This window comes from Corythoichthys intestinalis, chromosome 2 (genome assembly GCF_030265065.1).
Source record: "Corythoichthys intestinalis isolate RoL2023-P3 chromosome 2, ASM3026506v1, whole genome shotgun sequence".
In the NCBI taxonomy this organism is placed as follows: domain Eukaryota; kingdom Metazoa; phylum Chordata; class Actinopteri; order Syngnathiformes; family Syngnathidae; genus Corythoichthys; species Corythoichthys intestinalis.
The window spans coordinates 61,322,208-61,445,077 of NC_080396.1; the positions used below are offsets into that span (position 1 = coordinate 61,322,208).

At 38.9% G+C, this 122,870-nt stretch overlaps 1 protein-coding gene across 1 annotated transcript; it reads left to right on the top strand.

The window, feature by feature from the left end:
- Positions 1–13,088: 13,088 nt before the first annotated feature.
- On the top strand, positions 13,089–74,734 carry ntsr1 (neurotensin receptor 1 (high affinity)). The gene is made up of 4 exons (XM_057830523.1): positions 13,089–13,785; positions 51,895–52,096; positions 55,513–55,597; positions 74,326–74,734. The coding sequence occupies exons 1-4, from the start codon at positions 13,126–13,128 to the stop codon at positions 74,579–74,581; spliced, it is 1,203 nt and encodes a 400-aa protein (XP_057686506.1). The 5' UTR covers positions 13,089–13,125; the 3' UTR covers positions 74,582–74,734.
- Positions 74,735–122,870: the final 48,136 nt, after the last annotated feature.

The window sequence follows — 122,870 nt, forward strand, 5'->3', positions numbered from 1 at the left end:
GGTTATGACCTATGTGTCACTGAGTCAGCATACGGGCTAGATGCTTTGCCGTATAATTGGGGATGGCATCTGTAGACGGATCCGTCCAAAAATCAATGAAAATGACATCGCCATGCATTTGCTCATAAAACTGTTACAAGACACAGCCTATAACATCCAACTATCAGAAAAAATCAGGTGGAACAGCTGGTTATGTGCTTCACATTCTCTGATATTGTACAGTCTAGAGAAGGCTATTCAAAAGTTCCTGACGTATTACTAAAGGAATGTTGATAGACAACAGACGTAGACAATCAGATTCTGCTCTGGGTTCGATCTGGTCCTGGAGAAGAAGATTATTTTAAATGTATGCAGATTTGATGGTTTTCAAGAAAGACTTGCAGCCAGTACGACCAGCTATTCCATTATGACAACCAACCTGACTGTAGCACCAACATGAACAGAGTGTTGGAGATTAAACACATAACATCTTCTAAGAAGCTTTAATGAGTCCAAAGAGCTATCTGTTTACAAGCTTGCAACAAGAGTTTGATGTTCAGAGGGTTATTTCATTTTATACAATAAGAGAGAGGGGTATAATCAAATGCTCTTGAGGGGTCAAGATAAATGTTTTGCATTAGTTTTTAGATATTTTGTGTCTTTGGGAGAAAGGGATTTAATTCCATATAGTGCCAATCTACAAATTATACACATTTAAGTCCTCCTATTCTCTCAATTCAACATACTATTTTTGAAATGGATTGTTACTAAAATCAGTGCATCTTTTATTTATACTTAACACAAATATAAATAATGACTTTACTGTATTGAATTTTGTAGTGACTCGACTTGACACACAGTTATTTTCTGAATGCGTGTTCGTTACTTTGGCAGCAAGTCACATGATTAAATAATATTATCATAACAGAGGTACCCTGACATACGATCCTTTTGACATCCGACATAAAATTTGACTTGTTATTTGTCTCGACATAAGAGGACCTGCTCGAACTTTGAAATGTTATGACAGTGTTGCAATTCATTGTTTTCTTGCAAGACAGCAGCACGGTGGATTTTCTTGTGATAGAAATCAAGATGGGTCCCAAAGAGAATATTGTAGGCGGTGAAAAAAGGAAATAAGAGACGCTTCCCATTGAAATTAAGAAGAAAATGATAGAAAAATATGAGTGTGGTGTGCGCGTTAGTGAACTGGCTTGACATTACGGCCGGAATATGTCTACGATCTCGACACTCCTCAAGCAGATTGAAGCCATGCAAATGGTCATAGCATCCGGGGGAACGACTACTCTCTCTAACCATTGTAGCGCTATTTTGTTGGCGATCGAACGCCTTTTGCTGATATGGATTAAGGAGAAAGAGACCTCCATCCGCTGTCTCCTCCGACCTCCGATCGCCAGTCGGGAGTCTGATTGTGTCAAAATAAGCAGCCAAACTGTGATGTTTTATTATTAATATTCCAGCAGCAACATTACACACAAGTAACCAGAATGCACACAGGTAGAATCTAACAACCTCCGGCTTTTTCCGTAACCAAATGTGTTTTTATTTCCGATTTATAGTTATTATTATTCCAATTTGTATTTTTAAGTCATTTGTTTTGCAATGTGTAATTGTACCTGCAGTATTAACCCTTTAACGACAGAGGTGTCGGCGGGAACACATTTACGCATGCGTACCTTGAACTACCGCAACTCCTAAGCGGTTTGTGCAATCAAAAAAAATTCAGTGCTTCCTGAAAGCTGAGAGGTTGCGCTTGACAGCCAAATGGGTGTCATTGCTGTAATCTCACTCTCCTATCGCCAGGAAACCATCAAATATGCTCCTTTATTTTCTGACGTGCTGGCAGTGTTTGCATTTACACATGCGACCCGTTGAGCAACCGTAATAGACACACAGATGAGAAGTCAGGAGAGCGGTAAAAACAGCGAGGAAGGGCACGTTTTATTATCTTTTTTTTTTTTTTTTGCAAGGAAATACCAGCAAGACGGTCATCCAGGACAATAAAACCTCCACAGAGGTTTAGAGAAGAGTTTTGGAGCATTGCGCAACAAGAGAAGCAACTTTTGATGCAGAAAGGTATTGATTGTTTCTCTGTATTTGAACCTCTGTCTGTACTTTTCTCAAGCTCATTTTTACTTTGTGCACGGTACTTTATGTATAAAACTTGTTAGTATTGTGTGTTGACTTACAGTACACTATACAGTACAGCGTGTAAATGCGCAAATGTGCGCATTGCAATCTACTATGTATGATGCGTGCCTTGTTGGCTTAGCAACCATATTTGAACAGTGTAACATTGTCAAAGTCTTACTTCAAAGTATGTATAAAATTATTATGTTCATGTATGTGCAGTAATCCATACATTGTTGGTACAATACTGCATTGGTAACTACTACTATTCTGCTACAGTTTGTGTTGTAATGAGAAACAGCTATACTGTGTACTGTATGTGCTATGAAATGACAATAAAATAAGTAATCGTCTTCCTCCTCAATTGACCTATGTTCTGGAGAGGGCTATGGAGATGCTGGAGCTGGAGATTCCAATGTGGTCATAGACAGAAATCGCAGAAAGCCAGCATAAGGTGCCAACGCTGCAAACTCTGTCAAAGGATGTGTGTGTGTGTGTGTGTGTGTGTGTGTGTGTGTGTGTGTGTGTGTGTGTGTGGGTGTGTGTGTGTGTGTGTGTGTAAGCGTGCGTGCGTGTGTGTGTGTGTGAGACATGCAATGTGGGCCCGTGTCTCCTGCCAGAGAGGACCTGCTAACAGCTGTTCCACCAAGGACTCTGAGGAATCAAAGACTAAAAAATGTATATACTGTACATAGTTTTCATTTTATGGCTTGTTATACACATTCAGAGGAAAAGTAAAAACTTTTATTGTAAATAGTCATATGTATATACATAAATATAAATATATATATTCACTATTTTTGCACTGTTCATCTACTGTATGTAACCTGTTTTGACCATAGTTTGTAGAAAGGACAAAAATGCCTATAACCATACCTGCCGTTTTTGTTGAATTGTCAAATAAAAAACTATTCTTTTTTTTGTTTTTTTTTTGTTAAATGTTTATTCTAACAAGTTGAATAAATATTATCATGCCTCAAGACGTTTCGTTGAGCATGTTTGGGTGTTAATGAGACATCAATATTACAAATTTTGACAAAAGTTTTTTTTGTGTGTGTGTTTTTGGTTCCAAAATATTGATTATAATTGGTCAGTGAAGAAAACAACAGTTTGGACATGAAGGTTATGCTGTCCTGAAATAAAGGGACCCAATCTGGCCATTGCGAACACTTCTTTCTTTGAAATGTAAAGGCAACATCAAAGGCATACAAATTCAGACAAAATAGGCTCAGGTGTTCAAGGGTTTTAATGAAAGATTTAGCATTGTTCTAAGGGGCAGTTTACATGACGACTCTGCGACACAAAGACGCAATGACTGAGTAGCAGAATGACCTCACGTGCATATGGTGTCGGCAAAGACGGAAGGCGTAGACGAAAAATTCTGAATCCTGTCTCCAAAGTGGAAGAATTCAACTGTGGGGGGTTGAGGGGGGCTTGCTCTGCATGCATATGAAAGGCTCCCGTGGCACGAGACCGCGCCGATAACGTCAGCACTTGTACACGTCACATTGGGCGTGCGCAGCGGTGCGACTAAACATTAAAAAAAGCAAATATGGCGGAATATAGGCTTTAATTTACTGTTTTAATAATATTTTTAAATTAAATATGTTGAATGTTTGTACCTTTCTGAACAAAAGAAAAATGCCATTGCTTCAAGTGGGCGGGCATATTTTTTTCCAGGCTGAGGACTTGGTGGGGTCAAAGTGCGTCATTCGCTGTCGCCTTGTAAATCTGCACTGCCCCGCATGGCATGAATACTACATCGTTTTCATGAGAAATTGCGACATTGTTCGAATGGAGACGGGCCCATATAAATGCAAATGTGAAATTTTTCGTATTCTCGGAGAGTCACCATGTAAACGGCCCCTAATTTTAATGTATTCTTATGGGAAAATCCCACTCGGTATACTACCATTTCGACTTACAAACCAGGTCCTGGAATTAATTAAATTCGTATGTAGAGGTACCACTGTACTGTTTTTCTTAGTACCGGGAAACCGCTTAGCAACAAAGTTGCTCTAACCTCCTACTCTAGACCCATATGACAAGTTGTGACTTGTTGTTTTATATGAATTACTACATACAGTACGTCTGGGATGTAATACATGTAATATAAGGTATAATATTTACAACCTTTGTTCAATGTCGTTTTCTTTCCCAGTATTATTTCATTTTATACAACTTGAAAAGTGACAGAATAATGGACGGTCTCCAATTCTATTGCAGATTTTGGCTCCAGTGATACTTTGTGCTGTCCAGAAGAAATATAACTCAGCACTTGGATCCACATTAATTTGACAATCCTTACAGTAAAAAAATAAGATAAATCAATACCATACACTTTTTTTATTGTGAGCCACATCAGCACTATATTTGCCTTTAGAGAGGACACGTACCTGTTGTGGAGTGATGTCAGATTAACGGTGCAGATGAGAGCGGAGGAGCTCAGCTCTAATTCCCAGTGCAGACGACTAGACAGAAGGACTGCATCAAGATGGAATCCATGTGTGTCAGATTTGGAGCTGTAGAAAATAAGGGATGATTTAGAGTTTTAAAATACTCGAAGGCCCTTAATGTTACTATCATTCAAACTAAATTCAGAATCCCAAAATAGACATAACGCTATAGTTGAGTGCAAAAGTTTGAATACGATGGCAAACGGTTCAGTTAGGGTTTTTTTTTTTTGCCTTTCATTGTTTCATGTCTCTTATGCTGCAACACTTAATAAATTATATCACTGAACCTTTCAGCATATATACAGGATAATTTCCCTGATTCCTTTCCTTGTGTGTTCATTGTTGATGTCACTTCTATTTTGGTCATCACATCACTGATCAAGGAAACCATAATATTATGAGAAGCCATTCTGATATAACTGAAGCTTTTCCTGTCAACTTCGCATCAAAAGTGACATATTTTCTGCATCAAACTTAATGACATCTGTTATAATCATTCATTCAAGTTAATGATGGGTGTCATGCCATGATTATGACAGTCTTATGACTTCACATTTAACCCTCGTATTGTGTTGGGGTCAGAATTGACCTGTTTTCAAATGTTTGTATGCAAAAATCAATGGTTCTTTTGATATACCCAAACTTTAAAATATGTGTCAACCTGGACCCGAAAACAATATACTGCAAAGTTTTAGTATTTTCAGGCTTAGTTTGATTTGATTTGATTTGATTTGATTTGATTTACAGATCAAATTTAATTCACTAGCAAAAATATGGACTGATTTCTAACACAAGACAAGGGTTAAAGAAAGAGTTACTCTTTTTTTTTTCTGCTTTTTTCTAACTTCCTGAACAGTATTTCGAAGGGGCGAGGATATTTTTTTTTACACCCTGGAATTCATTCATCCATCTTAGCATTTTTGATAATTTGGACACAGCATAATGTGTGCATGCTATATCGTATGTAACACTCCTCCCCTTTGACTTCTGTACGGTTTTGCTTCTGTGGAGTCAGACTTTCACCTGGAAATGGTGAAAGTCTATGACTCCTTTCTGCAAAGTCATTGAGAAGCTTGTTGTTGGGGTTATCAACTGCACTGTTGCACTTGAATGACAAGAGAAACATTTCAGCAACAAAAGTGGGAAAAGGCAGACAATGGGACCATTTCCACACGTCCATCTCTTATGCAGAATAATATTTTCTTGTCTTTTTTTTATATTATGTATGCATTTTGCATTTGCATTATGAACTCGTTCAACAATCACAGATGAGCTGTAGTCCATATGGTGTTTCACACACACATGCATGCACGCACCTTCCCACGCATGCACACACATACACATACAACACCAAAACAATCCATCAAATGCATGAAGAATATGGAACATTTTCACAAACAGGTGGTTTTATTAACTGAGCTTTTTCACAAATCTGCTTCATGCTTCTAAGGCATCAAAACTTTTTTTTTAAATGTAGAAGTTGCAAACAGATGAGTAAAATTTGGAAAAGAAGACAATGTGCTGCCTAAAATAATTTTAATATATTTATGTGTTTTTTTCTTTTCTTTTTTTTTTTTTTTTTTTTAATTTAAAAAATCCAGTTAAGGCAATAGTTGTCGACAGCAGAGTAAATCAAATGCTTTTGTTTGATTCAGTTGTATGTATAATTCAAAGGCATTAAATTTATTGATCTACTTTACAGGGGTCCTCAAATACAAATCTTGAAGGTCCACAATTATTTTTTTCATAAAAGCATTGGCCCATTTATTAATGTCGGTCAAGTACAAGGCAGGTCGAAGGTGGTACAGGTGGTTTTCTTTTGACCAAACAAAAATACAATGCACATTCAGATTAAATTAAAATAAATTGATTAAACATTTTCTTGATTTAAAATAAAAATATAAAATAAAAAAAAAACACACAAAAAAACATGCAAGTACAATTTTTACACATGTACACAAAATAATTGACAATATCTGGCATTAAGGTGCAAACAATAACTATTGACAGTACATTTTATAACTGTAAAACACTGCTGGACAAAAACAAAACGTGCAAGTAGTACAGTACGTGTTCACATGTACAGAAGATAAATGACAAGCTCTGTCATTAAGGTGCAAACATAATAATTATTGACGGTAGCTTTAACTGTAAAACACTGCTCAATTAGAGAAATGGCATTTGGGTGTCACAAAGCTGTTTACTCATATCATCAGCCAGTACTTCAGTGCGTCTTGTGGTTGATGAATCTGAGAGTGAGATTTGTTTGTTTTTTGTTGTCATTTCCTCATTTTCTTTTCTTTCGAACATTGCTGCCATCACCTCAGTCATACACTCTGTTATTATTTCTCCATCAGAGAATGGCTTCTTATGTTTGGCCAACACCCACGACACTCTGAGTGAGCACTCCGTTGCTATTTGTTGTTGTGTCATAGATTTAACAATAAACTTGCTTGACTCTTGATATGACTGCTTCAACCTGGTAATTTTTTGCTTTCTCAATTCTGATTTAGGAGGAAACTTATCTTCAAAAGAGCTGTGCTGTTTAAAATAATGGAGTTTCACATTTTAACTTTTTCTCAGAGCAGCTGTCTTTAAGTATATTTAGCACATAGGTTTGTAACTTGCAGTTGGTAAAATGGACGCATATTTGTCAGTCCAATCTTCATTGAAATGGTGATTTTCGTTGTCCACATTTCTTCTCTTGGTCAACTTTGATAGCCTGGTACACCAGACTCAACGCTGTTCCAGCTATTGAGTCTGGCCACCCTTCCCACGGAAACAATTTCCAGGGCGGAGCAAGCCACAGCATACAGACAGCGGAGTGGACCAATCAGCGACGGGCAGACGTGACGTTAGAAAAATGGCGACTTCAGGATGACGGACTTGCGCGCGGAAGTAAACATACGAAGAGAGCGGAGTTTATTCGACATGGCTAGCGCGAGACAGATTGTTGTCAGTGACTCGTGTCGATGTGTTTTTGGTCATTTAAAACTGATTTTACCGTGGATTGGAACATATTCTCGGCTCTGCCGTTCACCGTCTGTGTTGCTGAAGGGACGACTGTCGACGCGCAAGAGTGACGTTGCTTGTGAAGAACACGTGACGCAAATAAACGAATCTGATTTGTCGATTGATTTTGTATCTGCTCGAAAAGGCCGTTAATGGGAGGGGTTCCAGACTATTTCTCTCAGTGTTTGAAAAATACAGGGAGAATAGTCTGGCAGAGCCAGGCTACAACTTTGAGCATGCCATTTTGTTACATTCAGTCTTCTGCTGGTGGCAAGTAAACAAAAAGATTGCAAAGTGAAAGGTGCGACTTGTGTTTCACACTGCTGCGGTCCGTCCACTCTAGCTAGCAGCATGGAGGCTCTCTCAGTCAATCAGCGCATACATGCACGCTCTCTCAGCCAATCAGCGCATTGTTGTCATAGAGATGACAACAGATGTGGGAACACGGAAGATATTTGACTAAAAATGAAACATAATTTAGCGATAGGTTAGCGATCGATTGGTGAATCATACAATATATAGGTTATAAAAGTTTTTTTTTTTTTAACTTTTTTTTGGCTATAGTGTATAGGCCTACCTATCTATTATTACCTCAAAATATACTTGTAAATCTGCGTCATGCTTCTAAGGCATCAAACCTTTTTTTTAAATGTAGAATTTGCAAACGGATGTGTAAAATTTGGAAAAGAGGACAATGTGCTTCCTAAAATAATTTTAATATATTTATATTTACATGTTTTATTTGAATTTCAAAAATGCAGTTTAGGCAATAATTAGTTGTCGACAGCAGAGTAAATCAAAGGATTTTGTTTGTTTCACTTGTATGTATAATTCAAAGGCATTAAATTTATTGCTCTACAACATCCAAATGAAGTACAGTATGTGCATAGAAAAAAAAGGTATTGATAAAAATGAAGAGAAAAAAATGACGAGGAGCGTATTCTTTTAGCACTGTAACGCAGTGTTCTAAAATAATTAGTATCAACACATTTTCTATTCCAAAATGACACCACTGTTATAGTGTGACATCAAACGCATAAACTCTTAGTGCTAGGGTTGTTGAAATGTTAGTGACTCCACCATTATAAAATCACGACTTATGAAAGGGTTGATTTATTTTGTTTGTTGTTGTTACTATTTTAAGTGGCACATTGTTGTTGTACGATATAGTATGTTTTTGTAATAAAGATTTCCTTTCTGAGGTGATAGGAAATTCCTAACAGTCTGGAGAGAAAAAAAAAAATCCCTCTCCTGTCAATGACACGCCATCCTATAAACACACACATAAATGCCTTTACTTGTTTCTGTGTGTGTCTGTGTTTAAAGGAAAACAGATTATTTACTATGCTGCAGTAATGTAGACAGTGAAACTAAGAATAAGATATTAACACAATTAGAATGCTAGTTTTGACATTCTGTTTAGCTAAATACATTCATACATAAGTGCAGCCGCACTAATGTGAGGGCAACCCCCATGACAAGTTTGCTGTATTGCTTCACAGCAGCAGTAGTGAGGCAAGGCATCCATTTTGATCTAATAGTTCTTCACAGTAAGAGATTTTCATTTGCATGAACGACACAATCATTTTTGCAGCCTGTAACAAATGGCAATTTCAGGGTTTAGGATTTGGTGAAATGTAGATATATTTGTATGTCTATATATTCAAGACACATATTTATAGACATAGCTGATGTAATATGATATTGGTTTCATGCCAATTAAAAATTAAGCTTCTTAAAGCAAGAGCTTAGTTTTATTGCAGCTATATTTGAATTATGATTTTGAACCATAGACTTCATAATGATATTAACGGGTCAACATCCACCTTCACTGTACTACGCCTTCAAGTAGGGGGCCATCCCACAATAAATAATAACATTTATTTGTTATAAATAACAAATAAAAAGCTGTACCGCATGCGAACAGGAAGGATTGTCTCAGGAGTGATTTGTTCGAGGATTCAAGGTAATTATTGTATTTTTCGTTTTTTCACAAGAATTTTCAACGTAAAAAGCTCTTTTTTTGTAAGGCTTTGTTCCTTCTTCGGCATATTTACGTAAAATAAATGCTAATTGCCCGTTTAGTTTTTTGTTGTTGCTTTTAACCAAGAATCGGGACTGTTTTATGTCCATATCAATAAAGAATTAAGGGATTTAAGCATTTATTCACAAGAATTTTCACCAGAAAAGCTCTGTTTACATAGGGCGGCCGCCACACTGACTAACAGAGTAGCATCATACGTCGACATATTTGCATAAAATAAATACTAACTGCACGTTGTTTTTTTTTTTCTTTAACCAAGAAACGAGGCTGTTTTACTCCCATATCCATTAAGAATTCGGGGATTTAAGCATTTATTCACAGGAATTTTCACCGGAATAGCTCTGTTTACATAAGGCGGCCGCCAAAATGACTAACAAACTATCTTTTGGGACAGGCGCAAGTCTGGTGGGCAATGCTATCTAAGTCTGCACGGAGAAGGGTACACTGAGTGATGGTAGTTAAACTGAAAAAAAAACGACACTTTGGGTGTGAACACAACTGACTCCATTAGTCTTCAATCAAAGGGGCTCCTCTCATTCCCTTTAAATGTGTTAGCGGCAACTACATGATGCAAAGTATGCTGATGTCTGCGTGTGTTCTACACCCTCACACCTACAGTACATCTATTCCTCTCTTCATCCTCTGGGAATTGTGCCCACAACTTGATACACCTTGAGACAACCCTCTGATGGAACAGTGTTGTGCTGTGTTCTCTTGTTTATTGCGCAAACGTTATCTACAAGTACAGTATGTGTACAACTTGTATAGCTGCTCCAGGCATAAAGTTTAGGTGAGTTTGAGTGTTTGGTTGGCTGAGTGAATTGTGTGTGGTAGTTGAAAAACTGAGCCCTTTTTTCATAAATCATATTTATGTAAAAAAAAAAAAAAAAAAAAAAAAACACGATCATGAGTCAGTCAGTTCTTTTGTTTTGGTTAAGCCTTCCTTCATTTTGGTAAAGGTTAATCTTGAAGAATGTTGGGTCTTGTTCGATCCTGTCCTTATTTTTCTTGCAAATAAGTGGTTACCATCTTCTGGTTTAGCATCTGTCATTTTATGAAAGACATTCTGAAGTCTCCAACCCTTGCACATTTTCTGACTGAGGGCAATCGATGCTCAATTTGTATGTTTTGCACTTTCAAATTAGGCCTCCAAGTGTTGTCATCTCTCACCAAGACTTTTTCTGATGATTTTGCCTGCCATTCAAGCCAGCTGGTATACAATCTTGTTGCTTGTTAAATTTGCCATGTTGGATTTGAGACTGCAAGGAAATAATTTGATCCCTCGAGCAGTTGTGAATCTGTAAAAGGATCATTCTATCAATTTTAATTGGGAATTAAAACATTTTGAAAAAGCAAAGCGTGACTCATTTCCCCAACTCAATTATTTATTTGACAAATAAAAAACAGAAAAGAAAGTAACTGCTAGATCATGGACCCTAAAATAGTAATAATAATAATAAAACATGTTATTTCAAATTGTTCTGTATTTGTATCTGTATGTGTTCTGTGTAAGGCATAATGTCAAACTTTGTCCTTTTGGTGTTGCCATTTGTAGAATATATGTTGGTCTTGGAGAAAGATTTGGTTACATTTATCATAGAAATCCTGAGGAAAAAATATAAGTTGGGTGCACAGTTTAGGCAAAAAAAAAAAAAAAAGAGGAATGCGGATAAAGCAAAATGTACTGTGAGAAAGACAATGCTATTGACAATCATGACAGTAATTTGCTATTTTATCGTGGGTTCCAACTTTAAATTGTGGAAAACCTCTCATGTTATGTTTAGTAACACAGTGCTCTATAATATAATGTCTTGCCAGTTTCCTTGATTGCTTTTTTTGTTTGTTTGTTTGTTTGTTTTTTGTACGTTTTGTATATATGAACCTAGCGCATGATTAAGAGCAGAAGTGTCATTCAATCCAACTGCAGGCAACTGGGAAGGCAGGATTTTACAATACTGTGCACTGGTCCTCATGGGAAAGGCAGCTAAAATCGACCAAAACTGAAAGTTCCCTAGTGTTGCTTTAACTCATTGGCTGCCATTTGCGGCCATAGACAATCAAATCCATTTTACTGGGAGGGCTGGCAGCAATCGAATGACAAAACAGTCAAATTGGATTGGACGTCTATGGCCGTCAATGGCAGCAAAACATTTCAGTCGTGTAAATACACGACTGAAACAAACACCGAGCATAAAACAAACAAAAAAACAACAACAACAAAACTGTCCACTGACAGCAAAAAAGTGAAGACAATCTCAACCAAGATAGCTCATTGTATCATATTAAATTGTATTTAATAGGTTTCTTTATGTAAAACAAAACACTGAGATTCAACAGTTTCTTACATTGACTTCAACATGTTTTCAGGTATTGACCCCTGAGCTAGGCTGAGGCAGTGTTTAATAACTAGCTCCATTTAGTGGTAAAGCTGAGAAGTACAAAAGAATGTTGGCTGAACTGAAGCTTCTTGTTCTCTTAAATTTTTACAGTATTTTCGTTATTTGCTACATCGGGCCAGTAAAAACTGTGAAGTGGGCCACAGTTGGCCCATGAGCCGTAATTTGGACACACCTAGTCATTTATAAATTACTCCAGTTTAAACAAACTGAAATTATTTGGCCCTCTCTTCTACTTTTCATTGGTAATGATAATAATTATACTTAGTATTATGACGAATGATCATATGAAAATTAATTTGTGTTCATTTTCTAGATTCAAAATTAAAATACTGGAGCATCTTTTGCCACTGAATATTATACATGCCAATTTTTTTCTTTGTCCAAATCTAAATATTGCAATAATGTTCTCCCTTTTCCCACCATTTGCTCAAGTCAAGATTTTAAGAGACTATAGGACCATACAGGGGTTGGACAAAATAATGGAAACACCTTAAAAAATAAACTAATTTAATATGGTTTATGTCCGCCTTTTGCGGCAATTACAGCCTCAATTGTCCGAGGTATTGATTCATGCAATTCGTGAATTGTTTCCAAAGGAATTTTAAACCATTCTTCAGTTAGAATATCCTCTTACTCTTTTAGAGACGATCACATAGGAAATCGGCATCTTAATTGAATCTGTAAAACTGACCATAAATGCTCAATAATGTTGAGGTCTGGGGATTGTGCCGGCCATACGAGATGCTAAACTTCATTAGAATGTTCCTCATGCCATTCTTTAACAAGTATGTTCAATGATTATGATGCCAAAATGTTAGGTATTTCCATTATTTTGTCCAACCCCTGTAAATTTATTTACATGGAAAAAACGATGAAATTTTGTTTTGCATTGAAGTGCATGCATTTGTATTGAATTGACGTAAAGGACAAAGAAGGAGACTTGACTTTTGCGTCATCGCAGAAGCAATAAGGTGCACGCCTCCTGATCGCAAAATATAAAATCTGCTCCCCTCTTCCTTCCTCACACCAGCTCGTGTTCCTCTGACGAGCGAGTTAAACCTTCTCAGGCGACTGTACGACTGGCATGGAATTCAACTTGACGCACGCCGGGCGCGATGCGCACAGCCACGGCGTACTGGCGCACATACTTTTCGGCAATCACTCATTCTTCTATAATAACACCGACGATCTTGATACAGGGGAGGACTTGGAAGTGAATACGGACGTATATTCCAAAGTGATCGTCACCATCATCTACTTGCTTCTGTTCGCCGTGGGTTCACTGGGCAACTCCATCACCCTGTGCACCCTCCTGAGCAAAAATAGTCTGCAGAACCTGCAGAGCACCGTCCACTACCACCTAGCCAGCCTGGCAGTGTCCGATCTGCTCATCTTGGTCCTATCCATGCCCATCGAGCTATACAACTTCATTTGGTTCCATCACCCCTGGGTTTTCGGTGACGCAGTTTGCCGCGGCTACTACTTCTTACGGGACAGCTGCTCGTACGCCACCGCCTTCAACATAGCTTCGCTGAGCGTGGAGCGCTACATGGCTATCTGCCACCCGTTTAAAGCCAAGAGCATCATGTCACGGAGCCGCACCAAGAAGCTGATCAGCGGTATGTGGCTCGCCTCATTCGCGCTGGCCACGCCGATGCTTTTCATCATGGGCCAAGAGATGCGCCAGGGAGAGAACATCTGCACCGCCACCGTGGCCCCTGTCACCATGAAGACTGTTCTACAGGTGGGTCATACGGCGTCACGTTCAAAGTTTGACACTTTCTTTAAGAAGCGCTTTAGCTATTTGTGAGCGAAGCAGCCACTTCAAGCTTTTTTTGTTTGTTTGTTTTTTTGCTGCTAAACTATGAATCCCTTGCATTCAAAAAGCATGATTTGCCCTTTTGCAATTTGTTTTAATAGCTAGAAATGTTTCCAGTATTTGTACTTAACTGGATAATTTTCATGATGATGACCACTTTTGCCTATATGTTTGAAAAATGATATGTCTGAGAAATCCAGCATATTCTGTTTTTTTTTTAACTGGCAAAACCAGTAGCACAAACCTTTCACTGATTTAGAGAAACAAAATAATACTCATTCCATAGCCCTTTTTAAAATATCGCCCTTGTGAGAATTGTAGTGTCCCATTATATATATATATATATATATATATATATATATATATATATATATATATATATATATATATATATATATATATATATATATATATATATATATATATATATATATATATATATATATATACACACATACATATATATATATACACATACATATATATAAAACCCTAATCACTGCAAGATCCCAAAGGGCGTTGCAGGCAGACAGTTGAAATTAAGATATTGAATGAATGAATGAATGGATGGATAAATTAATAAATAATGAAATTCCATTATTTCTGAATGGGTTGTGTCTCGTGTCAAGCTACAAAACACCAGTGTCTGCTCATCAAAAATTCTCTGTCTAATCAAAAAAAAAAAAAAAACGGCGCAGTTCAATTTTCATGAGTGTGCTCAGGCATAAAACGCCACATATGTGGAAGTGAGGGGCGAGAATGCACTCTCCCTTTTTTTTTTTTTTTTTTTTTTTTTTTAAGAAGAAAAAGGCTCCTCGGAAGTCTTTTAAGAGTTTACTTATGATCACAAGGAAAACATCAATAACACAATGTTGCTCAGAGCTTAGGAGACTGCTATCATACTGAAAGACGGGGTTAACTGGTAAAACAACGGTCATATGATTATAAGAAAAACATGTCAAATCATAAAGCTTAGGGGGGCGGCCAGGCAAAGCTTTACCAATTAAATGTTAGATTGTACCTTTTGAAGAACTGCTTTACTCTTGAGAGCGCTTGTCTGCCATCCCTCGCTTCAGGATGTTCACAGCTGTTTTAATTTAGGAATTTTAGATAACACAATAAAGCTTAAACTATACATCAACATCTGAGAAGCATATGTTGAGAAGAAATTCCTTGACTGGATTTTCATATGGGCAACCCCAATGCATGTGTTTTGGAATTTGTCAGTCAGCTCTGCACAAAAAGAGGTGACCGGTGTAACAGATGTGTTCTTGAAGAAACACACGGCACATGTGACATTTTGGTGGAAAGACACTATTTTATTTACATCTCTTCAGACCTCGTCTAAGTTCCAGTGCAAGGGAGATTGCCAGTCTAACATAATTGTGGTGAGTCTGGAGTCTAAGTGAAATCAGACAGATAGGCGAGCGCTCTGCATGGACATGTGTGGTGGATTTCATTAATAAACATGTAAACAGCTTACAGTACTTTTATCAGAGTATCTGTACTTCTGCTGTTGTGATTTTCACTACATTTGACTCCAAGAACTCAAGCAAATGCAAAGAAACATTTCAAAATTCTTATCGTTTGTCAATCAAGTTGAACCAACCCATATAAATGCATGACAGCTTTGTATTATAACTGATAAACAAATTACATGACACCCAGAGACTCTGACTTTTTTTTTTTTTTTTAACTGAGGGCACTGTAGTCCCTAACCTGAAAAGGTAAGTATGGTTGCAAGCGCTGTCGAAAATTTGGGTGCGCACAATGTAAATCGATTTTTCGAACTAATTATTATTACTAATTACTAAATTACTAAATATTACATTTTTACTATGTTACTCATTAAGAACTTTAGCAGCTCATTCATGCATTAACGTCAACAACTGGGATTTTTCAACAGCAACAAAAAAAAGGTTTCAGAAAAATTATGTTCGGAAAAAAAAATAAATTAACCTGAAGTTGATGTGATGTCTGGCAGCACCAATCTGGTCCCCAGGCCTTGAGTTTGATCTCTGCACTATATTAAAACAATTCCTGTACTATGAAAAGTAAAGTTGAACACACTGCAGGTCAGCGTGCTTAAGGCGACATCTAAATGATGTACTCACCAGTAACTGATGACAAATGTTCAGAGGGAGTTTACGATGCTTGACAGGGAGGTGAGCTTTCGTACACAAGGACAAAGCACTGCTGATATCGGAGCACAGTCCCATCTCTTTATTTTATTGATGCTTTAACCTTGATTTAACTTAGATTCATGCATTTCTTTTGTGCACCCTTGGAGGCACAAAAGACATGAAAAGTTTGATAGTTGTCAGTGTCCTGCACTGCTTGATCAAAGTCTATACTTCCAATGTTGGTTTGTTGCCCTATTACTCATTTTGTAAAGGAAACCTCTTAAACTTATTCATAATAATGATGATGACACCATTTCTTATTAGAGGGGATACTGTCAAGTTTTGGAAGCGGGCAGACCCAAATGCAGGGAAAAACGGGGAGGCAGACAGGTTGCAGTTGCGAAAACGTTTTAATTGAAGCAAACAAAAACCCAAATGGCAAACGAAAAGACTGGGGATCAAAAGGCAAAGTCCAAACAAAACTCAGAGTACCAACAAAGACTGGGAAACAAACCAACTTAGTATGTAAAACAGGGTCAGAGACACTGGTAACACGCAGACATTGACAAGACGCTGAGCTAGGCGAGAAATCGACAACAAGCATGCACATGGGGAACTTAAATACAGACATGACGAGACGATGAGCAACAGGTGGGTGACACTGGCACAAGAGGCAGCGGATTGGTCAACACACAAGGAGCAGGCAAAACAGGTGAAATGAATGGGTAATCACGAGAACAAGACACACTAGGGCACAAACTTGACAGGACTTGGCTAAATAAGTCTAATTTGGCTAAATAAGTCTAATTTGGATCAGTGTCTGTTCCGTATCTGGAAGGCTTTGCTTAAAGTGCCTGTGACACGAAAAAGCATGTTTATTTCATAATACACGCGGTATTTTATGCCCCTGAATGATATGGTTCCGCTTGGATGTGTGTGGAAGCGATCGCTATTTTTATTTAGTTTTTTTAATCCCGCGCCATGAAAATGAGCGACTTCCGGCTTCGGTCTTGCATTGAGGAGGAGGGCGCTGTGACGTGTACGGTAGAAGACGTCCTCTTCACGCTACAGTGTACTGCTGTGTATGAGGACGAAGGATTCAGCTGATTTTGCGGATTAATACGTTTATTTATCGGATCACGCCAGCCAAACGGCTGCAGAAAAATCATTCTGTATGAGGGAGAGGCGTATGCGCCTTTTTGGAGTTTCAAAAGGTTCCCATTCACCGTGGATATTTACTGTGGGACCATTGGACTTAGGAGGAAGTGAGTAAACATCTTGTTTTGTATTATGTCAAATACGAATACAGCGATTACAAAGTAAACACTACAAACTTCCTTTAAATGAAGGACTACTTACGTTTGATCATTGATAGGCATGTAAAAAGCTCTCCTAATGCTCCTTAGCAGCAGCACGTTAGCTGCACAACAACTCCAGCCACCCTCCTCCGGGGAACGAACTGTAAATTGCTCTCCGCCGGGCGGTTTGCCGATCTGCTAAGACAATCGACAACCGGGTCGTCATGTCAAATAATCCAGGATAGTTATGTGTGATTTTCCGCTTCGAAGACTTTGAAACATCACTCGGTTCGGGTTAGCATGTCGGCTAGCTGTCACGCCTTCTGGTTTGTTTCCATTCTCCGAAGCCGGGGAAGGGAAATGACATATGTGCGATTTAGGTGTCATAAAATATCGTTCGGGAGGTGCGACAGTAAAGGTGAAGTCGACAGTTTTGACCATTATGGAGTAATTTTGCCATGTCGTCCTGAATAAATGCATTTTTATTATTTCATATTCCATTCAGCACAAGACTGTTATTTGTCATGACCATGCCATTTATTTAGCAATTGGGGAAAGTACTGGATAAAAAGAATATCCCGTAAAAATATTGAAGTAAAGAGACAGAAACAATGACATTTTGCCGCTCTCTTCGTCGCGTTTTCCTCGTTGTGAATAGTTCCCCCTCAACGGGCTGACTGGTCCTTCTCAAGCCATTTATATAGCTATTGGGGAAAATACTTGGATAAAAGAATATCCTGTAAAAATATTGAAGTAAAGAGACAGAAACAATGACATTTTGCCGCTCTCTTCGTCGCGTTTTCCTCGTTCTGAATAATTCCCCCTCAATGGGCTGAATAGTAAAACCGATGAGCCCAGTCTACCGCTGACGTCATCCACCTGTTGGGGACGCTAAAGCCCTATAATGGTAGGCGTGGCTAACCGGCAGATTAAAAGACTAATTTCTCGTCATCTATGCTTTGCTAAATTGTTGTATATAGTCGAATCGTCTCAAAATATGATTCTAATTCACATAATAATGTCATTTAAGACTTTTTTTCTCGTGTCATATGCTCTTTAAGGATTACAGCATCACGGACCCGGGAATTTTTTTTTTTTTTAATCTTTGCCTTTCTTTGTTTCTTCACAATTTCTCCTTAATGTTTTGTTGAAATTAACTGCGTGGCTAACAAGTTAATTAGAACAATACTCAGTTGATCACATTATTTTGCTCTAGCCAAATTTGCCCTAATTTAGATAATCAATGAGAATTTTGTCAATTTGGCCATCAATATTTATGACAAAAAACATTGAGAAACTAAAGTTGCATTTTGAAAAAAATTGTCATGGTTTGAGTTTTATTCTGTGCCCTAGTACATCGATCCCCAACCTTTTTTGTACCATGGACCTGTGTAATGTCGGCCTTTTTTTCATGGACCAGCAATGTGCGGCAGAAAATTACAGCAAATGTAAAATAAAATGACGGGGCTAAAAATGAACATTAAGTGCAGGGAAAATGTCACCTTACGCTGAATCAACTTGACGGCAAATATGTTTGGCCGCAGGCATAAAGAGTTCTTCTTCAATTGTCAGAGGTTTCTTGGCTTTAGCAAGGCACCACGCAGTATGATGCTCTCAGTACATTCGCTTTTGTTGCCTCGTTTGCTACCTTTTAGCTACATATTAATCAGAATGAACTTGACTGTAGGCTCCTCTTCTGGCTCGGGGAAAAGGAAAGCTGTCTAAAGACGTTGCTGCCCGCAGCAAACGGCCAACTGCAGCTAACGTTACCATTTACATTGACTGACGCTGGGCTGCTGTAGGTCTGTACACACCCCAGTAATGGCGGCCAACCACTAGATGGCGACGTACTCAACTTTCTACTTGGATTAGTCAAGAGTAGACAGGCATACTGATGTGTCAAGATGCACAGTAAGTTTTGCTATTTTCGGCGCTGAATATTCAGTGACATCTCTACAAATGATTTATTAGCAAATGCGCCACAGACCACTGCCGGTCACCGGCCTGGTGGTTGGGGATCACTGTACTAGTGTGTCTTGTCCATGTGATTACCCATTGATTTCACCTGTTGTGTCTGCTCCTTGTGTGTTGAACAATCTGCTGGCTCTTGTGTCACTCACCTGCACCTCATCGTCTCATTACCCCATGTCTGTACATAAGACCTCCATATGCTGTCTGCTCTTGTTGAATCATTGTCTATGCCAGCATCTATGTCTATATCTTGTCAGTGCCCACGTGCTACCTGTGCTCCTGACCTCGTTTTGTGTAATAAATTGTTTTGCTTCCCTGTTTTTTGGTCGAGCTCCCACGTTCTTATTTTTACTTTATATTTGTACTTTGTTTTCCAGACTTTTGTTTGAACTTTGATTTTTGTCACGCTTATTAAAACAATTTTGAGTTCACCAACACGCTGCCTCACCTTTGTTTCCCTGCGCTTGGGTCCACCTTACCTCCGCTCCCTGTCACGTATGAGCTCATGTCATCTAACATAACATTATTTGGTTAAAGCCTAAATGATGTCCCTTACCAACGCCAAATTGTATACATATTTTACATGCTATATAAACAGGGCCGGCCCAGGCCATTTGGGGGCCCTAAGCAAAATAATGCAAAGGGGCACATATTTTTGGCCCACCATTTCGTCACTGTTTACTGTGAAACCCATACATCCAATCCAACCCATACGTCCATATTTTGTTTATTAACCAGATTTTCTTGCACTGCATACTTCAAAATTCTCACCCCAAATGATTGTCAGTACTTACAGTAGATAACGCCAAGCCTTTTTCTAAAAGAGGAAAGAAAGAAGTTAAGGAAGAACTTTTATTTTTTTAAGCTTATAATCAAGTATCAAACCTCACAAAAGTCAAAGCAAACTGTAGTAAACAAAATAGAATATAAATTAAACAATTGCCAGATTGGGGGCCCCCTAGTGGTCAGGGGCCCTAAGCGGCTGCATAGTCTGCATATAGGCTGGGCCGGCCCTGTATATAAACTATGTCTACAAGAAACCAGTGTGAATGCATTGTGTGAAAAGTATTTACCCCTTCCTGGCTCACATACCGCAGAGAAATAACTTTATAAAAAAAAACAAAGGAACAAAAAAAAAACAAAAAAAACTCAAGGCCCTTCTGTGTTCTCAATGCATGTTGAAGTTGTATGGCTCCAATTACCGTGATATTTTTTCCAATGCCCACACTTCAGATTGACTCTGTTGCCCTACGAGATTGAGGAAGTAATGATGAGGTGACTTATTCTGTGGATGCTTTGTCACCCAGCTGGAGCCTTGGAATGAGGCGAGAGAGCCGGAGAGGGGACATTAACTTGCTGGATTGCTGCCAAATGGTTTTTCGGGTGATCTTCCGCACTACAGTCTGCTGTGGGTTGTCTCCTCCAGTATTTTTTGTTTTGTTTTTCATGCTAATCTGCTTGAACTGTTGTTTTTGTCTCATTACCCCTGGTAGCCATCACACTGATCGCCAACATGGAAAAGTTTTATATTGACTTGATTATGCTGAAAAGTGTAGTGGAACCTATAAAATGGCTATATGCTTAACATTGGTTTGTGATGGTGCAGGTTTGTGCCACAACTTACGAAATCTGGGTAACTTTTTGCTTTGGTGGCCACTTGTGGCTGGTTGCATTTCGTAAGCTTCAATAAATCAATTTGCAGATGTTAGTTGTTACACTGTTTGAATAAGAGACAGACAGATTCATACTAAGCACAATTAATGTTTGCTTCACCCCCTTATGGGTGATGACCTATTACTTTCTCAATTAAATCCTTACTTGTGTCAAGTCACTCCTGCCCATCACTCCACTGATGCAATGTACCGACTAACCATTTTTATCCTCCGATGCGTTTTATGTCGGCAAATTGCTTCAGAAAATAACCAGTTTCCGAAGGGAGGCATTTTAGACCACGCAAGACTGTTTCATACAATTGGAATGATTATAGATGTTATGTCCACCACTCTATATAGTGTAAAATCTCTTGGGCTTCATTCCAGTCTGGGAATACTGTAGTTGGGCATTGAACCATGGTGGCAAGCAAGGAAATGATCAAATTGCTGCAATAACAATTTTCTAAGCGAGTGAGAAAGGATTCTGTGTAAGTTGCAAAAATACTTCAACCGTGTTTTGTCAACCCAGAGGAGCACTGGGTCAGAGGGGTCTTGTCTGAGGGGAAGAATGAACTATTGAGTGGTGAAATGGCAGTGGACAACATAAATAATTGGAAAACCTCTTCAACAGACCATTAACATTTGTTTGTTTTACACAATAGATGTATAGCTTATTTTCCATGTGGGATGCATTCTGTAAAGTAAAAGGTGAAGAGGAAAGGTCCAGGACTTATTTGGTGAAAAAGTTATCTCAAATACAGGCAAAATACAAGTTTTCTCCTTCAAAATAATTCCCCTGGAATATACTACACTTTCGCATACACATACGTTGTCGCTTCTCAGCCAGGAACTGCCGGATGCTCAGTGCATTGTGAACAAATGCAAGTTGTAAAAACCAGCTCAACAGGAGAGTCTTTGTACAAAACCTATTTTGCATCCTCTAACTTCTGGTGTATTTTCTTTTCTTTACTGCAACTTCTCCCAGTTAAAGGTTATTTTAAAATATACAAATCAAAGCAAATCATTTATTTTTACTCTTTTCTGCTCGATTAACCTGTAGTCTCAAGAAGCATGGTGTAAAGTCTTTAGAGGTCTTCTTCTCTAAAACAGTTTAATCCCACATTCTAAAATGTCACGAGTTTGACGCTTTGTAGGTTCCGTAGCAAGACTGACACCCCCCACACCACACGCACATGCACACCTACACGCACACACACACACACACACACACACACACACACACACACACACACACACACACGCGTGCACACCCACTCCACACATGCACAAGCACAGTCTCATTAGAATGCATGATTTTGATGCTTGATGTCATGGATTACACTGGAGAATAATCTTTGGGGAAAAAATCTGTTGAGTTAGCGTTTGATACTGATTAAAATTGAAATTATTATTGGCATGCTGATTCCAAACTTGAGGTCAGTTTATTTATTTATTCATTTTTAGCACTTTTTTTCTCACAGTTCACCTAATTAATATGTTCTTATTACTACAGTAGTACACAACCGTAACTGCTGTCGCACTATCCCTTATACTATATGACTATAATGTTAAATATAATTTGCAGTCATGAATGTTTTTTTCATATTTCGTGTCAATTAATTAACTTAAAAAAAAAATATATATATATATATATATATATATATATATATATATGTGTGTGTGTGTGTGTGTGTGTGTGTATCAGGGGTCGCGTTAACCGAATATTTTCCGTCGCTGACCGTTTTTTTAAAACGGTGACGGAAAAAACTGAAGTCCATCTGTCATTTTGACAGGTTGCAATTCACACCCCAGACCACGGGGTGGTGAGTGAGCATATTAATTAGCTATTGTCTCTCTTGATGCATGACATCATTGGCCTTACTCGGAAAAATGTCAAGGCAACTGAGTGTTTGCCTGGCACGGCCAGACTGTTCTCCCTTTATTTTTCAAACACTGAGAGAAAAGTCTGGGAAACAGCCTCTATCGTAGGTACAAAATCAATCGACAAATCAAATTTGTTTATTTACGTGACGTGTTCTTCACGAGCAACGTCACTCTTGCGCGCCGAAAGTCGTCTCTACAACAACACGGATGGCGAACGGGAGAGCCGAGAATATGTTCCAATCCGCGGTAAATTCAGTTTTAAATGAGCTAAAAAACATCGACACGAGTCATTGACAACAGTCTGTCTCGTGCTAGCCATGTTGAATAAACTCAGTTCTCCTCGTATGTTTACTTCCGCGCGCAAGTCCCTCGTCCTGTCCTCGTCGCTTTGCTAAAGGCTCAAACACACCAGCAACGTGAACGTCGCGTCAACGATCCCGCCGCGATAACGCATCAGTGACGCTCGGCGTCAATTTCCATAGGACGCGTTTCACGAGCAGCGCGTCTGTGGAGCGGCTCGATCGGTTCACGCGAGGATTGCAAGATCGCGCGAGAATAGCGGGTATTAAAAGGTAATAAAACAACAACACTTTGCCTTTCAGACCCCGCGTATTGGCCAGCTTTCTTTTTGAAAGAAAGAAGAAAAAAGAAGCCATGTGCTAAAGCAATAAGCAATCCCAATGACAAAGATTTTAACATTTTTTTTCTTATGAACATTTTTCTAAGCTTTATTGATGTTTTTTCTCAAGTTAAAGCACCATGCAGGAATTAATTTAATTGTGTAGCAGGATTTGTGTATTATTCGTATTAATTGCAGGTGTTTTAGCTCATTTCAATTTATTTTATTTATATAGTAAGTTACGATTGCATATTATTTTGAAAATCGACCGGATCCACCGTATTTTTACACGAGTGACTTCCGGCCTGCCCGATCCTACCTAGTAGTATTGACGCAGGGGGGCCACGTCTCGCGTCAAAAAACAAACTCTGCTGTTCTTTTCGCGTGCGTCGCGTTTAGCGCTTCTGGGACGCCTCTAACACGCGGACACACTGCGACTGATGTGCATTGGCTGATTGACTTTAACGGCCGCGTTTCGAAGCGTAATCGCGGCAAGATCGTTGACGCGACGTTCACGTTGCTGGTGTGTAGGGAATGGGACGTACTACGTCATTGTTTGGACGCGCCTCCATGCTGGTAATATGATTCACTTCCGGTCCGGCAGACTCAATGCAGATTGTAACGTGTGGTAGTGCTAAGCTAACACCTTCGGTGTTTTAGAAAGAAAATATGGGTGCTTATTGTTGCGTTACCGGGTGCAACAGCGTCTCCTACGACAAAAAAAAGGGGTTAGGAAAAATGGACTCACTTTTCACCGTTTTCCTGCATGGAAGACCAAATATCAGATCACGAAGGTACGACGGATGGCTGGATTGCAGCGGTTCGTCGGAAAAGCATTTCTTATGATCATATTTCTGCTGGAATGAGAGTGTGTTCCTGTCATCTCTACTCTTGTAAGTTGAACGATTTATCCACTTTTGGTTTCAATACGTTTTTGTTTTTTTACACCGTTGTGTAAACCTGCCTCGATAGCAATGCTCGCCTACTACGACTCACGACTACCTGTTGTGTTCCCAGGTAAACCTGCTGACAACACATCCCTATTGGTCACCATCTCTCTTCTTGGATCATTTGACAAAGAAAATTTGTTCAATGGAGTGGTTCCATTTGTCCTGTGTCGGACTCAAACAAGCCCCTGCAGCAGACACCATCTGGGTCTGCCCTTCTTGTCGAAAATCTGCGGGCTTTTAACTTGTGAAAATGCAAGAACTTTAATGCACATATTTATTCTGCCTGGCTATTTAACTAAGGCCAGTGAAGTGTTTTTTTTTTTTTTGACAAAGACACGTTTCATTGTAATGTTGAATTTATATATTCTATTATTATTTTTAATTTATAATATTCTTATTTGCACTAATGTAGACTTTAGACTGTCAATTGGGTGAACTAGGGGGGACAGAGCCTTCTCCGCTGCCGCCCCCTCCCTTTGGAACTCACTCCCAAAACCCATTCGTTCATGTTCAGACCTTCCCACATTCAAAAAACTGTTAAAAACTCACCTTTTTAAACTAGCTTTTAACTTATAATTATTTTCTTGTTTTGTTCTGTCCACGTTGTTTGCTGTTTCTGTTCCTACTGTAAAAGCGCTCTACAAATAAAATGTATTATTATTATTATTATTATTAATTCAAATAGTGTTGGAAAAGTTGCAATATCTAAAATAGAAATGCAAGAACTGTAAAGCACATATTTATACACCATTATTTACCTAAGGCCACTGGATGTTTTTTAACTGCTTTGAAAAATACAGGTTTTGTTGTGATCTTGTATTTATATAGTATACAGCTTTTTATAATGTATTATATTATGTATTATAATATTTGCTGCCCCCTGCCAGAGTGTGGGCCATTTTGTACTCAAAGGATTTTAAATTGTCAGTTCAAATACTGTGTTGGAGACTAGTACTTGCAATACTTAAAATGGAAATGCAAGAACTTTAAAGCACATATTTATTCTGTCTGGCAATTTACCCAAGGCCAGTAAATAGTGTTTTAAACTGCTTTGACAAAGACACGTTTATTGTAATCTTGTATTTGTGTATTACTTATAATTTATTATATAATATTTGCTGCCTTTTCCTAGGAACACAACAGGTAGGTGAGGAGGAGGAGTAGGTTAACATTGCTACCGAGGCAGATTTACACAATGGTAAAAACAAAAAAACAACAAAAAAAAACGTATTGAAACCAAAACGGATAAATCGTTCAACTTACAAGAGTAGAGATGACGGGAACACACTCTCATTCCAGCAGAAATATGATCAAGAGAAATGCTTTTCTGACGAACCGCTGCGCCCCAGCCATCCGTCGTGCCTTCGTGATCTGATATTTGGTCCTCCATGCAGGAAAACGGTTAAAAGTGAGTCCAGTTTTCCTCGCCCTTTTTTTTTTTGTCGTAGGAGAAGCTGTTGCACCCGGTAACACAACAATACACACTCATAATTTCTTTCTAATACACCGAAGGAATTAGCTTAGCACTACCACACGTTACAATCCGCATTGAGTCTGACGGACCGGAAGTGAATCATATTACCAGCATGGAGGCGTGTCCAAACAATGACGTAGTACGTCCCATTCCCTGTTTGAGCCTTCACGGCACGTCTGCCCATCGCTGATTGATGCACTCCGCTGTCTGTTTGCCTCTTGTTAAGCTTGTTCGGACAGAATATTAATTAAAAATGAATGAAAACTAAATACTATTGAATATGCCATTATTATCATTTAAAAAATGTTAGTGACGGGTAAAAATAGATTATGACCGGATTTTTATGACACTGCCAGTCAAAATGACAGACAGCGAAAAAGTCTAGCGCAACCTCTGATGTGTATATATATATATATATATATATATGTATATATATGTGTGTGTGTGTGCGTGTGTGTGTGTGTGTGTGTGTGTGTGTGTGTATATATATATATATATTACAAACGGCTGCCAGAACTATCCATCCATTTTTGTTCCTTTCTAGGGTCACATGGTGCTGGAACCTATCCCTGCCCCAAGGCGGACTACACCCTCAACTGGTTAACTGTCAGTCGTAGGGCACGCACAAAGACAGACAATTATTTGCGCTCACAATCACACACCCACTGAGTGGGACTCAGTCTCACGCTGCCCATGCCGAAGTCAGGCAAATGTACCACCACACTGTCAGCCACCTGTCAGAACTAACTAAAAAAAATAAAAAATTTTCCACTGTGTAATGTGTGTGAAAAATAAGTGCCCGGTGAGGCAAGTTAACACAAAATTGGCCCTTTGGCCTTTTAAAACTGTGCGTATTTTTGGTCTTTTCTTTGTGAAATTTCGAGTTGATGGGAATAACAGTGTTAGATTACATAAATAGTAATGTGTCAAGTTAACCAAATGCTTTCCTGACTGAGCACGTTTAAGAAATATTTCCTCTTTCAATATTGAGTAAAAAAACTATTTAATGCCACTTGGGAAAACGATTTTCCAGTGGAAGTGAAACTAAACTACAGGAGATCGAGTGCAACAGGGCAAATTGACTTACTACTTGAAAGGGAATCTTTTTTCTTGTTGTTTTTCCTTTTTTAATCGCTGCGAGATGTGGAGAAACTGAAATGGAATTGAACTCACTGTTGTTGACTCGGCAAGGTTATTTCCATTGCCTAGTATAAACACTTTTTGTCGCTAATGATGAGGTGGTTTACTTGCCTGACTTCAGCGTTGGTTGCGTGCGTTCAGTTCCCACTCAAGGACGGCGTGACTATTTGTGTGATTGGTTGTCTTTCTCTGTTACGTATTAGATCTGTGATTGACTGGTGAACAGTCGAGAGCATAGTCCACCATTTATCTGACGCTTGCTGGGATATGCGCCAGCTCATCCTGACTCTGAATAGGAAAAGCAATATAGAAAATGGCAAGATGGAATTTTACATTTATAGAATGCAAAGTTGCAAAAGCTGTTTTGTGCCCATACTGTACAGGCCTGTCCACCTTTATGCAGGTTTGTCGTCATTGCACAGAGTGGACCCCTGCTGTGGCTACACTTCACTTCACAAAGTATGAATATCAATCGCAAAAGCCGTTTTAAAAGCTTGCTTGTATTGCTCACTAGAACGTGTTTTGTTTTTATTCAAGGTTGTACAAGTAGAAGTCACGTGTTGAACAAAACAAAAACAAATCCATGACCTCTTGAAACGTAGAAACCTTTAACCCTTTTAAGGATAGTGTTCATTACAGTGTTGGACAAGTGATGTATATTTTAAAAGAACAAAACATTTTTTTTTTTTTTTTTTTTTGCTTTGACACTTAAGACCCTTGACCCTTTATAGGTAAAGTTATTACAAAAATAAATTAATATATACATGTAATTTTCATTATAGTGATGTTCTAAATTACCGTATTGGCCCGAATATAAGACGATGTTTTTTGCACTGAAATAAGATTGAAAAAGAGGAGGTCGTCTTATAACTGCGGCCTAAAAAAAAAAAAAAAAAAAAAAAACTGCGGCCTAGACATATACCCATTCACGACGCTTGATGGCGCCAGTCATCAATGAATCGAATGCTGAACGCGACTCGGGCGGCCAAAGCGAACCCCTGACACGAAGAAGAAAGTGGTAAGAAGGAAAAGAGAAGAAAATACCGGTAATAGAAGAGATAACCGAAAATGGAGAAACTTCGCGACAATTTGGAGAAAAGTGGGTCGAAGATTGGCCAGGTTAACCGGTGTTTGGCCATTCCTTACTACGCGGCGAAACGTCCTACACAATGCTCAGGGCGCTTGCATATGCATTCACACGCATGCGCACATCGGTTGGAAGCGGCGAGTACTCACTATTTTTGTTTTTATTTAGTTATTTAGAACCTTTTCACAGCCTCAAAGATACTTTTTGCATGTATTACCCTCTCATACTTTTAACCATTGTGTTTTTTTGTGTTAGCTTTGAAGCAGTTGACCACATTAGTCACGTAGCGTATTTAAACCGTCCTTATTTGACATAACTACATTTAAGTATTTTCTGCAGGCATTTCTTTAGTACGTTATTCCTGTATGCATCTAAACAAAACAAGTTTAGAGCACACGGTAGTAATTTAGGTGTCAAATTCGACTAATGTAGGACGTTTCGCCGATGTAGGACATTTTGGCAGAACACCGGCAGCTGAGGAGAAGTTATGACGCAAACTTCAAGTTGATGGTGATAAATGAGGCGGTGTCTTCAAACAACTGCAAAGCGGCTGTGAAATATGGTGTCACAGAGTGTAATGTACGGAGATGTAGAGCTCAAAAAGATCGCCTAAAAAATGCTCACAGTCAGAGAAAAGCTTTCCGTGGTCGTTTCTGTATAAAAATTAATTTGGTGTTCAAAAAGTCTTTTTTCAAACTTGAGTCTTGAAAAAGAGGGGGTCGTCTTATAATCGGGGTCGTCTTATATTCGGGCCAATACGGTATTAATTATTGTTGATTTTTTTCAAATAAATGAATATATAAATGCAAAGTTAATAAAAACTAGAATTGATGTGTATATCATCACAACTATTACTAATTAGCCAACTCTGTCGGTCTATTTGTTGTTGTTGTTGTTGTTTATTTGTTGTTCTTTTCTCTCTCTCTCTCTCGTCATTGTGTGAACTTAAAGTCGAATGAGGAGTATCCCACGAAATAAGACTGCTGGACAATGAGATCAGGGGTGGGATCAAATAAATTTTTCTTCTTCCCACTTCCTTTCGAGCGCAAATAATTATTGTGAGTTTTACTGTATTTTTGTTCCTTGTGCATGCTTGAAATAAATCTTCATTCAAAGCTCAATTCATGAAGTTAAAATTAAACGGAAACACCCTCCGTTTACAGCCCCAAACAACACTCTAAAGTAGTCTTTTTCCCATCATATTTAACTAATTGCATGCTTGCTGTGAATGTTTATTCATCAATGCCAATCATTCGGGTTAAAAAAAAAAAAAAAGACTCATGCATAAAGGGTTAAAATTAGTGTTGATGACATTTCTTTGTTACATATAATATCAACCTATTTGCAGGGTTTTTTTTAATGTTGCAGTGACTGGTTGTACAGTGTTATGTTGTTAACGCTAACTAAACTTGCGTGATTTAATCAAATTGATACAGGAGGCATATTAGTTTTACTCTCAGAAAGATAATCATGTTCAGTTTTAATTGACAAGGGGGGGCATTTGTTTTTTAAAGTTTATTATTTTGCTTGTATCTTGCAGTGGTGTACATCTGAAAGGTCTATGAAATGTGAACTTCAGGAACATGCAGTGGAGTAAAATAAATAAGAGTGCGAGTTAAATACCTAACTGTGTTCCCAGTTTTAGGTATCATTTTCTTGGAAAGTTTCCATGACTTGCGTTCTATGTCTGACATTAAGTGACTGTACCCTCTTTAGGACTCGTGAAAGCATCTGAGCGACCCTCTGCTTTGTTGCAGCCTCTTAGAATCAGGTCAACTGTCCTATTTGCCAAGTTCCACTCAGTGATGGTTTGCTCTCAACTCACGTTGGTGACCCATGGTAACACTGCAAGAGGTGACAAATGTGTCACATGCAAGCTCACAGGAATGATAAAATATAATCATTGCTTTTACCTGCTGCATGCAGTTTGGGCTTACAGTTTGTGAACCCTTTGAAATTTCTTATACTGCATATTTGCGTGAATTGACCATAAAACATAGTCTGACATTAATCAAAATCATAGGGATAAACAAACATTCTGCTTCAACTGATAGCACAAAACTTTCACGTGCTATTTTCAATGAGTACAAGCAGTAAATAAGCGAATCGTTGAATTTATCACTTGCTTAACCCGCATTTCCCAGCAAAAAGCTTAACCAAGCATTGCCTGTAGTTGCAGGTCATGCACCACAATCAGGTTGAATTTTGAACTATTGCACATCAGCAAGATTCCTTTTATGTCCTTTGTAGCGCTCTTGAAGTCATGCCACAGCAGGTTTCTACTATTAAATAATTTTTCCCACTCGTGGGTATTCGAACAGAAGGCACATTTAAAAGTGTTTACCTCAACAAAACGTTGACATTTCATACAATTGTTTGTTCGAAAATTCAATTCAGTAATTTCCTCCACTAGCTCTGAACATTGCCAGGATTGATTTCTCAACCCAGTCGCAGATACTGTACATTCAATTTGTGCTTGTTGAGTTTATAAACAGAACAATGACCTAAACTAATAGCTTCTGATAAAACTTAATCTCTTTCTTTTTCAGAAGTCTAGAAAGTGATTGTTCAACGTCATTCCTGACTGCATGGTGTCCGGTCTCTTCATGTGTGGTTGTCTTTAACAGGAACCCAACTAGACCTTGTTGAAACACAGGCAAAATAGATAAATCCCCTCAAATTAACTTAATTGTAGCCTAAAGGCACTGTTTCATAACCGTGTGGATCCTATACTTGCTTGTAATAAGATAATGTTCATTTTGTTGCCATGGTAACTTAGGAGTACTTTCATAATCTATATGATTTTAGCAGATGAGCCTGAACGCCGCGCTTTATGTTTGATGTTGTGAATATATTGTTTTGACTATGTCTTTAGTCTTTGCCAAATTGACTGGTAATTCCATCTATTTGTGTGACTACTGTGACATTGTAGGTAATTGCACTTATTTGATCTCAAATTAAAGGACACAATGTGTATTTTTTAGTACTTTTGACTATATACTCTAAACATCGAGGTGTTATAGAATATTTTTCAACGTATTTATCGTTTTGCTGCAATGAGCCTATTTTGCTCAAGCAAATAAGTCTGCCCTCATCCCGCCCCTCCAAACTAGGCCAATGGCTTGGCTATAATTATAATATTAATGCACATATCACCAAACTATTCTGTTGCTTGAAAATCGCATATTACATATACTTATCCTGGGTTGTAGGGGGCAAGGTTTGTAAAAATGGACAAGTAAGAAACCTCGAAATCAGGGCATCCACTGATTTTTGGTCAATTCAGTGGTTCCACACTTACCTACCTTTGGCTGCAACTTGTTTAATTTTGCTCCCCTGAAAAGTGGTTGAAGTTATTAAAAATGAGTATGCTGGACATCCAAACATGTCATGAACATTTTAAAGGTGCCTATCCTTTCCTTGGTGATGGTCAGTGACCCCAACAACAAATCTACAAATTTTCGTTAAAATCTGACATGTGTTTTGGGAGCAATCAGAATATATCGGTTTTGGGATTTACTTGATTTTCTGCACTATTGAAAGTTCCGCAGCCTTGGAACTTCTGAGAAACACTATTGATGTTACTCTCTGTGAAAGTGTCAAAATTAGTTAAAATGGGCCATTTCTTCTCCAACCCGATTTTTGCGATTAACGATTTTTGATATTTATCTGGTGTACTTTAATATAAAACCTAGATAAACAAAGAAGCTAATAGTACAAATGGGTTAATATTCAAGAAAATTGGTTGAGCCGTTTCGGATTCCATAGGGAACGGACACACAGATCTAGACATGTACATACAGTGGTATGAAAAAGTTTCTGAACATTTTGGAATTTCTCACATTTCTGCATAAAATCACCATCAAATGTGATCTAATCTTTGTCAAAATCACACAGATGAAAAAACTGTCTGACTTAACCCAAACATTTAAGGTTTACATATTTTACTGAGGATAGTATGTATATATATATGTATATATACAGTTGTGGTCAAATATTTACATACACTTGTGAAGAACATAATGTCATGGCTCTCTTGAGTTTCCAGTTATTTCTACAACTCTGATTTTTCTCTGATAGAGTGATTGGAACAGATACTTCTTTGTCACAAAAAACATTCATGAAGTTTGGTTCTTTTATGACTTTATTATGGGTTAACAGAAAAAGTGATCAAATCTGCTGGGTCAAAAATATAAATACATGGATCTGAAAAAGCGAATCATTGACTTCAACAAATCAGGAAAGTCACTTGGAGCTATTTCAAAGCAGCTGCAGGTCCTAAGAGCAACAGTGCAAACAATTGTTTGTAAGTATAAAGTGCATGGCACTGTTTTGTCACTGCCACGATCAGGAAGAAAACGCAAGCTATCACTTGCTGCTGAGAGAAAATTGGTCAGGAGGGTGAAGATTCAACCGGGAATCACCAAAAAGCAGATCTGCCAAGAATTAGAAGCTCCTGGAACACAGATGTCAGTGTCCACAGTCAAGCGTGTTTTGCATCTCCATGGACTGAGAGGCTGTCGTGCAAGAAGGAAGCCCTTGTTCCAAAAGCGGCACCTTAAGGCTCGACTGAAGTTTGCTTTTGATCACATGGACAAAGATAAGACCTTCTGGAGGAAAGTTCTGTGGTCAGACGAAACAAAAATCGAGCTGTTTGGCCACAGTGCCCAGCAATATGTTTGGAGGAGAAAAGGTGAGGCCTTTAACCCCAAGTACACCATGCCTACGGTCAAGCACAGTGGTGGTAGTATTATGCTGTGGGGCTGTTTGCTGCCAATGGAACTGGTGCTTTACAAAGAGTAAATGGGATAATGAAGAAGGAGGATTACCTTCAAATTCTTAAAGATAACCTAACGTCATCAGCCCGAAGATTGGGTCTTGGGCGCAGTTGGGTGTTCCAACAGGACAATGACCCCAAACACACATCAAAAGTGGTAATGGAATGGCTAAATCAGGCTGGAATTAAGGTTTTCGAATGGCCTTCCCAAAGTCCTGACTTCAACCCCATTGAGAACTTGTGGACAATGCTGAAGAAACAAGTCCATGTCAGAAAGCCATCAAATTTAACTGAACTGGACCAATTCTGTCAAGAGGATTGGTCAAAGATTCAACCAGAAGCTTGCCAGAAGCTTGTGGATGGCTACCAAAAGCGCCTAATTGAAGTGAAAATGGCCAAGGGACATGTTACCAAATATTAGCGCTGCTGTATGTATATTTTTGATCCAGCAGATTTAATCACTTTTTTTCTGTTCGCCCATAATAAAGTCATAAAAGAACCAAACTTCATGAATGTTTTTTGTGACAAAGATGTATCCGTTCCAATCACTCTATCAGAGAAAAATCAGAGTTGTAGAAATAACTGGAAACTCAAGAGAGCCATGACATTATGTTCTTCACAAGTTTATGTAAACTTTTGACAACAACTGTATATATATATTAGGGCTGTCAAAATCATCGCGTTAACGCGCGGTAATTAATTTTTTTTAATTAATCACGTTAAAATATTTGATGCAATTAACGCACATGTCCCGCTCAGACAGTATTCTGCCTTTTGGTAAGTTCTACAGCAAGGTTTTTTTGTGCTGTCTAACAGCGAACTCTTGTGGTCGCTTTGCGACATGGTTTATTGCTTTCTTGCCAGTTCAATATGGCTGCACAACGTCTCGGGCTGACGCCTATGTTTTAATGTTGTGCTTATATGATCATTGGAAAAGATTTGTCCGTAAGTATGGTTGTTGTAAAGAATGTACATATTATGTTAGTAAGCGAAATGTTATATTTTTTGTATGAGACGCTTTTTGTTTATGTTTAGTGAACCTGTATAGCGTGCTAAGCTAACGTTGTTGCTAATGCAATGCTTGTGTACTTTTTTTTGTAGTTTCACTCCAGTCGAAAGAGGACAATGGTTTGAGGCCATTTTATTAATAAATCAGATGAAAAAGGAAGAAGTCTGATTATTAAGGCGTCGTTCACTAGGTGTCTAGCTTTGGAAAAAGTAGACGCTTCGGAATGAGGACAGCATAGACAGATTTAAATGACAGTAGAGTGAAATGCCCACTACAGTCCTTATGTACCGTATGTTGAATGTATATATCCATCTTGTGTCTTATCTTTCCATTCCAACAATTTATTTTACAGAATATATATATAATTTACAGAAAAATATGGCATATTTTATAGATGGTTTGAATTGCGATTAATTTCGATTAATTACGATTAATTAATTTTTAAGCTGTAATTAACTTGATTAAAAAATTTTAATCGTTTGACAGCCCTAATATATATATATATATATATATATATATATATATATATATATATATAGAGAGAGAGAGAGAGAGAGAGAGAGAGAGAGAGAGAGAGAGAGAGAGAGAGAGAGAGAGAGAGCTGTCAAAATTATCGCGTTAACGGGCGGTAATTCTTTTTTTTAATTAATCATATTAAAATATTTGACGCAATTAACGCACATGCCCTGCTCAAACAGATTAAAATGACAGCACAGTGCAATGCCAACTTGTTACTTGTGTTTTTTGGAGTTTTGTCGCCCTCTGCTGGCGCTTGGATGCGACTGATTTTATGGGCTTAAGCACCCATGAGCATTGTGTAATTATTGACATCAACAATGGCAGGCTACTAGTTTATTTTTTAATTGGAAATTTTATTAAAACGAAAACATTAAGAGGGGTTTTAATATAAAATTTCTATAACTTGTACTAACATTTATCTTTTAAGAACTACAAGTCTTTCTATCCATGGATCGCTTTAACAGAATGTTAATAATGTTAATGCCATCTTGTTGATTTATTGCTATAATAAACAAATACAGTACTTATGTACCGTATTTTCAATGTATATATCCGTCTTGTGTCTTATCTTTCCATTCCAACAATCATTTTTAGAAAAATATGGCATATTTTATAGATGGTTTGAATTGCGATTAATTACGATTAATTACGACTAATTAATGTTTAAGCTGTAACTAACTCGATTAAAAAATTTAATCGTTTGATATATATGTATGCATATACAGTGGGGAGAACAAGTATTTGATACACTCACAATGGGAAAACCCATTGGCAGTGTATCAAATACTTGTTCTCTCCACTGTATACATATATATATATATATATATATATATATATATATATATATATATATATATATATATATATATATATATATATATATATATATATATATATATATATATATATATATATATATATGTATATATAAAACAGAGGCCAAACATTTTCTGTTAGTCTTCACAAGCTTTTCATACACTGTAACAAAGTATTGAGATGAATTTTTGGTATTCACCAAATATTTATTTTCCACCATAATTTGGAAATAAATTCTTTAAAAATCAAACAATGTTATTTTTTTTTTTTTTTTTTTCCACATTCTGTCTCTCATGGTTGAGGTTTACCCATGTTGACAATTACAGGCCTCTCTACTCTTTTCAAGTAGGATAACTTGCACAATTGGTGGTTGACTAAATACTTATTTGCCCCACTGTATATATACTACGTATATACTGTATATATATATATATATATATATATATATATATATATATATATATACTACGTATATACTGTATGTATATATATATATATATATATATATATATATATATATATATATATATATATATATATATATATATATATATATATATATATATATATATATATATACATATATACACTGAGCAGCTGGATAGCTCAGTGGTTATAGCACTGAGCACTGTGAAAAGGGGTACATGCAGAGAATGTGGGAAGAATGGTTACTTCGAAATCCCACATCCACACTGACAAAGAAACAACTGTTCTAATATCCGCAAGAATAACTTGTTATTACAGTTAGAGATTGATGAGGCACAATGTGTCTCATCCAAGGTACAAATATGCTAAGGCAAGGGGGAGCCAGGACGCCAGGTCAACATCCAGATTGGGTACCAAGCAAAAGCAGCGGAAGGAATGAGAGAGCAGCAGACCTTAGAGAGAAGATCATGAAGTCCTGGGGGAACTCAACTACCTCCTACCTGCCAAGGCTAACAAACAAAGTACCATCAGAATCTCTGCTGGAGGATGTAAAGACAGCACTGCTGAACATCCCTACCGTAAACATCACTGAGACCAATCAGCTGATATATGCAGCAGCATCAGTCATCCTAGTGCAGTACTTCTCAAATAGTGGGGCGCACCCCCCCAGGGGGGCGCAGAGCGATGCCAGGGGTGGCGGAGGTGACCTCGGGTTGCCGTATTACTGTAGAATAAAGTGTACTTGCACATCCACTCAGTGGGTGGCAGTGGCGCTCTCATTGTCAGAGTGCGTGCAGTATTTTTTTACCCAAGCAAGACCACACAGAAAACAGATAGGAAGAGCTGTGCGCCGTTTGTGAAAGCTGGACTCACGCAACAACCCACTGTTTTCTAAGGTTCTTACGTGTCCGCCCGAGAGGTGCCATTTTCGGCTTGGGATCGTCAAGACGACCGCCCTCACCTACGGTTCTCCCTTGGCCGCCGAGAATGCGCTTTTTTTCGGGCCGTTTGCCTTTTGGTTTTGACTTTTAATACAGTGGGAGATGAGGAAAGACCACTGTTTACTGTGAAAATGATTTATAGAAATGATTATAGCGGACAGCCGGAAGCCAAATCAATTAAGATACCACTTAAAGACATTAGACCTCAATCTCATTGATCAGCCGCTTGATTGTTTTTCAGCGAAAACGTGCCGAATATTGCCAACAATTGTCCCGCTTTGTCAGTGTTATATCAGTAAAACAGTGAGCACTGTTAGCATGCTCGGTGAAAATAACCCCACACCATTGCAAAGGAAGTGAAACTGTGAGCAGCGAAAATAAAAACTGTCCTTATGTCCAAAGACACTTTTTTTTTCTTCTATTCAGTTTTGTTTTTTCAGTCAAATATTTTGGCATATTGTCCTCATGAGTTAATGTTTCTAATCAATGTGAATTTGTTATTATTTACTGATTTTATTACATTTTATCTTTCAGTATCAAATGGTCAAAAATGTACCTTGTGTGTATTTTTACAGTTTGGATGTGAGTTTTTTTTTTTTTTTTAATTCAGGCAAATTGATGCGTGTTAAGTCTTCTGTTACAAACAAAACAATGTTAATAAAGTTATACCTTATTATAAGGATCTATGTTACTTTTTTTCTTTAATAGAAAAAAAGGACACAATGTTTGGCAGAGGCGTACTTATAATAATATTATAGACAAATGATACTCTTGGTGGCTGAGAGTTTGGGGGGCGCGAAACAGAAAATAATTGAGAAGCACTGTCCTAGAGTCACTTGGCTACAAGATAAGCAGCGCCACTAGCCAGAAGGAGCCTCCATGGAAACGAAGGCTAGATGCAAAAATCGGAACAACACGGAGAGAAGTTAGCCTCCTAACAGAGCTGAGCAAAGGCGTAAAACCTAAGGAACAACTGCCCAAGAAATACAGCAAGCTATCCACAGCTGAGGCACTGGAGACTGCTAAGCAAAGGCTCACAGCCCTAGCTAGCCGCCTAAAGAGGTACACAGGAGAAGTAGAGGCCAGGAGAATAAACACTATTTTCTCAAATAATCCAGCTAAGGTCTACTCTTAGTGGCAGGGTACCAAGACCACAGCAGACCCACCCAGGGCTGAGACTGAACAATACTGGAAGAGTATCTGGGAAAAAGAGGCGTCTCACAACACTAACGGCCAATGGTTGGCAGACCTGCGGTCAAAACATCGCAACATCCCAGAACAAGACCCAGTACTCATCACAACAGCAGACATCCAGACAAGACTGTCCAAGATGAAGAACTGGACATTTCCAGGGCCCGACAAGATTCATGCCTACTGGCTTAAGAAGCTAACTGCACTCCATGAACGCCTAGCAGCACAAATGAACCAGCTGCTGAGGTCGGGGACCCACCCAGAGTGGCTAACCCAAGGTCGGACAGTCCTCATCATGAAGGACCCCCAGATGGGGACAGTACCATCCAACTACCGGCCTATCACCTGCCTCAGCACCACATGGAAGCTCCTATCAGGCATCATAGTGGCTAAAATGAGCAGGCACATGGAGCAATACATGCACACGGCACAGAAAGGGATTGGCAATAACACCAGGGGAGCCAAGCACCAACTACTGGTGTACAGGGCAGTCGCCAGGGACTGCAAAGCTAGGAGCACCAACCTGTGCACTGCCTGGATTGACTACAAGAAAGCCTATGACTCAATGCCACACACGGATACTGGAATGCTTGAAGCTGTATAACATCAACAGGACAATAAGGACCTTCCTCCAGAACTCGATGGGGCTGTGGAAGACAACTCTAGAAGCCAACACGAAGCCAGTTGCACATGTGAGAATCAAATGCGGTATCTACCAAGGAGATACTCTGTCACCCCTGCTGTTCTGCATAGGCCTAAACCCCCTCAGCCAGATCATCACCAAGATTGGTTTCGGGTACCGGTTCCGAAGTGGAACAACCACCAGTCACCTCCTCTACATGGATGACATCAAGCTGTATGCCAAGAACGAGCGTAACATCGACTCCCTGATTCACATCACGAGAATATACAGCAATGACATCGGGATGTCATTCGGAATAGGTAAGTGTGGGCGAATGGTATCCAGAAGACAGAAGGTGATCTCAACTGAAGGTGCTGAACTACCTTAAGGCAACATAACAGATGTGCAGGACAGCTACAAGTACCTGGGGATCCCACAGGCAAATGGAAACCATGAGGAAGCGACTACAAGGTCTGCCACAGTCAAATACCTACAGAGGGTGAGGCAGGTCCTCAAGAGTCAGCTGAATGGCAAGAATAAGATCCAGGCCATTAACAGCTATGCCCGACCAGTAATCAGATACCCTGCTGGCATCGTATCCTGGCCACTGGAAGAGATGCAGGCTACTGACATCAAGACAAGGAAGCTCCTTACAATGCACGGAGGGTTTCACCCTAAGTCCAGCATCCTGAGGCTCTACACAAAGCGGAAAGAGGGAGGCCGAGGACTAGTGAGCATCAGAGCCACGATCCAGGAGGAAACTACATCCCTTCAAGAGTACATCATGAAAATGGCCCCCAGTGATGACCTGCTCGGTGAATGCCTCAGGCAACAGAAGCCCAATAAGGAGGATGACCCTGAGGAGCTATCATGGATGGACAAGCCCCTGCATGGTATGTTCCACCAACAACTTGAGGAGGTAACTGACATGGGAAAAACATACCAGTGGCTGGAAAAGGCTAGACTTAAAGACAACACGGAGGCACTGATCATGGTAGCACAAGAACAGGCCCTTAACACAAGAGCAATAGAGGCCGGGGTCTATCACACCAGACAGGACCCCAGGTGCAGGCTATGCAAAGAGGCCCCTGAGACAGTCCAGCACATCACAGCAGGGTGTAAGATGCTAGCAGGCAAGGCATACATGGAACGCCATAACCAGGTAGCAGGCATAGTGTACAGGAACATCTGTGCCGAGTACGGACTGGAGACCCCAGAGTCAAGGTGGGCGACACCTCCGAAGGTGGTCGAGAACAACCGAGCCAAGATCCTTTGGGACTTCCAGATCCAGACAGACAAACTGGTGATAGCCAACCAGCCTGACATAGTGGTGGTGGATAAACATCAGAAGACAGCAGTAGTGATAGATGTAGCAATCCCGAGCGATAGCAACATCAGGAAGAAAGAACATGAAAAGCTGAAGAAATATCAAGGGTTGAAGGAAGAGGTGGAGAAAATGTGGGGAGTGAAGGCAAGAGTGGTGCCAGTAGTGATCGGGACACTAGGGGCAGTAACCCCCAAGCTGGCTGCATGGCTCCAACAGATACCAGGAACAACGTCCGACATCTCCATTCAGAAGAGCGCAACCCTAGGGACAGCTAAGATCCTGCGCAGGACCCTCAAGCTCCCAGGCCTCTGGTAGAGGACCCGAGCTTGAAAGGAGAGACCATACCTAATATATATATATACATATATATATATACATACACACATATATATATATATATATATATTTCAGTAGATCCACAAAAGAGGCATAGCCAGTCGATTTTGGATTGAAAACTTAATTGGCTTAATTCAATTTCATATTTTTTGTAATATCCTGTCTTCATAAACGTACTGCTAAAAATACACTGATATACATGTTATAATTTGGAAGCCTGCTCGCTCTTGCATTGTAAAAAATAACTATGATCTGATGGTGATGACTTAAGAGTGACCACTTAAAGCGGGAGTGGCGCACGTCGTCATTCTTCCAATGCAGAAGCATAAGGATGTCTTTTGTGTGAGCCTTTTTCTCCTGTCACTAGTATCCCCCAGTGTTATTAATAACGGCGTTATGTAACGGCGTTATTTTTTCAGTAACGGGGTAATCTAACTAATTACTTTTTCCGCCGTTACAACGCCGTTACCATTACTGACGGTCAAAAGCGGTGCGTTACTTACTCTGGATAAACTGAAGAAACTACCAGCCATGTCGAGTCGACTCTCTGCTCTGTTGTTTTGTCATCCAAGACTTGGGGTGCGTTCAGGTTCGAGAATAGCGCACGTACTTCTGACTCCAAGCTGTTTGTCCCTGCTCATTCAATTAGACAATGCTTTCCAGAGTTTGGTAACGTTTCTGTGTTTCCTACACCTGATGCTAGCCTCGTTCCCATCTCCCACTGTCAGCCAGCAATAATTCTGCTTCCATCTTGAGGACGGCAGGCGCTTTGAAGGTGACGTGAATTGTCGGGAAACGAGCCTACCTAAATGCAGCCCCTCGAGAGATGCGATGGAAGTGATTGTGATTGGCTGAGGGTTAGAGTCATGTGTCGTGGTAAGCCAATCAGAACCGGTGATTTCACAAGCAAACCGGAACAGCGCGTGCGGCAAACACACATATGCAAAACAGATGCACAGGGTCAGGATGGCAGAGCATTCAGAAGAAAAATTGTCCTTTAAGAGGTGGAGTTATAGACACTATTTCAAGTTTGTCGAAATTAAAGGAAAGAACCTGCATGTAATGTGTAATTTATGTCCCGGGGCAAAGCTTTTGTCGACATCTGTGGTAAGCAATTCAAATCTGCTGAAGCACCTAATAAGTTAACTACCTGTCTGTTCTTCTCTATTCCACTGACTCGAATACTGCTCAGAAAAGTTCAAATTCTGTGACATACAACAAGTTCTTTTTAAAGTAACGGAAATAGTTACTTTCCCTGGTAAGTAGTTACTTTTACTATAGAGTAATTCAGTTACTAACTCAGTTACTTTTTGGAAGTAGTGAGTAATGTAACTAATTACTTTTTTAAAGTAACGTGCCCAACACTGGTATCCCCCTTTTTCAGAGTACTACTGACTGGGCCTGTTGACACGCATTAGCTGTGTCAGAAATCCAGACAGGACAACAGGTCTGTTGTACATGCACATATGATGTCCTTGAAAAACAAAGTCAAGCACGAACAGGAAAATGTGGCTCTCCAATAGAATAGAATAGAGTACTTCAATGTAATTACAGTACTCAAACCATTTCTAAAGCAAAGGGCATTTACAGTGAAAATGGAAGAACCCTTGTCATCATCTTCAGTGGGTAGTTGCCATAGATAAGCGCTGTCATGCTGGAAGGAGGTTCCTGATTTAAATGACAACGGTATTTACCAATTGATAAATTAAATGTAATTATCTTTAAAGGTCAGAATCTCCAAATACCATGAGGCTTTAAATACATCAACATATTGTATTTGAAAATGGGACATTAATAAGGTAGATGTTCCTCTTTCATCAAATGACAGAATGCATGTTTTCACAATTTATTGAAAATGTTTCATTTGCCAAACATCATTTACATGTCATTGCCAATACATTACTTGTGATGATAAAACCCTGTATGCAGCGTGCCGCAATAGTCTGTACAGAGCCTTTGTATAAGTCATGTCAAGTAGTGCAAATATTTGCATTGCTTCCTGCTGAAAGTGAGATCGATGTTTATTTAAATAGAAAGAACCAGGTCACAGCATTTATGAGAACAGGCTGCCGCAGGAAAAGATAAATAGTCCTTCTACTGGTTGTTAATTGCATACAAACCCCCCAAGTCAGGAAGTTAGACAATTAAGGAGATAAACTGTAGGAGCCCATTTTTTATTTCTTTACTAAATAAGAAGCTGAAGGAGTCACATTCTTTGCATTGATTACGTTTTTTGAGCATTTACACATAATGACCGAATGAAGGGCAATAAAGGTAAAATTCCGCTTTAGAACATTTCACATATGACATTTTCTCCACTCTGGCCTACTCCTGCATCTACCAATCAGTGTTTGGGAGTGACGGAATAAATGTTAAGACATTACATAATGATGATACCCCGAAAGTTTTTTTGTTTAGAAAAAAAAAAAAAAGACAATTCCATTACCGAAATAAAATCAGACTTATTAACGATTACAATTATTTTTCAAGAATATATGTATTTTTATTCCAGGGCCTGTTGTTCATTTGAGCCCATGGCCGCTTTCAAGCCACCAGGTGAAGTTGCCTTGCGCTAACATACACTGGCACAAACAAGAATCAGCAATCATATTAAGTTGGTTAAATGGACCAGTCAGTTATACTGCTTAGGTTTAGTGGAATGTTTGAATGAAAATTAGACAAAGTGAATGATACAGTATATTTCCAACTTCAGTTAAAAATAAAATGTTGCATACTTAAACAAAATATTTTACACAACAGTGGCAATTGCTCACTGCAAGGGAAGCTCAGATTGTTCAGAATTTGTTTCATATCACTGGTTATAATGCGGCTTGCTTTTCATTCATTCGGGCAGTTTCACAGTCCTGTAAAGAGTGTTGACACTGTGCGTCTCCACAGTTGAGAGTGCATTGTTACATTACAGCAAAATGAGACAAGTCATTGGTGAGAGGCTGGGTTTAACCCGCGAATTGGACACCATGCGTCTCTGGGGGTCTATGGGCAGTGGGCGGGGCGGGGCTGAATGATCTGCTCGATGATCTGCTTCTCTGCATGCATGGTGATTGGATGATCCGTCTGATGCCGAATCCCTTTTTGATTGACAAAGAAATGAGCGAATCAGTGATCTTGTTGTATTAACGTCCGTGGGAGACATATTTCAATTTTCATTCTGTTGTTTTGAATTGAACTGGAGAATGGAGACATAATCATTTTAGCGACACGTGCTTTGTTCAAAACGACTACGGAATTTCCTTCTGTTTCTGGGGTTTTTTTCTATGTTTTTTGGTTTTGGTTTTTTTTTTTCATTGTAGCGACTTGTGTTTGGAGACTGGACTTATGGAACTCTACTTTCTTTCCCTACCAAACAACAGCTGCCACTGAGCCCCCCGTCTGTCACAAAGCACTCACAGGCAGACACACTTTGTCACATCGTTGAAAGACCTGCATCCACTCTGTTTTCTGATAATGTGCAATTATTTTGTTTATTCACTTTCTTTAGCTCAAATGCTAAGTATTCTCTTTACCATTCATTTCTTTTTTAATTTTCATTTTTTTGACGGGGTTCTAGATGTTGAGTAGATTAGAAATTTCTAAAGATTAGAGATGCATGTTCTCAGCCATATCATGTCTTTTAACATGTACTGTAAATGTGAACTGATGAGACAATAAAAATCCTTGAATCTTTTCTAAACTCACGCTTGTACATAGCAAGGACGGAGTATGGATACAGTATCTTAAAAATAATAATAATAAATAAATAAATAAGAGCCAAATTAATGTGTATTATAAGCTTCTGTTTTACAACTTTTGTATAGTTATTTTGAGTGGCATAAAATTTAAATGTGGTCTGTGCTCACTGGCGCACAGAGGCTGTGTCCTTGTGGACAAATGAAAATTTTATGGACAAAATCAATCTATTGAACGAATAATTGTTATTATATTTTATCCTTCTGGAGTGGCACGGTAGGTGGTCGGGGGCAAAGGATCACATATGTGAGCTTGGGTGGAAGATTATCTCCAAATGGAACAATTTCACAGCACAAATCTCACTCATCAACTTCATTTTTCATCTTTTCAATAATTCATTTTGATCTATTTTCATTAGAAGAGGTAGTGTTTTAAATAAACATAAGTAGATGTGAATGTTCACCACAATGGTAAAATATACAGTATATACAATAGGAATAACAAGATGGAGTGTTTGATTTTATTGAAAAGCCATAGTATATTGCGCCATGAACTACTACCATATGAACATCCTAATCACTCTTTTTTGTTTCTATACCAATGTGAATAAGTATTGTGCGCTTTAACAACCATCAGTTTAAGATAATTTTTTTTTTTAATAATTCAAACTGTATGGACACTTAATTTCTATGAACAGACTAAGTCACTTTGTCTTGGCAGCATGCCTCACTGTGCAACAACTGTGTCCTCAAGTTTTATGGCGGCCTGTATTCTACAGCTGCATAAATTGTGAATGCTGAGTACTACTGCGCCATGTAATCTCTCCTTCCAATTTGAGGCCAATGCACTATATCCAATTTTTGCTCAAATTATCTTGTTTGATTCTTTATTTTATCTAATTTTCTCATTTTAATGTAATGCAAACAAACCCAACAACTGCATGCTTTATCACCCATTTCTGGGCTGTTAGAAACAAAGCCTTGATATTCACACATAGCTCTGTCCAATTGTCCATTTGGACACCTCAGAGGCATGGAAGATAGTGTGCCCATGCCAAGCTTACATGCAGCATATACACTCACCTCCATGGGAATTGTCAGCCTGATCCAGGGTGAAAGCAGACTTGGTGAAGATAACATCAATAAAAGGTGTGAATCATTGTGATCAACAGAACATATGGAGGTCAACCATGGGGGCATATACAGTGGTACCTCTACATACAAATTTAATTTAATTCGTTCCAGGACCTGGTTTGTAAGTCAAAATGGTCGTTTGTCGAACAGGATTTTCCCATGAGAATACATTATAATTTGATCAATTCATTCCGCAGCCCAAAACCCTCTGCTAAATCCTTAATAAATACTGCAGGTGCAATTACTAATAGCAATTACACATAGCAAAACAAATGAATTACAGTATAAATACACTCATAATATGGAAATTTTAAAAAGCGGTTTTTTTGTCACCTTGTAGAGACAGGCGAACCAGAGGTTGGAGGAGACGGCATGTGTATACAGTGAGTCGTGTTCTCTAATTCAACAAATGCATTAAATGAGACAGATGTAAAATAAATTATAAAAAAATAAAAAATAAAAAAAAGAAATCATTCACAAAAGCATTTGTATTGTCACGTTAACTTACTGGCGAACGGAGGTCAGAGGAAGGAGACAGCGGGTGTGTTGGTAGGTCGAGGTGTGTGGGGGGAGGGGGGGGGGTCGTTGTCTAGCCAGTTCATTCACACCAGGCTCATATTTTCTATAATTTCCTTCTTAATTTCAATGGTAAATGTAACCTGTTTTGTTTTTTTGCACCACCTGCACTAACCTTCTTGGGACCCATCTTGATTTCTCGCACAAGAAAATCAGCCGTGCAGCCGTCTTGCGGGAAAACAATTAACTTGCCACGCTGTCATAAATCGTCATATTTCGAGCATGTCGTCATATGTCGTGACAAATGACGAGTCAAATTTTACGTCGAATGTCGAAAGTATCGTATGTCGATGCGATCGTATGTCGGGATACAACTGTATACTGTATTTTCCGGACTATAAGTCGCTACTTTTATCCTCTGTTTTTACCCTGTGGTTTATAACATGAGGCGGTTTATATATGTAATTTTAGGTGAAGATAACATCTATAAAAGTGATGCAAACTGACATTTTTATTTCATCATGCGCCGTGGCCCGGAGCATCATTTGAAGACCGGTGTGCTAACCCAAGTGGACCAGCCATGACAGGAGTAGAAAAATAGGCAACAAAGGTGGTAACTAACGGTCAGTCATGACAGGACAAGGCGAAGCAGAGAATTGGATTGGTGTGCCGGGTGCATCCGTCGAGACAGGAGCTGGCAACGCTGGTAAATGGATGATGGGTGTGGTCTCTGCCACGCAGTAATGGCGGAGCACCGTCGGGTGTTGATGGTGTCCTCTAGCCTAGTGCCACTGTGGTGATCGTGTATGGTGACCACGGGACTTGCGCAGAGGAAGACGTGTTGAATTGCGGACACTGGACTTGTGCCACAGGAGAAGAATCAAATGGCTCGGAAAATGAATGAATGAATGAATGAATGTAAAATACAAATATTTGTATTATGTCAAAAATGAGTGTGTATGCAGACAAATGGTTACACTTCACTTTTCACCAGTTTTTGCTCTAACTAATTGTTATTGTCTGTCTGTTAATGACATTGACTCCACCCAGTGAATAAACAGCACAAGCAATTCAAATCACACTTACAGTTGTCACATTAGTTTAACTGATACCATGATAGTTGTATTTTTTGTGTGTGTGTTGTATCTTACTATGTGCTTTGGTGCCGTTGCAGTTGTTGAGAAAGTGCTACTAAAAATGAATAAAAAACACAGTTAGGCTTTTGCGAATTTGATCAGTGGCCTATACTACAAAGCCGGTTTTCTGACTTAGCAGGGTAACTTCGAGAGTAACTTCATCTCGTGCAGCCTATTTTTCATTACCTGTGAGCTGATCGAGGCGGACGTTTCTAACGTAACCCGCTGAAGTCAGGCCCTCACAATCGAGCAGAATGCGTGCCTGTCCTTGCCCTATTTCGCCAGCAGACAATATATGTATTCCATCGGTGATGCTAAATAACTGAGTAAGAACACTGTATGCCGTGCGATTCGGAAAATAGTTGGAATGGGATATGGAAACGCTTCAAATTGATTGTTGAAAATGCTATACAGAAACATGTGTCGGCTTGTGAATGTAAACAAATGTGGAGCTTTGCTCGCATACGAGAAATATTTTTTAAAAACTTTTCCAGTGTTATTTCGTTATGTAAATGCATTTATAATAATCATAAAAATATGTAGACTATTTAAACATTGAGAAAACTTTTTTCTGCCAACTCGAAGAGATTAAAATAAATGTTAAATCCACTATCCACCTGATAGAACAGACACACAAATATAAAATATACAAATTTTCTTACAAATCTTACAGTCTTGTTTAACTGTGAGAATTTGTTACAAAAAGATGGGCTTTAATTTATTATCATTATGCACAGACATCGTCACAAATGTGATCACACAAAACGCAAACACGCATCGCATCTCCGCATTTCCTTCTTCTCCTGAGTCCTCACAAATATAACATAAAATTTCGGTGGGTTATCGGGCTCGGGCCTGCAAACCAAGTTAATTGATCAGGCCGGGTCGGGCTGGATTTTTTTAGGCCTGATCTAACCTCTACTCTGACGATGTTCAAAGTACATATACAGTATATTCATACAGTCAATGGGACTAAACATACAATCATCCTGCTTCATGTGGTGATGCACATAGGATAAATTATTTCTTACAGTTAACGTACCGAATCTTATTTTATTGTCCTGACAGCAGGCTTTACTTCTTTTCATGGACATAAGTAAACTGGCATATTGACGCATTCGCGCGGTCTGTAATTTGCTGCCAACAGACCTGTCGCGCCCTATTTGCTGAAGCGGTGTTGGATTTTGCGGTGAGGGTGGATTTTAATTCCTCATAAGACCGCATGATTATTGCACATTCCTCCTCCGTTTAGTAAGGTGCCCGTGCCATCGTCACAAGTAGTGTTTGACTCTGGTCTCCGCCCCCTTTTACGTGAACGCGCAGTAACTCTGATTGGGTTGACACAGGTTCGACTAATTAACCTCATAATCAGCGTCGTAGTGACTAGGTTTTGTCAACTCTGGTTACCCGCTGGTAAACAGGATTACTTCTGAGGAGTAGTATACGTTCGTAGTATAGGCCACAGGTTAAAAGCCTACATAAACATTTGGTGAGAAAAGTCTTCCACAGGCTGTGGAATCATTTTCCTTGAATTACAAAGCTGTGCTAGCTAAGAGTAGAGCGAGATAGAGTTAGTGCTTCCAACACACTTGGCAAGAGGAGTCTGTCATCAATCAGAACCTTGGAAGGCTGTTATATTATACATTTGAGCTATAATTGTAAATTTACATCAATACAAATCACTGGACGGCCGCGGTATAAATCTAAGCTATTTTTCATATCACTTACCCCTGCTCAGAGCTTTCAAGAGAGCCCATGTGTTATAAAATGTTCGCAATGCAATCCATGTACCATGATATTAGATGAATATTAATTACTTTTGGGATACGCCAATAGCAATGTGGAAAACATTTTGTAAACATGTTCAACATAAAAATATATAATGAAGCACTAATATATAAATGGTCTATCCCCACACAATCTTAATTAGAAAAATCTCATTCCACTTAGTGGCGTGTTCTTATCTAAGTTGAAAGATGATAGAAGAGCCATCGGCAGTCAGTCGTAAATCTTCAGAGACGGTCAATTAGACAAATCGGGCCTCTGCACTTAATCAACATGTTCGAGCCTGTGAAATTGGGACGAGTGAGAAAGTGCAGTTCGACCTTGACTTTGTCTTGATTTGGTGTTATTTGTTTTAAACGGCAATGTTTGACACCATTCGTCTAAGCCATTCAAGCACTGTAACTCAAGTAACAGCACAGCATTCATTATTTTCAACCCCTACTGGTGCCAGTTTTTTGACTGTAAATATCCCTTCCCAACCTGAGGTCCCATCTTATTGTAATGCCAACATTTGTCTTTCTGCTTTACCCTCAGCACTCCCCTTTCAGCTTCAATCAATCTTCAACATCTCGGAGTCGGAGAACCTTTCCAAGGCAGCCTTCCTGTTCATTAAAGCCATTAACATTTTTCAGTCACGATTCCCTGCAACCCTGCGTGGTTTCTGCCTGCATCAACATCCCTCACTCGTCACATGCGTTCTCATTCTTTAGCAAGCCCACCCTCTGTTTATCCTAAATATCGCCTCAATCAAGCATTTTGTGAAACTGATTTATTTTCAGCTGCCTGTCAGCAGGCCCACTCGCTCAACTTCCACCCCTTCCTCTCACATTGTCCTAATATCCTGTCCACCTTTTCCTCTTTCCGCGATAGAAATCCATTGGAAAGGCTTTATTGATTTTTGTCACAATGATTACACCTGCACGATCTAATTGAATCTCATAGATCAATGATAATAAAATTGCAATGACACTCGCATACCCGTATTTATATTATTTATATATACTTTATAGTAATATATTTATTTAGGGTATTGTGTGTTTGTTATTGTTGTCATTTTGTGAAACTAGACTAAAACCAAATAAAACAATATGTACTTACACAATATATATTTAGTGCAATAAGGAAATCGTATTGGTTCAAGATGGCTGAAAAGCAAGACACATACTGTATAAAATGGCATGGTTTAAGGTTTTTCCAGCACCCAATTTTTTGAATACCTAGGAACAACTCACTGCTAGCAGAAGATTTCTGACAGTGACGATAGAAAAGATGATCATCTGAATTAATTGATGGTTAAAAATGTATGATTATAAATCCCAGCATTTTTGAGGTCCAACCAGAGGTGGGTAGAGTAGCCAAAGGATTTACTGAAGTATGAGTAGCGTTACTTCTAAATAATATTACTCAAGTAAAAGAAAAAGTAGTCATCCAAAATATACTCAAAAAGAAGTAAAAAAAAAAAAAAAAAAAAACATTCGTTGAAAAGAATACACAGGTAATGAGTAACATTGTGAGTAACTGCTTACAATGTCAGATTTTTGGGGGGGGTATACAATATACATTTTCTCAACACAACTTCAGCTATATGAACTGTTATTATTATACTATACTATAGCCAAGTGGTCCACAATCTTTTTTGCACCACAGATATGGTGATATGTGATATGTCAAAATTGACCCTGTTTTTATCTTGGCTGCCAACTTGTTTGAATGGTTTTAGAATTGTGTAATTGTTAACTGATTTTGTGTGTTTTAATTGTTTTTACAAGTATTTATGATTTTAGTGAGGAGTTTTAATTGTTGGCAGCTGAGAGTAATTATTGAGGGACCACACCCCCTGCACTTGGTTGACTTTGACTCTTTTTAAAGAGAGGCCAGATGGCCAAACGGGGCTGGACTGGACTGGTGAGCGAGGAAGGAGACCGGCAGGAGGCCGAGTCAGGCAGCACGTGCACGCTTCTGCCTGCCCGTATGACAAAGACTGGCCTGAACAGAGAGGACTGAGGGGAAGGCAGAGAGGTATCGCGAGGAGTGATTCCAAAAACAGCCGCCACGATCGGGCACAGGCGCCCCCGAGATAGCCGCCGCCGCGATTGGGCACAGACGCCACTGAGATAGCCGCCGCCGCGATTGGGCACTGGCGGCCCAGAGGACGGGTAGGGCACTGGCAGGACGGAGAGCTAGAGACGCTGCACCCGGAGGAGGCACGAGCGGCCCAGCGAGACGCCGCACCCGGAGGAGGCACGAGCGGCCCAGTGAGACGCCGCACCCAGAAGAGGCTCGACGGTTTTAAATTATTATTTTACTTTACTACTTTTATAATAAATGTGTTTTTGAAGTCAAACAGTTTTAGACCCCCTTTTCTAACGGTGGAAACAAATGTCGATGTTAAAAGAACCTCCGAGCTACTGTGACATGATATGTGTGATATGGGCCTTTATTTCACAGAGCGACAATATTTGTCAAATATAAAATAACATGATGGGGTTAAAAATAAACATTAAGTACAGGGAAAATATAACTCACCATACGCTCAATCAACCTTTTTTGATAGCGGCCTCTCCTAAAACTTGACGGCAAATATCCTTCGTTGCAGGCATAATGAGTTCTTCACCAATCGTGAAAGGTTTCTTGGTTTTAGCAATACGACTCGTCAGAGGTATGATGCTTTTGTTGCCTCGTTTGCCAGCTTTTAGCCACATGTTATGCAGGTTGGACTTGGTTGTAGGCTCCTCTTCTGGCTCTGGCCTATTCCTCGTAAAAAAAGCTGTCGCCCACCGCAGCATAGAGCCAACAGGAGCGAATGTTATTATTATTATTGTATGTTACTGTTTACATTGACTGATGCTGGGATGCTATAGGTGTGCAAACACCCCAGTAATGGCGATCAACCACTAGAAGGCGATGTAGGCAAATCGCCACTCAGATTAGTCAAGAGGCACTGGCCAGATTGCAGTCGTTAACAAATTATTTATTATTTCTTGCGGCCCGGTAGCAAATGTGACCCAGCTTGATAATTGGGGATCCCTGCTGAGTTGCTAAGCCTATTACATGACCGCATTATATAAAGACGACGCAAAAATCATCAAATTTAAACCAGAATACTATGACCCATTACCTGTCCAAAAAGCATGCGTGTCCTCTAGTGAAGAAAAAACATTGTTACTTCTGAATGATGCCATGGAGTCATGTTCTTTATTGTTTCGTCATCTCATTGGTGAAACAGGTAGTGCTACTGTTGGCATCTCTGGCAAAAATTGGGTCAATATGTAGAATGAAAAGGAAAAAAGTGACAACTGTAGTGTAGCCCAAAGTAGCGGAGTAAGAATAGTGTTTCTTCAAAAACCTACTCAGGTAGAAGTGAAAAGTATTGTGTGGTAAAAACACATTTTCTCAAAAGGTTACTCAAGTTGATATAACGGAGTAGATGTAACGGAGTAAATGTAACGCGTTACTACCCACCTCTGGGTCCAACTAAGGTGGAATCTACAAAACGTGGAGAACTTGGTGACAACTCAAATTGTTTCTTTGTTTTGGCTGAGGTCCACATACAGTATATGTCATGTTCAAATAGGAGTCCAGATTCAAACTTGTTATTCATTTTCTTCCTAACAGGTGAACGCCTTCTTGTCTTTTGTGGTGCCCATGGTAGCCATTTCGGCATTGAATGGAATTATTGCCAACCAGCTGTTGCGAATGTTCCACGAGGCAGAGCAAGACAATCGCATCTGCATCATTGCCGGCAATCCAACAATGCTCAACGTCTCAGTGGAGCCCAATCGGGCTCAGTCACTTCGCCATGGAGTTCTCGTTCTTCGTAAGTCTTTGTCTGGATTGATGCTCTGTGTTTATGATATAGTCCATTAGCTTTTTCACTTCTGCCAAGTGTAATGGCAATTCAGCACAAGAGGGGAAAAACCTAGCAAATGATTCTACACTGATGGTACATACACAAACTGTTTTCTGTACAGATAACACCAATGTCAAAAAGTTTTCTTTTCAAACTGACAAAAACACAGTACCACACAGTGATATTATCATTTTAAAAATGAGTGCAGTTAAAATATCTGAAAGATGTTTGTACTGAATTTACATTTCTTGACATTACTGTTAGATTATAATTTTGACTCCAAAATGACAAAGGGGTCTTTATGAGAAGGGGTGGGACAATACGTGTAACTCACGATTCGATACTATGACGATATGTGGCCTACGATAATGATATTACCATGATGCACATAATCTACAATATTCAATACATTTCAAGAAATTTCTTTAACAATATTTCACGATACATTGTATGTGACTGAAAAAGAAAAGAAAAAAACCCATACAGAGGAAAATGTCTGTAATTGCGTATTTATGCAATGCCGATACTTGAACAATGTACCGAGAAACGTGCATTTGCACCAGTCTTGTAAATGTAAACACTGCATAGCTGGACAATTAATGTGCATGGACAGTGCACTGCTTTCTGGTACGCAGATAATATGTTCCCCTTAGTTCGAGCATTTTTGGTATGGGTTGAACATTGTAGACCATTCATCCTTACATTAATTTTCTTTTGCATACCGAGGTGCGGTTAATGGCTGCGGTCTTGAATTTTATATGATGTTCCCGACGGTCAAGGCAGCCTCTCTATTAGGCAATGTACAGTAGTATAAGCAAATGTAACAGATTGCAAATGCTATACAGATCTTTAAATTGTCACAAAAATGTCACTGTGAGTATGAAAATGTTCTCAATGTCCAGTCAATCTGAAAGAAATCTCATTTCACCTTAGATTACTTTTCTTCACATCTTGAGGTGGTGGAGCAATGGCTTTACTCATAAGCTCACTGTAAGCTTGAGTCAAGTCACCATACAAAGGGAAACAAATTTCAGTTTATTTCTCTTTGCTTCAGCTCAGTTTCTACCACAACAGTCCAACTTCTCATAATATCTAGTTATTTTTGTGTTAATCTCAAACTCAATTAGACTCACATAAACCATTTGGGGTTTTGTGTGTTACTGTCAACGAAATATAAATGTGCAGCTCACTCCAAAATTGGCTGTAATCACTTGATAAGTCTAAAAGGAATTTGCATACTGAGGACATAAATCACCATTTGCATACGATACAATATCGATCTTTGGATGACATTTGCCGATAATGCTTCTTCTTCTTTTCCTTTTGGCTTTTCCCTTCAGTCCATCTTACCCTGTCCTCTGCATCCTCTGCTCTCACACCACCTACCTTTATGTCCTCTTTAACGACATTCATAAACCTCTTTGGTCGTCTTCTTGACCTCCTGACCTGGCATATGGAAATTCAGCATCCTTTTGCCAATATACTTACTATCTCTTCTCTGGACATGCCCAAACCATCTCAGTCTGGCCTCTCTGACTTTATCTCCAAATCCTCTAACATGCACTGCTCCTCTGATATGCTCCTTCCTGATCCTATCCATCCTTGTCACTCCCAGAGAGAACCTCAGCATCTTCATCTCTGCCACCTCCAGCTCTGCCTCCTGTCTTTTCCTCAGTGGTGACGTCTCCAGACCAAGCAACATCACTGGTCTCACCACAGTTTTATCAACCTTTCCTTTCATTTTAGCTGAAATCCTTCTATCTTACCTGACACTTTTCTCCACCCGTTCCAGCCTGTCTGCAAACGCTTTTTCACTACTTTTCCACATTCTCCATTACTCTGGACTGTTGAGCCTAAGTAATTAAACTCCTTCACCTTTTTGGTCTCTTCTCCCACAGCTATATTTGATCTAAAACAATAAAAAATAAAAAGCTTTAAAAAAAAAAAAAATAAAAAAAAAAAAACTTTTTTTTTTCAGTCACAGAAAGGACATTTTTGACTATTTTGTTCCTGAAACATTTCACACATTCTAATAACAATGTTTTTTTTTTTCAAACGATATTAATCGATTGTTTGCTTTCCAGTCCATCTGCTTAACTGATTTATGGATGGGTCCGGATCAATGTATTCTTAAAATCACCAATTTCGTGAAGATATTGGTTGCTTAGACAATGATATTTGCCATGATTCAATTAGATTAAAGGGACTTTCGTACATTTTTCTGTACATATTCAACACAATCATTTGCATTTCAACGCCCGACCCCACAAAAAAAAAAAAAAATATCTATGAGATGATAATAATTCGAGTGCACTTTACAAATTATGCAGACGTTGATACAAATCGATCTTTCATCACGTCACGTTCCTCAACACCTCTTGTTAACGCCGCTTTGTGTGTCAAGTGTGACAAAAAAGCTAAGGATAATATGCTCAGGGAGAGAGTGCGGGCGAATGTAATGACTCACTGACAGTGAAAATTAGGTGAGGCTGAGTGTGCTGATGCCATTCTGCAAGGGGCTGCAGACGAATGAGATCCTCCACCTGTCCCTGACTTGACGTAGATCTGCCGAGGAGACAGTGATGACACATTTAAAACTCAGTTTAGTTCTTCTTTTGCGTAATTAGTTACATTGCAGGGCTTTCAATGCAACTGATCACATACACGTAAGACATGGAGAGCAAACAAGAGATTTTTACTGTATAGGTATAACAATCTTTTGTCCCATTCAGTGATTCAAAAATCTATTTGTACTTAATGCCAAACAATCTTGTTTAGGCTTATTTCACACCCGCTATCCATTCCCCCCCTCTTAAATTGTGTGATATTGATTTTCCCGTTTCAGGCATGTTTACTTAACATAGTGGTGTCTGTCATTCATTGATGTATCAACTTGTTTCAAGCACACCAAATACAATTCATACACTGAAACTTTTGACTGACTGAATTGTAGAATAACGGAAATCTACAACAACAACAAAAAATCAATCCCCCATTATGATCACGCTAATGTTGGTACCTTTGGAACATTTGCTTTTACTGTATCTGCTGCGCTGTCATTAGGCTGCTTTCATATGCTAACGTGACTGAAAATAATTTATAAAATAAGTAGTGGCATTTGAAATGAATATTCATCAAAATAACGTCACCGTTCTGCTTTGATATGTTGATATGCATATACAGTATTGCTGTGCAAGAACATAATCAAATATGGAAAATTATGTAATTGAGCAGCTGCTGATTTGAATTTCCCATGGGAGACGTTTAAGTGACAAAATGTTGACGTAGTCAGGGCATGTAAAATTCCTGGCTACTGTTATAGTGTCTCATCAACTTCTGAATATTGAGGGGCTTTTCTGATATTTCTTGTGCATTTGTTTTAGGAGCAGTGGTCATTGCCTTTGTGGTCTGCTGGCTGCCTTACCACGCTCGCCGTCTAATGTTCTGCTACGTCTCTGATTGGTCCATGTGAGTGATGTCTCTTTTTCTTTCAGCGTCTCGTGTGTTATCGTGGACTGCATGCATTAACACGACTGTGTTACATACATACAAATAAGTAAGAGTCTCTTGGAAGGTCATCGGTTAAGAGAATCTGCCAATGAGATGATACGTCTTCTTGATTACGTTCCCGCTATTTAACTTTCTCATCCTGGCATGTTTCTGCTCCAGCAATGGAATCCGTCAGATTTAAATCTGCTGAACTTTTTCCATTATAAGTCAATTTAGGTACAGTAAATTTCTGTGTCAGATACCTTTGTTGTTTATTTACATAGCACATTCAATTTTTAAAAGTGCACAAAAATACACACACATGCAGCAAAACATTGTCTAAAATACACCTTATCATGACTTGAACAGTCCCTGGTATAGTCTTGCACTGTGCAGGAAAATGAGAACCACATTATTGTGGGAATAGTGACTTAAATTTAAAAAATTCTGTTTCCAAACACATTCAGGAAAATACTTAATGTTTGCATCGAAAATGGACTGTTCCTTCCATCTTCACCGAAATCACTTGCCACACATTGCTCCCTATACTATAATATTAAGATTTACATTTCGCTCACTTTTGACATGAGCCAGGAAACAAATGGACCCAAGAATGCAGAACACATTTCCAAAAGTTTAATGTCAATAGCACAGCAACTTGAGAGAAAATTTGGAATACAGCGAGCCTGGATGGGAAGACTGCAAAGGTGGATGCTTTTGTAATGACTCCCGGAGGGTGGTTCGAGCTGGAGGTCCGACAAGGCGGAGGCACAAGCAGGGAAAAGACCGGGCCCAGTTCCAATGCAGGCTGTCCAAAAACATAGACAGAATAATCAGAGGCACAGACTAGCTACAGGGTACAAGCAAACGTCCCCCCAAAAGTCCAAAACGCATCAAGATTCAAGCATAGCAAGGTGAAGAATGCTGATGGAGAGCTGGAGAATATCAGTAACATAAATTTGCTAACAAATCTACACTATGTATCACTCTGTGACCATATCAACAAGCAACGGTTTAGATTTCGCTCTTCCTACACGCTGCTCAGGCACACAGAAGTGAAAATGTTAGCTGCTAACATTAGCCATGGAGTCAGACGAGAAATGTTACCGTATTCTTCAGGTTTCTTGCTTCACAACTTATGAAAATTATATTTCATGATGGAAGAAGAAAGAGTTTATCTTAATGTTTATATTTCCAAACTACTTAGCAATACTGTTATGGGAGAAAAAAGGTCATGCAATGGCATTTTATGTGCTAGATCTGTTTACTCCAATTCGGTGAATAATTTCTGTTTGTTTTGTATTTAGAAATCGGATTAAATGTTGTTGTTAAGTGTTAACAATATCCGTGTGTGTTTACCCTGTTTTGATTCAGTCGTTCACCAAGATATTTTAACACATTTAAAATATGTATTTCTTAGAGAAATAGTACATATTGTGTGATTCATCGAAACTAACTATAAAGTCACTAATTCGTTAGATTTTTTAAAATTTTATTCCCAACCTTAATTTATTTTATATGAAGTGTTGTTTATTCAAGCCAGAGGTGCCCATTACGTGGATCGCGATCTAGCAGTCGATCGCAACAATAGTGTGGGTAGATTGTGGCGTCCTCCCCCCAAAAATTGTTTTTTTGTTTTGTTTTTAAATGTACATAATGAATTATGTTGTGTGAGCAACATATGTGGTAATGCAACCCCCCCCCCCCCCCCCCAAAAAAAAAAAAAAACGGTAAGGTAGATCACGGGAGGTTGTCTCCTTGAAAAGTAGATCGTGGAACAAAAAACAATGAGCACCCCTGATCTAAGCACGCCCTGTTATTAACTGCCGACCAGTGCTTAGGTGAACCCTGCCAACTGACTCTTTAATCAGCTTGGATAGGCAGTATAAAAAAATAGAGGTTTGGATGGATAATTTGATTGCGTTCATGGCTATGTCAAGTCAGCTGACCGCTAAAGTATGAATATGCCGAAGTCTATTAGGGCTCCATATTTCAAAATGTTGCCTCTGTAATATTACATGCTGAGGCTATCGGAAGTAATTTTACGTGATTGACAAAATGATTAGGGATCAATATTTGATTAATAGAGCATATTTTCAAATGTATTTGCCAGTTTAATATGATTCATATCCTTCCAAGTACTTCAAATGCTAATAGTCAAATGGTCTTCCTCACTCCATGTACAGAACCCAGAGATTCATAATATACTCTATTTACTGTACATGAGTATAAAAGGTCATGCTCATAACCGTACCTAATAGCACAAAGCGTATGCTGACGGACACGCACGTCATTGACTGTGTACACCCTAGTCTTTGGCCTCCATCTCCACAAACAGAGAGATGAATTGTGGCCATAACATATATTGATGTGTTGTTGCTTTGGTTTTAGCCTTTTCAACTGTTCATTGCATGCTTATTGATTGTGTATCCCAGAGTCACATAGCTCATTTTATGAGTTCAAATGTCATTATTAGAGATAAAATTGCATACAAAAGATTTGCAACTACTTTTAAAGAGTTATTTTTTTACAGTTGTGGAAAAGGAACCAAATAAATCTAGTCAAGTAAAGCTACTGTTACATTGATGAATTTCTTTTCAAGTAATAATATGAGAAGCTTTTTACACCAGTACTTAAAGTAAATGTAAAAAGTAGCTTATTTGAAAAGGTTCTCAAAATATAAGTTACATAGGCTACGTTCATACTACAGGTCTTAATGCACGAATCCGATTTTTTGTCATATCCGTTTTTTTGGCGTGCCCGTTCAGACTGCCTTTATCCATTGAGACCGTTCAAGTATTACGCATGCGCAATAATTCGCAGTCCGACACCCGCTAAGCAAGAAGACCCGCATGCGCAGAACCATCAAAACAAATGACAGACGTCATCCGTCATTCCAGGGATATCATATTTTGCTTTTCAAAAGGTGGACACAAATAACAGACATAAATAATCCCCGTTTAGGCAAATATTCAAAGTTTATATGGATCGATAGCATGCATGCACTGTCCGTGCACGTCACACACACATACGGGCAGTTTGTCCCGACTCTCGGCCGTGGAGGCAATGTTGAAATATTGCTCACTTGGAACAGAGAGAAAACTGAGCATTCTCAGGCTTATCCTCAACCCATTTATATTTTTTATGACTGTTGTCAAGCTCAGCCCTTCCTCAAAAGCCGTGTTCATTGCAAGCTAGGCGCTAATAACGTACAGGTGCATCGCTACGGTAACGACTCTCTCGCTATTTGATGACGTAATTGCTGCATGAAATCCGATTTGCGGGACAGGACAGTACAGACCGCCGCGACAGTCTGGAAAAATGTGGCCCAGATCGGATTTAGACCACATACGATAGGCTACGTTCATACTACAAGTCTTAATGCACGAATCCGATTTTTTCGTGTTTTTCCGACTCGAGTGAGGCATTAACTTGACGGTCTGAACGTGACAAGTCGCATAGAACGGGACCATTTCAAATCCGATCTGGGTCACTTTCGTATGTGGTCTAAATCCGATCTGGGCCACATTTTTCCAGACTGTCGCGGCGGTCTGTACTGTCCAGTCCCGCAAATCGGATTTAATGCAGCAATTACGTCATCAAATAGCGAGAGAGTCGTTACCGTAGCGATGCACCTGTGCGTTATTAGCGCCTAGCTTGCAGTGAACACAGCTTTTGAGGAAGGGCTGAGCTTGACAACAGTCATAAAAAATATAAATGGGTTGAGGATAAGCCTGAGAATGCTCAGTTTTCTCTCTGTTCCAAGTGAGCAATATTTCAACATTGCCTCCACGGCCGAGAGTCGGGACAAACTGCCCGTATGTGTGTGTGACGTGCACGGACAGTGCGTGCATGCTATCGATCCATATAAACTTTGAATATAAGCCTAAACGGGGATTATTTATGTCTGTTATTTGTGTCCACCTTTTGAAAAGCAAAATATGATATCCCTGGAATGACGGATGACGTCTGTCATTTGTTTTGATGGTTCTGCGCATGCGGGTCTTCTTGCTTAGCGCGTGTCGGACTGCGAATTAGTGCGCATGCGTAATACTTGAACGGTCTCAATGGATAAAGGCAGTCTGAACGGGCACGCCAAAAAAACGGATATGACAAAAAATCGGATTCGTGCATTAAGACCTGTAGTATGAACGTAGCCAAAGTGACCCAGATCGGATTTGAAATGGTCCCGTTCTATGCGACTTGTCACGTTCAGACCGTCAAGTTAATGCCTCACTCGAGTCGGAAAAACACGAAAAAATCGGATTCGTGCATTAAGACCTGTAGTATGAACGTAGCCTTAGTTACTTTTTGTGGGGGTTGGGCAACAACACATTGTAGAAAAAGCTACTGTCTCCCCTGGCAAAGATCACATCAAATAAGCGGACGTGATAGTAACTACATAGAATATGAGCACAATAGTAACAGTAACAATTTTTCTAAAATTGAGTGCAGCTTTCAATGTGCTGTTAATTATGTTAGTCAGGCAAATTAGCAATGTTATCTCCCTCAGTGGCAGCCGTGGCATTGTTAAAACAATGCTAGACACACTAACTCTGGTTGCAATTGCTATTTGAAGAGCGTAGTGTATATTAAAAATGTAACGTAATTTGACTTTTACTTTGACATTGTCTGTTACGGTGAGGAAGCCCACCCAACGGAACGCCTCTTTTGACATAATTGGGATTTACTATGTGTTGCTGTCTCTGGCACTGCAGTCATCAGAGCCAATCAAATAGACTGGAACACAAATGCAATCCCCCCCACACCCCTTTCTTGCTATTTTCAATTCATTTATTTTTTTAGTTTGCAACAGAAGTGTTCTAAAATGCAATTCAGTAAATTGATTCCAACAAAATCTTAACTTAAAACTACTGATTTTAAAAAATGCTCGAAAAAAAGACTACAGGTAGTTTGAGTCCCGTTCCTACGCTAGCGGCATAATTTGAATTTGCCTTTAAGTACCCCTAAATTCCCTCTATATCTCAAAATAACTATCCAAAAACATGTATTACACTGTATGTCAGGGTTCACTAAATCCGGACCTCGGTGCCACTATTCCTGTCGTGTTTTCCATGTCTCCCTCCTCCAACACACCTTAATCAAAATAATCAGGATCATTATCAGGCTTCTGGAGAGGTTGCTGATGACATAATCATTTGATTCAGGTGTGTTAGGGGAGAGAGACGTGGAAAACATGACAGGAAAGTGGCACCGAGGTCCGGATTAAGAGAACCCTGCTGTATGTCATTGTAATGTCCTCGCCAAAATGTTGGAACTAAGTCCTAGCTAGACAGCAAGCTAGACAGCAAGCTAAGCTGTAATCTTTCCCCTCTCTCTCTCTCTAACTTGCCTGCTCGATTTCTTCATGGTAGCAAATGCGTTCTTCTTCCTTGTGTGTGCGCGCGGGGTCTTATTGGTGTGCCCAAATACATTCTTCGTGTGTACATTCGCTCTTACTTGCGTGCGGTAGTACTACCCACTCTATGCTTCCCGTCAAAAATAAAAAGCATGCATCACAAAACAAAGTCAACATTATAATCAAATACACATTTCGCCAAAGGGCAGAACAGTAAAAAAAAACAACAACAACAACACCAACAACAACTGGAGACAAAATGGCGGACAAAACGCCGGCGTCGTAAAGTCGAAATCACCTAAGTCGGGTACTGGAGACTACCTGTACTTAGTTACTGTAATCAGGCTTATCGGGAGGATCGGGACGAATCCCGGTGGGCCGGCCAGCTGGCCAGGAAGGCCAGTCCGGGTTTTACACATTTTTAATTCTAATATAATTTTAGTGTTTGGTATTTATTTATAACAGTGAGTATTACTTACTGTACGTGCTGTTACCGGTGTCCCTGTGGGTCGTCTTAAAAAAATAATAATAATAATAATTTGATTTTTATTGGGGGCGAAAGATAAAACATGCAGCTCCCCCGCTATTCGGAGTCTGTTTTGAGCAAAATTAGCTACTAGCTCAGTGCTCAGATCATGGATAAAAAGAGCAAGGGCAGAGCCAAAAAAAATAAGAATTTCAATGAAAATAGCACTTGTAAAAGAAGCTGAAAAATGTGCAAAAATAGCATTTTTTTTTTTAAATGCAACGAGCTCGCAGCTTCAAACGAAGAAGATTACAACAAAAGTGGTAAGAACGCAATTTACACTGTGTAATACGCCAACAACACGTAACTGTGGAAACATTGGCATGTAGCACCTCACAGGTGCAGAGCAGGCAGGTAGGATTGCCATGTTCAGTGAGTGAATATTACAATTAATATACGGTAATCAATTACGTCTTTAAAGTGCCATAAGACTGACTTGAATTGATCAGAATGCTTTCTAAAACAAAAGGGGGAAAAAGAACAAGGGTTGGGGGGTTCTGTTACGTTTCTGCCTAGGAAACTATATGTCTGTCACTGTATTTTACATCTATCTTTGTGTATAAGGGGAAACGCTATATGAACAAAATTTGTCAATAGGTCCTGCTGTATGGAAGCTCACCTACACTTATAGCTAGTAGCTCAAGTAAAGTGCGGCGTCTACATGGTATTTGTATTCCGGCGTTTATTGTGCAGTTGTGTCGAATGCATGCATGTTTCTTTGTTACAGTTTCACAAACTTAAACAAATTACTACATATAAAAACCAGAAAAGACCAAGCCTTGTGTTTAATTGGAGGATATTCAATGTTAGCTAGCTGTTAGGTAGCACACAAGGAAACGCACTGTTTTGGAGAGAACACTTACTATATATTTTTGTATTTTATTATTATTTATTTTCTCCCAGAAAAAGAGGAAGACAAAGTACTGTAAGAAGTTTGGAACTTTTGTTCAAATATATGTAGATATAGTTTTTTTTTCTCGTTTCGAATCGGGACTCTTTTCGGCAGATTCTCAAAATCAGGTGACTCAGACGCGAGTGCAAAAACATGCGATCGGGTCATCCCTATTTTAAATAAATAAAGTGGGCCGGTCTAAAGCATGAAATCCTCCGACTGAAAATGATTCCCACTCCACCCCTGACTATAATGTATAGTAAATGTAATTCATTACTTTCCATCTCTGGTCATTTGTATTAAGACACAGCTGACTTTATAAACACCTGATACTTTAAACAGTGTATCCCATTACAGGAAACTTACTAACCTTAGCATTTTCGCTCATCTCCAGTCTGTAGTCCTGGCACCCAAGAGGAAATATTCTTTTTGTGTGTGAACAGGATTATGCGCAACAAATTGAAAAGCCCTGGTCCTCTGCTTTCAAAGGAGCCAGGAGAGATTTCTCAGGCAGCTGGTGTGTAACATTTATCACATTCAAAGGAGCAGCTTCAACAATGGGTGGCAAAAACAGAATATACAAAAAAAAATATGCCAAAAAAAATTAAAAATCCTAAATTTTGGTGGCACTATAATCATCACCATGTATTTTGATAGTTAAGCCACATAAACCCGCTGATTAAACTACCCTATCATCACATTTTGGCTTCATAGTACCCGAGTCTTAATGAACAGCAATTGGACATGGAATCCATTTAAGACTGGAGGAAAAAAGATAATAAGCTGAGCTCACAATAGTAATTCCACATGATTTACAATTTTTTTTTTTTTTTTACTATTCAGCAATCATCTATTCTTTCCATTCATCTATCAATTTACTTCAGTGGGGTCCCCATTAAATTGGCATATGAACTTGAGTAGGGTACACCCTGGACTGGTCACTAGTCAGTCGTGGAGCACAAAGAGACAACAATTCCCAATCATGTTGAAGGAATCTAACCTTCTAGCCAGACCGCTGGCATCACGCCAGCCAAACTGCCGGACCCGCGCTGGCACAGCTCCAACGACCCGGGCCGGCAAGACCCCGACAATTTGGCTAGAAGGCCAAACTCTGCGCGTTCACCTTAGTCTTAACCCTTTGTACTGACTGACTCCATTTTGAAAGGTTTAAAGAAGGCTCACCGAAAACAAGTTGACAATTTTTTCAGGTCGACAGCGTTCAAACAGCAAGGCGAAACAGAAACACTCACACGGGGAGGCAAGGTCACCCTATCACATGTCAACAAAAGGTTCCCGAGAAAAATGGCAGCACTTAGTTAAACATTCTTTTGTCTTTTGAAGGCTCTCGCGAGGCGGGCTGTGGGCAGGACGAAGGGTGTGTTTAGAATTATTGTCTGTTTATGGATTGGACAGAAGGATTCGGGAGTTACTGTTGTCCGGCAGTGACAGTTGTAGATTTTGCCACCTCAGCGTCAAAGGGACTCTTGGAGTCTTGTCAGTCGTGTTATCAGTTGGATATCAGGCCTTCGCCGGAGTTCCTTGTGTTGGGACAGAGTGTCCCGCCATTTGTTCTGGACTGTCTGGGAGAACTGATTGCGAGAGTTGGTGCGTCAGTTGCATGACGCACGCGCTGGGCTTCCGTGATAAGAAGGCGTTGTTTATCTTTTATGCCCTATATTCTGCTTGTTTTCCTTAAATTATGGTATACCTGTAAGTGCTATTCATTTTTTATTGGGTGTGTTAGAGTAAAACAGTCAAACAGTAAATACGAGAAACGATACTATTCCCTGGTTGATTATATTAAGTGTGTTAGAGTAATGCAAATAGTTAGACTGTGCCTATGAGAAAAGGTACTATCTCCTTCAATATCTACACCTATTGCAAATTTTATTGTCCCCAATTAATCTTATCTTAGAGCTTTAGGGAGGATGTAAAAGTACCTGCAGAAAACCCACAAATGTACTGTATGGCAGAAACAAGCTAACTGAAAAGGACGAGCAGAACAAAAGTAGACAAGAAGACACATCAAAAAGAGCACTTTGCTGTGCTTGTGCTAGTGAAATATACCCTATAGTCTTATGTTAGAAATGTAGTCATTGTTACAACGCCTTACTATCGTTACACTTATCGTTTGCTGTATATGTATGATGTCATACTTCATTGAAAATGTGCAATCATAACATTTTAAGTCAGTGTTCTGTTGTTATCAGGCCACAATCACAGTTGCATTGAATGTCATGAGAAAATGAAACGTGTGTTGCAAAAGCAATGATAAGGTATTGGTCGGTAAAATCTGTACAACAAATTGCAGGAGGAATCTGATAAGATTTATTTTAAACACAGCTGGTGGGGGTCAGCTGACCTTTATCTCTCATCAAGCTAGTATTGTTCAGAATAAATCAGACTGTGATGAACAAAATCATTGGTACGGCAGGGAATGAGAGCGGGAACATAATGTCAAAATGATGTGTTCACTGGCCATTTAGAGAATCAAAGGAAGTCGACATGTTGACACCCTTCTATTAAAAAAAAATCACAAAAGATTTTGTAATAGAAAATGTAATCAAGAATGTTTTATGAAGAACAGGCTTTTTCTTTGTGGTGCAACTGAATTACTAAAATAAAACTAACGACGTTGGTACTGATATCACTGTAAAATTGACCAGTAAAGGCTTGAAAAAATGTCTTATGAATTTATAAACCACAAAGAAGAGTGCTAACTAATTGGCCAGATTTGGATGAAGAAATATCACCAAGTACATAAAATAATGCTATCAAACGATGAAATTTTGTGCCCTGCAAAAACATACACTGCTCGACATTCACCTGTCAATCAAATACATGCCTGGTGCAATTTTGAGGCTGTATGATAATTAGTCAAATCCTGGGGACCCTTGACCATTCCCCTTCATAAACTGTAACTTTATCATGGTGGAGGAGTTTAGTCATGAGCGGATTTTAAGGGGGGACGAAAAGTGTCATTGCATGAAATTGACTTTCCTATATATATAAAAGTTGTAAAGCAATAAAACTGCAACAAAAATGAATGAAATGAACAAAAAAATATATTTCTATAATGGGTCAAAATTATTTTTCGAACAGATCATGTTAATAGCGCCTTAGACGGTCATTTGCTTTGCATATAATTTTCATTTTAAAAAAAAAGGGGAGGGGGGATTAGAGGAGTGCAATTTTATTTTTCAAATGATTTTTTTCTTTGATTGAAAATATTTTTGGGGATTGAAGCAACTTTTTGGGGGATTGAATGATTTAGACACAAATATCCTACCCATAATATGGCACAAACACAAAAAGGATCGCTTCAATCAAATAAAACATTGCCAATGAAAAATTAAGTGTTAAAATGCAAATTTTTCAATCTCAAATATTTTTTCGCATTCAAAAACGTTTTCTATGATTGAAAATTTTTCTTTTTTTGATTGAAGTGATTTTTCTTTTTTTGAAGCAACTTATTTTTTGACTGAATAGTAAAGACAAAAACGTCCCTGCCAAAATGTGGCCCAAACACAAATCGACATTACTTCAATCAAAAAAATTGCTTCAATCCCAAAAAAAATTCAATCAAAGAAAAATAGCTTTCACATGCATTTCTATGAGTCTCAAATTTATTTTTGCATTCAAACACTTTTTTTTTTTTTTTTGGATTGATTTTTTTTTTTTTTTGATTGAAGCGACTTTTTTGGGATTGAAAATATATATTTTGATTGAAGCAACTTTTTTTTAATTGAAGCAACTGTTTTTTTGATTGAATAATAAAGACACAAATCTACCTCCATATGGCTCCGCTCAGGGGATACAATTTTTGACTGGGGTAACTACATTGGCACGACACCGGCATGCGTACCATACTGTATTTAATGGTTGACGATCTTGGCGAAAAGAATTGCCTAAGAAGCCAGATTTAGAATTCCCCTCAACAATGATGGGAAACAAAAAAACGCTAATTGTCAACTTATTATTATAAATATTCTTGAAAGTTAATTTTATTGCTGCCACTGCGTTTCGGGGTCATCAATATGTTGTGCCCCCCTGCCCTTAAAGTCAAACTCCGCCTATGAGTTTAGTGGATCAGTGGATCTCATGTTGTTATAGTTATGTGGTGGCTATGTGGTGGTTATTTCTTCACTATGGGGTACCAGATATTTCTATTATGGCATCTTGTTTACGGGTGAGGACAGAACGGAGCAGCAGATAGACAGGTGGATCAATGTCTGCAACCTTAAACCCTAACGTCTGCCATAGTGAAGAAGCTGAGCCGAATGGCAACTCTCTCAATATACTGGTCAAGATAGAGTATGTTCCCATTTCACCCATGATTAGAACAAGATCATGGATACAAGTGGCCAAAATGGTTTTCCTCCACTGGGTTTCGGGGTCCTCAGAGTTAGGATGAGAAGCTTGTTTATCCGTGAGGTCCCCATGGTAGAGCCACTGCTTTACTTTGGTGGGTCAGGAATCCATTGAAAATCCTTAGAAGGTCCTCAACACTGAAACCAAGGGCGTAGGTTTAAAGGCCAAATGTGAAGTAAGGTTGGCCAACCATGTTTTTGAATAATATCAATGGCTAAACAATTATAAGCATATTTTCGTTATTTTTTTTTTTTAACGTAACCCTTCCAGATTCTTTGTTTGACCCATAGCAACGCCCTTGACAATGAAAATGCTTTTGTTCGACAATCTTCGGAAATCTTCGGAAGTGACGTCACACCGAGAACTGCGAGGGAAGTCCGCCATACACACTGTATTGTTGCATTGCTTCTCGGTTAGATGCCACGGCGGTGTGTGGTGATGTATTGTTCTCAATCTAAAGAAAAGTATGAGTGGCTGAAGGATAGCAGGGTACGTAAATGGACATCTTTTGTTCGCACTAAGTGAATGAATTTCATGCCATCATCGAGTCGTGTTCTCTGCTATAAGGACTTCGAAGATGCCTGCTTCCTCAACCGGTCTGCTTATGATCAAGGATTTGCAAAAAAGTAAGTGTGATTTTTGGATAGATGACTGATGACTTTGTCAAAGCAGAGCTGCCAACTGTTGTGGAACAGTGCTTAATTTGTAAATCATAAGGTGCAGGAACGCAAAGTACATATGACAGCGCAGGGATGACGGCACGTGCACAGGTCCCGGAACATATTGTCATAGCCCGAATAGGGATATAGAAAGGAGAGAAGTGAATGATGGCTTCCTTCACTTTATTGTGGCAACAGTTAAATAACAAATAACAAAAATAACAGCGGACTGCTGCAACATGCGACCGCCAACTTCGCTCTCACGCTGCACTACGTCACCACTCTGCTGTCCTTCACGGGCCCGCACCCAGTTACGGACATTACATTATGCAGAAAATAGTGCTGAAAACAAAACGCAAATGCCCACTTGCCATGCTGTGGGACATTCCTTTTTTTCCTTCTTTTCTATGTGCTTTTCTGACTCATTTTGAACCATCTTCCTTCTTTTTGAAAAAGACAGTAAATGCATCAGTCTTTTTTGAAATACCGTTTGATCCTGGCTGCTTGCTCCCAAGATGCCACAAATTTCAAGTTTTTTTTTTTTTTTTTTTTTAATGTCAGGAGTGTGATTTGTTGGTCCAGCTTCTCAGTGCACCATTATTTTGTTTTATACTGTAATGTCGTAACTGCGTGTAATATTCTGATAATATGTTTTTCAATGTACCCTGAAGTGCACGCGACGTTACTCATGTTTTGGTCACGTGACACGGGAGTGTGATAGAGAGGCACAGGCTCTGTCTATCGCTCCGCACAGCCTGCCGAGAGCCCCAAGCTGTGTTCGTACTGTTAGCTCCATGTGTTCATAAAGAAACAAAGTTGTCAGCACGTCGTGTGTTTGATACCTTTGTCAACAAAAATCTCATAACAAGACACTATGCACGATCTGTTTAAGAGACGCTGGGACTGGAGAGCTGTGAGTAGTAGGAGGCGAGGGGGAAATGAGCGAGAAGCAAAACTTTGCGGTCGAATATGGCGGCAGTCTGCTATTATTTTGTTTTCTTATTGTTGCCACAATAAAGTGGAGAAAGCCATCAACGACTCATCTCCTTCTTTCCCCCAACATTTTTATATTATTATTTTATATGCACGAGAGCTGCCAGATCTGCCAAAATGAACATGAAGTCTGATTATTATGTTTTTTTAAACGATGTCATCAGATAGACAAAAACATAAAATTATGTGCAAATGCCTGCATCTTCAAATCATGAAAATAATAACAGCCTATATCTTACCTATCTTGTAATCGCGATGGGTCTTGTCTCCATTCCATGTCAGGTAGTCCAGGCACATTGTTTGCATCCTGATTAGCGTCTGGCTAATACATGTTAGGTCCAACATAAAATTCCAACCTCCTCTTCTTCCTCCAACTCTTCAGAAACTTGGATCTCCTCCCTTGCGCTCGATCTATCGCTTCTATCGCTGTTTGAATCATTGTTTGAGGGGTTTTGTATGGCGGCCGTATGGAGCGCTGCCATCACTCTTCTCGGTGTGACGTATCACTTCCGGGTTCGGCCCCTTTCAGGCTCGAACTTCGGAAACGCAATTATTTTGTCAAATATACAGCATATAAATTATTTTTTCACGCTTTATTTGTTGGACAATGTTTAATTACTTTAATTGTGACCCTATTTGGCATGTTATGAAATTACTTCACGTTTGGTCTTTAATCTCAGCATTAGTAGGGGACAGTATAACAGCATAACCTGCATGTACACTTTTTGCTGGGGACAGGACATTATTAATACCAAACAGATTATAGAACGGGGGTCAGGGCTACATTTCTCACAAATATGAACCTAATTAATTGATAGGTGAAATGATCAATGCAAAATAAATCTGTATTGGCTTATACTAGTCATCAGTCAATCAAACGTGCGTTTCAGGGGGGAAAAAAGGACAAGCACGGACAAGAAAAGGAATAAATGTAAATCTGAACATTATAAAAATAATTCACTTAATAATGGTATGGTCTATTATATCCTAACAACCTATAGGAAGACAATCTAAATTACCTACAGTGAAGAAAATAAGTATTTGAACACTATGCTATTTTGCAAATTCTCTCACTTAAAAATCATGGAGGGGTCTGAAATTTTCATCGTAGGTGCATGTCCACTGTGAAAGGAATAATCTAAAAAGAATAATGCAGAAAATCACTTTGTGATTGCAGAGGTCAAACGTTTCCTGTAGTTTTTCACCAGGTTTCCACACACTGCAGGAGGGATTTCGGCCCATCCATCAGTCAGGTTTCTGAGCTGTCGCTGAGAAACACAGAACCTTGTTATGCTTCTTACGGAGCTCTTCTTGGTTTTCATGGCTGTGTGCTTCAGGTTATTGTAATGTTGAAAGACCCAGGCATGACCCATATTCAATGCTCTGACTGAAGGAAGGAGGTTGTTCCCCAAAATCTCACAATACAGGAACCCAGTCATCCTCGCTTTAATACAGTGTACTCGTCCTTTCCCATGAGCAGAAAAACACCCCCAAAGCATGATGCTACCACCCCCATGCTTCACAGTAGGAATGGTGTTCTTGAGATAGTACTTATCATTCTTTTTCCTCCAAAGACAGTTAGTGGAATTATGACCAAAATGTTGTATTTTACTCTCATCTGACTGCAAAACTTGCTCCCATGACTTCTCCGCATCATCCAAATGGTCGTAGGCAAACTTAAGACGGGCCTTGACTTGTGTTGGTTTAAACACGGGAACCTTCTGTCCAATGCATGATTTCAAACCATGACGTCTCAGTGTACTACCAACAGTAACCTTGGAAACAGTGGTCCCAGCTCAGGCCATTGACCAACTCCTGTCGTGTAGTTCGGGGCTGATTCCTCACCTTTCTTAGGATCATTGAGACCCTATGAGGTGATGTCTAACATGTGGCTCCACTCCAATTGAGATTGACTGTCATGTTTAGCTTCTTCCATTTTCTAATGATTGCTCCAATTGTGGACCTTTTTTCACCAACCTGCTTGGCAATTGCTCCATAGCCCTTTCCAGCCTTGTGGAGGTGAACAATTTTGTCTCTGGTGTCTTTGGACAGCTCTACAAGTTTGAGTCTTACTAATTGTATGGGGTGGACAGGTGTCTTTATGCTGCTATCGACCTCAAACAAGTCCATCTGATTCAAGATAATATATGGAGTGGAGGTGGACTTTTAATAGGCGGACTAACAGGTCTTCAGGGTCAGAATTCTAGCTGTTACACAGCTGTTCAAATACTTACTTGCAGCAAATAAATTGTTTTTAAAAAATCATGCGTTGTGATTTCTGGATTTTTCTTTTTAGATTATCTCTCTCACAGTGGACATGAACCTACGATGAAAATTTCAGACTCCTCCATGATTTCTACGTCAGAGAACTTGCAAAATAGCAGGGTGTTCAAATACATATTTTCTTCACTATTTATAACTGAACTCATTATATAATGAAAATAAGGTTGCTTAAAAGTTGGTGGGGACCATTTGAGCATCCTGAAAAGTTGGAGGTGTTATGTCCATACCGACCCTATGCAAACCTATGCCCTTGACTGAAACCAATGTGTGACCGCTGTAACGGTTTGCTGACAATAATCAGGTCAAAAATTTACCAACAATCTAAAATTGTTACGAGTGGTAAAAATGAGAGGCTAATGCTGGGGAACCAGCAGCTAGTGACCAGAATAGTTAGACTGTTTCTTCAATTACAGCATTCAACTAAAATCTCTGCACTTTAGTCCAGCAGTTCACAGGCATTACTTATTTTTCTATATAACAAAAGCAGAAAAGCTTCTAATTAAATTAGGGCTGTCAAACGATTAAAATTTTTAATCGCGTTAATTACAGCTTAAAAATTAATTAATCGTAATTAATCGCAATTAATCGCAATTCAAACCATCTATAAAATATGCCATATTTTTCTGTAAATTAAAAATATATTCTGTAAAATAAATTGTTGGAATGGAAAGATAAGACACAAGATGGATATACACATTCAACATATGGTACATAAGGACTGTAGTGGGCATTTAACTCTACTGTCATTTAAATCTGTCTATGCTGTCCTCACTCCAAAGCGTCTACTTTTTCCAAAGCTAGACAGCTAGTGAACGACGCCTTAATAATTAGACTTCTTCCTTTTTCATCTGATTTATTAATAAAATGGCCTCAAACCATTGTCCTCTTTAGACCGTCGTAAAACTACAAAATAAAAGTACACAAGCATTGCATTAGCAACAACGTTAGCTTAGCACGCTATACAGGTTCACTAAACATAAACAAAAAGCGTCTCATACAAAAAAATATAACATTTCGCTTACTAACATAATATGTACATTCTTTACAACAACCATACTTACGGACAAATCTTGTCCAAGGATCATATAAGCACAACATTATCAGCCCGAGACGTCGTGCAGCCATAATGAACTGGCATGAAAACAATAAACCATGTCGCAAAGCGACCACAAGAGTTCGCTGTTGGACAGCACAAAAAGCCTTGCTGTAAAACTTACCAAAAGGCAGAATACTTTCTGAGCGGGACATGTGCGTTAATTGCGTCAAATATTTTAACGTGATTAATTTAAAAAATTAATTACCGCGCGTTAACGCGATAATTTTGACAGCCCTAAATTAAATACAAGTTTCTCATCAAAGACCTTAATTAGTTTAACACCAAATCAATCATATATTATACAGTTGTGGTCAAAAGTTTACATACACTTGTGAAGAACATAATGTCATGGCTCTCTTGAGTTTCCAGTTATTTCTACAACTCTGATTTTTCTCCGATAGAGTGATTGGAACAGATACTTCTTTGTCACAAAAAACATTCATGAAGTTTGGTTCTTTTATGACTTTATTATGGGTTAACAGAAAAAGTGATCAAATCTGCTGGGTCAAAAATATACATACATGGATCTGAAAAAGCGAATCATTGACTTGAACAAGTCAGGAAAGTCACTTGGAGCCATTTCAAAGCAGCTGCAGGTCCCAAGAGCAATAGTGCAAACAATTGTTTGTAAGTATAAAGTGCATGGCACTGTTTTGTCACTGCCACGATCAGGAAGAAAATGCAAGCTATCACCTGCTGCTGAGAGAAAATTCGTCAGGAGGATGAAGATTCAACTGAGAATCACCAAAAAGCAGATCTGCCAAGAATTAGAAGCTGCTGGAACACAGGTGTCAGTGTCCACAGTCATGCGTGTTTTGCATCTCCATGGACTGAGAGGCTGTCGTGCAAGAAGGAAGCCCTTGTTCCAAAAGCGGCACCTTAAGGCTCGACTGAAGTTTGCTTTTGATCACATGGACAAAGATAAGACCTTCTGGAGGAAAGTTCTGTGGTCAGACGAAACAAAAATCGAGCTGTTTGGCCACAGTGCCCAGCAATATGTTTGGAGGAGAAAAGGTGAGGCCTTTAACCCCAAGTACACCATGCCTACGGTCAAGCACAGTGGTGGTAGTATTATGCTGTGGGGCTGTTTGCTGCCAATGGAACTGGTGCTTTACAAAGAGTAAATGGGATAATGAAGAAGGAGGATTACCTTCAAATTCTTAAAGATAACCTAACGTCATCAGGCCGAAGATTGGGTCTTGGGCGCAGTTGGGTGTTCCAACAGGACAATGACCCCAAACACACATCAAAAGTGGTAATGGAATGGCTAAATCAGGCTAGAATTAAGGTTTTCGAATGGCCTTCCCAAAGTCCTGACTTAAACCCCATTGAGAACTTGTGGACAATGCTGAAGAAACAAGTCCATGTCAGAAAGCCATCCAATTTAACTGAACTGCACCAATTCTGTCAAGAGGAGTGGTCAAAGATTCAACCAGAAGCTTGCCAGAAGCTTGTGCATGGCTACCAAAAGCGCCTAATTGAAGTGAAAATGGCCAAGGGACATGTTACCAAATATAAGCGCTGCTGTATGTATATTTTTGACCCAGCAGATTTGATCACTTTTTTCTGTTCACCCGTAATAAAGTCATAAAAGAACCAAACTTCATGAATGTTTTTTGTGACGGAGAAGTATCTGTTCCAATCACTCTATCGGAGAAAAATCAGAGTTGTAGAAATAACTGGAAACTCAAGAGAGCCATGACATTATGTTCTTCACAAGTGTATGTAAACTTTTGACCACAACTGTATGTGGTCTAGCTAGCTGGCAGAGCCACTTGTTTCTGTTTTCTCCAAGTGTCAAATAAATCCTTTTGCACTTGTTGCTAGCCAGTAACATTGTTCATCAACCCATTGTGACAATGTTTAAAAGCACAAAAGCTGATATCTGATTGGACAAAAATATGGAGTAGAAGCTGGGCAGCCAGGACATACTATGAAACTATGATAATAGACTATCAGATTGAATCATTTTTATTCATTGATAAGTTTTAAAAGACGCTCAGTGGTTCTGATTTTGTTCATAAAATAGGAATTTAAGTTCTAACCATTTTTCCCATTCTTTTTTCTTGCTTCCTACCACATTTCAAACCTATTGTATTATTTCTGTTTATGTATACAGTATGTGAGATGGGCTGCCAATCAGTTCTCTCTCCCAAAGTCATTTGGGATTGACCCAGCTCCTTCACAGTCCTTAAAACGACAAGTAGATGGATGGATGTGTAAAGTGAAACGAAAGTTCTTTTTCAGCTATACATGGATTAATTGAAAAAGGCAAAACAAGCACTTTAACAAGAATTGATAAGAACTAAGAATGCATTAAAGTGCTGAGCTGCAGTTTAAAAGCTAACACTAAGCATATCTGCAAGTAATAAATTGCACAAAGCAAGTTTCCTGATTGAGTGGTGCACAAAATAATCGTGCGTTGACAAGTGAAGTTGAATCATATTGATTTCCGAGTAAACTAGAACCTTTACAATGTCATGTTGGGTATCCCGTCATGTAACATTGACTCTTATGTTCTTTTCCAGTACCCTGTACGACTTTTACCACTACTTCTACATGCTGACCAACGTCCTCTTCTACGTCAGCTCAGCCATAAACCCTGTCCTCTACAACTTGGTGTCGGCACCCTTCCGTCAGATGTTCTTCTCTACACTGCGCTACTTTTGCATGCCTTGCCGTCACTCCCCCAGGAGGCAACCAGGCCCTATGACCCGCCATTCACTCAGCATCTCCAGCAACCATACCGTCTCCACCAACATTATCAAAGAGACAGCCTACTGAACCCATTGGACTACATATTTTGCCATTTTATGATTGGACTATGAGTCAGTTTTTGTCATAGATGTGGCGATCATCCTGAACATGGACCTTCATTGTGAACTGTTGTGAAATAAATTGATCTGATTGCTTCAGTGCAGGGGTCACCAACTCCGGTCCTCGAGGGCACCTATCCAGTCTGTTTTCCATGTCTCCCTCCTCTAACACACCTGAATCAAATGCATGTTTATCAGCAAGCTCTTCAGAAGCCTAATAATACTCCAGAATATTTTATTCAGGTGTGTTGGAGGAGGGAGACATAGAAAACAGACTAGATAAGTGCCCTCAAGCACCGTATTTGGTGACCTCTGCTCTAGTGTGTTGCAAACATCTCCTACTAGGAACAATAGTATTATTTCTAATAATGACATAGAAGATGCCATTGCTGGTCCACAAGGCCACTTAATTCAGTGCTCAAGGAGTTGCAACTACAGAGCTCGTATTATTTTCAGCGTAGCATCGTCACAATGTATTAATTTGGCTTGTAACCAACTGTGATTTGGTTTCAAGACTTAAAAAAAAACGAATAAACTGAGTTTATTGCTGTATAAATCCTTTGCTAAGAAAATTACGATTAAAAAATATTGGCCTCCGCTGTTACTATTCTACCAGTAACAACATGCTAGGATCAGAAATCATTGGTGATGTTTTGGCTGACTGGTTAGCACGACGTCTGATACGGCGCCTGAGATCAAGGGTTCAAGCTGTTCCTGTGTGGAGTTTGTTCTCCCTATGCCTGAATGGGTCTTTGCAAGATAATTCAGTTTCCTCCCACATTGCAAAAACATGCATGCTAGGTTGCTTCAACACTCCAATTTGACGTACAGTAAGTGTGATTGCGAGGGTGATAAGACATTTGTCTTTTTGTTCCTTGTGAGTGACTGGCAACCATTTAAAGGTGTACCATACCTCTTGCTGTAGTTTGCTGGGGTTAGACTCTTGCGTGTATAAATCCTAAGAAAGTGAATGAATGAGTTGCTCTTTTACAAGAAAAACTATCATTAATTCATTTAATTTGATTGTTTCGTTTCGTTTCGGTTCTGTTCTGTTCTGGGGTTTTTTTTTTTTTGTTTGTTTTGTTTTGGTTTGAGGACTAAAACGCTTGTGATGGTAACACACTCCATTCGGGCAGGAAATTAAATTTTAAAGAAATATGAATAATACCAGAATAGATTGACCTTCGGTTAGTTCTTTGTAAGAGCACTTACTTAAATATGTCATTTCTACAGAGTCGTTTTCTTCTTCCACTTAATGGCTTAAAACAGGGGTCCCCAACGACCGGGCCGCGCATTTGGTACCGGGCCACGCAGAAATAATAAATAATTTATTAACGACTGCATTCTGGTCGATTGACTTTGGCCTCGATAATAACGTATGACGTAGGTCCTCGGCCATCATCATATTTGTTCCCGGAAATACAGTGGGGCAAATAAGTATTTAGTCAACCACTAATTGTGCAAGTTCTCCCACTTGAAAATATTAGAGAGGCCTGTAATTGTCAACATGGGTAAACCTCAACCATGAGAGACAGAATGTGGGGGGGGAAAAAACACCAGAAAATCACATTGTTTTATTTTTAAAGAATTTATTTGCAAATCATGGTGGAAAATAAGTATTTGGTCAATACCAAAAGTTCATCTCAATACTTTGTTATGTACCCTTTGTTGGCAATAACAGAGGCCTAACGTTTTCTGTAACTCTTCACAAGCTTTTCAGACACTGTTGCTCTGTATTTTGGCCCATTCCTCCATGCAGATCTCCTCTAGAACAGTGATGTTTTGGGGCTGTCGTTGGGCAACACGGACTTTCAACTCCCTCCACAGATTTTCTATGGGGTTGAGATCTGGAGACTGGCTAGGCCAATCCAGGACCATGAAATGCTCCTTACGAAGCCACTCCTTTGTTGCCCTGGCTGTGTGTTTGGGATCATTATCATGCTGAAAGACCCAGCCACGTCTCATCTTCAATGCCCTTGCTGATGGAAGGAGATTTTCACTCAAAATCTCTCGATACATGGCCCCATTCATTCTTTCCTTTACACAGATCAGTCGTCCTGGTCCCTTTGCAGAAAAAGAGCCCCAAAGCATGATGTTTCCACCCCCATGCTTCACAGTGGGTATGGTGTTCTTCGGATGCAATTCAGTATTCTTTCCCATCAAAACACGAGAACCTGTGTTTCTACCAAAAAGTTCTATTTTGATTTCATCTGACCATAACACATTCTCCCACTCCTCTTCTGGATCATCCAAATGCTCTCTAGCGAACCGCAGACGGCCCTGGACGTGTACTTTCTTCAGCAGGGGGACACGTCTGGCAGTGCAGGATTTGAGTCCCTAGCGGCGCATTGTGTTACGCCTTTGTTACTGTGGTCCCAGCTCTTTATAGGTCATTCACTAGGTCCCCCTGTGTGATTCTGGGATTTTTGCTCACCGTTCTTGTTATCATTTTGACGCCACGGGGTGAGAACTTGCATGGAGCCCCAGATCGACGGAGATTATCAGTGGTCATGTATGTCTTCCATTTTCTAATAATTGCTCCCACAGTTGATTTCTTTACACCAAGCGTTTTACCTATTGCAGATTCAGTCTTCCCAGCCTGGTGTGGGTCTGCAATTTTGTCTTTGGTGTCCTTCGACAGCTCTTTGGTCTTGACCATAGTGAAGTTTGGAGTGTGACTGACTGAAGGTTGTGGACAGGTGTGTTTTATACCGATAATGAGTTAAAACAGGTGCCATTAATACAGGTAACGAGTGGAGCCTCGTTAGACCTCTTTAGACCTCGTTGGAAGAAGATAGACCTCTTTGACAGCCAGAAATCTTGCTTGTTTGTAGGTGACCAAATACTTATTTTTCACTCTAATTTGGAAATAAATTATTTAAAAATCAAAGAATGTGATTTTCTGTTTTTTTTTTTTTTCACATTCTTTCTCTCATGGTTGAGGTTTACCCATGTTGACAATTACAGGCCTCTCTAATCTTTTCAAGTAGGAGAACTTGCACAATTGGTGGTTAACTACATACTTATTTGCCCCACTGTAAATAGCCCACACAAGAATGACTGAAAAGCGGACATCTTTGGACAGATTATTTACGGGGAAGAGGGGAGACTGACGAGCCAGAAGATGAGCCTACAACCTCGAAGAAACAAAATCTATGCTACTTCCCAATCACCAAAGACCCACAAACTGCAAAGGAGTGGATTCGTGACCCATATGTGAATAAACCGAGTGATTCGAGCATGTCTGCAACAGGAATATCAGTTTGTAAAGATCGCAAATCACGGCGACCTTCAACGTACATTTGAGACAACTCTACTGAGGTTCTGGATTAAAGTATTTCGGAATATCCTGACATCGCTAGGACAGCAATGAAACAAACGAAACAAGCTAAGGCCTCCCACTGATTCCGCGGGTGAGTTGTATTTTCCCTGCACTTAACACGACAGGGCTAAAAACAAATGTTATTTTATATTTGCTGTATTTTTCTGCCGCACATTGCCGGTTTCTGACAAATTTGGCATGCGCGTAATGTTAAAAATGACCGCGAATGCAGGGATTCCAAAGTACACAATACAAACTTTCTTTAAAGAAAGGAATATTAACTTACGTTTGCCATGTTAGCTGCACACAACTGCACGCAGTTCTCTCACTTCGCCATGTTGTTAAGCATTCATTTACACCATTTTTGTCCTGCACATATATGTTGATGATGTAAATAGTTTTTTAACACCGTTGAATAACATTAAGAGTCCAACTGAATATAAAAGAGGGCTTTTTTTACCGCAACAAAAGCTTTGGGAGCAAAATTTTATAAGGGTGCAAAATTTGACAACACCGGTCCGTGAAAAAAAGACCCAAATCACACCGGTCCGTGGTGCAAAAAAGGTTGGGGACCCCTGGCTTAAAGGTTTCAAAACAGAGTTCTGCGTATGGTGAGAGACAAAACTATATTTGTTAGAATTGAAAATGTCTGTGAAAAAAATGATAATTACTTGTGAAATAAGATGAATAATACCAAAAAGTTTACTCCAATCTGTTGTACTTAATATCGTTAGGCTAATAGCATAATTGCCTAACTCATATTTTAACATTTTTGGGAAAATGGGGGGTGGGGGATTTGCAAGCACATTGACTAAGGTGGAGCGTGTTTTTCAACCGCTCAAATTGGTTTAGGAAAAAAGCAGTAAGTGCAGCAGTGGTAGGAGATTAACATTATGCATCAATCTCAGTTAGGCAAAAGTATGACTTTATGTAATTATGCTGTTGGGCTAACAATATGAATGTTGGTATTCAAGAGGAAGATACAAGTGGAAAATAAGAAAATTTTGAAGGACAATATTGGGTGTTTTAATAAAATATTTGGTCATCACTATTACCATAGCTACAGATTCAATCTCCAATGAAACTGCATGTTTGCAAAGTTTAGAATTAGAATTTATCAATAGAATTTCAAAGTAGTCCATAAAACAGAACCTCTGTAAATGCACTGACCATGCGCCAACACGTTTTTGTTTGCTCACTGAACACGTGGGCTCAAACAAGAGGGAAGCAAGTGAGCTGTTGAAAATTAAAAGTAGCATCATCATTTCCTGCCTTCTTTTCCCCCACTGTGGCACCTGTCAAACCTACAGCAAATGATCATTCTTTTTCATACAAGGCATATACAGTATATGCTATGACAGAGTGAAGGCTGTGACAAAGAACGCACATGCCCTCTACACCTAACCAAAAGGCAACAATAAGTCCACAATTAATTAATCAGCCCTGATACAAATACATAAATTGATACTGATACATTAAGGTAAAAAGCAGTCTCTAAGGATCAATGCGTACCCATTACTAGAATATATTTATCAATTTTCATTGTGATTCATCCACAAATAATGGAGGATAGATAGTTTACACACCAATAACAACAACACGAGTCTCGCTTTATCATGTCTTCAAACTGTAAAAAATTGGCAGTGATTGTACAATGAAAGATATTTAAATGTTGTAAACACAATTTCGCGAAGATGGTGAATCATGCAGTTTTGCTTGTTTCTGTAATGTGCAAGTGATTGTCAAGTAAAGTTCAAATATTGGAGTTCCGTGGATAAATGTGCGTTCCTGTTAATGTCTGTAACTCCATTGCAACAATTTCTTGTTACATCACTTGGCTTTATCAAGAGCTTTGGCGTCTCCCTTAAAACTCATTGGTGTTATAGTTCACTGCTATGCCACTGCACTCTATTTTTCATGAGATTAATAAACACACTGACTATTTTATGGACTTTGTTATTTTTAAAAGGCTGATATCTTAAATCACAGAAAACTGAAGATAAAGTACTACATTTACTTTTGACCAGAGGTGGGTAGAGTAGCCAAAAATTTTACTCGCGTAGGTTACTTAAAAAGAATATTACTCAAGTAAGAGTAAAAGTAGTCATCCAAAAAAATGTACTTAAGTACAGTACAAGTAAAAAAGTATCCACTGAAACGAATACTCAAGTAATGAGTAACATTTTGAGTAACTGCTTATTTTTGTTTGATTTTTGTTTTTTTAAACAATGATATTTTTTTTCTCTCAGCACAAACCTATCCATATGAACTGTTGTTATAATGATACTGTACAATAATAACCCATAACATAACCACATTAAGCCAAAGAAATATATACAGTATATATATTTTTTTAAATCATTAAATTAAAGAGGGGAAAAAAACAGTTATGAAGCCTTAGTCTTCCGAATAGCATGTGTGCCCTGCCCTCTAGTGGAGAAAATAGTTCCTAGTTTGAATAGTGAATACTGTATGTAGTTCCTTCATAGTCACTATTATGAAATTAAAAGGATCATATCTCTGGTTTTCCGTGGTCAATCGGTGCCAAATAAAAACTGGGAGAGAGTTTTAAATCCGCGCTTTCGATTCATGTTGATGGCAGAGGTCTATGTTAAATACTTCATTTGTTACGGTGCTTTAAAGACTCTAAGTGATTGAACAGGCTGGCGTGATCGTAGAACGGCAAGCTTGCGTCTAATTGGTATAATGGAGTCATGTGATTATTGTTGCGACGTCACATTGGTGAAATTAGTAGCGCTACTCTTGGCAACAGCATTGCTAGCAAAAATAAAGAAATAAATCTAAAATGTAGAATAAAAAGGAAAAATGTAACGACTCTTTTGTAGCCCAAAGTAGCACCGGAAGAGTAGCGTTTTTTCTTCACAAATCTACTCAAGTAAAAAATATGGCTGAGTAAAACTACATTTTTCTCAAAAAGTTTCTCAAAAAGTTACTCAAGTAAATTTAACAGAGTACATGTAACGCGTTACTACCCACCTCTGCTTTTGACCTCCTAAATTTGGTTTTTTATTATGCAAGTTTTGTGCTACCTGTGGACTGTATAACATGTATTAGTCACAGCGAATAGCACCAAAACCATTTGATTTGTCTAAAGCCATTGATAACATCATTGATATTATTTCAAACAATACATGTCCAGTCGTCCATTAAAAGTCTCACACAGTTGTACTAATCGTGTTTTGGATCATTTTATAGTGAAAAAGCCAAGTGCATCTCCTGCACCTTTTTTTCAGTGAGCCGTGCTGATGTTGGCAAACCAGAGTACAACCAGTGAAAGGTGCACAAACACACACTTAGGACAGCGGGCTTTGACCTTTTTCTGACGTGCACTCCTGACAGTTGATAGCTGTGGCCTTAAGAGAATAATTGAATTCAGCAGGCGCATGGATGCAGTTTTTAAGCAGCTGTGGAATAAAAGGAGAACATTTGATCTGTTGGCCACGCCTTTAAATTACTGACCCAACTATAAAAAAAAATAATAATATTAATAATAAATAAAATAAAAAATAGAAATTTTTCACTCATAAACTTCTGTGGTTTATTAGTTAGACATATTACACATACTGTGCTTCCTACATGTGCAAACAATAACAGAATTGCGACATAAATTGTCAGATAAGTAAAACTAAAGATAAACTCCAGCTGTTTTATTTGTTTTCAGAGAAAATAGAATGTCTTCCATTTTTGGAAGAAGATTTTTTATAAATCATTGGTTGTATGGATTAGCAATTTTAGTAGCAGGCAAACAGAGTAACATATGAGAAGCTCAAAAAGGTTTATTTGGATTTTGGAAAGTGTGCAATAATGATTTAAATAAAGAATAAAAGAAGAATGAAAAAAGGTACTTGAGACAAACCACGAGCCAACAGCTGAAATACAGTAGTGAGAGAGCATGTGGGAAGTCCAATTATCTTGGAGTCCATGTTGATGACACATTGCAACCGGTTCTTTTGCAGGCTGATGGATGAAATTCAATGTTGCATTGCCATGCTAGGCCTCCTCTACATATGCTTTCTTGGGAATCCTCACTGGCTCAACAGAAGATAGTCCCAGTCTGTGTAATATGTCATGCTTAGAAACCCGTTGCAAGGAAAATTATCATGGCACAGCCCATATCAGTGCTTAGCAACAGTGCTTGAGAACAAGGAAAAGGTATGCAAAAGATGATAAAAGATGATGGAAGTTGCCAAGAGTTAGCAGTAAACCTAAGGTTAACAAGCAAACCAGTGCCATATATTAAGACGGTTACGACACTCCCATAGGCATCCATTATACGATTTTACTTCCGGGTTTTTCGGGTAGTGGGGCCACGGGTAGTTCCAAACATGGCTTCGACGAGGGCGGACCACATTCATACGAATGGCTGACTGTACAGTATATTCGGAGGTAAGTTGATGAAAAAATGATCCCTTTTGAATTTTCAACAGTCTGTATTCTATCAGAGGTGCTTTATAATGCATATGATGAGCTTTATTTGTACGTGCATGGCGTAATTATACAAATATTTTATCTTGGTTGAGGAGCGATTTTCTCCTTCTTTTTAAGCTGAGTCTGCTAACTAGGAACGTATCGCCAGGGATAAATTCATTAAGTCACGACCTCTTTTAAATTGTCAACTCTTTCAGAGGCCTTTTGTGACGTACACACTCATCTGTATTTGTGAGTATTGGTAGACAACCGGCTTTCAGTGCTTATTAGCTTGATTTTGTAAGCTTTGAACTAAGGTATCCCCTTCATGAAAGAGTACCAAGTCAATGCATGACAACCTGTATTCTTTACACCAAAATGTTTGACATGATTATAGTTCAGAAATGTGTATAGATTGAAAAGTGAAGTCAACAAATAATACACACAATTTTTAAATAAAAATACTAATTATATATATATATATATATATATATATATTTACTGGACTGTCTCAGAAAATTAGAATACACAATATTCTAATTTTTTGAGACAGTCCTGTGTATATATACAGGACTGTCTCAGGAAATTAGAATACACAATATTCAAATTTCCTGAGACAGTCAGGAAATTAGAATATTGTGTATTCTAATTAATAATCAGACTACTTCCTTTTTCATCTGATTTATTAATAAAATGGCCTCAAACCATTGTCCTCTTTAGACCGTAGTGAAACTACAAAAAAAAAAGTACACAAGCATTGCATTAGCAACAACGTTAGCTTAGCACGCTATACAGGTTCACTAAACATAAACAAAAAGCGTCTCATACAAAAAATATAACATTTCGCTTACTAACATAATATGTACATTCTTTACAACAACCATACTTACGGACAAATCTTGTCCAAGGATCATATAAGCACAACATTACAACGTAGGCGTCAGCCCGAGACGTCGTGCAGCCATATTGAACTGGCAAGAAAGCAATAAACCATGTCCCAAAGCGACCACAAGAGTTCGCTGTTAAACAGCACAAAAAACCTTGCTGTAAAACTTACCAAAAGGCAGAATACTGTCTGAGCGGGACATGTGCGTTAATTGCGTCAAATATTTTAACGTGATTAATTTTAAAAATTAATTACCGCGCGTTAACGCGATAATTTTGACAGCCCTAATATATATATATGTGTGTGTGTATATATATATATATATATATATATATATATATATATATATATATATATATATATACACATTTTTTTAGGTCACATTTTCATGATCCACATCAAGCTGTTGTTGGTGCCTGCTGATGGTGACTGCTGGCTAAGCCTATTTTTAAATAGCAACAAACAAACAAAAAAAGCCTTTTATTTCATGTTTTGATGACTGACCATTACCATCCATTTTTTCTGCTGCTCTTGGTCCTTGGGGAAACCATGCTGCACAACCAACCATCACAGGCCACTGATCTATAAAATGTTAGGTGTAAACAATGAACCATTACACCAATTTCACCAATTGTTCAATAAATAATGTAATTTTCTTTAACATTGGGTAATACGTTGTTATTGTTGTACATCGCACCATGTTGTGGACAATCATAAAATGTTGTTCCTGTCTTGTAATCATTTGGTGTTGCCAAAATGAAAAATGCCTTTAAAAAGGTACATGTTTGGTTTTGCTAAAATTAGAGGCTACATTCAAAACTTAGTTAAGTTTTGCAGTAAATATTTGTTAAATGTCTTTTTTTTTGTGTGTGTTTCAGGTCAAACTAAGTCTATAAAATAAAAACGGAAATGTACAAACACATATATAAGCATTACACATATAAGCAGTTGAAAGTGGAAAATAGAATTTTAAAAGTCGTGACCACAAACCCAAACTTTTTGGGTAATAGAAGTGTTTTAAAATGTCAATGCGACAAAACAAACTTGGAACTACCACTTAGAACTTGGGAACAAAATATGTTATACATGGCGTTATCTTTAATATATTACCACAGGTAGGAGAATCAAGGAAATCTAGACATTCTCTGGAAAAACAGTATTCTAGCTTTGAAAAATGAAAAACCTAAATCGTCTTGCATTTCAATGCACAGCCCAAAAACCTACACTAAATCCTTAATAAATACTGCTGTTACTAAAGCAAATACCAATGACAAAGAGCAAAACAAATACATTATGAATAAAAATCAGGATAATAATAATAATGTAACAATACTACCTGTACTACCTGTAATAATGTAACAAATCGTGTTCTAATCTGGCGGACTTTTTTTGCTGTACCTGAACACACTGTAGGGCTAATGTGACGGTGAGCAAGAAAGCGCGGCTCTATTTTGCTTTGTGTTTTGATGCTGGCGTGTGTTGCACAAGTTGATGGAGTAAATGATTAGAAACCTGACGAAGCTGGCGATTTCTTTGGGGATGTTACGACAATAAGAATTGTCACCGTAACTTATAAAGACTGGCGAACGAAGGAGGACCGCCGGCCGAGATCGACGGCCCTATTGTCGACCCAGCTCATTGATGCACACACCATGCTTATATTTTGCTATCATTTACATCTTCATTTCAATGGTAAGCGTCACCTTTACTGTTTTTTCTCCACCTATACTAACCTTTTTGGATCCAGTGTTGATTTCTTTCACAAGAATGTCAGCCGTGCGTCCGTCTTCCGGCAAAACAAACAAATTGCGGCGCTGTCAAAAATCGTTGTATTTCGAGCATGTTGTCGGATGTAGAAACAAATGGCATGTCAAATTTTACGTCGGATGTCAAAAAGATCGTGTGTCGAAGTGATCGTATGCTGAGGTACCACTGTATACCCTAATCATAAGTAAAGCACACGACAGCTCTGGATGCTAACTATCTCCATAATATTGGAATAAGTTGGATCACACAATAGTTTACCATGAAGATCTGCAAACATTTTTAGACATCACTCTCCTGCTCGCCACATGAGCCCTACTGCCCGGGGTTCCCGCCAACGATGGCTGTGCTTCCGCCCCGGTTCCTCGCAGTCGTACTTCCGTCCCAGCGCCCGTGCCGCCAGGCGCTTCTCTACGACGATGTCACCAAGCCCGTCTTAGGCCTTAACGACGCAGCCATCACCCGTCTCTGGCCTTCTCAACACCGCCAGGCCCGCTTCTGGCCTTATCAACGACGCTCCGTCTGTTCCTGGCCTTCTCGACGACGCCCCGTCTGTTCCTGACCTTCTCGATGACGCCCCGTCTGTTCCGGCTTTCTTGACAACGCAGCGTCTGCTCTTAGTCTTCCTAACAACGTCAGCACTGTGCCTGCCTCTCTGGCCACTGCTGCACCTCTGGAAGTCTCCAAGGTTGCCCCTCTACCGGCCCTGCTGGACGCCGCCGCCGCTGACCTCGCTACTGTGCCAGTGCCTCCAGAAGTGTCCGAGGTCGCTCCTCGTTAATTGCCTGGCATCCCGTAAATCCTCCCGATCGTCCTGCTTGGTCATCCAATGCCTAACATCCTGGATGTCCTCCTGATCGTCTCATTCGGTCGGCTTCCACCTGGCGCCCTGGACGTCCGCCCGATCATTCCGTTCATTGGGTTATGCCTGGCGTCCTTTGTAGGTGAATTCTGGGGGGACCTGTGTGGTGACCCTTCATTTTGTGTTCATAATTCACCCATGGAACTAATGTGGGGTATGTTGTGTTCCGGGGGAAAACTGGGGCCAGGAACACGAGCTACAAGAGTCAATAACATCATCTGCTACACTGGGGCTTTATATCTCTCTCAGATGCCGAATGGAGAAAGACAGCGACAGATTAAACAGGTACACTAATTATAATGAGTGTGAGCCTATTTTCTCAGCAACTTTTTACATGATTGTTCTCCATTATGTAAGAGGTCTAATAAACGTGCAATTTGAACACCTAACTACTATGTGCAACCTTCTTTCACATAAAGGTTAAAAAAAAAAAAAAACACTATGTGTATATTTTGTAGTCAATTGGCCATATAATTGTTCACAGAACCAACATCTGGTGAGACATCCTAACTTTGTCATTCACATCCGTCCTGTGATTGACTGATAACCGACCACTGAATAGGATAAGTGGCAGTCTACAAAAATTTGTTATATGGATGGATGGAAATATGCGTTAACGGAAATAACAAGTCATAGGGAAATCTCACCCCATGAAAATGTGTGATTATATTTTAAGCAGACCAGACGCCGATTTACATAACACCCACAAGAGGTTTCTCTCGCTCTCTCTATGTCTTAGTATAATACTAAATATACTTTATCTTTGACATTGCCTCTTACCCATACCAGCATTGAACATTTGGCCTTCTAATCAAAGTGAACGTTGTCTGATTACAAAGCTTCCTTTTGGGCAGAGAGCAGTGAAGCACCATTTGTTTTGTGCCAGACAAAGCAACATTACACTGATGATGATGCATCGCAGCCTACCAGGCAATTGGTGTTGCCACTCACTAAACTCATGTATCCAGGAAACAGATTTTTCATTTTCATCCTAACTCAGGGGCGGAACTTAGGGGGTTTTGGGGGGTTTCACCACACTCATGCCCGGGCCTCTAAGGGGCCCAGTTTGCGGGCGTAACGTGGACGTGGTTGGGCGAGGGGAAGGTCGAACAGAAAATGTTAGGGATGTCACAATCCGATCACATGATTGGAAATGTGCATGTGTTTAAAAAAATCGTCTTTTTTTTTTTTTTAACAACACTTTTTTTTTTCGGTATCGGATCGGAAGTGGGTATGGGCAGATTGTCAAAACCCGCAAAAAAGTTCCACTTGCTCCCCCTCCCACACACACAACGACGATTGTTTTGAAGGGCCTGCAAAAGTGTGGTGGGGGCCCGCAAATAATTGTCCGCTTGCACCGTTTGACCATCCACTCGGGGGATCCTGTTTATACTCATAGCACCTGGGACTTGTTGACATTTGTTCCACCACTGTTCGAACTCCAGTAAATTCTCTCCCAGTCCTCTGATGAATATGCACCTAGTAATAATTTTTAAAAATGCTCACAGTGCAATACCTGAGAGTGCTATGATAACACTGGGGAAAATTTTGGAAAAACAAATTCTGTGGAGTTCTATTTTTGTTGATTGAAACTAGGGTTGTTCCGATCATGTTTTTTTGCTCCCGATCCGATCCCGATCGTTTTAGTTTGAGTATCTACCAATCCCGATATTTCCCGATCCGATTGCTTTTTTTTGCTCCCGATTCAATTCCAATCATTCCCGATAATTATTCCCGATCATATACATTTTGGCATTAAGAAAAAAATGAATAAAACTCGGACGAATATATACATTCAAATTACAGTACATAAGTACTGTATTTGTTTATTATGACAATAAATCCTCAAGATGGCATTTACATTATTAACATTCTTTCTGTGAGAGGGATCCACGGATAGAAAGACTTGTGACTTTGTATATTGTGACTAAATATTGCCATCTAGTGTATTTGTTGAGCTTTCAGTAAATTATACTGTAGCCATGGCCAAATGCATGATGGGAAGTGGAACCATGACTGTGCGTAGTGCTACCAATTGATACCTATATCTTCTCTGCGTTGGGAAATAGCATAAGGTGTTAAGATAAAGATCAATTGCTACCTTGCTTCCCCACATTGCTTCCCATGATATTTCTAATTGTAGGGAGAGGGATTGTAAGGCTTTAGCCAATTAAAAAAAGGCTCCAAAGGCTAACAAAACTCACTCTACTCATTTTACGCTGCCTTTTATCTCTCTATATAGGGAAAACGGCGCCATTACAGATTGAGCGCGACAAAGCGTGAGTGGGTCGTGCAACGCATGCATTAATTGCGTTAAATATTTTAACGTGATACTTTTTTTTTTTAAATTAATTACCCCCGTTATCGAGATAAATTTGATAACCCTACCTTAAACCTAAACTAAAGACTCTGGATGAGTGTAACATATTATGTCTGTAACATTAATTACAATTAGAAAACGATTTAATTAAGAAATATATATATATATATATATATATATATATATATATATATATATATATATATATATATATATATATACATATTAAAAAAAAGGCATGGCCGATATTTTTTTGCCGATTCCGATACTTTGAAAATGACATGATCAGACCCAATCGACATCTGTAATTGAAACTAAAATTTGCATGTTGATCCTAAAACTGAATTTTATCTTGATAGTTTACCTACTTAATGCATTTTTGGGACTATAAAGGCATTTTCACACAAGCGAAAAGCGGCCCACGGAAAGCGCCAAATGGTAGGAGCCAGTAGGCTGACGTAGGTGGACTCTATAGACTTCATTATTACTTTAGTCTCAAGTCCCCACTAGTGCATTTATTTTTCATTGTTGCACAAGAAAACAACATTGTAAGTAAGAGTGTGACAATATCTCGATACAGCGATATATCGCGATATTTTGCAACCCAATGGGTTATCGATATGCTCCCGCCAAGAATCGATACTTTTATTTAACATATTGGCCATACAATGGAGTATGGATGCTGTAAACTGCTCAATGTTTGTTGAGCAATTCCTTGGCGGTCCACTAGGGGCGCTCGGGAGTGGCGGTGAGGGTAAAGTGCGCACAAGTTGTCTAGAGAAGAAGAGAAGCTCCAAGTGGGTTGGAAATAGTGACGAGATTTGTCGTTCACTTGAGCAAACGAATCCATTCCGGTTCGTTCAGTAAAAAGATTCGTTCAAACAAATCGTTCAACGAATCGTTCGCCCCCCTCATCTCCCTCCCCGCCCAAACGAATCGTTCGGTTACTGAACGGGAAGTGACGTTGCCGAACGAATCACCAAAGACCGCTTCGCAGTATAACTGAACGGGAAGTGACATTGCTTGGTCCCTCCCTCTCTTCCACATTGACCACTCGTCGTAGTTTCAGAAATGAGTGACAGGCGGTATCATTCTGCTTTCACAGACAGCCTCGTCTCCCTCCTGCTGCTGCAAAAGCGAGGGAGAACTTCCGCGTCGTCTGTCCTAGTTCTATGGGCTCAAAGTCATGGCTCGTGCTTGCATTTCGATTTAGGACACGGTTAAACATTTTCCTTTTGTGAGGGGAGTAGGGGGCGGGGGCGCACGGACTTTCTTTAGCAGGTTCTTGATCACACATACAATCACATATACAGCATGTTTGCTGTCACGAAAATAAAAATACATCGAAAGTTTAATTTCTGAATATGGAACGACCAACACATCATATTTACATCTCGCTCTGTTGTATTTTTGTTTTTTAGTATTAAGATGATCGTGTTGAATTTTTGCACTGGTATTAATAAATAAAATAATCCGGTCAGCTCCCCTGTCGTCCCCGCATCTCAGATCGTCAAATGCTGACGAGAAATAATTGTTTGCTCTTTACGATGTCGCCTTTCTACTCTCATTAGTCTGTTAAGAAAAATGTAGACATATTGCGACATCTCCCGTGTCCGCGTGCTTTGTTTTTTGGGCGCTTGAGTAGCACATGATGGACGGATTGACATAATTTGTCAAACCAACCAACACCTGACACGAAGAAGAAAAAAAAAAACACTCGGAAAAAAATTACATGTATATACAGTTTCATTGCAAATCAGTATTATGGTGATCATATTGTTTTTTTGCACTGGTATTAATAAATAAAATAATCCGGTCAGCTCCCCTGTCGTCCCCGCATCTCAGATCGTCAAATGCTAACGAGAAATAATTGTCAGCTCTTTACGATGTCGCCTTTCTACTCTCATTAGTCTGTTAAGAAAAATGTAGACATATTGCGACATCTCCCGTGTCTGCGTGCGTTGTTTTGGGCGCTTGAGTAGCACATGATGGACGGATTGACATAATTTGTCAAACCAACCAACACCCGACACGCTGACACGAAAAAAAAAAAAATAAAACACTCGGGAAAAAATTGACATGTATATACAGTTTCATTGCAAATCAGTATTATGGTGATCATACTAAATATTTTTTTCTGTGCACATATGAGGTAAATATCGCTGCCATGAAGCCTCCATATAGTGACAGTTCTCTGCCCGCTTCACTGCCGTCACGCGACCGCAGCTCAGCTTTTGCTTGCCTCGTAGCTACCCGTGTTTTAAATTACTGTAAATTTGATAGTATGTCGTCATAGGCAGTCACGAGTTTGTTGAGAAAAGTACTAGTCTAAACAATGCTCGCTAGATTTGTGTGGTGTTTTTGTCTGTTTGAGCAGCATTTGATAGGCTCCACGTTAACAAATATGTGACAAAGTCATTTCCTTTCATTTTCTGATTCATTCACCGCATAGTCATTACTGGAAAATCAAGTTAGCAGCAAGCTAGGTCAGGAACCGGAGGACCGAGTCACTGAACGGGAAGTGACAAAACTCAGTCTTGCCCCCCTGCCTGCACGCTGGCTGCTTATTGGCCACACGTGGACGTGAGTGACAAACGCCCTGATTCTGTTTCCGGTCCCTCCCCTGCCCGCGATGAGGCTGGCGTCTGATTGGTCGTGTGCGATGTCAGAAGACGCTGCCGCTTGCTCAACGCCCTCCCACGCAGCGAACAAGCACCACCTTCATAGAACGAATCAGTGCAGATGATGATTAGTTCGGTCTCGTTCACCAAAACAATTCGTTCAAAAAGAACGAATCGTTCGCGACCGATACAACACTAGTTGGAAAAAATAAAAAAGCTCCGTGAGAACGGTGGAGGGAAAAAATGAGAAAAATATTGCTACAAATCACACATGGGGACACACTTTAGATTTTACACCAACAAGAAAGGAAGTAAGGTGAACAAGGACTTTGCTGTATGCAAGAATTGTCTAAGAAAAATCAGTTTCACTGGGAGCTGGTGACGTAGTGGACACTGGAGTTTGTGAGCTTTGCTTTCATCACTTGAGGTAAGAAAGTTTTGCAATGTAATTGACTTTTTAATTTACAAGTATTATTTTGATGACATTTGGTGTTGAATGATACAAAATAAACCAGGACCCTAAACTGGATGAAAATGAATATCGAACAAGCCCACATGAATTTACCGATTTATTTGAGAACCAATTTCCATCTAGTTTACTACACAAACTGTTATTACTGTCATTTTGATACAATAAGCTATAAAAAAGGTTTGAATAGGTTCCAAGATATATAAAGTGATGTGCATGATAATTAATGTAGCCTACATATTAAAAATAGGTAATTATTGATGTAGCCTACATATTAAAAATAGGTAATTATTGAATTTTTAATTTCTATACATTCAGTTCATATTTTTTTTAATTCAATACTTCCAACACAAAAAAAAAAAAAAAAATCAGGATTTCAACTCATACGCTATGAAGTAGCTAATATTTTTTGTTTTATTTTGTTGTTTTTAAGGTGAGGAGGACTGTGACTGAGCAAGTCTGACATCTTAAATGCTGAAGCAGATAGCGGAAGTGCTCAAACCAAGCAACAAAGTTCATATACGAAGAAAAGACCCACCAATTGTATCATTGCCCCACTCCAAGCTCAACTGCTGACACCTACGGCACTTTTTATTTATTTATTTTTTTAAAGATTTAAAACTTTAAAGAAATTAAGGGTGCCATTCATCGTGATCTCTCCAAGCGATATCAGTGGTCGTGGTTGGTTTCCTCTATATGTGCAGGGGCACAATTTGCAGTAGATTTATATTTTACAGCAATGTTGCACAGAAAAGGTGTCACTGTTTAATAAATGACTTAAACAGTATTTTTTTCTATTTTCCAATATCTTTTTTTTTTCTTTTCGTTTCAACAGTTGTATCGTAGAATTTCATGTATCCAATTTCTGACCAATATATCGATAATCGATGTATCGTGATATAATCGTTATCGTGAGCCTTGTATCGCGAATCGTATCGTATCGTGAGGTGCCCTGAGGTTCCCACTCCTAATTGTAAGGAATAGGGGAGATTATAATAGTCATGTAAGTTTTACAATTTTTGGTGAGAAGGTGAATTTTTTTTTTGATATTTGTAAACTACCTTTCCACACAAACGCACATCGAGATATCATTTAGCCTAGCATGGAGAGGTGTATGAGCCATTTTTCGAGTGTCCTGGAGCTTGCAAAAAAAAAAAAAAAAGTGCATTTATCACGGTTTCCTCGGCCATTATTTATTTATATCCGTCCGCCGAAACGGCCTGATTCCACAGATCTCAGAACGCATGTCCATCTGCTAGTAGATGCGTGTTTGACGCCATAGAATGAATTGGTTTCCGCGCACCCTTTCATACAGAGCCGCCGGTAGTGTGAGACGGCCTTAAGTCATAAAAGCCAAAAAATGCATAAGAAAGAAGTATATATATATATAGAATCCATATATCAGTTGCTCAGGAGTATAAGTTGCAAACCTTGAAAACTGACTTGTAGTGCAAAAAATACAGTTATATTGTATGTATCATATAATAAGCAGCCATTCCAAAAAAAACATTGCGGCCATGCCTGATTCTCATATGATTAATTATATGTCAATATGAATGTATTTATTTGTTGATAAAATAGGCATATGTGTTAAGTACAGAATTTTTCATATTTTCTAACCCTCGGCATTGCCTTCATAATTGTATTGACGGGTCAATTCAGCCAGCTACTGAGCAACGCCTTTAAGCAGGGGGCTCATCCCACAACCCGCTTCAGTTATTCGCAGTTAGTCGCAGCAACACATGCCGGATTTAGGATAAAAGTACGAAAGCTGTACTGCATACAAACAGGAGGGACTGTCTCAGGAGTGATTTGTTGAAGGATTCAAGGTAATTATTATATTTTTCGTACCATGCATGCATTTTGAAACGCTGTGAAAAAAATCAATGGGAGAAATTAGCCGCTACGGGATTGGCATCATAGTTCGCAATATTTACGTAAAACAAATTATACTGTCCATTTTTTTGTTTGTTTTTTTTTGTTTTTTGTTTTTTTTTGCTTTTAACCGAGAATCGAGACTGTTTTAGGTCCATATTTATAAAGAATTCAGGGGTTTAAGCATTTATTCACAAGAATTTCAACGAAAAAAGCTCTTTGTTGTGGTAAGGCGCCGCCACAGTGAATCAAAGACAAGCAGCACATTCGACATATTTACTTAAAGTAAATGCTAACTGCCTGTTTTTTTACCTTTTACCCAAGAATCGAGAAAGTTTTACATCCATATCTATAAATAATTGAGGGATTTACGCATTTATTCACAAGAATTTTCAACGTAAACAGCTGGTCATCTTTGACGGAGATTAGACAGGCAGACGGGCAGACAGACAGACAGACAGACTGACGGACTGACAGACTAACAGACAGACAGACAGACAGACAGACAAGGCCAACAAAACATCGCGGTGCTGGAGCATCTCTCCTCATCCGAACTCACTCCGCCTGATCCTTTCACTCCTTTCCTGAGCTCTTGAAGATGAGAAACATGTCAAGATGGTCTTAATGACAAGTTGACCAGGAGTGCATCCAGGTGAGAGAGACAGAGAGTGCTGAAAAAGTAATTAAACTTGTTATTGGTTTTGAAATATATCCTTAATGACATTAGTCCTGTAACTTTTCTGACATACTATATTTACAGCCATTTTGTACATATATCTTTCAGAAAAACGCATTCTGGACTTTTCTCAAACCGACAATTTTTTAGTAATTTAGTAAATATGTGTAATTTTATGGGTATAGTGTGTAAAATTCTGAATATGTTTTTTCTCTCTTTTGCAATCCACAGTGCTTCAACATGCCAGCAACTGGCTGCACAGTTCATCTTGGCATATTTTTTCAAATCCTAAATGGTTGCTTCCAACTAGTGGCATTGATGAGTATTACTTAAATAATATCACCATAAAATATAGTTTATGCAAAGTGAAACACTAAGACTAAATAAAAAGAATAGGATCTAAGCGGTGAAACGGCAAGAACTAAGGGAGACTGGGTGGAACAAATAAGTTATACATAATAGCTTTGCAGGAAATAAAACTGAATTCACAAAAGATAATGAGGTGATCACATCAGAATGAACTGAAACATAAATCAGTATCAAAGACACAACATAAATTTAAAGTAGTAAAATATCATCTTAAAAGTGCAGGGAAATATTTTACATGGTGGTAAGGCTGCAACACTTCATCAGAGAGACTGTTTCCTTGCCTGAATAGTTGCTGCTATTTTGGCCTGTCCATCCTGATAGTCACGCACTGCAGCCACACACCAGAGGTTTCATGCATTACCGTCATTTTGCCTCACTAGCTAAGCAAACAGTCTGTCTTTTCTTTCTGTCCTCTTTATTCCCATGGAAGACAATATCAGGTCATTCAGGTCGACAAAAGAGTCCCTGAATGCCAAAAAACCATTGTTTTTCTTTTGTTTTTTCTTTTTATTAAACCTGTCCAGTTCAGCTGCTTGACACAGAGAAAGGAAATTTGAGTGTCCGATTGGTCTGAACAGTTATAATGTTCGTATCAGTAGAAAGCAGCGAACAGGAAGGGGCTTATGGGATAACAGAAGAAAAGAAGGAGAGAGGGACAGAAGATGTACAAACAACAACAAGAAATACCATTGAACGCCTACACTAATTATGAATATGTTGGTGCTATCATTAACAAGTTATATTTGATGACCAAGGAAAAAAGAAGAGTGAGGGGGTCAGAAAGATAAGTGATTGGGAGGGGTGGAGTGTACACAAATCAGCCATGTGAGGTGTAGAACCCAGTATTTGTGCGGATCCCTTGTGATTGTGAGTATGTTGGCATCCTATTCTATGCTATCTGATCGCGAATCTTGACCCCGAGTTTTTCTACTTGAATGTGTCTAATTACACCTAGTCATGTGATAGTCCTGCAGATAACCCAGGGCCGCGGCCCTTTCCCAGCCAATCGGGGGCGGGGGGACAGCACATCCCATCCCTCTTCCCGCAGCCCAGCAACGGGGCCACCATCATCCCCTCAGGATCCAGGGTGGTTTTCCGGGCAATCCGCACCCCCATCAACCGGCTTTCAGGGATGAGATGAGGGGACGCGCCACCCCCCCACCAGTCCCGCCCACGAGCCACCGCCGCAGCCCCCAACGTGGGACCCCCAAGATCCCACCAAGCCCAGAGCCGGGCAGGATCCCCACCCGGAGCAGGCGATACCCAGCCAACCCACCGCCACGAAGGAAGAAGCGACCTGCGCCGCAGCACAGGGAGGATACCCAGGCAGAAAAGAGAGGGGAGGGCGGAGTCAGGAGAGTGCCGAAAAGCTGCCACGTGGAGTATGGTGTATGTGGTGCATTAAAAGAGGTTCGGGAATGGCGGGGCCTTCCGCGAGGATGCAACCTTGATGTCACCCCCTCCCAAAAAGGTCCCACCCATCCCCAAACCTTGGTGTGTGATGCATTAAAATCAAGGGGGAGCCGGCACGGGACTGTACGGCCCTGTTCCGACTCTCCCCGGAGGTATGAATGAGTATGTAGATGCCAGGGTGAAAGATATTTACAGTGCAAAGTGAAGAGTGTCCGAGTTAAGAGGCAAGCTGCCACAGGCGTGGCCCTGTCCACCAGAACCAACGCTGGACATTGTTATTTCAAGATACTCTACACTTATATTACTTATAGCATTTACTGTATTTTCATATATAAATGTACTTGGAGAAATCTTTACATTGCAAGAGGTGTAACGATTCATTGATCAGATCTCTATATCAATTTGTTATGTACACTAGGATCAAAATCGATCAAAATGCAAAACATCAATATTGTCATCCTTTATATACAGTCCCTGACAAGTCTTGTCGCTTATCCATTTTGTAGAAACAATTGCTAATAAACAGACTTTCAATTATTCAATTGGTTTCAGAAATGGCTCATATAAAAGCTAAAACCCTCCCAAATGATGTTGAATGTACAAAAATATATTTGTTTCACTGAAAAAAGAATAATGAAGACAAATTTTGGCTAGACAAATACTTTGTCACCGACAGAAAGTAGTGTGAAAATTGAACAAAAAATGTACTTCAAATACAAAAATATGTTACATAACATAAGCAAATTAAGTAGTGGTGCTGTGAGATCCAAATTTAATATTTTGTATGACTTCCATGGGCTTGAAGGACTGCATCCATGTGGTTCGGCAAGGATTCATACAATTTTTTGATGAAGTCTTGCATGCCTGCCAGAGTTCATCAACATTCTTGGGTTTCATATTCCATGCTTCCTCTTTCATCCTACCACAGACATGATCAATGATTTTCATGTCTGGTGACTGGGCTGGCCAGTCCTGGAGGATCTTGATTGAAGTATGCGATGGCGCACCATCCTGCTGCAGAATTTGTCCTTTTTTATGGTTAGGAATGTAAGAGGCAGCTAAGATTTGTTGATATTTCAGACTATTTATGTTGCCTTCCACCCTGCAGATCTCTCACACACACCCATACTGTATGTAACCCCAGACCATGATTTTGCCACCACCAAACTTATTAGCAATTGTTTCTACAAAATGGATAAGCGACAAGACTATTGTCAGGGACTGTACTTTGTTTAAAAGAATAGTTTTCATTCAAACTTGTGCAAACTTGTTCAAAGTTGGCATGTTTTACATGAAATGACAGACAGTTGTAATGCTGCATGTTCTTGTCTCTGTCTCCCAGTATGTTTCTGTTTGTCGCTTGCCTTTCACCAACACGTCTGCTTCATTACCATTCTCCCATCTCTTTGATGCATGATGAATTAAACCTCTACCCTTACGTTGACAAAAATAACAGGATCTCTAATTAAATTACATTGTTTTCATATCAGATGATTGACATGCTAGCGCTCAAGTCAACTTTTTATTCACAATAGACACGGTTGGAACAAAGGCACTGCAATTAAATTTCGTGTGTAGGACAATATGCGGCAATTGTAAATCCGCAGAGCCTATGATATCTGCATAACAGCCTTCACCAGATGGAGACCAGATTTATGGTTCCCATTGATTCCACATAATATAGATGATGACTGGATTTCATGATGTGCTTTATTATGACTTTAATATATGCAGGCTGGCATGTCTGTGGAGATCCATATCACATATCTAGGGGTATCATATTGTTAGAGCCTATGGATGGTGGCATGGAGCAGTCTGGACCCTTCACTAGGTAATCTCAGAGCTAACAGACCTCCAATCCATTCATTTTCATCACCACTTGTGTTCATCAGAGGCGAAGGTGCGCTGGAGCCTTTCCAATTGACTCTGGAGGAGAGGAATGACACACAGTGGACTGGCTGACAGCCAATCATAGGGTACATAAATAGACAAAATAAAATGTTACTCTAAAATTTGCCACTACAAAGCGTAATTAAAGGAAATGTTATTATCCCAAAATGTATTGTGCTTAATCTTGGAGAATGGACTTTAAGAAATGAAGAACCCAACAGTAAGACCAGGTCAAGCATATGAACAGCATGTTACCGTCTAGTCACTGCAGGTAAGTAAACCAACACAGGCAGAAAACTTAAATCTGCTGGAATTTGCAATGTAATTGTCATGGAGCCAGCACAGGAGCTTAAGGGTAGCTTTCCTACAGGTTTTCATGTGGGTGCCATCACTCTCATTAGCTCTCAGGTTGAAAAGGAAGAAGCAGTCAACTAGAAACTGCAGGTTCAGCAACAAAAGACTTAACATTCCTGAAAGTACTTTAAATGTTCTAACATTGAAGAGACTGACTGCCATGAAATATTTCTCTTTTGGCCAAATTTGTTTCACTGTTACGTGCAATCAGCCCGTCTGAAAAGACAGGTCCATACCTGATTTTTGATTGCACGTAAAACCACAACAATAACTCATTAATGTGTCAAATCAAGGGAAAATATGGTTTTACTTTGTTTTATGTTGCCAGATTTTTTCAATGATCCTTTAAATTTGATCATTGGTTGAGTAATATATATATATAAAATAATGGGGAATACAATTTTGTTTGGCATTTTGTTGTCTTTTTTGAAGGAAGTATTATTAAAGAATTTTTACCAAATGTTCTTCTTCCTCAGATACTTCTTCTTGAATTTCATAAAAAATTGCTCATTCTTCACTAGTCCCACTTGTTTTAATATAAGTCCTTGCTGCGTGTACGATCAAGGAATAAAAATAAGTATAGGAACTGGGAGATCACGTTGCTAAGATACAGCATCCTTCTATCTGGTTGCCATTGCCTATTTGGTGCACTGCATTTGTTACGACTGATTCTATCAGTAAACATCACAGCAATGTCGAACAGGGTGTTGAATGGCTGCTGGTTATTTACAAAGCCTCTGCAAATAGCTTATCAGTTTTCAAGGTTTCAGGCAAGCACTGACTTGCTAGGATTGGGTTTCACTATCAAAGCAGGAGCACAATTGATTTGAGTTTTGAAATGCTTAGTTCTGTAAAAGATGATCATTTTGGATAGAGTTAATTAATAAAACCCATACATGTGCCTTTTTGTCAGTCTCAATTTTCAACAGAGCAATTAAATATCACTGTAAAAGCTACTCATCATGAAATATAAATCAATTGAAAAGGTAATGAAGCTGAAGTAAAGCGGTATCAGTGCTATGACCAGCTGTCCTTTCAACACACACAAAAGCCTTCTTTGTAGAAATCCACATCTATTCAAAAGTTATCATTGGCTTAACTCATTCACTGCCAGCCCAGGTCACAGAGTATGTGTTGTGGTAGTGAGTAAAAGAATGAAACTAATATTGAAAACATATCTTGACAGCAATAGACGTCTAATCCATTTCAACGAGGAGGGGCTGGAAGCAATCATTCGATCACTTTCATAACCCCTCAGTCAAAATGGTTTGTACGTCTATAGCTGTCAATGGCAGCCAAAGAGTTAAGCTATGCAAGATCTGAGATCAAGACATTTATAAATCAAAATAAACACATACAATTTCCAGAGCAAAATACACACAGGTCACACATTTTATTTCTTTATTCATCCTTCTTTTTTCCAATTTATTGCACTTTGTTTTTGTTGTTGTTTTTTCAGTTTTATTCATTTTTATTTATTTTCCTTATTTTTTATTGCTATTATTATTACTCATGGTTTTATTTTATTTGCATTTTACTCATAATGAGAGGTGGACTGGCCATTGGGCGTACTGGGCACTTCCCGGTGGGCCTACACACATTTTTGGGCCGGTGATGTCGTTTGAAAAAATAAGTAAAATAATTTGTCGGCCGTGCCACGCGGCCAATTCCTTGGTCCAATTTTTGTCAGTCCAATGAAACTGGACAACTGAGACAGATTGACGGAAATGAATGAGAGGTGCAGAGACTAGAGACGTGGCTGAAAATCCTACAGGTTGATTCGGTGAAATTTGGAAAAATAACTGGCATGTTTATTCACACAAAACCCTGTACAGCGTCAGCAGATGCGGGTACGTTAACAGGCGCTGTCACTACAGTGGCGGCGGCGCCATGTTTCTTGTGCGTGCACGCGTGTGTAAGTGTGTGCATAAAGAGAGAGTAATGAAAGTAATTATTAAAGAGAGAAATTAATTAGTTGACTAGATTCGAATCAACAGTGTTGCTTTAAAGTCAATTTGCATGTGCTACAGTTTACAGCACTTATTTCCACAATGTTTCAAATTTATATTAATTAATTAATAAATAATAAATTTAAGGCAACACTTATTTTATTTTAATTTTTAAGTTTTGGTTAATTTAAGCGACTCCGGTGGACAAAAGCGGTAGTATTTTGCCTTAAAGTGCCTGTGACACCATAAAAAAAAATCTTAAATAGCATTATTATGTGAATTAGAATCATAATTTGAGACAATTCGACTATATACAACAGTTTGGCAAAGTGCAGATGACGAGAAATTAGTCTTTTAATATGTCGTTTATTATATATATATATATATATATATATATATATATATATATATATATATATATATATATATATATATATATATATATATATATATATATATATATAATACATAATTACAAAAGTTATGAAATATTTTATAAAGGTTAAAAAGTTACCTAGTGCTGCTTTAAATCAATAAAATTAAAAACAATAACTAAACTAAAATAAATTATTAAATAAATCACCTGTGCCTCTCTGTTTCTGCTAAATGTCCCTTAATAAAGACTTTGAATTCTAGGACATTAAAAAACTAGCGTATGGCTAATCAATTGAATGCAGTAAGAAATGAAGATTTCAAATCCAATTTATTATTGCACTGTGACCATGGTCGCAAACTGTTTTCCACCAGCCCGTATTTTGTATGGGATTTTCACAAGAATTCTAATGGATACGGCGTACAGTAAATATCGTACGGGAAAACACTCTACAAGGTACTCTACGCTAGCACCGCCCCCGCTCTGGGTTTCTTTAAGTTTTACGTGGGGAAAAAACACAATGGTTACCTTGGGCTTGACAGGTTAACAGGTATGTGATACATGTGGCTAGAGTTGCTTCAGTTTTTTTTTTTTTTTTTTTTTTTTTTACAATAGGTACAAATCTGCTTTAAAGACATTATATGCTCTGTGGCGTTTGTAGTAACAGGGTACAGGCTAATATAAAAAGCAACGATTTTTCATTTAGACGCCAACATTCCAAAAATTTTCACTTGAAGTATTTATTTATTTATTAAACATATAAAATACAGTGACCATTGGGGAAAACTTAGTGTGTAGCTGATTCTGCTATTCATTCACAGTTTCATGAAATATTGTAGTTCACACTAAGCAGTCTCATACCTTTCAACCCGAGGCAGTTGGCAATCTTACAAATAGTGACGTATGGCCTTACAAATTAGTGACTAATCTTACAACGTTTTATATAGCGTGCAATATGAAACAAGAATAAAACTCAATTTTCAAAATAATATGAATTTATTGGTAATATTGTAACATATAACCTTGTGCAATCAAAGAACAATCAATATCTTCAGCTTCATCATGATTACTAAAATTTAACTGTGACTTTTGTTATAATTGTATGTAGCACTTTTGGCAATTTCTATCATGTCTTTTGATGGCTGCACTTCATGGCACTTCAGCTCACAATTCAGTTTGACTTGAAGGTAGTTCGTTAGTGTGTCCAATCATATATTAAAAAGGTCAATTGATAAAATTAACTTACTGATGCAATCTTTGAGTCAGGGAACATTTCTTTTGCTAATTCTGAGAAGTGATCAGCAATAGTTGCAGGGAAATTGTGTTTGGCAACAAAGTGGCAGAATAAAATATCCGCTTTCATCACTTTTCATTCTGCAGACCCAGTGTTGTTAATCTTATTTTTAAAGTAATTAATTACAGTTGCAAATTACTTCTCCCAAAAAGTAATTGAGTGAGTAACTCATTTACCTAAATGTAAGCGTAATTAGTTACTTGGCAAAGTAACTGGTGTTACCTTTCATGTTTGTTTGTTTTTTTTTTTTTTTTCATTTTTTTAAACAAACAAACAAACAAACAAAACATAGTAACCTTTGCTATGTTTGGAAGTCATTTAATGTTGTGAATTAACTGTTAAAGTTGTTAAAATTGCTCCCGTTTTTGCATTAGTTCCCTTCTGTCCACTTTCGACATGTAAAAGTTTTAAAAACGTTTCATCATTTAAAGATAGATTTAAGTCAAGATTTTGCCAATTTAGGAGTATTTTAGATAACAAGTTACTTAGGTTCGATAGGAAGGTCTACTGTTTTGAAATGGCGGCTGTTTACTAACGCCGCCGAGTCTGTCATTTCGCATGTAGTTCTAATTGCATGTGGTATCTAGGCGTGGATTGTAGGCTGTCTGCTACTGTCAGGAAATATTGGAGCCACCTAGCCTAGCATCGCGTTTACTACAGCGTCACAACACTCTTCTCTCTCCGTGTCTCTGACTTTTCTCGCGTCATTCAACCAACGTAGTAAAGCATAGTAACGCTCGTTGCCGAAACGGTGACTAAATCCGAACAGAAGAAAAAAAAACTAATGCACGAAAAATGTACAGATTTTGAACGTACGGCGTACACATTTAAAAATTAGTGCTCAATTGTACAAATTAAGCCGAAACCGTATAACTTGACAGGTATGCTCAGTCTACTGCTCCTAAACAAATCTCATGTCACATGAATGGCTTCTTATCCTTCTATAATTATGTCCATTCATTCTGTATAATGCTTGTCCTTCCAATATGAACCATCTGCGCTGTACCAACAAGGCACAATGCTGATCGTTGTTTCCCTCAACCCTAAGGTGTCAGAAAGTTTTGTGTTTGCTACAAAACACATTGAGCAAATCGCTCGGCTCTGATTGCTGTCTAGAGTGGATCTCCTTATGCCATTTTATTGATGCAACCATCTAACAGCTTTAACAAATTGGCAAAAGTCTTGTAAAGACATTTAACTTAAATGAACAATGTATTCGGACCAAACTGAATACCCTGAAAATTGAATGAATCCATAGACATCAGAACAAAACAAAGAGAACTCATGCCACTTCAAATAAAGGGTTAAAAATCTAATATGGAATTCCACAGAGATCTGCCAATGCTGTGATTATCGTCACTCAATGCATCTCTGCATTTTATTGGTGTGCCAAATATTGTAATTAGTAGGCTACTTCATGCTTCATGGAGGATGATGCAAAACGTGAGGATTAGTTGACAGATTCTGGTGCAGAGAGAAGGTCTTCATCGTGAGTCAAATGGTAATGAGAAGAATGTCTCGACAGTTCAGTTATAATTGTTGATTCAGTGATCCCTTGCTCGCAGTCCATCGCGGATTTGTTTTAATTGAAAAGAAATAAATACAGTATTTTGTTTAAAAATGTTAAGCTACAAGCATGTATACATGTACAAATCATTGTTTTCTTTTTTTATATACTGTATATCTATAAAGTAATTATTATTTTTAATCGAGTTAATTACAGCTTAAAAATTAATTAATCGTAATTAATCGCAATTAATCACATTTCAAACCATCTCTAAAATATGCCATATTTTTCTGTAAATTATTGTTGGAATGGAAAGATAAGACAAGATGGATATATACATTCAACATACTTTACATAAGTACTGTATTTGTTTATTATAACAATAAATCCACAAGACGGCATTAACATTAACATTCTTTCTGTGAAAGGGATCCACGGTTAGAAAGACTTGTAATTCTCAAAAGATAAATGTGAGTACAAGTTATAGTAATTAAAAGATAAATGTGAGTATAATGCCAGTTCTCTTTGCATTGAGCGCTTTTCTGTTTGTGAACATTATTTTTTAGAGAGATAGGAATATTATTTTTGTTGTGCTTTCACTAAATGATACTGTAGCGACCTAAATGTTCTTAACTGCCCAAATGCATGATGGCAATTTGGGAAACCATGAGTCACAATGGTGGCTACAAATGGTATATCTTCTCTGCGTTATATACAATACATGGTATTAAGATAAAGATCATCTCCAGTCAATCATCCCCATTTCGTGCACCACAATAATTATAACTGTTGTGTTTGAAATGCTACGGCTTATACCAATAAATAGCGCGGCTCCAATGAATGTCTGTATTACATATTCGCCCCTTTAGGTAATTGGCGGTGCTTTCAACTCCTAGCCATAGCGAGGAGTGGACCGGCGATCCAGGTTGGCTCTTTGTCGTCGGTTGGCTCGGTTCATCCGACTTCCTCCTTAGGAAAGAGGCGGTGTGCATATAAGTACCGAAAGGTGTTGGATGGATTGTTGTGGGTACTTTTATAAACAAAACAAAAGCATGTGGGGGACGCAGCATTTTAAGCCTGTGCTGACTATCTCTACTGTCTACTCTCTCGCTCCCTCTCTTTGACTCGCTCGACCACTTTCTTCCTCACTGCTCAATCTAAAATGCCGGTCACATTAGAAATAACAGCGGCCCCTTGGGGGTGCTGGTAACACTTGCATCCACTTGCTTAGCTCTCAATATACTTCAAACGGCGCCATTGTAGTCTGTTTGCGGCAATGCTTGAGTGGTTCGTTCCGCGCATGCGTTAATTGCGTTAAATATCTGCGTGATTAATTTAAAAAATTAATTACTGCCCGTTAGCGCGTTAATTTTGACAGCCCTAATTAAAATATACATATACTGTATTTTTCGGACTATAAGTCACAGTTTTTTTCATGGTTTGGCTGGGGGTGCGACTTATACTCTGGAGCGACTTATGTGTGAAATTATTAACACATTATTATATCATTTCACATGTTATTTTTGGTGTTTTGAGAGACACTAGTGGTTTGGTAAACTTGTTAGCGTGTTTTTTATGCTATAGTTATCTGAATAACTCTTAATAGCTATGTTACGTTAACATACCGGCCACATTCGCATTTCGTTGTTCATGCATCATGTAACATTATCATACTGCACACTTATTCAGCATGTTGTTCTCTAATGTATTTTTATTTTAAATTGCCTTTCAAGATGACATATCTGTTCTATGTGTTGGATTTTATCAAGTAAATTTCCCCCTTTTTTTTTTATGTAAATATACTGTACATATATATATATATATATATATATATATATATATATATATATATATATATATATATATATATATATATATATATATATATATATATAAGGCCTGTCAACAATAACGCGTTAACGACCATGATTAATCTGGAATGTTAACGCATTAAAAAAAAATAATGCAATTTATCGCTCACACTAAGTTTGGCCACAACTGCCTCCCGTAGTCCCACACGCTGATGTTTACATACGTTCCTTGCGAGAGACTGTTTTCTTTGACAGGGTATATTGTTCAAAAGAAAAGGTCCGCTCTGTTATCTGAAAATGTCAACAAGCTAGTTTGCCTGAGAAGTTGGTTTAAAAAAAAATAAGAGTATGGCTAACTTAAGCAGTTTTTTTAAACACCTTTACACACAGTTTAGTGTAATGTTTTTCAGTTAAGTGTGTGAAAATTGTACATTTGAAGAGCTCTCTGACAGATTTCATATCCCCAAAAAACATTTCTTTAAATATTTGCAGGCAAAACATTTTATTATTTCAAAATACAAACAGGTTGAATCGGAACCACCACTGTCTATCTTAGAAAATCTGACACTCTCACATCATGAGAAGGGCTTACTTTCCTTATTCTATTCGGTTTTGGTAAAAAGTGATGATGAAAACGCAACTGATAGATTGGAAGCATGGAAATCTGAACTTGGGGAGGCAATAACAGAGGAAGAATGGAACAGGGCATGTTTAAAAGCCCAAAAACAAACTATTAACACAAGAATGAGGTTATGGCAATATAAATGGTTGATGAGAGTACACATTACACCTGTAAAGTTAAACAGCTGGTCCCCTGATATTCCAGACACCTGCATTAAATGTATAGAAGGACGAGGAACTCTTTTACACTGTGTTTGGGACTGCCCTAAATTGCAAAGATATTGGACAGAAGTGGCACGTATTATGTCATATATTGTTGGGATTGACGTACCGTATAATGCAAAATTGTTTATACTGGCCATTTACCCAAGGGACTTTGTGATCTGCAAAAAAAAAACAGACTTTGATTGATTTTGGACTGCTACAGGCCAGGAGGCTCGTTGCGTTATTTTGGAAGAAAATGGACACACCTCCAATAAAATCACTGGATTAAGGAAATGACAAACTCTGTTATGCTGGAGAAACTAACCTATGTAGTGAGAGGGAAAGCAGATGATTTTGAGCAAATATGGAAACCTTTATTGGACTTTATTGACAAATGGGGTGTACAGCTACCTGTGGTATAATAAGTTGTGAAACTACTTGACTTGTGGACTGCTTTGTTTTTGTTTATTTTTTGTTCTGTGTTGTCGTGTTGCTATAAAATGTGTATAATCAATAAAAATATTGTTAAAAAAAAAAAAGAAGTGTGTGAAAATTGTTTTTTTTTATATATATATATATATACCTGTATAAATATCTCACACAGCTTTCAGGCCATTTAGTGTAAAACTGTAAATGCTGCATTTATTTGTGTGAAATGTTGAATTTAACAGACAAGTTGTTTACACATTTTTTGAAACACTAGCTATTGTTACCGTATTGTGCTTGTCTGCTCTTTAAATTGGTAGTTAATTTTGGGTAGTATGCCAAACGGTACCTGAGTCACATTGTTAGTCTGAGGCACTTTTATCTGTTAAAACTCTTTGCTGTATAATACAGACAATTTATTTTAATTTTTATTTTATACGAGCTGAGTTGTTAAATAAAATTTTAAAACTCTATTTGGTTAATTATTAATTCATTCACACATCATACATTTCATCTTGAAACAAATTTTAAGTCAATTATAGTATTTTCCTAGATTATTTTTCCTGAAGAGCAACTTTATTCATCCAGAGGGAAATGTGATTAATCATGATTAATCACACAATTGACATATGATTAACTAGATTACATTTTTTTAATCGTTTGACAGCGCTATATATATATATATATATATATATATATTTATTTATATATATATATATATATATATACACACATATATATATGTATATATACATATACGTATATATGTATATACATATATCATATGTATATACAGTGCCTTGCAAAAGTATTCGGCCCCCTTGAACCTTGCAACCTTTCGCCACATTTCAGGCTTCAAACATAAAGATATAAAATTTTAATTTTTTATCAAGAATCAACAACAAGTGGGACACAATCGTGAAGTGGAACAAAATTTATTGGATAATTTAAACTTTTTTAACAAATAAAAAACTGAAAAGTGGGGCGTGCAATATTATTCGGCCCCCTTGCGTTAATACTTTGTAGCGCCACCTTTTGCTCCAATTACAGCTGCAAGTCGCTTGGGGTATGTTTCTATCAGTTTTGCACATCGAGAGACTGACATTCTTGCCCATTCTTCCTTGCAAAACAGCTCGAGCTCAGTGAGGTTGGATGGAGAGTGTTTGTGAACAGCAGTCTTCAGCTCTTTCCACAGATTCTCGATTGGATTCAGGTCTGGACTTCGACTTGGCCATTCTAACACCTGGATACGTTTATTTTTGAACCATTCCATTGTAGATTTGGCTTTATGTTTTAGATCATTGTCCTGTTGGAAGATAAATCTCCGTCCCAGTCTCAGGTCTTGTGCAGATACCAACAGGTTTTCTTCCAGAATGTTCCTGTATTTGGCTGCATCCATCTTCCCGTCAATTTTAACCATCTTCCCTGTCCCTGCTGAAGAAAAGCAGGCCCAAACCATGATGCTGCCACCACCATGTTTGACAGTGGGGATGGTGTGTTCAGGGTGATGAGCTGTGTTGCTTTTACGCCAAACATATCGTTTTGCATTGTGGCCAAAAAGTTCAATTTTGGTTTCATCTGACCAGAGCACCTTCTTCCACATGTTTGGTGTGTCTCCCAGGTGGCTTGTGGCAAACTTTAAACGAGGCTTTTTATGGATATCTTTGAGAAATGGCTTTCTTCTTGCCACTCTTCCATAAAGGCCAGATTTGTGCAGTGTACGACTGATTGTTGTCCTATGGACAGACTCTCCCACCTCAGCTGTAGATCTCTGCAGTTCATCCAGAGTGATCATGGGCCTCTTGGCTGCATCTCTGATCAGTTTTCTCCTTGTTTGAGAAGAAAGTTTGGAAGGACGGCCGGGTCTTGGTAGATTTGCAGTGGTCTGATGCTCCTTCCATTTCAATATGATGGCTTGCACAGTGCTCCTTGAGATGTTTAAAGCTTGGGAAATCTTTTTGTATCCAAATCCGGCTTTAAACTTCTCCACAACAGTATCTCGGACCTGCCAGGTGTGTTCCTTGGTTTTCATAATGCTCTCTGCACTTTAAACAGAACCCTGAGACTATCACAGAGCAGGTGCATTTATACGGAGACTCGATTACACACAGGTGGATTCTATTTATCATCATCGGTCATTTAGGACAAAATTGGATCATTCAGAGATCCTCACTGAACTTCTGGAGTGAGTTTGCTGCACTGAAAGTAAAGGGGCCGAATAATATTGCACGCCCAACTTTTCAGTTTTTTATTTGTTAAAAAAGTTTACATTATCCAATAAATGTTGTTCCACTTCACGATTGTGTCCTACTTGTTGTTGATACTTGACAAAAAAATAAATTTCATATCTTTATGTGTGAAGCCTGAAATGTGGCGAAAGGTTGCAAGATTCAAGGGGGCCGAATACTTTTGCAAGGCACTGTATATATATATATATATATATACATTTTCGTTGTCTGTCATTTTGACTGACAGGGTCATAAAAATCCGGTCATAGTCTATTTTTACCCGTCACTTAAATTTTTAAAATGATAATGATGGCATATTCAAAAGTATTTAGTTTTCATTCATTTTTCATTAGTATTGTAACGCTTGCTTGGCGGCGAAAAATTAGACACGGAAGTCATGGTATTTTTCTCCCTTTTTACTCTGCTTACCGCCAACAACTCCGCCCCCAAAGAAAAAGAGGCAACGATATAGACCCCAATCACCAACGTCACACAATGATCTTAATTGTGGTTGTCAGCCCAAAATCTTCTAAATATATATTAAATGCATCTTACCAGATATAAAATGACTACTACATAGTCTGTGGTGATCGTTTGGTGCCCAGATTTCTTGTCGGATTACAGCAGTCCATCTCGCTCTCATCTTCGGGTCTCTCAGAATATGGTAGAACTTCAAGTCTCTCCGTCTATCTTCTCTGTTGCAGCAACCAACCGCCACACACGCCTTCACCATTTTGATTATTAATATTAACGAGCAGAAAAACACGCCGTAATAGGAGGCATGTACGTAGCGGTAATGTGTAAACATGACGAGCTGACACACAATATGGCGGCTCCAGTCAGGGGGTCGGAGTTGTGACGTCATGTGACGCTGGCACATCGGGTGCACCAATAAGAACCTCGCGTTGATGTGTCAATCACGGTGCCGCGGCCAGACCCGACGCTACAATATTCTGACAGAAGAGCCAACGACGTCATGCATTGAGAGAGACAATAGCTAATTAATATGCTAACTCGCCACCCTGTGGTCTGGGGTGTGAATTGCAACCTGTCAAAATGACGGACTGACTTCAGTTTTTTCAGTCACCGTTTTAAAAAACCGGTCAACGACGGAAAATATCCGGTTAACGCGTCCCCTGATACATATATATATATATATATATATATATATATATATATATATATATATATATATATATACAGTGCCTTGCAAAAGTATTCGGCCCCCTTGAACCTTGCAACCTTTCGCCAAATTTCAGGCTTCAAACATAAAGATATAAAATTTTAATTTTTTGTCAAGTATGAACAACAAGTGGGACACAATCGTGAAGTGGAACAAAATTTATTGGATAATTTAAACTTTTTTAACAAATAAAAAACTGAAAAGTGGGGCGTGCAATATTATTCGGCCCCCATTCGTTAATACTTTGTAGCGCCACCTTTTGCTCCAATTACAGCTGCAGGTCGCTTGGGGTATGTTTCTATCAGTTTTGCACATCGAGAGACTGACATTCTTGCCCATTCTTCCTTGCAAAACAGCTCGAGCTCAGTGAGGTTGGATGGAGAGTGTTTGTGAACAGCAGTCTTCAGCTCTTTCCACAGATTCTCGATTGGATTCAGGTCTGGACTTTGACTTGGCCATTCTAACACCTGGATACGTTTATTTTTGAACCATTCCATTGTAGATTTGGCTTTATGTTTTGGATCATTGTCCTGTTGGAAGATAAATCTCCGTCCCAGTCTCAGGTCTTGTGCAGATACCAACAGGTTTTCTTCCAGAATGTTCCTGTATTTGGCTGCATCCATCTTCCCGTCAATTTTAACCATCTTCCCTGTCCCTGCTGAAGAAAAGCAGGCCCAAACCATGATGCTGCCACCACCATGTTTGACAGTGGGGATGGTGTGTTCAGGGTGATGAGCTGTGTTGCTTTTACGCCAAACATATCGTTTTGCATTGTGGCCAAAAAGTTCAATTTTGGTTTCATCTGACCAGAGCACCTTCTTCCACATGTTTGGTGTATCTCCCAGGTGGCTTGTGGCAAAGTTTAAACGAGACTTTTTATGGATATCTTTGAGAAATGGCTTTCTTCTTGCCACTCTTCCATAAAGGCCAGATTTGTGCAGTGTACGACTGATTGTTGTCCTATGGACAGACTCTCCCACCTCAGCTGTAGATCTCTGCAGTTCATCCAGAGTGATCATGGGCCTCTTGGCTGCATCTCTGATCAGTTTTCTCCTTGTTTGAGAAGAAAGTTTGGAAGGACGGCCGGGTCTTGGTAGATTTGCAGTGGTCTGATGCTCCTTCCATTTCAATATGATGGCTTGCACAGTGCTCCTTGAGATGTTTAAAGCTTGGGAAATCTTTTTGTATCCAAATCCGGCTTTAAACTTCTCCACAACAGTATCTCAGACCTGCCTGGTGTGTTCCTTGGTTTTCATAATGCTCTCTGCACTTTAAACAGAACCCTGAGACTATCACAGAGCAGGTGCATTTATACGGAGACTTGATTCCACACAGGTGGATTCTATTTATCATCATCGGTCATTTAAGACAACATTGGATCATTCAGAGATCCTCACTGAACTTCTGGAGTGAGTTTGCTGCACTGAAAGTAAAGGGGCCGAATAATATTGCACGCCCCACTTTTCAGTTTTTTATTTGTTTAAAAAGTTTAAATTATCCAATAAATGTTGTTCCACTTCACGATTGTGTCCCACTTGTTGTTGATTCTTGAAAAAAAAATTAAATTTCATATCTTTATGTTTGAAGCCTGAAATGTGGCGAAAGGTTGCAAGATTCAAGGGGGCCGAATACTTTTGCAAGGCACTGTATATATATATATATATATATGGCTTTTTTAATGTAAATACGCTCCACCTGTGCTTCGCAGATTTTCGAGGGATCTCTGTAATTAAATAACCCCAACAAGAAACAATTTTGAAATAATAAACGATGGATGCAGTTATTATTCAAGTCATTCAATGTAGTAGTATTATAGTTGGATAACTTCGACTGTAATCCACAAAACCATTAACACACTAATTTTTCATTTTAATGGCAGAAGTGCTTCTTCCAGACTGAAGAAGCATGGAAAAGATAATGTGATTGGCAGTCAGCTCTACATACTCCCTGACACAAAACCACATGCGACAATTCAAAATGAGAAAATGCTGCCAGCCTCCAAATTAAATGATGAAATTGTTTGTCAGAATGGCTCATATTAGATCCCTGATTTCAGCCCCATTACCAGGGCGTAGAAATGCATGAGTAATGAAAGCATCACCAACAGATGAAAATAAAACATAATAAACGGTGTGATGGGTATGAAAATGATTTAATGACACACTGTGGCTTTGCCTGCGAACTAATGTCGCCCGTGTTCTCATTGTTAGCATTTGTATACAATTAATTTGGCAAAAGGACCATATTAGAAACTAGAGCAGGTTGGGAAGGTTCACACCAAAATGCCAATGTTGACAGTTCACTAAGCAAACTTGTTTTTCCTTCCATCGGGTAGAGCAAGAGATGTGCCAACAAACGTGCCACTATTCAAAAGAATTCAATGGGGCCTTCATATAGGCATGATGGACAGCACTTGGTTGTGCCTGGGCACAAAAATTGGCATAACTTGGTGTAAAATGCCCCTGTGCTTGGCATAGAATGGGTGTACAAAACAGGGCCTAAAGCATAGGTGGAGTTTGACTTTTGTGGCAGGGGGGCAAAACATGCTGATGACCCCAAAACGCAGTGTCAGCAATAAAATTAATTTAGCTTAGCCCAGAGGTGTCCAAACTTTTTGCAAAGGGGGCCAGATTTTGTGTGGTAAAAATGTGGGGGGCTGACCTTGGCTGACGTCCTTTACGTAGAACAATATATTAAAACAAATTTTAGCATGCCATTCTGTGTGTCACATTTGCTTTATTATTTTTTTAAATTAATAAATTCAACAATTTTGCAACTAGCCTTTGCGGCGTTCTCTTTCGACTCTCGGGCTCTTGCGAAATACTGCTGCTGTGAAATTAAACTAGCTTCAAGTTGCTTCAATTTCTCGCTGCATATCTTGCCTGTAATCTTGTCGTACATGTCAGCGTGTCTTGTTTGGTAATATCGCCTCACATCGAACTCTTAAAAAAAAGCGACTGTCTCTTTGCAAATGATGCAGACACAGTTGTTGTGTATTTTAGTGAAGAAATAATCCAATTTCCACCTATCCTTGAAGCATAGGCCGTTGCAGTCAACTTTCTTTTTAATGTTGATTGCCGCCATTTTAGAAAAATGGAAGTAAAGGGTCACACGGAGTAATGTTTCTTAGAGTGCTGCTGCCTTTTAGTGGGTAAATGAGGAGCAGCATTAGGAGTGTAAGCTACTTCATATGTTGGTAGCAGTACTGCTGACCAATTTATCAAGTCTGTGTGCGGGCCAGACGTTATTGATTTTATGACAGAGCCTGGGGGACTTATGAAATTTGACCACGGGCCGCATATGGCCCCCGGACCGGACTTTGGACATGTCTTTGAACATGTCTGGCTTAGCCCATGCTCGTAAATACAGGCATCCCAGTTGTTTGTGTGTGTGTAGGTGATGGGATGGGGGCGTGTGCGATCGTGCGTTTTTCTGTCTTACCTAGTGGAGAAGTGGATGCTTACTTTTGCGTTCCGCGCAGATAGCCAATTTACTGCCAAGTGTTTTTCCAGTCACACCCTTGTGAAACAAATCCTCACAGTGGTCAGTTTGAAAATGGCGATAAGCAAAACAGGAGACTGCATACTCTTTGACTGAATATTCCAGGCAGGAATATCTATAATAACCAGTGTTGTTAATAACGGCGTTACAATATAACGGCGTTACTAACGGCGTTATTTTTTTCAGTAGTGGGTAATCTAATTAATTACTTTTCTCATCTTGGCAACGCCGTTACCGTTTCTGAGGACAGAAAGGCATACGTTACTATGCGTTACTATATTGGTCGAAAAGTCTGAGGGAGACGGACTCACCGAGACGAGAGAGCAGAGCGGGAGTAGGGAGGAGGCAAGAAAGTTGTGACGCCGAGCAAACGCGATGCTAGGTAGCTCCAATAATACATGTTGTAGCCGATAGCCTACAAACTACGCCCGCATGTTATGGTAGACATGGTAGATATCACATGTACTGTACATAGATATAACTAGATGCAAAATGACAGACATGGCACTAAATGAGTTAGTAGACAGCCGCCATCTTAAAGCAGTAGACTTTTTAGGACGGCACTGTTGTAGAGAACCTGCCTAGCGAACCTAAGTAACTTTTTATCTAAAATACTTCTAAATCGGCAAAATCTTGACTTGAATCTATCTTTAAATGATGAAACCGTTTTAAAACTTTCATATGTCGAAAGTAGAGAGAAGGGAACTAATGCAATAATGGGAGCAATTTTAACAACTGTTAACAGTTGATTCAGGGTAAAGGGTAAATTAGGGTAAAGAATTGGGCTCGGGCCAATTGTACCAAAAACCTTCACAAAAAACTTCACATAGTGTGGCCAATGTTTTTTTGTTTTTTTTTTGAGGGAAAAAAAAAAGTAATTATCACCAATTACTTTGCCAAGTAACTAATTTCTCTTACATTCAGGTAATTGAGTTACTAACGCAATTACTTTTTGGGAGAAGTCATTTGTAACCATAATTAATTACTTTTTTTCAGTAAGATTAACAACACTGATAATAACACATTGAAAATGAATGTTTTTTTGTTTCCCATCATTTCTTAGGGGATTCTTAATCAAGCTGCTTAGGACAGCTATGCTTTTGGCCAAGATCGGTATCCACTGAATATGGTATGCCCAGTGGTGGTTCTGTTGTACAATTAGCGTCTTAAGTGGAGGAAACTGACACTCCACTCACCATTTTGGCGGTGCTCTCCGGTGTTTCATGGTCCACATATTCTATCCTTGGTTCTCACTCAGTAGTTGTTGTCACTTTTGAAACCTTAGGTTTGGAAAAAAACTGTCAATATCTTGTCTCTTCTGTCCTCAGGTAGTTTTGGCAAAGTAAAGCAAATGACCATCTCTAAGGTGCTCGTCACATGATCTGCTCGAAAAATTATTTTGACCCTTTATAAAAAAATTTTTTTGTTCATTTCATTCTTTTTTTTTTTTTTTGTTATATTGCTTTACAACTTTTATACACAACATTTTACCAGCAATGTCATATTTAAAGACACTGTATAGGAAAGTCAATTACATGCAATGACATATTTCGGCCACCATTTCGGCTATGCCCCCCACCCCCATTAACCTCTGTGTATGGCCGAAAGTGGTTAAATTGACAACACCAAAGGCAACTACATAGTGGAACAAGAAGTGATAGGAAAATCTAAACAAAGGAATACCAGAATTTTAAGAGATTAATAGAACTGTTTTTTAATTCAATAAAATAATATCTTTATACATCACATGGAAATTCTGCTTATCGAAAAAAACAAAAATAAAAAATCAGCATGGAACAACTCTGAATGCAAACAATTAGAGATCATTTTGTATAACTAAACTGGTTGGCATGTCGCCTCACAGTTATGAGATCAAGGGCTGAAAACTTTGAAAGGGCTTCCTCCTCATCCAAGAAACTAGTGATGTAACAAGGTGCGCTGAGCTTTCAGAGTCCAAGGCTCGCTTCATTTTGGGGAGGTGCTGAAAATGATGATTGTACCACATGATTGCTTCAGCAAGTCCTTTATATTGTGGCATGCAGTTTGAAAGCTAGCTAAAGTATATAAGCAAAATTCAAAATTCAAAATTGGTTAGTTATCTCCTTGTGTTCTCTGATTGGCTGGCAGCCAGCTCAAGGTGGGATAGGCTCCAGGAATCCTGAAACCCTCGTGAGGATACACAATACGAAAGATAAATGACTGAATGAATAAAATAGACATTTTATCTTGACAAATGTAGGCAGGCATGAAATCAATGGAGCTGATTTGTTGTATTCACACAATAGACGAGAAAACTAGCTTGTGATTCAATTACAACAGCCACTCCTTGCCAATCTGTGTTTGTTTGAGTTACACACCTTTTGTACACAGGTGAACCATGAGAAGCATGTGAAATAATCAATATGAAGCAAGACAAGAGGATCTGTAATTAAAGAGAAACCACAACTGGAGTGTGGGGAATGCGACCGAAGCTCATTTAAACAACGGACACAAAATGTAGCAAAGCATTATCACTGAGAATCACAGAACCAGTGGTCACATCTCAGCTTTATTCGGACTCCAGAAAGAAAGAAAAAACGGAAATATACAAGATGTATATATCGTATAGAACAGCGGTCAGCAACCTTTTTGGTGTGGAATGCCGACTTTCAAATTTTCTTGTCAATCGGTGTGCTAAACCAAGATTAATGATGCACATCCGAATTTTTATATCCAACAGAGCTGTAATTTTACTCCAAACAAAACAACAACGACGTTCATTGAAATTGTATAGCTACAATTCTTCTTTATCAATTAACTAAAAAAATACATAAAAAAATAAGTGCAACAGTAATAACAGCTGTACAGCAGCATCATCTAATGTAAACATATTACACACAGACACACCCCAGCGGGGAAAGGGAAACAGGTGTGATTCTCAGTGCAGGTCTCTTACACAGTACAGAGCGGGCTGTTTTAACCTTCAAAGTCAGAACAGCAGACTCTTACATTTTGTCTTGTTCACTAGCAACTTAAAGCAGTGAATTATATGCACGATTTTAGATTTTGTATTACAAATATAAAAGATATCTACCTCAATGTGATCCCTGACCCTGTTTTCCATGAATTTTCATGTTTTGTCTCGTAGTGGCGTTTGACACTTGTTGTGTGACACACAACGCACAAACAGAGCTAGCGGAAGTAACCAGCCAACCAGTTGTTACCGGCATCCCTAAGGGGCCGTTGTCCCCTACAATATGACGGGCTTGCTAGTTAAGCGTAGAAGAAGTGGGCGTCTGGGCGAGGAAAAGAGAGAAAGCGAAGCAAGATGTTGAGAGAGTTGCACGAAGAGCGCCGTGAAAAGTGGCTGTGTCCCCCGCTGGTATTTGTTTTGTTAATAAAAGTCTGCAGCAAAAAGCCATCCTACGCGTCACTGTGTTTTTATACACACCGCCACCTCTCTGAAGTAAGCACCGGACAAATCGACGACAACGAGCCACATTAATCCCCAGTCCACTCCACACTATGAAAGCACCGTAATTACCAAAAGTATAGATTAGTAACACAGTGTACTTCCGCCAGCTCTCTGATTGGTTGGCTTCGTGACACATTAGTAGCGTGAGCTGAATTGAGCGCGCAGAGAAAAAAATCCGACGAGCGCAGGAGTCGAGAAATTGAGAAAGAGCTGAAGGTGTGCTCAAAATGCATTATTGCTCGCATATACCACCATGGGCAAAAGGAGTGGGAAGGGCGCTCCCGTAAAGCCCCTAAGTAACAGGGCGCGCAACTGAAAATGTCTAAATTTTAGGTAAAGAGGCACATTTTTTTTTTTTTTTTGCCATGCGCTCGTGTGTCACTGGTTAACCTTTTCGCGTGCCAGTGCTGACACACGTGCCATAGGTTGCCGACCCCTCGTATAGAATATAATGAATATGTGTAATTGTTGAGATACAGTGTATTTTCAAAAAGTATGTTTCTTGCCCAGTACATACGATGGATTTTTTTTTAACTTAAAAGATCTAGTATGAGTTACCGATCCAACATATTAAGATTCAACAGTTTTGGTTATACTGTGTCGTGAGCTCCAATAATCTCAACAGTAATCTAAGAACACTACACATACATTGCTGGCCAAAAGTATTGGCACCCCTGCAATTCTGTCAGATAATTAATAATAATTTCTCCCAGAAAATGATTGCAATTACAAATGCTTTGGTAGTAATATTTTCATTTATTTTGCTTGCAATGAAAAAACACAAAAGAGAATTTTTTTTAAAAATTAAATCATTATCATTTTACACTAAACTTCAGAAATGGGCCAGACAAAAGTATTGGCACCTTCAGCCTAATACTTGGTAGCACAACCTTTAGACGAAATAACTACGAACATTCGCTTCCGGTATCCATCAATGAGTTTCTTACAATGCTCTGCTGGAAATTTAGACCCTTCTTCTATGGCCAACTGCCCTAGGTCTCTGAGATTTGAAGGGTGCCTTCTCCAAACTGTCATTTTCAGATCTCTCCACTGGTGTTCTGTGGGATTCAGGTTCAGGACCCAATGCTGGCCACTTTAGAAGTCTCCAGCGCTTTCTCTCAAACCATTTCTTAGTGCTTTTTGAAGTGTGTTTTGGGTCATTGTCCTGCTGGAAGACCCTTGACCTCTGAGAGAGACACAGCTTTCTCACACTGGGCCCTACATTATACTGCAAAATTTGTTGGTAGTCTTCAGACTTCATAATGACATGCACACGGTCAAGCAGTCCATGGCCGGAGGCAGCAAAGCAACCCCAAAACATCAGGGAACCTCCACCATGTTTGACTGTGGGCACCGTGTTGTTTTCTTTGAAGGCCTTGTTTTTTTTCCTGTAAACTCTATGTTAATGCCTTCTCCCAAAAAGCTCTACTTTTGTCTCATCTGACCAGAGAGCATGCTTCCAAAACATTTTTGGCTTTCTCAGGTAGGTTTTGGCAAACTCCAGTCAGAAGTGTGGTCTTCCTGGGTATTCTACCATAGAGTCCCTTTGCATTCAGATGCCGACGGATAGTACAGGATGACACTGTTGTACCCTCGGACAGCTTGAACTTGAACCACCATCAGCATAATCTTTCATTGAAATCTCTCATCAATGTTTCTTTTACGTCCACATCTAGGGACGTTAGCCAAAGTTCCATGGACTTTACACTTATTGATGACACTGCACATGGTAGACACAGAAACAGTCAGGTCTTTGGAGGTTGACTTGTAGCCTAGTGATTGCCCATCCATGCTTCCTCACAATTTTGCTTCCTCAGACAGTTCTTTAGTCTTCTCAAGGACACAGGACAGAGCTTGAGTCAACTTTAATCCTTTTTAACTGGCTGCAAGTGGGATTTAGTTATTGCCACAACCTGTTATGTGCCACAGGTAAGTAACAGGTGCGGTTAATTACACAAATTAGAGAAGCATCACATGATTTTTCAAAGGGTGCCAATACTTTCGTACAGTCCATTTTTGGTGTTTTGTTTAAAATGATAATGATTTACAAAAAAAAAAAATCATTCTCTTTTGTGTTTTTTCATTGCAAGCAAAATAAATGAAGATATTACTACCAAAGCATTTGTGATTGCAATCATTTTCCGCGAGAAATTGGGCATTATCTGACAGAATTGCGGGGGTGCCAATACTTTTGTCCAGCAGTGTATACTGATTCCACCGAGAGACGTAATCTTTTAAGACAGAAAATTGTCGTTGTCTCGCTCAGAAAGTTGGGACAGAAACAACAATTCATCGTGAATGTGACAATTATGAATGTATTTACTGTATGCATGTACTGAATGGAAAATGGATCATGTTTTTAAGTTAAGACAGAATTTGATATGATTTGATGTGTTAAATATTTCTCACTGTCTTTTTATTTTTATTTTACTTTGTAACTCATTGCTGTGCACTCTATTTTTAAGTGATGAAAGCAAACCTGCTGCCTAAATGTTTTAGATTATTTTACTTTATTAGTTCATTAGACCTTGGTGTATGTTAAGGTCCAAAATTACATTTGCCGTAGGTAACCATTATTTAACCTTTCCAATTAGAGTAAGCTCAGTGACTTTAATCAAAACAGCCAGAGTGACAGAGGCAAGTTTGACAAGGCGTGCAGATTAAGATGTTTATAGTTTGCACACATTAGTGGGCTTTCACTGTGATTACGTGACAGATTTTACAGGTAGTCAAATTTAAGGGAAAATGGGATGGTACTCTAGTTTAAAGCTGCTTCCACAGTTCTATTTGTGTCTGTTTCTGAATTGTGAATTGCTTGTAATTGCTATTGTATACTGTAATTTTCTGACAAATTAGTTGAAGTGATGGATAATTTTCAACTGTACCCCTGCTGGGCTCTGATTGTGCACTTATGTGGCGCAGTGCCCTAGTAATCCTGTTTGCAAAATCTGTGCTCTAACATAGTATATTTAAATATTTGTTAATCTATGTGTATCCTAACTTTCAAGTTTTAATTGTATATATGCATAAATAGCTATTGGCCTATTACGATGACATCCTGTATTTACAGGATGTCATCAGTCAAATTGGCAGACATTGCATTCTGATCAGATTTTATTTTACACATTGGAAGACTTGCATATTTTTTCAACTCCCATTAATCATTTTCAAACGGGGCTAAATGGGATTCGGGAAGTGTAGCCATTTGTACTGCATGTTTGAAATTTGTCAGACATCCAATAAAAATGAACAATCAGAATAAGCCAAATCCCAGGCTGGTAAAACATGCTAAATGTTTAAAACAATGGAAATCACACACTCAGTAAGAATGAGAAGGTTGGTGAAGCAGCATCATATCAATCGATAACAAAGGCTGTCTACTCTCTTAATGGTTGACCTTCACTGCAAAAGGCCAAATGTGTGCCACATAAATGAGCCAATGATGGCTTTGATCAATTGTCGCACACAGTTGCTGCACATGCAGAAAAAAAGTTCCCAGAACATTGTGGGCTCGAATGAATAAAAGTCACATATGATCAGCAAAGAAAACCTCCTCTCAAACATTCACCTTGATGGAGGAAATCATGATGGATAGTCCATTATGGGAAGCATGCTTTTTCACTAATGGCAAAGCATTACATTTTCCTTTTCAGCGAATCAGGTTAAAAAGCCAAATTACTCATGGCAAGTCACAAAGTGTAATTCCTGGATTTGTCAATTTTGAGTTTAATGATTGATTGGAATATTTTATAAAAAACATGTGAGTTCATTAAGTGACAACATTTAATATACTATAGAGTGAAATGCAAATGAAGTCTTAGAACTTAGAATCTGACCAACATCCATCCATTTCCTATACTGCTTGTCTTGAGTGAATTGGAGCCTATCTCAACGGACTTTTAGTGAGTGAAGGGCCCTATTTTCATAAACTGCATTAGTCTGCACCATGGTGGGATGTGATGGATGTGAATTGGTTTGCACCCAAATAGCAGGCTTTATTATATTCCCTTTAACTGGTTTGCTCAGTGGAAGATTGGATCGCACTTGGCATGAGGACGTATGGCTCACCTAATGGGCAGATTGCAAGCTTTCGGCTTGGCCTGGCATGAAAATGAAGTTGTTGTGCAGTCTACGATCAAATCAATTGGATATTTTATTACAATTGGATATTTTATTACGTAGCCAGCTAGTACTTCCACAGCTGCTTGTGCTTCGCTATGCTGGATTGTTACTTTTCGCTTACAGCATCCCATAAAAAACATAAGTTTTGCGTATCTTATCTGACTGCCAGAGCATCGACGCAACACAGATACAGTGGGCAAATAAGTATTTAGTCAACCACTAATTGTGCAAGTTCTCCCACTTGAAAATATTTGAGAGGCCTGTAATTGTCAACATGGGTAAACCTCAACCATGAGGGACAGAATGTGGAAAAGAAACAGAAAATCACATTGTTTGATTTTTAAAGAATTTATTTGCAAATCATGGTGGAAAATAAGTATTTGGTCAATACCAAAAGTTCATCTCAATACTTTGTTATGTACCCTTTGTTGGCAATAACGGAGGCCAAACGTTTTCTGTAACTCTTCACAAGCTTTTCACACACTCTTGCTGGTATTTTGGCCCATTCCGCCATGCAGATCTCCTCTAGAGCAGTGCTGTTGTGGGGCTGTCGTTGGGCAACACGGACTTTCAACTCCCTCCACAGATTTTCTATGGGGTTGAGATCTGGAGACTGGCTAGGCCACTCCAGGACCTTGAAATGCTTCTTACAAAGCCACTCCTTTGTTGCCATGGCTGTGTGTTTGGGATCATTGTCATGCTGAAAGACCCAGCCATGTCTCATCTTCAATGCCCTTGCTGATGGAAGGGGATTTTCACTCAAAATCTCTCGATACATGGCCCCATTCATTCTTTCCTTTACACAGATCAGTCGTCCTGGTCCCTTTGCAGAAAAACAGCCCCAAAGCATTTTGTTTCCACCCCCATGCGTCACAGTGGGTATGGTGTTCTTCGGATGCAATTCAGTATTCTTTCTCCTCCAAACACAAGAACCTGTGTTTCTACCAAAAAGTTCTATTTTGGTTTCATCTGACCATAACACATTCTCCCACTTCTCGTCTGGATCATCCAAATGCTCTCTAGCAAACCGCAGACCGGCCTGGACGTGTACTTTCTTCAGCAGGGGAACACGACTGGCAGTGCAGGATTTGAGTCCCTGGCGGCGCATTGTGTTACTGATAGTAGCCTTTGTTACTGTGGTCCCAGCTACTTGTAGGTCATTCACTAGGTCCCCCCGTGTGGTTCTGGGATTTTTGCTCACCGTTCTTGTTATCATTTTGATGTCACGGGGTGAGTTCTTGCATGGAGCTCCAGATCGAGGAAGATTATCAGTGGTCTTGTACGTCTTCCGTTTTCTGATAATTGCTCGCACAGTTGATTTCTTTACACCAAGCGTTTTACCTATTGCAGATTCAGTCTTCCCAGCCTGGCGCAGGTCTACAATTTTGTCTCTGGTGTCCTTCGACAGCTCTTTGGTCTTGGCCATAGTGGAGTTTGGAGTGTGACTGACTGAGATTGTGGACAGGTGTCTTTTATACCGATAATGAGTTAAAACAGGTGCCATTAATACAGGTAACGAGTGGAGCCTCGTTAAACTTCGTCAGAAGAAGTTAGACCTCTTTGACAGCCAGAAATCTTGTCTGTTTGTAGGTGACCAAATACTTATTTTCCACTCAGATTTGGAAATAAATTCTTTAAAAATCAAACAATGTGATTTTCGGGGGGGGGGGGTCCACATTCTGTCTCTCATGGTTGAGTTTTACCAATGTTGACAATTACTGGCCTCTCTAATCTTTTCAAGTAGGAGAACTTGCACAATTGGTGGTTGACTAAATACTTATTTGCCCCACTGTACAATGCAAACGTGAACTCGGTAGTGACACACATTTCTTATAATGGTTGTGATGTGGATTCTCCTGCGAATGGCAGGCGGATCGAAGTCGTGACACATTCTTTATGACTCTGGGGTGACACTGTCTTTTCAATGCTGCTTGTTTTGTGCCCACCTCTTTATGCCCTTAGCCTGGTGATTAGGTGGTGGCATGAAAAGAAAACTGTCTCAAGTGTTAATGGATGTCAGCAGGGTTTATGTTGCTTTTGGGGGTCGTCTGTAAGTCAAAAGCTGAACTAGTAATGAAATAAACAAAGCAAGCTTCTTGGCTCTCCACAAAGATCAATGTTTATACCTTCAAGACAGGAGGTTTAAATTTTCACTAAAAGAGAACGGACAAAAGGTTTCGGACGCATATCAGTTACAAAAGAACCTGTAAAGCTGGCCATGACTGAAACATAGGGAAAAAATTAAGCCAGAATGCCACAACCACAATGCATGTAAAGAAACAGTCACACCAAAACTTTGCAGCAACAAAAGGACAGGATCATATAAAAGCAAATT

Bases quoted from the DNA above. Each gene is read 5' to 3' on its own strand.
- ntsr1 (XM_057830523.1), top strand. From the start codon at position 13,126: ATGGAATTCAACTTGACGCACGCCGGGCGCGATGCGCACAGCCACGGC. The intron at 13,786-51,894 runs GTGGGTCATACG...TCTTCCTAACAG, and splicing joins CCATGAAGACTGTTCTACAG to GTGAACGCCTTCTTGTCTTT. The intron at 55,598-74,325 runs GTGAGTGATGTC...GTTCTTTTCCAG, and splicing joins TACGTCTCTGATTGGTCCAT to TACCCTGTACGACTTTTACC.